Source organism: Podarcis tiliguerta (assembly GCF_965153285.1).
Source record: "Podarcis tiliguerta genome assembly, chromosome: 5".
Classification (NCBI taxonomy): domain Eukaryota; kingdom Metazoa; phylum Chordata; class Lepidosauria; order Squamata; family Lacertidae; genus Podarcis; species Podarcis tiliguerta.
The window spans coordinates 67005130-67134154 of NC_139538.1; the positions used below are offsets into that span (position 1 = coordinate 67005130).

Sequence of the window (129025 nt, forward strand, 5' to 3'; positions counted from 1 at the left end):
TAATAAGGCAAATAAGGAGAAAATAGGGAAGGATAAACAGCTAAAGGCATAACAATTCCACAAGCAAGGCGATGCATACATCACAATGTGTCACAGCACAGACATTCCCCTGGATTTCCTAATGGATGTTAAGACTTCAGGTTACTTCACAATAGATTTAGCTAAATCAGGGCCTTGTGTTTAGAGTATGAGCAATGCCAGCCGCCAGAGAAACTCATGAAGCAACAGGATCAGTTATTTTCCTATGAGTATCATTTCTGTGTTCAGTTCTCTTACTGTGTTGATGCAGAAACAGTAAAAAGAAACATTAGAGTGAGTGTGGAATTCTCTCTCTCCCCAACACCCCCGGTGGAAATTTTCTGCTTGGACCAGAGAGCGTTAATGATAGGTTATATTTAATGTCCAGGGCATGTCACTCCCTGGAAATTAACAACTGTGCTGAAGATTCAGAAAGCATTATGGGATTCAGTTATGAAGTTAAGCAAACATCCGATTTCCTTATTCCAGGGTGGTGCAATGGAAATCTCCACAGCCCAGTGAGTGGCATGTTCTGTGCTTACATAACACTCAAGGTTCAACCTCAGGCACCTCCAGATAGAGGCAGATCTTGAAGAGCCTTTGGCAATCAGAATATACCATACAATAGCAGACTAGGTGGACCAATGGCACGGCCTACTATAAGGACTAAGAGATGGATGTCAACAACAATGCATTCAAGAGAAGATGATCAGATAGCTTGGGAATGGACTTTGACATGATATATCCTCACAGACTGATCAGATAGCCTGCGAACAGACTTTGAAATGAGAGCTATGTCTTCACAGATGGATCAAAGCCAAGTTATTTCTCCTTATCTTCTCGGAGGATGTCAGATTGCAAGTTGCATTGTTGTCCTATACAGTGGTATATATACGCTTCAGGTTACAGACTCCGCTAATCCAGAAATAGTACCTTGGGTTAAGAACTTTGCTTCAGGATGAGAACAGAAATCGTGCAGCAGCGGCGCAGCGGCAGCGGGAGGCCCCATTAGCTAAAGTGGTGCTTCAGGTTAAGAACAGACCTCCAGAACAAATTAAGTTCTTAACCCAAGGTACCACTGTATTCATTGGGGACAGCCATTCCCAACGAGATGCTAGCCATATCCTCAGGCAGTTGCAGAGTCTGATGATGCTTAAGAGCAGATGAGAATAAACCATATGCAGAGTGCAACTCTCTGTTGACACTGGCATAGGAAATCGTTTCGCTCTCTGACTGATGTTTGCTGTCATTACAAAAATGTTCTAACAAGTGCTTTGTTCCATGCTGCCTCCTATAAATGCGTTTTCAAAATAAGAGAATTGTCTGAGTACTCCTTAAACAAACTCCAGGAATCGTTCCAGGACACAGAGTACTGAGAAATTAAAAAAACCGAAACAAAGACACCTAGGGCTGAAAGGGAATATGCGATCACCTGGTGTAATCTTGCTTAGGTCTGTTTACTAATTGATAACCTATATAGGCAACAATAACCAACTCCCCCCCCCCCACCAGTCCCATTGGTATGCATTTGTGAACATGTGTGACATGCAGAAATTAAGCGGCTGAAGGCTTTCCTCTCATCGCACCCTTCATGTTTCATCTCTCCAATTCCTGCACAATAGACAGTTGGTAAAGACATAGAACATCAAATTGGGGTCTTCTATTGCAGCTTCATGATCGAACCATTTCGTGATGTTGAGGGTGTCCCCACCCTGTCCCTTTAATGCAAGGACCTATTGTAGGAGCCAAGGCTGCCTATATAAGAAAAGCCTGCTGGATCAGGCCCATCCAGGCCAGCATCCTGTTCTCAAGAGTGGCCAGCCTATGGGGAAACCGGCAAACAAGAGCACTCTCCACTCCAGTGGCTTCCACCAACTGCTATTCAGAAATATTGGTGGAAGCATCTTGTCTATTATCCCCCTTCCATTAATGCTGCTGTTAACTACCACACAGCAAGCACGAATTCAGCAGGTGAAGCTATCCCCATCACTTCATCAGTTGATCTGCTCATGGGTTACCGGTGCCCTTCAAGGAGAAACAAAACAAAGCTGTTCAGAAGGGTGTGCTGCTCCTTTAGCACGGACAATGGAGCAAGTGGCCCCATTCCAGGATGCAGGAGTCCAGCACAACAAGACATAGATGCGTGACTGAAGCCACATGATGGGGAACATGTCAGAAAATGTGCTAGTTTCAGCTCTGCAAGCACACACAGCAGCGCAGCAAGCCAGGTCAGAAGTACTGGCTTGCTGTACGGCTTCCTTTTGGCTCGGATCGGTAATATTTGCTGTGCCGTTTGCTCCAAGTTATTTAAGAAGCCTCCCTTCTGCTGTCTGAATCTGGAGATGTTGGCTGGAGATTTGTTTGTACATAATTAGAGTTCATGTACAGATTGTAGCACTTTGGGAGGGAAGAGCTGCAGAAAAGGCTTGAGTCAGTACAAAATGTTCCTCTGGCATCTCCTGGAAACCCTGAGAACATCACTGCACAAGGCCTTTTGTTGTATTCTCTCTGCTTGTAAACTATTTTTACGGCATGTTTGGCGTTCCACAATCCTCCCACTTCTAAGAAAGGACGATGCACTCGACATGGTGACCTCCACCACGAGGATTGGGATGGGTCAAAGATCCAAACGTTAAATGGAAAGCATTGATCAAAATTACTACTTCGCAATAATCTTCCCCTTCCCTCCGCTTCTCAGAATGAAAACAAGTCAAGAACCACCACCACCTTTTTCTTTTTTTAAAAGGGTCAAAATGTTAATGAAGATGTTGCAGGTTTCTTTTTAGAAAACCAACATGGGTAAAAAAATTATTTTAGGGCCAAACTGTGCCCCTATTTGGATAAGGACAGCCTAACTACTGTTGTCTGTGCTCTGGTAACCTCCAGGTTAGATTGCTGCTGCAACACATTATACATAGGGCTGCCTCTGAAAACAGTTCAGAAACTTCAGCCGGTGCAGAATGTGGCAGCCAGATTGCTCACTGGAGCAAGATGCTTTGAGCATATTGCATTCTGGCCTGACTGCACTGGCAGACAATTAGTTTCCAGGCCCAATTGAAAGTGCTGTTTTTGACCTACAAAGCCTTAAACACCTCAGGACCGTAATACCTCAAGGAACACCCCCCTCCATATGAACTGACCTGGACCCCGAGATCAAAGAGTTTTAATGGGATAGATAATTTCACAAAACATTCCCCCTGCTTAATAACAAGTTTGCTATATAATCTGCACTGCGATATAAATTGTGGAATGCAGACTGCTAACGAATTTCAGTGGGTGCATGCTTAAAAGAATGATGTATTGTGCAGTTTGAAAAGTTCTAGTCGGACTATACCTTGGATTAAGAATGCTTTGCCTCAAATGATCACCCACTTTCTATGAAATAATTTGAGATGTGGCTTTGTGTAAAGGATATGAGACTTTTCTGTATAGCCATTGCATGTGACACATTTATGGACAGTTGGCAATGGAGAGAGAAAAGGGCAGCTTGATCAGTCATGAGAAGATGGAAATGATTCACTAGTTGTCAACTTGTTAGATATTTCAGCTGTTTGCAATTTAATATCCTTCTTTTACCTTTTTTTAATGAATGCAGATGTGGAGCAGCAGTATGCTAGCATGCTACACCAACTCCATAGTATTTGTAATGTAAAATTATGACCCTCAAACTATGACGAATTTGAATAATCTGTAACAAAAATTAAACACACAAACTGGAAGTCCAGTCCTAATGGTCAGCCTGCAGTTGTAGCTAAAGAGATGCTCTTCAGCATTTCAAGTTGGTTAAAGATCATGCCTGTGTGTCCCATTGTCTGTTTGTTGAGCTGAGGTCCTGCTTGCAGGCTTCTATGGACATCTGGTTGGCTATCATGAGAACAAGATGTTGGACTAGATTGGCCTTTGGCCTGTCCCAGCAGCAAGACTGCTTTTCTTTGTCACTGAAGATCTGGAATTTCTCCTCAACCGGAAAGCAACAGGGCATGCATAAACTTGCATAATGCTGGGATGTTACTATAAAAAAGGAGTGCAGGACTGTCTTCCAGAGACCTTAGGGACTTCTTCGCTCCTGCAGCTATCCCAGTATCTGAAGATGCTGCGAGGACCTGGATTCCTTGCATCTCCACGCAAGCCCTGGTACATAGCAACTGCCCATACAGAGCACAAAAGGCGAGAAAGTGCCGTTCGCTGAGCCTCAGCATAAATTACTTAAAAGGAAGCTCCACAGAAATCTAGGTAACTTAGCTTAGGCTTAGGTTGAGAGCTGACAAATTTGGTGGACTTGAACTTCTATATACCTTTCAAAACATTCCAACTCTTCATGAGAGCTAAAAACAAAGAAGATAAACTGAAATGTTTTAGTACCCTTTAAGGCTGCACAGAAGTTGTACAGGAGCTATGTTTTTCTTACCAATCTTATACTGATTGTATTTATCACAAGCAGACTTGTGATAAAATCTGGTGCAAAATTGCAGCAGCAACTTTTTGGTTTTGAGCACCCACTGCTTGCAAAGTTGTGGCTGCAGTATTACAGCAGTTCCTGCCTCCCACACTACACTGCCCGTGTAGGTGGAGCACTGCTAAAATACACAAAAACATTCCTGAATGTAATATATGACTCTGTCCTTAAAATTTGACAGAAAACAGGATACACAAAACCCAACCGTAAAACGTCTTCTACAAGCAAATAAGTGCTTAAGATGAGATGCCGCCATTGTGCTTTGGCAGATACAGCAGGAGAACTCATCCACTTGACTCATAATCATCCTTATGGAGTAGATTTTTAAAAAAGATTTAAATATGGACAGCTGCTTTATAGAAGCTTGTGTTGGCACCAGTTGATTCCCGTTTTCCCGACTCCAGAGCCCTTGAAAAGAATACAGGAGCAGACACCATAGCAGTAGAAATAATTTAATTGCCAAACAGACGGTTCAAGTGAATTGGAACAAAGGAGAGGACAGCCAACGCTGCTTTTCAGAGGCTTGCTCTGCATTAAACAGCAGTCATCTTCTGCCAATATTTCCACAGTCAGTTAAGAGAGAGAAACAGCTGACAAAATGCAGACTCAGCAAAAACCAAGGAATCTAAATACAGGAAACAGTTAATGTTCTTCTGCCCTTCAAGGGATCCTATCCTATTGTTTTATCACATCCATCTTCAAAGGGACAGCTTAAGGCCAAAGCCTGTTGCCTTTTGACTCTGCCCTCCAGGAGTTTAACTTGAACAGTAACAAGGGTCCAATTACCCAGCCAACTTTCAGCACACATGCTCCAAGGTCAGCATAAAGGGTTGTAAGTTTAAATAGCCACCCCTTCCCTTTTGAGCAAACAGGTTCTTCTTCAAAAACTGATTGTATCTCCTTAGTTACAGCAATCACACCCTCCTGAAACAAGCTCTTGAGTGAGGCTGCTGGAAAACCGAATAAATTTTTTTCTTTAATAAAACCTTGTGTGTCTGCAGTTTACTGGCTCTGGTAAGAGGCAGCCCAGTTATGGACCGTTCTTTACTACACTGCAGTACAAGCAATGGAAAACAGCCAAGTGTTTTAAAAGGGAACCGTGCAAGTGATTTATCTTTCCACATCAACAAATTTTCAACCCGATGAAGGAGTGAACCCCAGCAACTGTTCTATGGGTTTGTACCGCCATTCGTCTGCCTCCAGCTCTTCAACTAAACCAGCAAGTTTTTCCATCCGAGCAACTTGCTGATCTGCAACAGAAAATTTGACTGTGGTTAGCAATAAACTTTCAATTAAGCTTTTCAAATGAAACACATTAACAGCCATGAATGGTATCTTGCCGCAGACAATTCTTTCATTGGTTACAGAAAAGTTCTCTCCCCCCCCCCCCACTTCAGCAAGTTGGTTTCAATCTGCAACAAAATTTAAGTCTTGATTTTATTTATATATGTATTCTAGACGTACATTCACCTGTGCCTGGAAAAAGCAGGATGAAAGGTAAGTGTGAATAAGCCCCCCTTCCTTTAGCTGTGGGAGACTCAATTCCCCAGGGGGTGCAGGAAAACTCTTAATGTCTTCAAAGAGGAAAACCCTTTTACACTACTGAGCTACAGATTACAATTACAATAGCTTTCAATAAAGGTAAAGAAAGGTTGTTTATATAACCAGAATCTACTCCCAGGAAAAAGACACCAGTAGAACTGCTTTTGCACAGTAAACATGAAGATCTGAAAGGGAATCTGACTTCAGAACAGTCATCTAACTTTTAGTCCACTTGGATTGATTATGGCAACTGAAGGATTCTTGTCCAATCTGCTGGGCCACAGAATATGGCTGGAACAGTACATTATCTAGTTTCGTACACAAAAAGTTAATCTAACCAGATAACACTTTGAAGATTTTGCACAGAACTGCAGTACAAAAATATATATATGTATCTGATAGAGATCTCTTGCATCTTGATGGCACTTCAGAAATACCAACTGATCTCCAATATACCATGTGAGCCAGGAAGGAGGAGAGGAGGTCATATTGAAACCAACTGACCTGTGGGGCAGAGAGTGTTTTTTTTAACAGCAGAATTGCATCTCACAAGACTACCTAGTATGAATGCAGCATTCATACTACTCCTCTTATGCATACAACGCAGGACTAAGTAACAGAGGTTTCAATAACTAGACTGCATAAATAAATATTGCTTTTGCAATTCTATTATCTGAGATAACATTGTGTCAACAGGTTCACAAGAGATCAACTAGATTAAGATATTTTTTTTAAAAAAACACTTGCAGATAGGGCGCCTTCTAACTCTACAATTCTATGATTCTATGATTATGGAACTTTTACTACAGATATATCCATTGGCGATTCTTATATAAGTTGGAGAGTACTTACCATGTTTCACTTGCTTTAATGTGGATGCAACCTGGTAGCTGAAAACGGATTCACATAGGAATCTCTCTGAGCCATCTGTAAATAGAAGGTGAAGATAATTTAGTCTATGTGGGTGGCGCTGTGGTCTGAACCATTGAGTCTCTTGGGCTTGATGATCGGAAGGTCGGTGGTTTGAATCCCCGCAACCGGGTGAGCTCCTGTTGCTCGGTCCCTGCTCCTGCCAACCTAGCAGCTCGAAAGCACGTCAAAGTGCAAGTAGATGGATAGGTACTACTCCAGCAGAAAGGTAAACTCTGTTTCTGTGCGCTGCTCTGGTTCACCAGAAGCGGCTTAATCATGCTGGCCACATGACCTGGAAAAACTGTCTGCAGACAAAACACCAGTTCTCTCGGCCTGGAAAGCGAGATGAGATGAGCGCCGCAACCCCAGAGTCGTCTGCAACTGGATTTAACGGTCAGGGGTCCCTTTACGTTTTTTATGCCTCCCTATGTCCATCTAACGGTGCCACTGGAAACAACAACCATTTCTTTTTGGACCAAGGATTCAAGCCAACCTGGGTTTGGACTCATGGAGTACTGAGACAGAAAATGGTTTTTGGTTTTGTTATCATTAATAGAAAAAAGGGGGCGGGGAGTGACAATTAAACAACCACCTGCAAGACTTCACAGGAACCCTGCCTGATACCATCTCCAGGGAACGCTGGGGAAATCTCCTGCCTGAAACCGTGGAAAGCCACTGCCAGGCAATTCCACCAGAGATAAGGAATCTATGGCCCTTCAGATGTTCTTGGGCTCTGGATCCCATTAGCGCCAGCCACCACAGCTGGGTCAGGGATGTTGGGAGTCCAGCAGCAACTGGATGACCACTTTTCCCGGACAATACTGAGCGAAATTGACCACAGGCCTAATTTTATATGAAGGAATTATGACCTTGGCCAGTCTATTTTCAACCCCCTTCCCAATTATCCCTAGCACATAATTTGCTCCTTTCACTATCACAGAACCCTGCAGTGATGCTCCCAGTAGCAAGGCTACCCATGTGAAAAAAAAAGAATTAGCTCCTTAAGTGGTATCTGGACTGAAAAACAGATCAACGGAAGCAGACACCTCCTCCTAACATCTATGGAATTGAAGTGCAGAAAACCTGTTCTTGACTAGCCTGTGTTACTATTGTTCTTTCTTTCTTTCTTTCTTTCTTTCTTTCTTTCTTTCTTTCTTTCTTTCTTTCAAAAAGGCAAATGAACTCCAATTCAATTGCCTTAAAATACAAAGACGACGACTTTCACCCTTCAAAGAAAACAATTCTTCGATTTTCTAGAAGTGTCACAAAGATAGTGGGATTTCAGTTAAGATTCAATAGCTCTTCAAAGCAGCGACAAGACGGAGCACCATGTCAGTGCCCAAAAGCAACTGTAGGTGATTCTCAACACAAGGCTTTAGGGAGGTGTGTGGGGGGGGGGGGGGAGCCTATTCTCCCCAGGAATTGCTAATCTCAGGAGACTATAGGTGACTCATCCATAATGGCAACACACACCTTGCCTACCTGAGAGCAATGGAAAAGAATAGGACAATACATGTTTTAGCATCTCAAGGTGCAATGTTAGCAGTGAATGGAGCTGGCAACTCATGCTCACATTGCAGAATGTTAATCAATATGAGCACGGGTACTTGTCAAGTACAGGCAATCCAACATCGAAAATAGGCCACTGTGCAAATCCCTGGGACAAAACCCCTAAGATGTACCATGGCCACATCACTCATTGAAGAGAGTGCATTAGCACCTCCCACCTTATGGGAACAATCTTCAGAGAGTAGTTAGCACTGGATTTCTCTAACTTGGAATTGCACAAGACAGCCAGCTTCCCTGCTCAGAAAGAAAATCCACTCATCCCAGCAAACAGGGTTAGGAATGGGTTGTCAGTCATACAGAAGAGAGAAGAGGAGACACCATTTTGACTCCCCATGACCGTCATGTAGACTTCAGAGATTCTACTATAGAGTTTCAAGGGAGGAAAATGTATGAAACATGCCTTTGATTGTTTGGTGGGGGCAGGAGGGGAAATGACTGCACTCTATATATACTGAAGGCAGTATAGAGTTATGACAGAATGGAGCTAGCGGAGCAAATGGCTATAAAGCATATCACTAAAAATTATGGTTGGAGAGAAGAAGAAAGATTTCAGCTACCAGAAGTGTGAACTTTTGCACACAGTTTCCTCAGGAAGAGACTTCTTCCCTGTGGAAAGGGACAGGTGTTTGGGAAGGGGTGGAGCAAGTGAGATTAGGTTTGCCAGACATAGGAGGTTCCCTAAGCCCATCTTAAACAGTGGTAGCTACAAAGAATCATAGATTAGAGTTGGAAGGCACTGCGAGGGTCGACTAGTCCAATCCCTGCAATGCCCCACATGAGGCTTGAATTCACAACCCTGAGATTCAGAGACTCATGCTATTAGGCAAGGGTTCCAGATGAAGTTGGACGATTTTGGAAACTAAAACTGAAATCAGTTACTGCACACTGTGCACTTTTAGTGTACATTTTGAAATTAACATGCATCTGCAACCTGCACTTACAGGGACTTTGGACATAAATAAAACAGTATTGTGCTTCGCTTGTGCCCAACTACAGTTCGGAATATTTTGCCTCACCATAGACATTTGTGTTTTCTCCCCTCTTCCTTGGAGGCACCCACAACTAGAACAAAGCAGGGATGTGTGGTACTCTGCCCCAAATAATTTACTGATGGGGGTACAGCTACTGGAAGGGTTTTTGCTTCATACTGGTGACCGGCTCAAACAGAGCAGTCAAGGCTTGGAGGAAATTTACACTTAGACAACACTGGTCAGTGACTGTGTGTGTAGACTGCTTCCGTAGGAGCCACCTCTGCACTCTTGGTTCTGTGGGCACTCACTGGCCTTATACACCTGGCTCACCCCCGCCCTGCAATTGCGGGATCTGAGAAATAATTTAGTACAGGGATTAATTACCTTAGTCTAACTCATGCAAGGGCTGGTTGTTTTAACTGGAGGAACTTCAGGTCTGTTTTGAATCCTATACATCTCTTTATTCTGCTGACGATTACCCGAAGAGTTTGCCTTGTAGTTTCATGAATACTTGCAAAGCATGCAAAGGAGTTTCTGAGGCTTTATATTTAACATGCTACCAACATAGCCCCATCTGATGTGTCTGAATAGGATGAGAGAAGGTATTTGCTTTTCTCAAAGAAGACTGCAAGCAGAGGGCCTGAGGAAGCAACCAATTGCAGGAGGTACCTGCAGAGGTCCGGGAGGGCCTTGGAATAAAGGGCCTGGTCACAACATAGCATGCACAACAGTTGTCTGGTGGAGGAAAGGAAGGTTGTTCCGCGGGGCAGCCTTCTATTATGCTCTATACCTTGGAGAGGCAGAGCCAAGCTACACCTCCCACATTTGATTTTGCAGATGTATTTTGGTGGGTTACATCCTTCCCCATACACTGGTACCTTGGGTTTCAGACACTTCAGGTTACAGACTCCGCTAACCCAGAAATAATACCTCAGGTATAACTTTGCTTCAGGATGAGAACAGAAATTGCGCGGTGGCGGGAGCTCCCCTTAGCTAAAGTGGTACCTCAGGTTAAGAACCTCAGGTTTCAGGTTAAGAATGAACCTCCAGAACAAATTAAGTTCTTAACCTGAGGTACCACTGTAGTGTGAGAATTGTAAGTGAAAGTGAAATATCCAAAATATTGTTCTAAGAGATGACATGCTCTCACATACAGCTGACCTCCAGCACACAGCCCAAAGGAACTCAGCAACACCATATTATGGTCGGTGTCTGAGATGAGATAGATGATGCACTTAAGGCTGCAAAATGCACAGTCCGGCCATAAGGACAAAAAGCCCTTTGAAGGACAAACATCTTGCTTCTGCCAGACTGTACTTCTATAACTCATCTGAGTAAAGTTGCACAGGCATTAAAGTTTAGTGATGTATTATTAGCCAACTAGGTCATTGCTGACCACAGTCCAAGCACAGTTAGGCACCTTTAAGTCTAATTGTTTTTGTGGGACCAGAACGTGCTTAAGTTCTGCTGGATCACACCCACTATCTTTTATTTGTCCTGTCATTTCTAATACAGTGGTACCTCGGTTTACGAACTCAATCCATTCCGGAAGTCCATTCTTAAACCAAAGTGCTCTTAAACCAAGGTGTGCTTTTCCTATGCAAGTGTGGCACTCAAAATGGAAGTGCACCCCTGGAGTACGTTCGGATTCCAAAAAAAGTTCGCTAACCAGAACACCTTCTTCCGGTTTTGAAGTGTTTGTGTTCCAAATAGTTTGTGAACTAGGCTGTTTGTAGACCGAGGTACCACTGTATAGAAGTTGAAAGGTGTCAGTTAAGTGCAACTGGCAAAGGCAGTACATGTTACCAGGCCAAAAAAAAGCATTTTAACTCGTTAAGCCAAGAGAACCACTTGGCTGGAAAAAAATAAATCAGTTTTAGTCAATCTTCTAAGATTCCTTTTCTTCTTTGAACATATTGCTTCCTGAACACTACAAACCATTTTGCAATCTATGGCATTTATGTTCGTGCAGAATGATCTGTAATGAAACTCTCTTAAAAGCTAGATTTCTCCAGATAGGAAACAACGTGGAATTTTCCACATAATGTCCAGCAGCCGCAATCTGTAATCCTCCAGCCAGAACTGAACAGAAAATTATACTTTTCAAAGAAGTAAAATTTATTATTTTAAAACTGGACATATATACTAACTTGAAGGAGACATGAGACGTTTGATGCAATATGCAGCCGCCATGGCTCAGAGGTACGTCACTGACAAAGGCAGACAAATGATGTTTATGTGTTGGAGCCTATAAACTTCTGAAGAGGTTTAGAGTCAGGGTCCAAAGAACTGGGTAGCTAGTTCTGCTTTTCTAAAGGAGTGCTCTCAACTTGTGCATCCCAAACAGCAGTTTTCCCAGTGGTTTCCAGAAACGAAGGGGAGTAGGGTGGCCAGGTGAAAAAAGATGATCGGGGCCCTGCATCTTTAATATTTAATATTGCATAGAAGAGAGAATTGCAGCTGGTGTAGCCAAGCTGAAAATGTCCTCCTTTGTGCAATTACTAAAGGTGCAGGAGCCTCTTTTTCCCCTGACTACCCTGCTGCAGGTTCTGCCTCCCATAAGCTTACACCACACATAATAATAATAATAATAATAATAATCATCATCATCATCATCATCACAATACATTTATTGTCATTGTACAACCTGTGTACAATAAAATTAAATGAGCCCCCCCCCCCAACACACTGAGGAGCACAGACACGGTCACTGATAAACAGCAAGTACTTCGCTCTTTGGTACTGCTAGCCAATACAATGCCTTCTTCCTCACAGGATCAGTTCCAGGGCACATCAAGCAGAACACACAGTAACCAGAGAGATAATTCCGATGCAACTTCCTGCATGGGGTGAATATTATCTCCATAAGTGCATCTTCTCCCGAAACTGGTGAACCTCAAAACAGTGCTATCAGCAGCAAGCCTACAAATGGGAAAGATGGTGCCTGCAAAAAATCGAACAGTACCTCTGTGGCCAACACCCTCTTTAAACTACTCACTCAACAACTCCTAATGAGCACCTAGCTGCAGCTTCTACCCATTATTTAAAGCTATTTATGCCCCACCCTTCAAAGAAACTTTCCCAGGGCAGCTATAAAAGAGCAAAACAAAAGAGAGAGAGAGAAATTATATATAACAAAAGCAATGAAAATATATGCAATAAAAGCAACAGCAATAAAATCGAAATGAGCAGATGGCTCATTTGGAAGATCTGAAAGATGTTTTCCTGGTACCAAAATGATACTGCACTAGAGGCCAGGCAAGCTTCCTTAAATATTCCACTGGACCACTGATCAAGGAGGTGGAGCCCCCAAAACTCAGTGCTCTCCTGTCTCTCCCACCCCTAGATAACAACGGTGTGATAATAAACCAAGCAATGTTGTTGCTACGTGGTGGAGCCAAAATGATCAACCTTTTTTAAAAAAGGTGATAGAACAGACTGTGGAAACTATCAAGGCATCTCTTTATTAGCTGCGGCCAGCAAAATTCCTGCAAGGATCTTAGTAAACCGTCTCCTAACTATATCTGAGGCTACCCTTCCTCAGTCTCAAAATGGGTTTCGACCTTATAGTGGACACAATTTTCACTCCTCAACAGCTTCAAGAAAAATGCAGAGAGCAAAATCAACCGCTGTATATGGCGTTTATTGACCTGACTAAAGCCTTCAACACTAAATTCTAATGGCCTGTGGACTGTCCTTCTGAAAACTGGCTGCCCAGATAAATTTCTGAACATCCTTCAGCTCCTCCATGATAATACGACAGCAACAATCACAGGTAACAGTGGTTCTCAAAGTGAACCATTCACAGTGGGATCAGGTATTAAACAGGATTGTATTATCGCCCCAACTCTATTTATTATTTTCATTGCCATGATCCTATACATTGTCAAAGGGAAACTCCTCACTGGGGTAAAAATCATATATTGAACAGCAGTTCTCCCAGTGGTTTCCAGAAGCAAAGGGGAGTAGGGTGGCCAGGTGAAAAAAGATAACCGGGGCCCTGCATCTTTAATATTTAATACTGCATAGAAGAGAGAATTGCAGCTGGTGTAGCCAAGCTGAAAATGTCCTCCTTTGTGCAATTACTAAAGGTGCAGCAGCCCTGCCCTCTTTCCCCCCCAACTACCCTGCTGCTGATGGAAAGCTCTTTAACTTGAGTCGGCTGACAGCAAAGAGTACAGTTACTATAACTTCCATCACAGAGCTTCAATATGCTGATGACAACGTGCTGTGTGCACACTCAGAGGGTGACCTCCAAACCATCCTAAATAGCTTCACAGAAGTTTACAAAATGCTTGGCCTATTGCTCAACATCCAAAAAACCAAAGTGCTGCACCAACAAGCTCAAAACAACCCCTCTGCAGCGCCACAAATCCAACTCAATGGTGCAATGTCGGAAAATGTTGATCACTTCTCCTACCTGAGCAGTTGTCTTTCCACAAGGGCCGACACTGACGCTGAAATCCAGCATTGCCTGAGCTCTGCAAGTGCAACTTTCTCCTGACTGAAGTGCAGAGTGTTTGAGGACCGGGACATTCGCAGGGAATACTTGTTTACAAAGCTACTGTACTACCAACCTTACTGTATGCTTGTGAAACATGGACCACTTATAAACGTCATCTCCAACTCCTTGAAAGATTCCATCAATGGTGTCTCCGAAAATTTTTACACATCACCTGGGAAGACAGGCAAACTAATGCCAGTGTTTTGGAAGAAGCGAAGATCACCAGTGTCAAAGCAATGATTCCTCAACATCAACTTTGTTGGACTGGTGATGTTGTTCGGATGCCTGATTATCAACTTCCAAAGCAACTACTCTATTCCAAACTTAAAAATGGAAAGCGTAATGCTGATGGTCAACAAAAGAGGTTTAAAGACTCTCTCAAGGCAAATCTAAGAAAAATGTAGTATAAATACTGACAACTGGGAAACACTGGTCTATGAGCGCTCCAGTTGGAGGACAGCCTTCACCAAAGGTCTCACGGTGTCTAATTCAGGACGAAAGGGAGAAATGTGCTAAGAAGAAAGTACATTTGGCAAACCCTCACCATGATCAACTCCCACCCAGAAACCTACATCCCCACTGTGGAAGGATGTGTGAATCCAGAATTGGCCTCCACAGCCACTTACGGACTCACCGTTAAGACTGTGTTAATTGAAGACAATCTTACTTGGCCAAGAGTGATCACCAAAGGAGGAGCAGAGAAAATCAGTCAGGAGGCCTGCTGGAGAAATAACCAGCAGATGCCGGCAATGATCCAAGTAAACATGCGGATCATTGTCTTAGGACCCTACTGTCTGGGCCCGTCACTCTGATTAGTGGAACAGTGACTTCAATTCTCCTAAGAATCCATAAGCAGGGATTCCACATGCGATCCCTTGTATGGGCTTGCTGTTGCAATTCAAGCGAGGCGTCTTCCTTCTCTGTCCATTTCCCTCACAAAATTGGATCTTTTGTGGGCTGCAGGTGGCTATATCTGGATTCCCAGGGGATTATAACTTCTGTTTGGGTGCATGGAGGAGCCCTGGAACTTGTGACTGAAGGTGTCAATTGCTGTCTCCCTAACCTGTGAACCATGGAGTCCTCCGTGTACAAGGAAGGCACTGCAGGCTCTTTCAAGCAGCTTGTTTGAGCAGAGTGGGTGGGGGCGTCTACTATGTTCCATGGTATAAGCGTGCTAACGCTGCCAGGTTAGATGACTGCAATGCGTTATACATGGGGCTGCCTCTGAAGATGGTTCGGAAACTTCAGCTGGTGCAGAATTCAGTGCCCAGGTTGCTCGCCAGGGCAAGATGCTTTGAGCATATTACACCAATCCTGGTCCAACTGCACTGGCTGCCAATTAAGTTTCCGGGCCCAATTCAAAGTGCTGGTTTTGACCTATAAAGCCTTAAATGGCTCAGGACTGCAATACCTCAAGGACTGCCTCTCCCCATATGAACTGACCCAGACCCTGTGATTGTTTTATTTTATTTAATATCATCCATCTGATCATCATCTAAAGTCCTTCTTCGTTTGCCTCTTCCACGAGAGGTCCGGAAGGTGGCAACACAAGAATGGTCCTTTTCTGTGGTGGCTCCCTGTTTGTGAATGTTCTCCCCCTGGGAGGCTCACCTGGCTCCTTTGTTACATATCCTTAGGCACCAGGCAAAAGCATGCCTTTCGTCCCAGCCCTTTGGCTAATTAAACAATAAATGGCCTTTTAAACTGTGTGTTGGGTGTAGGTCTGCAAATAGTTGATTATTTCAACCAAATGCCTGATGGAAAGGTAGAAAACACTACTGAGAGACAAACATTGAATCTTTGATTGGGGGGGGGATGATAAGATACTCTGATCCATGTGAATGATCACAAGGCTAGAAATGCATATTAAAATTCATGAAAGATGATGCATAACACTATGGTTCTTTTGGCATTTCACCAACTTGCAGCCAATCTTACTGTATGCTCTTTGAAGAATCAAAGTTCAGTTTCTGGTCTAGTATCCCCTCAGAAAGGTATATTACAATCTGAGATCCTTGCTTTAGGGCATGATGAGGCCGTAGTAAGAAACCTGTGGCCCTTCGAATGCTGTTGGACTCCCATCAGCCTCAGCCAGCATGGTCAATGGTCAGGGATGAGGAGAGTTGTAGTCCATCAACATCTGGAGGGCCAGAAGCTCCACGTCTTTGCTCAACAGGCTGCCAGACTTGACAAATGGCAAGAACTGGCCCACTCAAAGAAGAAAGCCCTGTAAGCAATTATAGGCAAGGCTGATTTATCGTTATGCTATCAGAAAAATATTATTAAGTTATCAGAAATCTCTCCTCCAGCTATGATAATCTTTACTGTTTTTAGTCATGAGACAAGGCAGGGGGTGGTGGAGGCAATTGCTTTGGAGATATTAAGCGTTCCTAACTGTGGTGGAGCCATACATTCCCCCTCCTCATATGAGCAATCCATTTAGTATAAGTCTCACCAACTATCACCCCCTCCCCACACTTTTCCAGTACTATTTGCAACAAAGTGGGGGAAGGATAAGGGGTGATTTTCAGTGTAAGAAGTTTTTTTTTAAAAAAAAACTTCTCTTAAATATATGTGGCAGCTGAGGAGTCTTATTTCTTCTTTTGGGAACAAAAAGCCTCACCAGACATTCTCTCCTGGGCACATGCCCAGTAACACAAAAATACTTCAATATTTTAATTGGTTCTAGAGGCTCATTAAGTTTGAGGACAAGCATTTAATCTTAATTAATCCAACAGTTTGGCATACAGATGCTAATATGTATACATATTAATTAGGGTTGTGACACAGTATATAATTAGTGCAACACGGCAAGTATTCATGCAAAGTGATGGCATGATCTACAGAGTACAATGCTCTTCCCTCCCCACACCAAACTCTGCATATAAAACTCTAATGAAAAGCAACTACCTCTCAAGAAAGGAAACAGCAACTATACCCACCCATCCTGCCATGTTTTATAAAGGAAGAGTTCCATCCCAACTTTGTTGTTTTTTAAAAAAATAAATGCCTACCATTCTTGGATGGAGAAGCTACACTATGTGATGGCAAGTGCTTCCAACGCTATTTTTTTTGGCGACGAGCAAGTCCCCATACTTATGCCTTGTGTTGTTTCAATATGTTAGTTTTTAGCCTTGAAATGCCTATGGGGAAAAGATTCATTCTTTCAGCAAAAAGACCTAGGAAACTGCCACCAATTGCAAACCTTAAGGACACATCAGATTCAAGTCCCACAGCTGAACGGTGCATCCTATTCCTGATATTGGTAAGACTTGTGAGCCACCTGTTATAGGGAAGACAGCTTGTAAAAGCAGACCATGCCATACCCAGATATGGCAATTGGATAAATAAGCATATAATTTGTTCTTGCTATGCGTGAGAGTAATTGTACAATTCAGTTCCATTCCTACTCCTAAAACGTAAATGTAAGGAGGATCCATCCTTTCTTGCTGTCATACTGTTAACTGTCCTGAGCTGTTCGGGGGAAATGGCCAACTCTATCCTAATAAATATAATCTATACTGAAACTTTGCATATACTAGCAATCTATTGCTTTCAAGGATTAAGAGACATACAGGTAAGTATAAAGCTACCTAGAATTCAATATCTTGCTCCAGCAGCAGAACCCAGGGCAGCTTTATTCTGACTGATACGTATTTGCATTGCTAAGCAGTAGCTACTGCCTCAGATCTTAATGAACAGGCCACCATCCATCAAGCCTGAACAATTGTACTGACAGCATAGCATACTGGCCAAGAAATCTAAGCCACTGAAATAAAGCCTGAGTTTCAGTCAAAAGACAAAGTGCCCTTACAAGAGTCTAAAGACTACTTGGGACTCTGTAAAGGCGGGGGAATGAAATGCTTTTGCGTCTTCCTGCTTGAACTCAAGGTTTAAGCAGGGAGAAGATGGGTAAGTGTAAGCAAGAGGAGGAGAAAAATCCAAGAACTGCCAAGGCAAAATAGGAACATATGGGGAGAGTGCTGATGCTCTCCAGTCCAGCTTGTAGGCTTCCTCTAAGGTATCTGGTTGGCCACTGTAAGAATAGGAAGCTGGACTAAATGGGCCTTTGACCAGATTCAGCTGTGCTCTTATGATGTCCTTAAGTGTGTCTGGAGATCTATTACTGATAGGATTGCCAGATGCTAACCTAAAAACTTTGCTTGTCTGTTTAAGTGCTTGGAGATGCTGCAGCCTCTGACTTTACCTCTTTGGCTTATCTTGCCTGCTGCAGAGCACAACCAGTCCTGTTTGATGAAGAAGGCAGGACAGAAAGATGGGTCAAGCATTAACTGAGTAGAAGGTGCTGTGGTTGCATGCTCTCCTTTATGAGCCCAGAGGCTCTGAGACAGGCAGTCTCCTGGCTAATACCGGGCAGCTCCTAAGTATCCAAACGGGCTCTATAATTATCTGCAGCGAATCCTGAAACAAGGGTGCAAATCATACATCGCCGACATTCCAAAGCCCAATAGATCAGATCAGCAATGCAACATCAGCAGAGTGGTGCCTGGAATCAATGCAGCTTACTGGGCGAACAACTCCATCCAACTATGCATGCTGAACAGATGCAAAGGGATAACAAAAGTAGCACAAGCTCCACTAGAATGCACACGGCACAGGGCAATCCTGAGCAGCTTTACTCAGAAGTAAAGTCCCCCCAGGTTTATTGGGGCTCACTCCCTGGAAAGCAGCTTAAGTTGAGAGCCCGTATGCCACACACAAAACTGTTTTACCACTACTATCTCCTGGCTCTTAAGCACTCTCGCCTGCACCAAGAGAAAACCACTTTACTGTAAAGACCTACAGAAGCCCCTGCTGCACAGGCACAAGGGTGAAAGTTTATGTGATGTTTAGCAGTGCCCTTTTTTTTGCCTTGACACAAAAGGAGGAGATATGCAGAGCAGTTACCTTCTAACATTTCGCCAGCTCCTTTGGGGTACGTAAAGAGAGCTTTTCTTGGTGTAGCAAGGTCTGAGACGCTGAACCCAGACCCAGTTACGGAACTTCCGCTAACTCCACCAGCCGAAGACGATGACGAAGAGGCAGCCATTTTGCTCAAGCTGAACCTAAAGGCAAGAGAAAGGAAGACATGAAAACCAAGTGCTTGAAGTGTATGTACCATCTTGATTGCTTTCTTCTTGTGCTGTTGTTTACATTATGTGAGGCTATCAGTGGAGGGAGTGTAGCAGCACACTGCTGAGTTAACTGGGGGGGAAACAGCATTTTGTTCACACATAAGGTAATTAGGGAATATATTCAAATTAATGGGGGACTTGGCTTGAGGTAATGTTCTGTTTGTCTTAGCAAGGGAACAGTGTAGCTCAAGTGGCCACTCTAGTACCAGCTTCTGGTCAAAAGGTTTAGCCCTGCTTCCTAGGCTAGAAGGAAGGTCAACGTATTTATTCCAGACCCATGTCTCAAATTAAATTGCAAACCCACAAAATCTAGGTGCCTGTGATTATGAGAACAGTGACAGAAAAACCAATTTCAGAGACTGCCATCCCAACCTAAAACAAATCTTCTTAAACATATCTGAAGAAGTGTGCATGCGCATGAAAGCTTATACCCAGAACAAACTTAGTTGGTCTCTATGGTGCTACTGGACTATTTTTTTTTTAAATTTCAACTGCGTCAGACCAACACGGCTATCTACCTGAATCTAGAATCATGGAAGGCACCACACTGAGCTACAGGAAATGGAAATCCATTGGTATCTGAAGAAGTGTGTATGCACATGAAAGCTTTTACCCAGAACAAACTTAGTTGGTCTCTAAGGTGCTACTGGACTATTTAGTATTATTTTATTTCTTCTTAAACCATTATCGATGGGGCCTGCTTCTAAGTCTGTGTATTTAGGATTGCAAGCTGAGAAAACAGATCACACAATCACAAATATAGCTGTGTGCCTTTGAGCTAGAATTGGCAACTTTTTAATTCCCCCACCAGACCATACTATTGAAACACATCAAGATTCAAAGGGAGCGCAGTGTAAATCCGCCTCCCACAATTTAGCTAGTTTACATAACTCAATAGATCAAAGCTGGAGGCTGTGCTACACATCTTCTGTGACCCAGCACAAAGTCTGAGCTAAGACAGCAATATGATTTGAAAAGGATTAACTTGCTGAAAGCTTAATTTATACTAATTATACTCAACATACTTAATGCCGATTGTTAAATATAAATGATAACAGAGAGGCATGGCAGCTTACATATCAGCTGCATGAATTCACACTATTTCAGACACCACAGAGACCTTTGTACCAGGAAAGGTTTTAACCAAAGTTATGTCCCTGGTAGCCAGATTCCATGTAGCTTAGGTAGTGATGCAAATTCCTTCCAATCTGATGGGACACCATGCCGACAGAAATGATTATTCTCCGCAGTGCAGGCTGTGGCCTAACATCCCAAGGATGAGACACTGAGAACAGGTTAAAGCATCATTCATTCAAATAAATAGTAGTTTTATTGAAGTGCTGCAGGGCTTTAAAACCCAGACAGTTCTCATCAAGTCAGGTACTCAGAGCAAAACATGATTGCATGTTCCACACCATCCACCTCCACCCAGCAACTCTGAGTGACCCACATACTGTGGCTCCAGGGAGAAGTGCAACTGCTGGGCCTCTCGACAGAAGATGTGGGCAAGCCTGCCATCAAAGAAAATGCTGGACATGTTGCAGTGTGCTTGGCACTATGTACACTTAACCAAAGGCTGGCAAGGAAAAAATGGCTCAATTATATGTGTGTGTGTGTGTGTGTGAGAGAGAGAGAGAGAGAGAGAGAGAGAGAGAGAGAATGGGATTGCAGCAGAATTTTAAAAATCAAAATAGATTTGTCTTACAAACACTGTCAAGTAGGAAAATATGCAGCTGGGTATTCTGCTTTTCTTTTTCTAAAAAAAAAAAAAGAGAGAGTCTACAGAAATCAAACAGTTTAACCTTGGGACCCAGGTTTCTTTAAACCCATTAGGAATTAAGAGGTAGAAGATGAATATATAAAACTTGAATCTGCATCTGTAGGACAAACAAACAAAAGCTACAGGTGCTCTTGTTCTCAGGAATGCATAAGAATATTTGGACCACAAGCAGCCACAGCACCATCCCCAACTTTCAAGTCTTGACTCTTCTTCACCTTTTGCCACAATATGTATCTGTACCCTACTACTCCATTTGCTCGCAACATGTTTGCTCTTAGAAACAAAATGCAATACAAGCTTTCACCACTGGGTGGCAGCCAGAATGCAGAAACCCAAACTTTGGAGTTCTGTGGCACCTCAAAGGCCAAGGTCAATGTCATGCATTTCATTATATTATTTGCATTTATTTATTGAATAAAATGCATACACTGCTCGAATGTAGGGAAAAACCTCAAAGCAGTTTACAAAGCCCAGAGACGTTTCCATGAATCTCCCGGGGTCCAGGACGCATTAGGTTCACATGCTCTTAACTTCACTGTTAGAAGATTAGGTGCTCCTAGACAGGAACTTGGTATTGTGATCACGAACAGATTGAAATCATTATAAAAGGTCACAAATAATGAGCTTTAACGTGCAAAACACTCCTGAGCCAAGTGCTCACAGCTTCTCCAGCCACTTGGGTGTGTTTTGCAGGCAAAAAGCTGTGCATTATATAGGTGTGTGCCATTTTTTAGAGATGCCATGCACATTTATTTCACATTCCAGATACCAGTTCTCAAGTGCAGAAAGTAACAAAAGAATTGGCCCTAAGATGCCACAGGATTCTTTTCACTATCAGAGGCTAACAAAGATGGGTAATGTTCTGAATTGGTTACCAAACACCTTGTGGAATCAGATAGCAGGAAGAGGAACTGGATATGACAAGTTAAATGCCATGCAGTGGACTTCTCCCACTGCTTCTTTCCTTTTGGGTCATCCACCTATTCAAGGACAGAAGCAATGATAAGGACACCATTTCACCGCCAGAATGAATATTATTAGAATATGCAAAAGGAAAACCAGAAAAGAGCCATTTTTACTTATAATGGGGAAAGCCTAGTCAACACAAACTCTTCATACAGCTTAGAAATACAGCAAGTGTAAAACCCAATCTAAGCACTGCTTGTGAATAAATGAAACATTTTTTCAGCCCCCTCCCCCTAACAAAAACACCCTTAGATCTACAATGCCACCTCCTCACATTTCCTGCATTAACATGGGCTGGAGAGGCCTTAAAGCTGTTTCAATTACCTTCCCCAGTTGAAGTCCTTATTGTTATATAAAATATTTTAAAAGTAAGATACAAAACCTTTAGGTTGTTTTGTGGAGCCGGCTATCTTACAATATTAACTACTCCCACAACCTAAAGAAAATGCTCTTTTAAGCTGTTAATATAGATGATTAAAAAAAAAAACCCTTACAACACACAACACAGTTAAAGCAATTGCTGTCTGTTTAGTCACTGAATACCTACTGTTTTTATTATCCATTCCAGATCTACCACAATTATGTACAGCATCTTCCTTCCTCTTTTATGAGCCATGCAGCCCATTTCACATTTGTAAATCGCCATACTCCAATGACTACCTGATCAATGGCTCAGTATGGTACCCAAGCATTTGCTGGAGGAAATACATCTTCCAAAAGCTGGCCACAGTTGGAGCAGTAAATTAACACAATCAAGGATGGCTTTTTGTGAGCTTGTATTTCCTTGTGTTGTCCTAGCTAGTATAAGCCAACAAAGCTATCAATTCTGAGGTACACAAGAGTCACTGGATGGCCTATAAGCCAGACAGGGGTATTATAGCCTTCTTATTAAAAGACTTCAGTGTCTTCTCTGCAACAGGATAGAGAATACTGGGAAAACCGGTTCACTGATTTTGAAATAAACAAAGGAAAGAAATCTAGTAAAACTAGAATCTCTCTAAGTAGTTAAGCATGAAGATTCAAGTAGCTGTCCTTTGGTCTGTAAAAGTAGGCTCTCTCTCTCTGAAAGGTCCTGGGCATTTCAAGTATTCCTTTGCTGCTATGCGAACCCATCAACATACCCCAAACTTATTTCTATCCCATATGGTCACAGACATGGGTTAATAACCTGAAATGTGCTTGCATCAATTAAGTTCCAGTTAGAATCACAGCTACTGCAGATTCAAAAAAGGCACTTTTGGGGGGTCTTTATGAAAGCAAGTTCAAAAAGAGTAGCAATGTAGTGTTAGTCTGTTGTGACAAAAGAAAAACCACACACCTCAAGGTGTTTTGCAACACCTTAAAGACTAACGAATGTTTGTGACACAAACCATGCAAACCTATGCACATCTGCTAGAAAGCAATTCCAATTTAAATCAGCAGGACTTACTTCCAATTAATGATGCACAGAATTGTACTGTTAATCTCCTTACCTCTGTAAGGCAACAAGTGGCTTCATGCAATTTGTGGTCGGAGAAATCCCACAAAATACAAGAGGATATGTAATATAATAATGTAATGAAGGCATGCACAGCAAGTCCTGAACTTGGGGTGGAAACTCAGTTCATGGGCGCCACTGCCACACTCTGAGCAAACAAAGGAACTGCAGGGAAACCAACCAGGAAGCCACAAGTGCACCAAAGTGAATCATGCGGCACTTCACAACCTATAAAAATGCCCCAGTCAGACTTGCTGTCTCACCTAAGCCACTAGAAGACGCTTGCTGTTGCTCTCTGCCCTTCAAGCAAACATGGTCAGAAGGAAATCAAATAATCTAGAGCAGAGAGACATTAGAACTGGAACAAATGCAAAAGAATCAATAGGTTAAAAATACATGTGACATTGTACATGACTTTAGCCTTGTGTGGGGGTGAATGGGGTGTTAGGGGAGGGGTAATACCTCTGGTGGGGGACACAATGTGCTCCTGCTAGGGCAGTATGTCCTCCTTTGGTCCCCGCCCTGCACTCAGCTCTCATCTGTGGCTCCTAGAAGCTGTCAGCATGCGACAGCAGCCACACCCCCATCTAGCTCTTCCTCACATTGACTATATTTTAAAAAACCAACCAGCCATGTAAGGGCTAAAAACATGAACAATGTTGCATCTAGTTTGGCCCTTTGAGTGATATCTCATTGCTTATATGAGATATGAAATAAACGGCTGTAACAGGAGGCATTTCCCAGAAACAGAACCAACACTGGAATAGTTGGAGGGGTGTGTCCCCACAAATATCTTGCTAAAGTTCTCAGACTGCCAGCTACCTTCATACTGTACCTCTTCAGTCTTTGAGCAAACCTCCTCATAGCCTCAACGGGGGCTTCAGTGTCCACCAGAGATGTCTGAAGCTAGTAGGGCCGGCCATCAGTGTTTCCCCATATCACTGAGCCAGGCATAGATATACAGGCACCTTTGTGGGGTCACAATTGGGAGAGGACCACTCATCATGCTACGTAGTTGTAGGCCAGTGAGCAAGCCCTATTACTAGGTTGATTCATTCCATGTATAGTAACTACTTTCTGTTAGTGGATGTAGGTAGCAAATAGCCTCACAAATTTTGAGATAGGTGTCGGCAGGTTTAAAGAACAGATTTAAAGACACAAACCTAACCAATTTCTGCATCCTATTGTTAAAAAAAGAGATTGCTTCTCCCGCCCCAGCCCCACAGCACACTTTCCCCTTACTTTGCAGCCAAGGGCTCAAAACCCCTGGAAGAGATCAACTATGGCTTGGCTTACATTTTATCAAACTATGACCCAGAGGGGCCACACAGGTTTGTGGGCTCAGGGAGAGGACCCTACAGCCACTCTGCTCATCCCTGGTCTTCGGTTACAGCTTGTGGTTCATGACAAGAGACCTTAAACATGAGCCCCAGTCTGGATGTGAGCAAAATGGCTTTCCAAGAGCCCATACACCTGTTTCCTCTAAGCCATAGTTTGGCACAAAATGATGTGCAAATCAGGTCAGTGTAATGAAATAAGGAGGGAGGGTACCATCTAAAAGAGGCAAGAAGGGTGAAGGTTATGCAGAACCGAAATCAGTATGTTTAAATTGTGTCCTGACATGGAACGGCAGGACATTTTGCAGAGAACTTTTCATTCAACGTTAGTGGCTACCGTGGGGAAAGAAGTTTTCAGATAGTGAAATAAGAATCACTTTAGCTCTGTTTAGGTGTCCAGCTGTACAAACTATGTAGAGGTCACTAGGCCACCCCCAACACACCTGCATGCACCAGCCCCACACTCTCCACTCCCAACCATGCCACATTCAGCACAAAAGTCTGAAGGCAGATCCTAAGCATATTCAACTTAACATACTTAAAAACCTCTTCACAATCAGGAATTCTGATAACACAGGTTATGATCACAAGGAGGCTGCATTCAACTCAACCTGCATTCAGTGGCAGGGGTGGGTGCTAATGCAGACGGGTGGATGGGTTGAGTTTGCACCCCCATGCATTCAGCTGAATAGAACTTTTCTGAACACACTTTCCTTGTCACCTGATTACGTGCATGGATGTTGCTAAGGGGGAGAGCAGCTGCCCCCCTGAAATCAAGCAAATCAATAAAAATACTTAACTAACTGAGGCTCTGCCCTCTAATATAAAGCCTGCCCCCCAACATAAATCCTGGGCTGGCTATGCCCAGGATGACATGTGCTATACTGAGACCACAAGGTCAACAAGTGCTGTACTATTGGAGTGACCCAACCAACTGAATTCTTGTGCCTTCAAGAATGACTTCCATTGAAACTCATTGGGGAATTCAACATCTTATTAAAAGCCCTCTACATTTTTGAGTACCATCTTGAGGGTTTTCTTTTCAACCATGCACTGACACACTTGCACTGAAACAGTTTCCAGGTGCCCCCGTAGACATGATAAGCTACCAAAAGACAGTCATGCAGCTACCTTTAGGCTGCAGTGGTATCTCTGCTGGTTTGCAAGAAAAAAGCCACCCACTTGCACAAGCACTTATTACATATGGACAAACAGGGGTTCACTTCTTGACATGACAGATACAAGCACAGACATTCTGTTTAGCTATTTCGTTTAACTATCTGTTCTGTATAGAATGTGACCTTCACAGAACTATTGCAAGAATAAATCAATATCTATGTACATCCTTTGGTTTGCCTGGCTGATCCCAGTCCCAGTGAATTCTTTTTACTCTCAGTTGGGCTAGCTTCCCAGTTGCCTTGTCGCTGTTGTTTGCAATGATAATTACCTCCTATCATGAGGGCAATAAAGCAGGATACTATATTTACTATATTCTGGGTCACTGCAAGTGTCAACTGTAAGCCACTAATATATTTTATATTTGAATATAAAATGCTGGAAGGTGAGGAGAGGGAGGTGATGGAACCACGGCCAGCTGTGTAGCAAGTGTTTCTGCTATGCTTTAAGCAGCCTTTTCCCCTTTATTTTCCAAAGATCTACAAACTTGGTCCTGTGCATTGACTTCAAGAACGTAAAATTAGCCCAACTTTTTATACACGCCTTTTTAACGTCTGCCTGCTCCGAGGATTTGGCAACCTAACAATTCGAGCAGCAGGATCCTATGCGTGCCTGCTCAGAAGGAAACCCTCGCTGTGTTCTTAACTGCGACGCGACTAAGGCCCACTAAGCTCGGAGGACCGTTTCCCCAAGTAAACTTGAACGGAAAACAGGGGTGGCAGCATGTCCAGAAAGCAATATGGGAACGGCGGAACTCACCGCGACGTTACACCCCGCCGACTTGACTTTCAAATGCCCAGTGCGCTTGCGCCGTGGCGGGCAACCGAATCGAAACACGCATGCGCGCAGCCACCCCGCCAATGTGAGGTAGATACCAGGCCGAACAACCGCGGCCTTTTGTTACTCGCCCGTTGGCCTCCCGGTGACCAGCCACGGCCGCTTTAGTGCGCCCCACGGCACCCCTGGTAAGTAACGCGGCAGAGTCTCCCCTCCTTATCTCGTCCTTACCTCGCTTACCCTCAGCCGCTCTCAACTTCACTTACGAGAGCCGTACCGCGATGACGTCGGCGAGGAAGACGTGCGCGCGCCTGGGAGGCTGGCGGCCACGAGCACGCCCTGAATACGTACAACGTTGCTTGAGGAGGCGGGGGCTCTTCCTCCTCCTCCTCCTCCCTCCGGCCGTTGGGTGCCATGGCAACAAGAGAAGGGCCAGCGAGAGCGCTGAAGCCTCGAGGGCAGGCTGCAGCCCCCCAGAAGTTTATGAAATTAAAGGGGAGGGAAATACGGAGATATTATTTGATGCCAACTTAAAAAAAAAAGTTCGTTGTTTAGCATTGAGATGCAGGTTAAAAAACAAACTAGTATTCGAGACATTAACCCATTTCAGCACCTGCCACTTATGCCCAAGAGGCTGAAACTCAACCAGTAAAGCTTCCCACTTTGTCAGGATTCCTTGATGGGGGAAAAGCTCGACCAGTTGCATTTGGGTCTGTCACGTCACAGCAAGAGCTCTTCAAGGGGGAAAAAAAGGCAACACTGCCTAGCAAAAGTGATAACGTTTTCCGACCTACTAATATATATATATATATATAGAGAGAGAGAGAGAGAGAGAGAGAGAGAGAGTGTACTACAACGCCTCACTAAGTATGGGGGATGGATCATCTGGCCAGATTTTGATTCTTGGTACTGCTGCCCTTGTGAATTTATGTATATATGGGTTTATAATTGTATTTGATTTATATCAATGTTCCTTGCCCCTATATCACATGGTGGTGGGTGCCTTAAAAATATTTTAAACAAATCTCCCCAAGACATTTGCACATGGTATGACAGAATGGTGGCAAATTGCTCTGTCACTTGGCACAGAAGTGAAGAACGCAAGATCAGGAAACACTGTCAAGTTGATTTGTTCAGAACAGTGGTTCCCAACCTTTTTTTTGACCATGCCCCACATAAGCATCTCTAAAATCCTGATCCCTACCCCCTGTGACATATAATTATTATTATTCAAAAAGTAAGCTGTTCGCATGGAGGAAGCCTAAAAAGCCATTCACTGTTAATAACTCATTCTTGAATTGCCCTCCTGTGGGGCATATGCCCCACATTGGGAACTACAGGTTTAGAAGATCTTTATCCCACATTTTGATCAAGGCTGCTCAGAACAGATGCTAATAATATGCGCACAAACCTGCACATGCCTTAGCCCACTGAACCTCCGCAGACCCTAAGTTTAAACAAGCCCTGGGAAGTACAGGAACTATTAGGAGTGACAGTAAGTTACAGTATGGTGCTGCTTTTTGCATGGCAGGTCTGCTCCTTTCCCTCTGTGTAGACAGGGCGTCCTGAGCCCAGTGCAAGTTTTTGCATCTCAGCCATGAAAAGGACCACAAAAGATCTGTGCAGGGTTATGTATAAGTGCACAATCTTTGTATGAACATACCTGAAATCCACATACACAAGTAAATGGAGCACCCAGAATGGATGTACCCTAACGAAAAAGGAATGTGGAACCTGTGGTCCTCCAAAGGTTGTTGGAGTTCTAAATCCCATCAACCCCAGCCAGCATGGCCAGTGGTCAGGCATAATGGGATTTGTAGTCTAACAACATCTGGAGGTTTTTCCCCTGTCAAAATGGATGGGACAGAGAACATATTTGCATAAGCCTTTGTGTAACTTGCCTTTTTCCCTGTGTGAAGAACCAGCTCATATGTATATAGTGTAAGACTTCTTTCTCTCCATAAATTTACTATTTACTATTCCAACATTCTATTCCAACATTCTGTTTCCAGCACAGTTGCCAGTCAAATGTTTGTGGAATCTTAAAAGTAGAGTATGCCCCTTTCCAGCACATAATATTTGCAAGTTTGCCTTGCCTTGTTTAATGGGAGGTTCTGTTTAGATATCATAGTGAAGGCTGCAGTCCTAACCGTGTTAACACGGGAGTAAGTCCCATTGGACACAGTTGGATTTACTCTCAAGTAAACATGTATAGAATTGTGCTGTTGTACTAGTGTACATGCGGGAGGCAGTGGAGGACAGGAGTGCCGGGTGTGCTCTGGTCCATGGGGTCACGAAGAGTCGGACACGACTAAACAACAACAAAACAACAACTAGTGTACAGTTCTAACAACATCTACTCAGAAGTAAGTCCTGTTGAATTCCACTTAGTCTTTCAGCAAAGGGAAAACACAATGGAAGTTCTGCGGCCACCGCTGATAAGAATTGAAGGACGTGTTTACAGGAAAAAACATATTCGAGAACAGCCCCACCAGCATGAAGAGGAAGAGGATTTCTATGCAGGTATGATAAGAATCCACAGAGTTCCATTTCATGAGACTATGATATGAAACTGATCTTGGCATTAGGACTTGGACAGAAGTACTGAATATGGACCATGATTCTCAAGAAAATGCCAACACCCATGCTGTCTGTATGGACTCAGTATAATAAAGAAACAGACACTCAATATGATAGAGAGTGGGTCTCAAAATTCTTAACCTGTTTGTTTAATACCGGTGAGAGAATGTGTGAAATATATGGATTAGAGGACAATATTATACTTAGAGTAATGTAGAGATGTGAGGGTAAGCATCAGGGATACAATTATATGGGGGCTGTAGCTCAGGAATAATATATGGGCTTTTCATTTTTTTGGTTATATTTTCAGATCATGGTCTCTCCAGTTAACAGAGCTGGATAGCAGGGCTGCCCGTGACTTGCTGCACAAGTCAATGCAGACTAGGCATGGGGAATCTATGGGGCTCCAGATGTTGTTGGACTCCCATCAGCTCCAGCCACCGTGGAATGATTGGAGTTGTAATCCAACAGTTTTGAGGGCCACAGATTCCCCATTTGTGGAGCTGGCCATACTAGGCCTGGGGGACTATTGATATGTCTTGTTTTATGGTTATTGTTGCTTTTTTTTGTTCCCTTTGTGAATGATGCCATGGCCTTTGGCTAGTGCAACAAAGTTTATGGTGATGATATGTCTTCATACAAGGGGACTTCATCTCTTGCTACTCTGGTTTATTCATAGGAAACACAGAGCTCTCTATGCCTGTGATTATTTGTTCCTTTAACTTTGAAAGCAAGAGCTTGCCTCTGCTTTTCTGGAAGTGTATGCAATTAGTCAGACTTTTACCAAAAGGCAATTGTCACCATTGATATCACAGTCTTAACTCACAGTTTGGAGTGGAATTCAGCACACTGCTGAAAAATGCCAACATTAGTAAGTTGTGTTGAATTGCTAAATGTTTCACATTCTGTTATGGAGTGGGAGTTAAAGCTCTATTGTCAAGAGGCAACACTTGTTTTTGTGCCGAAGTTTGCTTGCATTCGAAACTACTGTTGTAGTCACTTTAAGGGAAGCACCAGATGGGCTTCTGAGGAGCCATCCTGCCCTGAAGGGTGGGTGGGCAGAATAAAAAGCTTAGGCATGAATTCATGAGCAGAAAGCACAAGGAGAAGAGAAACAGCAGAAAAGGAAAAAGAAAAGGGGAACAGGGTGGTAAATATCATGCCAGGTCAGAAGAATTGATGCAGTGCACACCTGATCTTTATAATGTGTACACTTGGATCCAGAATGGATATATTCCCATGCACCTAGGCAACTGAACTAGCTGCTATCATACTTTTTGCATCTTGCTTCCCAATCCCTTTTCCTTGTGTTTCATGTTGTGTTCTTTAGAGGATAACCCTTAGGACAAGGAGTGTCTGAGGCAGGTAGTGGTAACGAGATTAAATTCCAGACCTAATAGAAAAAATAAAAAGTGACAAATTGCTGGGTCTGGATGGCATTCACCTGAGAGTTCTCAAGGAACTCAAATGTGAAGTTGTAGATCTTCTAACACTGTGAAGCATAGATGTCAACTTTTCCCCTTTTTTAAGGGAAATTCCGAATAGGATTCCTCGCAAGAAAAGGGAAAAGTTGACAGCTATGCTGTGAAGTTGTAGATCTTCTATCCCTTAGACCAGAGTTCCTCAAACTTGGGTCTCCAGCTGATTTTGGACTACAATTCCCATCATCCCTGATTGCCAGTTCTGCAAGCTAGGGATGATGGGAGTTGTAGTCCAAAAACAGCTGGAGACCCAAGTTTGGGGAACACTGCCTTAGACCAGCCTCCACATCTGGAAAGCTGCCAATGTAACAACATTTTTTTAAAGGAATCTGGTGGGGGAGAGGGATTCTAAAAATTACAAGCCACTGGTGGCAAGTATTGTCAAAGAAAAAATAACTTGGCATATAGAATAACAAGCCTTGCTGAACAGAGACAGAAATCTCACCTTTTAGAGTTCTTTGAGAGTGTCAACAAGCATATAGATTGGTGTGATCCATTTGACATAGTGTCGTTGGGCTTTCAAAAAGCTTCCAACAAGGTACTTCACAGAAGATTCCTGACTAAGTTTATCAGTTATGGAGTAAGAGGAAAGGTCCTCTTATAGACAAGGAATTGGATAAGCAGCAGGAAGCAGAGTGCACATGTGCAGGCACAACTCTCTGAAATGTCTATATGTGTATATTGCACTATGAGTATGCAAATGTCACTGTGCAACACTGCACATGTACAGACACACATTTCAGGCTGTATATTTTGGTTTGCTATAAACAATCAGTTTATAATATATTTGCCTCATTTTTTCTAGTGGCCTGCATCTTGAACACCCTTTCAGCAGATTACTCGGAGTTAGTAGCCTTAGCTGTAGTTCTTTCTTTGACAAACCACAGAGTTTATCAAATCAGTGACATACTGTAAATTAAATTTAAGGCGCTTTAAAAAGCTGCTTCATACAATGAAATTTTATTCCACCTTAACAAATCCGATGATGGTGAGAGTGGGATAACACAGAGGTTTATGACATCTTTTGAAATTATATTTCTGGTTAGCTGAAAAATAGTTGCAGTGTTTTCTTACTGAGCTAAAAATATCCCATTTTTCAACATATTACAGTCACCGCTGTTGAGACTAGAAGTCAATATCACTTTGCCTCAATTTTCAGCTTTTGGGTCCTGCATCTGTATCCACTGCTGTTCAGTGTTTTCTTAAATAAGCATTTGTATGAGGCCAAAAATTCAACATCTAGGAGAAAATTTTCTCCTGCATCTCGGAGAAAAATAGATTTCCACAGGGCTATTCTGTAAATTATTTTCAATGAGAATATAAAAGAAGAAAGGAAGAAAGCCCTCCAGTTGACAGCAACAGCTGCTTCCTGACGATGTCAGGAAGACTTAAAAGTTAACATAATGGGTGGAAGCCATTGTAGTGTGAGTGGACTTCTGCTTGTGCAATTGGATTTAACTTCCTTTCCTCCTCCTGCCAGCCCCCCCCCCCATAGGCCTCCAGATCTAGAGGATCCCAAAACCTTAGGTTTGTGAGGCGCTACAGGGTGGTGGTCAAGTCACATTTTGCAAAGTCTGTTTGTTATTTACCCTTTAGATCAGGCACCCCCAAACTCGGCCCTCCATATGTTTTTTTGGGACTACAACTCCCACCATCCCTAGCTAACATGATCAGTGGTCAGGGATGATGGGTATTGTAGTCCCAAAACATCTGGAGGGCCAAGTTTGGGGATGCCTGCTTTAGATGAATAGTTTCTAATCACTCCATACCTTGCAGGTCCTGAGGATTGTGCAGATGAACCCTGTGATGCCTTTGTGGTGGAAGAGACAGAGAGAGGCTACCAATGTGCCGTGGACGTTCCCAGCCCACTATATAAGTAAGTCTCTGTGTGCATATTCAGAATTGCTAATCATGCAGGTAGAACAACAGAGGGGCAAGTCAGGTGTTCTCAGTCTTTATTATTGATTTTACAATTAGCTTTTGACAACTACTAATGGGAAATTTGGGATAAATTAGTTGCCATAGCCTCACATTGTGGGGACTGTCCTATGCCTCGATCACCAGGAAACTGGTGCTTGTATTAGCATTTAGGATTCCAAAATGGGTAGGATGTTTAAGCTGTTAAAGTTTGGAACTACTTAATCATTTCTTTTTTAAAAAATTATCGCTGATTCTCTTTTCTGTTTTCCCACTGTATGCTTATATAGATATATAATAGGCAAAAAAGGAGAAACAAAGAAGAAAATAGAAACAGAAACCCGAACCTCTATCATTATTCCTAAGCCTGGAGTTGAAGGAGAAATTGGTGAGCTCTGGGTTTTGTAAAAATTTAAAGGCCTTTAATTTTTATGCACAGGTCTGACATGGTATGAAACTTAGAGATGATAAAGGCATCCTGGTACTATTTGGAAAATAAATGTAAAAACTGTAATTAAGAATGAAATTAGCTGCCTCTATAATACTGAATTCAGTATAGGAAAGGTAATATGATGTCTTCAGTGCAGAATGTCAAAGTAATTTGTCTGACTATGACTGAAGGGTGGCAATTATTACAATCCCGAGATGCCCATGGGATCTTGGCTTGGATCCCGAGATCCCATGGGCAGCTCCATGCTCAGTGGATTCTGTCCTGATGGAAGAGGAATGGAGGCGATTTTGGCTGATTCTACCTGCAACCCTTGAAAATCTGTTCTGTGGTGTTGACAAATCCACTAGAAGAGTGTAGGAAGTAGCATGGGAGTTGAAGTGGATATAGACAAAAATTGCCTCCCTCTCTTCTGCTGTCAGAAACCCCTGCCTAATTAAAGACCCTCCTGCACATAGGAAAGGCTAGATCCAAGCCACTGAAAGTATCTAGTAGTGAGCATGTCCTTCCATGCTGTGAAATTCCCTAATAAATGCCTACTGTATTACACCAATTATTGCTTATCGGAGCTCATTTTTGCTCTCCCCCAGCTGCTTTTGTCCATTTAAGTCTTGGCTGAGGCCGCTCATGTATTCTTTTTTGTGTCCAAATAGCTGCTTGTCCCCTCTCTATCTCCTACACCTTTTCTGGGTATAGGAAAATGTAAGCCACCTTTTAGAACTATGGGCTCTTTTTACTCTTTTATTCTAGTCCTTGTTTCACTTACTGCCTTCCTGGCATTTGCTGCCTCCTCTGTTTATCTGCCTCCTGAGGCTTCTGGGAATAGTCTTTCTGTACTTGCCTTCTCCTTTGCTACACCTCCAGACAATTGCTTTCTTTCCGCATTCCAAGCTCTTTCATGCACTTCCCCGGAACAGGATGCACAAAAACGGGTTTTGAGCATGTTTGTATTAGGTTTGTTTGTATTACTGTTTTGGTGTTGATTTGAAGACTTTCAGTAACTGAATCTTCACTGCAGTTGGCCCACCTACTGTCATTTTGGCTGAAAATAAGGAATGTAGAAGCACAGTGTGAACACATTTTAAACAGACTGAAGAGGGTCAAATTCTCTAATTCCACTTATGGTATTGCCAAAAAGTAATCTTGTGGATCTAATGTTAAGGCTATCATTGTTGGTTGCATCCTGTTATTCAAAAAGAGGGAACTACATTTTTCTCTTCATATTTATGCTTTGCATAATTGTGCAGAGTCAGGTACCATGGTTAGCATGACTTTTTTTTTTTAAGAACCAGACATGATTGAATGCTTGCTATCCATTTATTTATTTCCCTCCCCTTAATTACCGGTATACTTTCTGCATGTAACATTAGATATTTCTTTTCCACACAATACACTTTATTCATAAAGTGTATGGACTGCTTTTACACAAATCATTGCACAGTAATAACAGTAACACACACGAAAATCTCTTTGGCTAAAACGAGTGACAAAACTCTGCAGTGCACCCATAATGTGAACTGAAAACCTCAAATGTTTCCAGAGGAAGTAGAATCAGTTATTATAACAAAGAGACTCAAAAATAGTCTACTTTGATAAGAGAGAAAGTCCTGGCAATATCAATAGGTATACATAAATAAATACAAACCTGTATCCGGAGAAATAAAAATTGTATGAACTAAAGGACAGAAACATTTTAATGGTTAGATTCTAGTAATACATAAATATTAATATATTAAAACCAGGGAGCTTCATCTCACACTTTAAAAACACTAGTTTGATAGTAACACTGACCTGTGTATTCATCTGAGATAGCTCTCACCTTGTTAGGAAGTGGCTTTCTGGTACAGTGGAAAATCTTGTTATTAATTCTAAACTTTTGTGAGCACATCTAGCAAGCTGTCATAAATCCTGTCTTCTGTTTTGCTTGTTTCCAGTGATCACAGGACAACACCGGAATGGTATTATTTCAGCTCGAACGCGAATTGATGTTCTTGTGGAGAGCTTCCGCAAGAAGCAACCCTTCACACACTTTCTGTCATTTGCACTCAACCAACTTGCAATCCAGGAAAAGTTTCTGCAGTTCAAAGAGGAGGTGTTGGAGAAGTGCTCAAACGTAAGTTGCCATGATAATACTCATAAATAATCTGAGTTTAAAAAATAAGTAGAGAATGTTGCAAAATGCTACATGAGCTTGTCTAGATTGGGAGACCCATTAAAAATATGTAACAACATTATTACCTGAGATGATATACTCAACGTTAGCAATATGGTGGGATAATAAGTATGATGAGAAGCCATGAGAGATCATAGAAATACAATTTGTATTTTGTCCCTGGAATTCACACATTAAAAAGATAAAATCCAGGATTTCCCCATTGAAGCTGCCCACATCCTTTAGTGATGAAGAAGTGAAAGATGTTTCCCTTACTAAAGCAAGGATTTCCCCAGCACTGGCACCTTGCTACTTCCAGGACCTCTAAGCTAAGTTCTGTGGCCTGTCTGTGCAGAAGGGGTCAGAAGTGCGTCCAGTTTACACGGAGTCACTTTCAGAAACTGTGTAGTGTTCCTCAAATGTTGGTATTCCTGGAAAAACAGACTTATACTCTATATATAACTAAATTTTAAGAAAATCCCTAAAAGTTACAGACAAACCAGTCCTTTTATTATCTATTATTTATCTATATATCTGGAGATCAGTAAGTCTCACAATATATTTATGGCACACTATTTTCATTTCATGTTGAATAGTATTGGCACCTTTCTGGTGAAATTCTTTGTGCAGCCAGATAAAAAACAACTTCAAACTACTGATACTCTATTCTGAGAAAATAATTTGATAGTGCATCAGAATGTGTGACTCCAGTATTTTATGAGGGTTTAATTGGATTCCTTGAAATCTGACGACATAATCCCCTTTGTCAAAATTCATAGTCTTCACATTTTTAAAACCTAGAATAAAGTCACTGCAAGAGAGACTGGAGTCTGTGAGGTACATTATTTTTTCCACTTTTCTTTAAACTCTGTTGTATAAAATACACAGCTGCTAGTTAGTAGGAAAAAAACATACTGCTTTCGCATATGTCTCTCATTCATTTCATGGTCAGTTATCCCACCCTTATGTCACTTTATCTCACAGTGGGATGTGCCAGAAAGCAATATTTGCAAACCTATGCTTTGTAGCACGATATGAAAGTATATACAGCTGTGCAAAGCAGCGGGTGAGCTTTTAGGATGCTTAGAACCTGAATATGGTGCTAGTTATGGAAGCTGTATGTGTTTGTTCTTGCTGCTTTTTTCAGCTTCAAAATAGAGCAGTCAGTTAATGATGTCTCTATTCAAATGAGGCTGATTAACAGCCATGTTATTTAAAAAATGGAATAATATCAGGTGTTGAGATTAACATTTCTGCTGGTTGTTGAGCAATGGTACGGAATCTTTCCCTCTCACGATAATAGTTACCATGGCAACCGAACATCCATCATTTATATTGCTGTAGTCTCATGCGTCTGTATATGCTGCAGATAACTCTTCCTCTTTTTTGCTTCATTAGAAAATCAAGGGTGTATTAAAATGTGAAAATTAATAAGCATTGTCCATCTAAGTTTTTACACTGAGCAGACAACTTGTACTGAGGGTCAAGGAACATTTATATTTATTATAAGTTATTTTTATACAAACCACAGATTTCTTTCTCAGAGGAAAGCTATGGTTGCCTTAACAACATCAGAATAACAGCAATTATAATCAAAATTCATAAAAATATCATGCCAGATAACATGGAAAATAAATCTAACACAAATAAGTTGAATTCAAGATGCCTGCTTGAACAGAAAATATATAGCTTGCCTTTTGAAAGAATAAAAGTTTGAATACAAGTGTACAAGTTTAATTTGCCCTGGCAGATGTCTCAGGGGACTAAGTTTTCTCATCAAAGCATCACAGTAAAAAAGGGACCCTGCCCTTACTGATTTTACTTCTCAGGTAGCTTCTGCTACTTGCAGCTTGTGGGTTTGTCCCTTTGTTAGTGTCAGTATTTTTATATAGCACAATCAGAGTGCCTAACACTTTACAGAACAGATGAGGCAGGTTCCTTCTCTGATGAGCTTACAATATAAAGTTCAGTGGAAGACAGGGCTGGAGAAATAGGGGTGAGCATGGAGGCAATGTGCGATTGTGTTGGTTTCACTTATTTAGGTTAAGTTGCAGGCGGATTTCCATTAGGGTCCTCAAACTGTTAAAGCAGGAAGGACGAAGCATGTTTAAGACAACTAAAAGCTAACGGAAGTTGCTGTGAACAAAGGAGCATATAATTCTAGTACCATATAAATCAAAAGCAGTGAATGTAATGATATATGCCGAAATAAAGTCAGAAAGATGGAAAGCACAATTTGATCAAGGCTTTAATTATTGAATAAATCAAGTACAGTACAGTGGTACCTCAGGTTACAGACGCTTCAGGTTACAGACTCTGCTAACACAGAAATAGTACCTTGGGTTAAGAACTTTGCTTCAGGATGAGAACAGAAATCGCACGACGGTGGCAGCAGGGGGCCCCATTAGCTAAACTGTTATCTCAAGTTAAGAACAGTTTCAGGTTAAGAATGGACCTGCAGAACAAATTAAGTTCTTAACCTGAGGTACCACTGTACTTGTATTATATCCTCAAATTAAATTTCCAAATTAGAACAAACAAAGCCATGACCAGCTTTAGTCCCTTGAAAAAGACTATTCCATTGATTGTATTGCAACAAATGATTATTGCCTTCTGAAATGTTTCTGAATAATGACCACCAGGTGGACATACCATAACAAATTGTCATATGTAAACTTCTATGAAAAGACTGCTTAATGGTTGGGGAATGAATATTGAAGTTCTTGTGCTCAAAGAAGGCAATAAATCTGATTAGAACAATTGCTGTCCAATTAGCCTGTTAGACAGACAACAGCTCAAGACTCCATCAGTTTCTTTACCAGTAAGTTGCAAGATTGGGCCAATTTAAACAACATAAGTAATTTCAAAAGAGCTGGTGGTGTTCAGGAAAGAGAATGATCAGTGTTTTGTACTAAATCACCCAATTAGCAGATATACTAAATATACAAAAAACCACAATCATTTGTAGCTTTTCATGATGTGCCTCCGCCGCTTGTCAGGATCAACTGAAATAAACTGTTGTTGAAATTATGGAGCAGAAACACAGAGGTTGTTGTTGGCCTTCATTACAAAAATCATACAGATACTGCAAATGCTATATAATCAGATTTGGGGATGCATATCACAAATGGTTATTTGATGGGTGTCATCAAATTAGGTCACAGTTTTAATTATTTGGAGGTTGAATTTTCAGAAAGAGGCACCTACAATTAAGTATGGGGTGGGTATTCAGTAGGGAGTGCCTTCTAAATAAGGCACTCTCAGTTCCTCAGTGAAATCTCCCTCGTCTCATATTAGAACTCACATTCTGCCTCCGTTATTTGCAGCCAAGATCTCCATCCTCCCCTTTCTGCTTTTAGGCAAGGGTAACAGGTAAAGAGGAGCAGACCTATGTAGTTGCACTGGGAACCACAATGCAAGGAGCTCCAAAACAATGCTGTAGAAGCCAGAGGCAGGGGGCACCAAATTTTAGTGTCACACAGGGCACTGCTGAAATCTGAGAACCCAAAGTCTGCTACTGAAGGGGAGTGGTGGAATTGCTTGCCTGTTTAAGTCTTCTATCAAGTACTCACCTTTAAGAGTGTTAAAAATGCCTTGATATCTTCACACGTTATCCTTTCTTTTGTTAAAAGTAAAAGAAAATCTCATCTGTTGAAGTATATATGAGGAAGCGAAGATCTGGGGTTTGATGGTGATAGAAGAACTGGAAATGATCTTGGCCACAATTTTCAAAAGTTCTGTACTTAGTAGTCTCCTGATACATTGACAGTATGCATTGGATAGAGACAGGATTTATGCCTGAAGTTTTTGTAATGCCATTTTTTTATGTATTGCCGTAAATTTCGAAATGGATAAAAACACATTACCAAGAAAATATTTCCTGGGGGGAAGAGAATAAATCTGGAAATAGCTGTAGATCCAAGTACAAACCTTAAAATGCAGATAATTTAATATTGGTTCCCAGAATCTAAGCAAATGGAGCCCAGACCAGGGCAAATAAAATAAAAAAATTAAATAGGCAGAAGGCTCATTTATCTAATCAAGCCATAGATTCTATGTAACACTGCCCCATGGTTTATTTAGCATTATGTGAATGGTCAGAAGTGAGTGTTGGGCTTGTGATCTACTCAACCCCTCTTTTGTTGGTGCAGTTGTGAGGAAGAGCTTAGTGGTATCCACTTACTGGTTTAAACTAATAAGAGTCTTTCATTTTATCTGAAATGGGAACTCTAGTTAGTTTAAACTGTGGTTCGATGAAATGAGACATCATCACAAACTGGTTTGAAAGTTTCTTGCTGCAATTAATAAACCATAGTTTAAACTCACAGCAGTTAGTAATTTGGGGCCATAACAACAAACTGTAGTTACTTTAAATTAGGAATCAGATGTTTCCAATCTTCTTGCTGCCTTTGGAGAAATCACCTTTAAAATGAGTTTACCGAGACAGGGTTTCCTTTATATACAATAGATGAGCTTACTGTGCGCATGGGGCTAGGTTTGAAATACAGTGGTACCTCTGGTTAAGAACTTAATTTGTTCTGGAGGTCCGTTCTTAACCTGAAACTGTTCTTAACCTGAGGTACCACTTTAGCTAATGGGGCCTCCCGCTGCCGCTGCACAATTTCTGTTCTCATCCTGAGGTAAAGTTCTTAACCCGAGGTACTACTTCCGGGTTAGCGGAGTCTGTAACCTGAAGCGTTTGTAACCCGAGGTACCACTGTACTAAGTACAGTTTCTGGTAGATGGCATCTGACAGTTACTAAATCGCATGAGACTGCCATAAGTGAAAGTAGGCCCTGTTATAGATTGTTAACAGATTGTAAAAATGGCACTTCCAACTGGCTGGCTGGGTGGAAGTTCTTGGTCGCTTGTTGGATGGAAAAGGTGGTCTTCCTGGCATCTCTCCCTAAACCTCTTTCAAGGGCTTATGGGCCTTGTTCAGTGGAGGAGGATGTGGAATGGAGGGCTGAGAGTGGAAGGGGGAATCCCAAAATCAGCAGAGGTACCTTCCGTGCCATAGATTATATAAGCTACTATGATGATAAAGTTACTATGGTCTCCCGAGTTCTTTTAAATCATGAGTGAGGAATTGATGGTTCTCCAGATTTGGTTGGACTACAACTATCACCATATCTGACCATGAGCTATTTTGGCTGTTTTAAATGTAACTTCCATGTTGAAATAAGAATGTTCATGAAACTATCATTTTTATTTGTAGTTATTTTTTTCCTGTAATGTAAGTATGAAGAAAACATTGTCAGGGAAAGCCTCAGCAGCCTTATTCTCAATTTTCTCTTTCCTTCAAATTTTAATTTCCTTCATCTGTTTCTAAGCCTTCAACCTTTAGTATTTCCCACTATATGGAACAATTATGGTTATTTATAGGGTTATAAAGGCTTGCCATTACTTTGTGTCCAGCAGAGGGCAGTGCTAGGAAGGCAGCAGTAGTGGATATTTGAAACTCAGTATTTTAAGAGTCTGATGCGCGACTCCTAAACATGAATGTGAAACAAATGATACTGGTTTAAATGGAATGTGCTTCCATTAAAAAAAAAAAAAAAAGGTTCTTAGATGTTGGATAGTATATTCAGTTTTGAATATACTGCCCTTACCGGCCTATCCAGGGAGTTCCTCAACAGCTTTGGGGAGGGAAAATGTGAAACCTAAGTGGCTCAACAAGAATTGGCTACCCAGACTTGCATGAGCAAAAATGCTTTCTGCCATTGTTGGATGCAACCCATCAGCACACGCTGTCTCTTCTCAGTGCATTTACTTAGCTCCATAGTTCTGATGAACTTTTAGGCTGACTTTGATTCTGGGACATTTCTCATGCTTCTGGGCAAATTATTCCTTGGCAAACATGAGTAGTTATCCCACATCAAAAATAAATAATTGAACTTAAAATTGAATTGGAAATGGCTTGTGGGCGGGAAGGAAATAAACAACTACAGTCATATCTTGGGATAAATACGCTTCAGGTTGAGCGCTTTCGGGTTGTGCTCCACGGCGACCCGGAAGTAACAGCGCGTTACTTCCGGGTTTCTCCGCTCGCATATGCACAGATGGTCAAAATGACATCACGCATGCGCGGAAGCGGCGAAATGTGACACACAGATGTGCTGTCGCGTCTTACGCTCTGTTCACATCCCGAGGTACCACTGTATCTGACTTTAAGAAGACATCTGAAGGCAGCCCTGTTAGGGAAGTTTTTAATGTTTGCTGTTTTATCACTTTATTATTATCAATAATATTCTGTTGGGAGCTGCCCAGAGTGGCTGGAGAAACCCAGCCAGATGAGCAGGGTATAAATATATTATTATTATTATTATTATTATTATTGATTGATTGATTGATTGTTAAGAGGTTTCTTTTTCAGAGGAGGCAAGTATCTAAGCCGAATTATAAGGGCTGTAAAAGCTAGAGCATCTTTTTAGCTTCTAGTGGAGTTCTAAATTCAATTTAGCATTTTAAGAGTGAGCCCCAGAGTACAACTCATCCTACAACAATATAAAAACTGTGACCCTAAGTACACACATTGAGAAGAGGCAGAATGCACTGGACTACTGGTTACTTCATACTTTAGTAATTTGATTGTACTTATGGATACATTGTGTTCTGTTCCTACCATATGTGCAGACCTATTACAGACAATTGCTTTTTAAATGAAATCTAACCACTATTTGCATAGATAATAATATCTAATTACATTGTCCTTCTGTTACATGAAGCAAGCTGAGTTTGCACCAATGTGTCCAGCTGAATTGAATGTTCGTCTTCTCTGAGGCATTAATAATAACAGTGATCGTATGGTACCAACATTATACATTGCATTTTATGGAATACAAGAGGACTGCTTTAACTGTTTGGTGGCCATCAAAGATTTCATTGGGTTTATGCACACACAAGGCACAATCCCATAGATAGTAATAGAAAGTCATTGTACACATGTGGCTCTGAACCATTCCAATCACTTTATATCCCTTTGTTGCTTTATCACAATATGATGCATTTACTGCTAGAAACTTACATCTAAGAAAGCTTAGAAAAAAATTGTGACAAGTATCTGAGAAGTAATCTAGTGTTAATGGTAGCTTTCCATTATTCTAATGTGGAGGCTCCAAATTAGTTTGTGTCAAGTTAAATGGTGAAAGAAAATAAGAATTTAGATACAGTGGTACCTCGGGTTACATACGCTTCAGGTTACATATGCTTCAGGTTACACACTCCGCTAACCCAGAAATAGTGCTTCAGGTTAAGAACTTTGCTTCAGGATATGAACAGAAATCGGGCTCCGGCAGCACGGTGGCAGCGGGAGGCCCCATTAGCTAAAGTGGTGCTTCAGGTTAAGAACAGTTTCAGGTTAAGAACGGACCTCCGGAACAAATTAAGTACTTAACCCGAGGTACCACTGTATACAGCTTGTAAGTCTGGTTTAGTCCAGATTTTTGTGAGCGAACTTTCTTCTCTAACTTTGCTTTACTTAAGAGTTGTTCTAGATATGCTTCTGACTTGCTTTTTTTATTATTATTGTTGTTTCTGCTGCTGTTAGGATGCTCACATACAACAGGGGTTGTTTGAAGATATTCCTGGGTGCAGATGTAAAGGAAAAATCAATGCAATTCAATGGCACTGCATTGATTACTAAATAGAAAATTATGAACTGGGAGTTTGAACAAGTAATTTAAAGGCTCTTTGTCTTAAAGCAGGCAAGCATCTAAGCAAAACAGCAAGGGCTCAGCAAGCTAGAGCAGCCTGTTGCAACTTTGCTGCAGGCTTTTCTTGGGAAAAGTCCACTCAGAAGCGTCATGGGGTTAAATTGTTAAGATTAAAACACATTTGCAGAACAATCCTAACCCCCAACCTCCACTGCTGGGATGCATTTAGGGTATGGGGAGGATTTCCCTTCTGTTTGTCTCTGACCATCAACAATGTGAGTTGTTGACATGCTATGGCTAGTGGTGTTCCCGTTGGTAATAGTCACTTTAAGGGCTCAATATGGGGTGGAATGGCAGTGGAGAGAAGTTGGACCAGCCATGAATTTGCTGGACCCTGAACTGGTCCTGCAGCTAGGGAGGGACTTGATCCAGGTCTCTCTGCTGTTGTCACATGAAGCTGGCACAGCATAAATTAGGTGAAATACTCCTTCCCTTTCCTCTATGGCCAGTGTGAGCAGCAGAGCTTCAGATGTGGTGGCAGCTCTCCTTCTCTGTTCAGCCTGCTGTTCCCTTGCCAGGAATTAAGATTGCGCCTTCAGGTAAGGAGTAAGATCCATTGAGCTCAGTAGGTCTTACTTCTGGGTAAACCTACTTAGGATTGTTCTGTTTAGACCAGGCATCCCCAAACTCGGCCCTCTAGATGTTTTGGGACTACAACTCCCATCATCCCTAGCTAACAGGACCAGTGGTCAGGGATGATGGGAGTTGTAGTCCTAAAACATCTGGAGGGCCGAGTTTGCCTATGCCCGATTTAGACCACAATCACTAGAGCTCTGAAAATGTAGTAAAAGATGAGAAGCAGTTGGTTTGATATTTGCAGATAATTTATAGGAAGGAGTTATGGATCTTCTCTGCTATTAATGGGCTTCCTCCTGCGAAGCTAGTTCAGGTGTTTCCTAGTGATGTGCAGCATCAGAATAGGAAGCTGTCAGAGCATGTAAGATACCACTGGTTCCTGGAAAGCTGTAGAGAAGAAATTCAGCTGATTAGGTTGCTGGTAATTATAACATGAAATCTCCTTTCCCCTCCCCCATGGGATTAGATTGAATATGCCTCTTTTCCTAAAAGCTGCTTATTTATTGTGTTAATATATTTTGTGTGCATCATATCTGTGAGCATTACAGAAATTAAAATGAACTGCTGTCAACAGTTGGAACATAACAAACCTGCCCCCTGCTGCCTCCCCAGCTTCTGAGGCTCCCTGTGTTCATTATGGACTAAATGGCTTCTGGGGCTTGTCCCATATTTGAAGAGAAAGCTCATAAGTACAACCACTTTGTCTTTGCAGTATATCCTAAATAAGCTTTCATGCAGAAGAGAATGAGGACCTTTTTCAGCTTTGTTTTTGTACCAGTTGGCAGAAAGGAAAGAATGGGGGAGAGAGAGCTTTTGTTCTCAGCTGCTTTGAGCATTCCCGTTGAAAGGTGGAATTGACATTAACTGAATTGAATTGAATATTATCAATTTGGCCTCCTTTGTCTGTGAGGGCCTGGAAGGTAGCAGTGACGGTAGTAACGCTTTCCCAATAACATGGGCAGCATTGATAACGGATTCCTAGCTCTGTCTGCAGATTATTGCCCATGTTCAGTGAGTCTTGGAGTCTGCAGGATCATAACTGGAGTCATAAGATATGGAACAATACAATGGTTTGTTTAAAGCAGTCTTTGCCAACCTGGTTCTGTTCAGATGTTTTGGACTGTAACTCCCATCAGGCCTGTCCATCATCGCCTTGCTGTCTGAGGTTGATGGGAATTATAGTCCAAAACATCTTGGGGACAGCAGGTTGGCATAGACTGCTGTGGAACTTTCTGTTTCTGGAAGATTTCAGCGAATGATTTAAAAGTTTCTGTGTATAAAGGTGGCTGACAAAACTCAAATTGGAGCAGTCTTTCTAAAAGCTTAGAAACAAGAAAAAGCCTTTGTCAAACTTCTACTATTCAGGGATCAAGACCTCTGCGTTCCTCATACTTGGATCTATTTTTACACTGAATAGATATGCTATAGTGATTCCTGACTCTTGGAGGATGTAGGGCCCTAAATCAATGTTCTTGGTCTTTCTTCCAGTTGGTATATTTCTTCCAGTTGGTACAGTTCATTCACTGTTGAAAATTAATTTCCCTGTGTATATAGTGTTTAAAGCCCTAAACAACTTAGGCCCCAAATAGCTGAAAGATTGCCTCCTTCTCTACAGACCCTCTCAGGTGTTAAGATCGGGGGGGGGGGGTCCTGGTAGTTCTGCCACCCTCAGAAATTCAGGGGGCAGTGGCCTGGGGAAAGGGCATTCTCTCCGTGGCAACCCCTAAGGTGTGGAATTCCCTCTTCACAGAGATACATCTGGTGACTTCATTATACAGCTTTCAGTGAATGCTGATGACATGCCAATTCACCCCGGCCTTTGGCACCTGAAATGTGTGTTTCCACCCCATTCTGTGACTATTATTTCTTTTTAACATTTTTAATACCAAATTTTAAATTGTTGTTACTGTTGTGGGACCTGCTGATGAAGGGTTGGTAATACATTTAGTCATCATAACTCCAGGGTCCTTGTGTGGCAGAGCCCCCTGCTACTCCAACGCTTCCTGCATCACCCGGCGTCTCCTGCCATGCACTGTCATCTGACACACATGCGCCCCAGCCTTGCTGGTGCCACGCCTAGCCACGGCATATAGCTATTCCAGTGTGATACATATTGCTAGCAGCTCCCATGTGTGCAGCGCATAGGCAGGCATCAAACAAGATGAGAGTAAGGGTGTGTTGATTCTACAGCCTGCATCACTGTATATGTGGCCGGGGAGTAGCAAATGATCTGCCACTTTGCTCCTTCAAATAAGACTTGCATATAAGAAAGGGAATCATTAGCGGGGCCCCTGCTGTGCAGCATCACTTGGGTTTCTGAAATGTAAAAATTAACAATGTGGTTGAATGGAGACAAGACAATTACCTGTAGGGAAATTACCTTTTCTAAAGCAGCTATGAAGATAAGACCTAACTGATTTTAAAATGCAGCAGCCAGCAAAATGTAGGAAATTATGTAATGTAATTTGAATACATTTATCTGGGCATTTTTTAGTTTGCTGGTTTTTTTAAAAAAATAATATTTCCTATTTGTTGCTATTGCCATGTTATTATATGACTTTAATTTTGCATGTCACCCATTTTGAATTCTGATCATCAGACGTTCTACTTCAAAAATCTGGAGTTGGTTAATACCTTTCTCAGAAGCAAGCAAAACATTACAAAAAGTTATTGAGTTCTCGAGAATTCTTCAATTAGGCAAGATGTTACACAAAATAGGGGATTGGGAGAGAAGGAAAAAGAAATAAAGTAAAATTGGGCTGGATGTTTAGCTATGAGGTCACCTTGAAGACTCAGTTACAAGATGGAGATAGCAGTTGAATAAGTCTCCCTAAGATGCTACAGGTACCTGGTTACAAATCTGTGAGATTGGAATAAAGAACCAATAGCTGCTCCACATTTTTTAGAACATAAAGCCTCGCTTGTAATAGAGATCTGCTCTATACCTTAAAAGCGACACAGATTCCTAGATATGCAAAAGTAAAGAGAAACATGAATTTCTGATGTCACTCAATGAATTTCTCAATGTTTCTACAGGACTATGGTGTCAGTAGTAGCCTGTTCCAGAACCCTGCCAAGCTCCATCTGACCATTGGGACACTGGTACTCCTGAATGAACAGGAAATCCAGAAGGCCCAAGAACTCCTACAGAGGTGTAAAGAAGACTTTGTTGAGTGAGTAAATTGAAAGCACTTGGGATGCCATAATCCAGCTGCAGCACTCAAAAAGAAGTACTGGTTCTAGGGCCAGGGTAACTTAGAGGGGTGTGGGGTATCCCTGCTTGCAGCAGTTCAGCAAACCATTATTAGGAGTAAATGAAAAGCCTACACAAAACAATACAAGGACCTAATTGCACTTTGTTCTTGATATAAAAAATTTAGAAGCATCTCTTTGCTTGCAATCTTATTATAACCTAGCATTTCTCTCACTCTTACAGTAGCTGGTTTTATTTGTACATGAACAAAGATTGATTCTCCCCTCCTGGAAGTGCATGAAAAATGTGATTGCCTTGGCACTTTTTCACTAGCAGAGCCTTTGGCAAATAGCTCCCCCCAGCCAATGGTCGTATATCCCTGAGATTAATTTCCGAAACAAGTCGAAGGTAGAGAGTATTGAACTGTATTAAAAAAATAAGCTCTAATACAGTAGATCAGTGATTCTACAGTGCAGGAATTGTCATAATCTAATACACAAAACAATAGTCTTTGAGCTGTAGAATTAGCAAGCTGTGAAACTATGAATCTCCCCCCCCCCCCCGATATTTTTTTCACTTCCAATCTTTTTGCAAGGACTTTTTAGCAGAATGATTCCTAGCTTGCAGGGTGAGACCCGCAGATGAGCTTGCAAATGATGAGCATATTTTTTTAGCAGGTAAGCACATTGGTGGCAAATGCAAAGTGAGTTATGGCCAGGGGCTTGTCTCTGACCTTGCTTTGGGCTTCAGAGGCATTTGAAATCAGGGAGGTGCTCAGAAGTGGCAAGAAGCCTTACTGTGCCCCTGAAGCCCAAAGCAAGGTCAGAGATGAGCCCCTGCCCATCTCTTACTTTACATTCCTTTTGTGACTGCAGGCTTGAGGCTCCCACCACTCTCTCCTAAGGCAAAGGGGGTGAATGGAGAGGGCTTGGCCCTGCTTTGCTCAGCTTCGGAGTCACTCTAATGCAGCCAAATTTCTCACTGCTCAATGCCTCCAAAGTGCAATGGCATAGATTTTATCCATAGCAGGAGGATTGGTAGCAGTCACAAAACTGAACTGGCCTATTGAGGCCACAAAAATTGAGGACTTCTGGACCCAGTTTTGCATCACAGGACACGTGTGTGTGTGTCACCAAGTTGACATTAGTGTGTGATGAGGACTTGGCAGCACATGTGTCAGAGCTGGCTCCTGGTCCCAGCTCACAGAGGACCAACGCTAGCCGGTAGTAATGTACAAAAGTCTTTATTGAAGTACAGTTTCCATTTTCAAGCCGCAGCGCCCCAGCTCTACGTCTAGGGTTTAGACCCGCGAAGCTCCATCTGAATCTCCGCCCCCTGTACACCAGTTTAAGATTCTAGCCTTACTCCACCTCTTCCGTCTCTCCTTTCTCCTCTGGGTCCTGCTACCCCCCGGGGTCCCTTCCTTCCTGGATTCTTCCGACGCAGACGTTGACCCCCCTGACTCCTCCCTCTCTCTTCGGCGGGCTTTGGGACCTGGCTCCCTATCCGGGCTGCCAACTGCGCCGCCCTCCTGTACATTTGAACTTGGCGCGCGCGCCCAGCCTTCAACCTTCCTCTCGACCGTTTCCTCGCTCCCCGATGTAGGCGTGGCCAGTCCTGTCTCCTGTCCTTCTGCTGGCAGCGCGCCGCCTGATCCCGATGCCTGGGACTCCTCCCCCCTACTGCACTCTGGTGTGGACGCTGGTCCTGATTTCCAGCTGCTGCTCTCTGAGTCCCCTCTGGCCCCTTCTTCCTGGGGTGTCCCCCTAGGCACCCCCCTTGCCCTGACCATGGGGGCCCCTTTCTGTGAATCATCCGATTCACTGGAAAGACTCAGAGACCTCGGACCGCTGTCATCGCTGACATTTCCTTCGGACTCCTCCCCCTCGCTCTCCATTTCCTCCCTTCCCTGTGCCTCTGCTCCTGAACCCCTGACAACATGCTTTTCTAGATTGTTTGTTTAAATTGTCAGAGAAAAGGCCTTTGTCTGCGTTATTCAGCTATCTGCATGGATTCTGATACTATCCACAGAAATAGATAAAATTCTCATCCTTTGCTTTAATATTTGACAGTATTTGGCAGTTTGTTATGTATGGAAAAGATGCTACAGTTGTTTGTACTCTTTAACAGTTAAATATTACTAGCACTGTGCTGTATAGTATCTAGAAGTTGCTGCATGTAAAGCTTGCAATCTACATTAATAATGACAGGATTTAATTTTCCTCTATCTCAATGAATCCCTGTGATGCCCTCATATGAACTGACCCTCATATGATCATACAACATTTCATTTGATGGGACCATTAATACAGCCTGTGACACTCTAAGTGGCAAAATAATCTGAATGTCTTCATTATAAGTTTCACAATGAGACATAAATCTGTTGGGGCTTAGGAGGCCTGGAGGCATTGCTCTGTATGATTCAATGTTCTATAGTGTAAGATTGTTGTGAGTTGAATCCATTGGGTTATAGTCGGCTAACGTGCTCAGAGCAGACACATTGAAATTAATGGAACTAAGTTAGGTTTATATGATTCTAGAAACAGCAGAAACAAGGGCAAAAGTCAATAGTGATGAACAATCCATTCTGTCTTCTAGGGAAGAAAGGGTAGGTATTCTGGGGAATTTGCTGGGGACAGGATATAGTTGTGAATTCTGCAGATGATCATTTTATTTTGTATTATTTTCTGTTCAAAAAAGTATTCTCAAGCAGCATACAAAGGCTTAAAACAAAATAATGAAAATTAAATATGCATCAAACTACTGAAATAACAGCCGCATTAAAATATATAAATTTAATTGAAGTAATCCATAAACCTCCATTAAAAAGTGGAGGAGAAACTGTGTTGGTGAATTGGTGTAGCCTAGTGCAGCTGACCAAGTGAATTATGCAATTGCCAAATCTTTCCCCTCTTTCAAACAGCTCAATTGCTGGAGGCAAACCACTAACTGTAGAAGTAGCAGGTGTAGAGTACATGAATGATGATCCAGCCATGATGGATGTTCTCTATGCAAAAGTTCATATGAAGGATGGCTCTAACAAGTAAGTTTCCCCCTGCTTTTTTAATTTAAAAAAATCATTTTCATTCCACAAAGTGATTGTATATGAATTTGCAAAAGTAATATAATGACTCTTGAGAAGGCTCTCAACCTCTGGGTTTGATTGTTTCTGCCAGGAAATATACCACAAGATATCCAGGAGATAAGGTTATTGCAACCTCTTTGTAGCTAAAGAAGGGTCTGTAATGAGTTTGCCCTTGGGCTGATAACAAGTAGTATTACTGAGAGAGATAATTATGGAGTATCCACCTGTGCAGTTTCTGCTTAATGTTGATACTTCTGAAAACTAGAAACTGTTTCCACTCTCGTTAGTTCTAATTTAAATATGTGGTTGAAATTCTTACCACTGCTAGCTGGTGGCTGCGTTCACACATATGTGGGTGACCCTGAAAGTGCATCAGGCTTGTGCACTCCCCCCCCCCCCCATCTTCTCTTTCCATGCAGCCAGGAGCAAGACGACTTCAGCAGAGTTTTATTTCACTTTTAAAGTGTTAGGTTTGAACCACAGATTCTGATTTAAAACAAACCTTGGTTCATTGTAAAACCCACTTTCATAACCCATGGTTTGGAGTTTGCTTGCTATGTGGCTAGCCATAGGTTTTTTTTAAACTAGGATCTCTGATGCACATACTGGGGCTGAGCCAGAATTCTTTAAAAGTGAAACTAAATGCTGTTGAAGTCCTGGCCCCATGGAAGGCAGAGGGGAAGGGGGAGCACGCAAGCTGAAAACTTTGCTTGAACCCATTCAGACTTGTCTAGATGGCTAAACTGCGAGAATGTGGCCCCTGTCTTTGCAACTGACTGCTAAGTCACATTGTTATCACAATTTTGTGATGCTCTTTGCCTATTTGCAAAGGATGAATGTTCATTTAGTTTGTATTCAGTGTTGTCACTGCCTTCTCTAAGAAACCAAAGTTTAAATATAGACCAGGCCATTCCTTTTTTTTTCTTTTCAAATGTATATTTGAATTTTCAAATGTATATTTCAAATGTTTATTTGAATGTATATTGAATGTTTCAATTTCTTTCTTTCTTCCCTTTGAAATGTATCTGTGGTTTCCTGAAAAGAAGCGTCAGAGTAAATAGTTGCAGCAAAATTAAATAAACAAGATTTTAGTGTATCATTTCAAATTAATCTTCAGCTTTTGTTAAAATAAGGACTACCATGTTTTTATTTGCTTTAGCTTTCTGCCTTACAAGGAATCTGATCAGTAGGATCAGTGGTAGAGACAGATTACTTTGGGATTTTACAGTTTCAAAGCCCAAGTGTCCATTGCTTCATAGCCCTCACTACCCATTAACTGGATTCTGTGCTACCAGGACATACATACTTGGGTTGATATGAAAGCTAAGGCGCTTGGATTTAATAGATATACCCAGTAGATTCCATGAGTTTAGTAACTAATAGTAACATATTAGTTACTATGATACCTTAAGAAAAGTAACCAACTCTTTCAACACCTAGGATTATAAAATAAGTTCTTGTTCCACCCTTTATATGGCAATGTGAGAAGCAAATATCCTTTCTGATTTTTGTTTGCTTCTGAATAGTTGATTTCCCAAAGCATAAGAGTTCCCATTTCCCTCTTTTGCCTTGGTGATGCTGGAGACTGTGTTTAGACTGTGGGGTGGGAGGAGACAGTGAAATAAGGTTATGCTCTGATGGTTCCCATGTAGCAAAGACTTTGTAATTCATTTTAATTTGTCTCATTTCTTTGATTAATTTTATAACATAATAAAGCACCATTTTCACTTGAGCTATTTTGTTAATTTGTTTTAGTATCATCTGTGATGATACTTCTTTCATTTGTCATCGCTAATTTTAAAAGTCACTGATGTATCACCAGAAATAAAATGATGAGGGGCAAAACATAAGATTCAATCAGTAAGACTAGAAATTGGCCAGTAACTGCTTCAAAGGGACAGCTCAAAGCTAGCAGGCTGTAGCGTTAGCTCATCAAGGATTGTCAAGCAAATGGTGACCAGAGAGGGAGAGGGAATAACCTTATTACTGTTCCATCTCTGAGTAAGACCTAGAGGGCCAAAGTGGCAACTTATAGCTGGAAAGGGATGAGCTATCTGGCAAATTATGTTGCTAATGGACTTAGTGACAAGATTGTATAAGACTTCCCATTTGTGTGATGATCTCCCATTTTAATGAGCAGGAATGTTTGGTTTTAATGAATGTTCTCTGTCCATGGTGCTATGAATCTTGCTCAGTCCTTTCAAGGAAGAAAACATACTGAAGAGCTACAGGGCTTTAGAAATGTGTTCATCCCCTAGTGCACACATTTAGCTTGCAGTTAGCACAAATATGAATCATCACACTTTTGTGTGGGGGATTACTTGTATGTTCTAGCAGGGACAAGTTCCTGTACACTTATCAAACTTCCTGACCTTTCAGAAATGTTCAGTTGTAATCAGAACTGGAATTAAGCTGATGCCTTTAAGATGATGTGCTTTTCTTTTTCGAAAATAAGTGGGGGAACTCGCCACGAAGTTTGTTTGTTGCGGGCCCAGTCATAGTGCCACCGCCCCCACAGGCAGTGGCTAAATGTAAGATGTAATTAATAAAGTCAAGCAGACAATGATCTGGATTAGAAATGGCCACAACTTTATTGCTTACAGATATAGGTGGATTTTTGGCTCAGGCATTGGGTATATATCTGTTCCAGTCCCCCTGCCCCCCCTCTCTCTCTATATATTTCCACTTATAGAAGCAACATAGTTCATTATGATTGATGTCATCAGAGACAGCTAAAATCTCACAGCAACTCTATACAGTTCTAGCTGCTTTGGTCAACTGCTCATTTTTGGGAAGGCGCTCTAAACTGGGAGCATTGCTTTGCCTCTTTTCTATCACTTTCTGTCCTTCCACTTTTCCTGTGGAGAACCATTAACTCAAGCTGGAGCTGAAATGGTGAGGAGAGCTGCTGTATATGGTGACCACATGTTTTCCTTCTGTCTGAATTCCATCACTCTGTGCTTTAAATGGCGTAAGGCAGAATAATTCATTCATAAGCACCAGCCTTGGAAAGCATCCCTGGATAAACCATGCAGCTGAGCTGTACCGCAGCAGATTTAACCAAATGGGTTCAATTATGCTTGGCAGTGAATAAACAAAAAACGATGCATCTGACTTGTCTCTAAATACATCTTAACACTTGACTGTAAATGTTTCGGGTTACTCTGGCAATGCTCAGAAAACAAACATGTCCAAATAAAGCTCCACCCTGTGGCTGTGTGCTGCAGGTTAATTCCAAAATGAATGTGATGTGCACACCCAAATAAAACGATCCTGTATGATGACCTGCCTGTGCACTACATTGTACTAGAAATGTCTGCATTGTAGGGTAGGGGAAGGTGTTGTATTGCTAGGGTTAAGCAAGGTTTCGACAGTTCCCAGCTACATTGTTTTATCACCTCTGTCACTGGAGATGATTAGTGACAGGTGCCAGCATGACTTGAAGAAGTGCTTGTGATTCAGAGGTGATTTCTTTATCTCAGACAAAGCATCCTTGACCAAGGTTCTGATTTCCACACTACAAAGTTGTACATGGAACAAGATAAAAATTGTTTTTAGCATGATATCAAGCCATCTTCAGGTGGGGTCAGTATATTTTTGGTCTTAAGAACATAGTTTTGTCACCTCATCCAATGATCGATCCCTTATCTAGGCTTGCCTTGTATTCTAAGCCCAGTGACAAATGTGACTGAAACATTTTGTTCTGTCCTCCAGACCCACCAATTCCAAATTTTCCCACTGATATCTCCCTACCTTGAAGAAATGGCAGGCTGCAAATGCAACATCTGTTTTAGTAACAACAATTTTATGTATTTTTCCTCGCAGGGTTATGAAGATACAATTATGTATCCCATTACGGTAATGAAAAAATTGTGGCTTTCCTTACTTCCTTTCCCTTTCCATAGGCTCCAGCTCATAGCAGATAGACTGACAGATCGGTTTGTGACCTCTGGACTAATGATGAAAGAGTGGGATCGGGTGAAACTCCATGCCACAGTCATGAACACAATCTTCCGGAAAGATCCTAGTGGTGAGCATTTGTTAAGGTCTCCTTGAGGAAATATAGCTACCACTTTGATCTCTGAAGTTGCTATATGGTTCTTGTGTTTGGTGTTGCTCATTTGTTATTGTTTTGTGACCTTTAGGCAGAAGATAATTGGTTCATGACCCTCAAAAGGAGTTGGGTTCCTTCATTAAGGTTACACAGTACAGAGCAGAGAAGAAATCTTTTGCTAAAACATTAAACACACTGTTTATGTCTGGCAGAAATTGGCTCTTTCTTCCCTTTATGTCTGATGAAAGTTAGGATATTGTATTGCTTTTTAGACAAGACAGTTACAGTCTTCATTCGTATTTCCTATATCTAAAAAATGGATTTGGTTAATGCTATGTACTTCCAGGTTCCTGTATTGTTTTGTTTTGTTTTAGTGAGAATGACTATATCAGTAAATAGAATAGTAACGGAGTAACTATTGAACTGAAACCTGAACATGCCTTGCGCTAATTCTAACATACTGCTTACAGCAAACTATGACAAGGACATTTCCTTAAGTCACTCTGTGCATTGCATATTTTAAGGCCATAAGAACTACCAATGCTAAGTTCATCCAACTAACTGTGTATCAAGATTTTGTCTCTAATTTTAGCTGATGGAACAAATAGGACACTTAATAGATGTGTTTGTGTGATGTCTGCATCAGAAAATCCAGACTTTCTATCAAAGAGTCCACACAATCTCAAATCCTGTGCCTGGGCTGCAAATTAAAAAAATAGAAAAATTCTTAGTCCACCAAGGTTTTTACTATCCTTCCTGGAAGCAGTTCTCACAGGTGAACAGGTAGCTTGCTGCTTACAAGCCTGAATTACGAACTACTGCTCATGTTTATTTTTAACAAATAGACGACTTCCAAAAGTCGTATTTTCTTTTTCTTTTTTAAATCATTTTTATTAAGTTTTACAATAAGAATAAAGCGACAAAAGTAAGAAAAACTAAACCACAGCACAACAAAAATGAAAAAAATACAATAACACACAAACACAAAACAGAGAAAAAAAATAATAAAAGCAATTTTTATCCTCATTATATTCTTGGCATTCACTTATTTCTGCGACCTCCCCAGACCTCCCTTCCCTGTATTCCAGATCATATATTCTATCAGCAAATTCCTTCCCTCTGTCTTAATATGATTTTGTCATAATTTTAATATCTTAATATAACTGTATTTCCTTATATCTTAAAATATTGGGTCTTTTTTAATCTTTAAACTTTTTACTAAAAACCTTTTACATTCAGTCTGGTGTCATCAAACATTCATTATCTCAAAAGTCGTATTTTCAGATAGCTGATTTGCACAACATAGTAAGCCAAACTATGGCTTAGTGAGATAGCACTGAAGTTTTTTCTTGGTTGTAGCTTGTGATTAGTGAGGAGAGAACCACTGTTTCCGGTTCTTATGATATGCTAAGCTAAACCTTGGCTTAGCTCAGTGCAATGCAACAGTTTGTTCCTTGCTATCATAAGGTCTAGAAATTGAGGGTTTTTTTAATGAAACATGAACATCTCAGAAATCATATTGGTGGTTATATGCTTGTGAGGAGAATATGTAGATTGCAGAGTAACAGAACCCTAGCCAAGGGGTAATTCATCTTCTTGAGTTTGTTCTCAGATACTGGCATTGAGGGATTAGAGACACCTTGTGAACAAGGATGCATTGCCCAAGTGCTTACTTTTCCTCATTGGTTTTAAATATATACTATGCAGAGTGATCAGATATTTGATGCTGGACTTGGTAATTCAAGAGATGAGAGAATGCTTTATTGCTGAAATGTGCTTTGACAGAGCACTGAGTATTACACTCTAGTTTCCCCTTGGATGATTCTATTACACTGAGCTGTCAGCCCTGCATAATCCTTGCAACAATATTGATGACTGTAGGAATTTTGACATGATACTTTGGGAAATAATTTGCAGGTTTTCTTTCTTGTATAAAAGGTGAGTGCAGAGTTGTATTCCATGTGTGAAAAAACCCTTTTAGGATGAGCTGTAATTTGATATATTTATTTTGCAGCTGAAGAGCAAAGTAATAGATCTGCAGGCAAATTTTTCAAGGAAAGGGAGTCATTTGATGGACGAAATATATTGAAGGTCAGTGTGAAGTAGGCTTGTTTAGCTTATGTTAAATGACATTCCAGGTGAAATTAAAAATAAATTGCAAACTTGTACCTGTATATTGTATCTATGATATCCTAATTGGCGGGAGAGAGGATGGACTATTGTATGTACTATGTATGTATGTACTTAAAAAGAATGTATGCACTAAAAAGAAAGGAATTCAATCTGAAATGCTGTTGGCATGTCTAACATGTGCAAAATGTATAAATGACACTGACATATGGAGGCACATTGACTGGACTAAGTGAGATCCTAATATAGCTATTAGACATATGATTGCTGATGCATGGGTCCTTTTGGACCCAGAAGAAGGTGGAATGGGGGCAGAATGGGGTGGGGCACACATATACAGATATTGAAGCTGTAGTCCAAAGCAGATAGCCATAGTTTACCAGCGGGAACAAAATGGGAAACTCTGTTTAGTTAGAAATGCCTGCATTTCATTCAAGCATGCAATAAGCTGCTGCCTATGCAGCCAAAAGAGTTGTTCATATCTTGGCATGTCAAACCCAGATAGTATTATCCAAGCATAGTTAATTTTTGTGTGTGTGTGTGTGTGTGTGTGTGTGTGTGAAAAACAGACAAAGACATACAATAATAAATACTTAATTGCAGCACAGCAGAAAAGAATATAAGCGGTCATTAGGTCTACCTAAAGGTACTTTTGAGTCTTTCATTCCTTGAACATTTCCCAAATACTTAGATTTTTAAAAGAAGCATACATTCAAGTAGTTCATTCATCTCCCACCTGTCCCATCTTCCTGCTTGGCAACAAGTTAAAGACTGTGTCATTTGCACTTCTGTGTCTTGACTTGGCATGCTGATGTATGGAGTTTCTAAGTGGAAAAATACATTAAATTTGATCACCCATGTCTATTATTCATACCACAGCTCTGTGAAATGTGAGACAGACCAGTTGTTTTTTAGAAGCATTAATTGTGGGGTTAAAAAAATTTTTTTTTACTGTTTCAGCCAATAGAACCATTGGCTGTTTGATGCATGAAAGAATGCTAATTTCCCCCAAGCACGCCTTCTTTTAAGAAACACCATCTTTCTCCATCACCCCCACATTCTTTTGCCACTCATTTGGCATTTCCCTCCTCGTTGCCAACTGCCCAGAGGAACACCCACTGGCACTAATTAAGTATGACTCATAACTGGCAGCAGAGCCCTGACAGCCCGACCATTGATCAGTGATGCATTCTTTTGAATTTTGCTCTGATAGGCACTCTTGCCCCTGCCATTTTATATTAGTTACATTCTTCTGCTAATTCTCTTTGCAAAGTAGTTTCCTTAGGTTTAGAGACAGAAGCCCAAATGTCAGATTGGTTACGAATGCAGCTGCAGCGACTGTCACAGCATACCAGCTGCATCCTGCTATCCAAATGCAATGTGCTTTACAAACTCACCCATTCTCTCTTACTCCTTAAATTGTAGTCTTCATTTTTTTTACTTCCAGTCCAGATTATGTATTGTTGACTTGTTATTTGCTTTGTGGATGCTTATGCAACCAGCTCAGTGATTGGGTTTAATTCTCCCAGTCGGATAACTTTCAGATTGGTTTGATCACTGAAAATGAGAGCATGCCAGGTAAGAGCAAGCCCCTTTTTATAGAGCATAACCAAAAGAGGTCGAACAGTAGTCTAAAGAAATCTCATTTGGAAGTAGTAATTAAAGTATAACTTCAAGTGGGAACAGCCAAAAGAAAGTGCACACCTCAGGCACAAGCTGGTGAACTTCCTGCAGCAAGTTAGACACAGGCCTATTTTTAAAAACTCTTTTTCATTTTTGTTCTGCTGTGGTACTGGACTAGCACTGTATCAGCCACCGATACACCTCCAGTGGCATTTTCTTCCAAAATACGCTACTGCAGATAGCCTTTCCAATAACCTTTTATGTTATAAATGTAGATTTTTTAAAATTTTGCAGTCATTACATACCAGTGTAGATCTTTGAGAGCTATTAACTCACCTTGAATTAATTTCATCCACATCAGCACATCTGCCAGTGTCTTCCAACAATTATTTAATGCTTCACAATAAGCAATATGCATATTAAAAACAAACCTTAGGCTTCTGTGCATCCAGACGTTTTCCAGCAACAGCCCTGTTAGACAAACAGAAGATCCGTTACAGCACAATCCTGTGCATATTTACTCAGAACTAAACCCACTGAATCACAGAGCAATCATGACACTGGCTGGGCAGCCCAGGGGCATGAATGAATGGGGTGGCCACTGCTGCATCCACAGCCTTGCTACTCAACATTGCCTGGGGCAGATAAAACCCTGTTCCATGCTGATGTGGAACTGATGTGGTGACTGTTCCTGGATCAGGCCCGATACCATCAAGTTAGTTTGGGATTCAGCGAATCTAGGGCCAGTGCAACCACCCCAGCATACCCCATTGGGGGGCTTTCTGTGAGTTCCTGCTAGCGAGACTTCAACCCCAACCTACACTTTCAGTGGGCAGAACAAGGAGCTCCAGGCCGGAGGAATGATGCTAGCAGAGCTCTGAGGAGAGGCTGTGACAAATTGGGGAGCTGGATTGCAGCTTTAAGTGTGTTGTGCCAAATATGTTTAGGATTACTCCTCACTTTGATTAGTCATTTTGCTCTTGTCAAGGTACTAGGGCAGGGTTTCTCAAACTGTTTTTGGACTAGAGTTCCTATCATCCCTGACCATTGGTCCTGCTAGCTAGGAATGATGTGAGTTGTAGTCCAACAACAGCTGGAGACCCAAGTTTGGGAAACCCTGTACTAGGGGCTTCCACTCCTGCTGACTTAACTCACCAACCTCATTTACCCCCACCCCACCAAAGCCACCCTCTCCCCTTCCTTGCCAAAGCCACCTCCCCCCTTACAGCTTGCCAAACTCAATCTTTATCTCCCCTACCCCTAGTGGGCCAAAGTGATTTTTTTGAAGCTGTGCTGGGACATCAAAATGAACTGAGGTTTGAAGGGAGAAGTTTATGGGGGGGTGGGTGCTGGAGGAGCTGATAGGCAGGTGGGTTCATGCCTTCCCATGTAACCGCCCCATGCCACCCCCTGTGGAGGTTTGAATGAGAAACGTGGGGTGGGGGCATTTGGAAACCTTGAGTAGCCAAACCTCCCACCCCCTTCTCTTAGATTTTGTCAAATCTCCCCCTCTATTTACAATATTCATTCCGGTTTGTTTGGGACTTGAGTACTGGCCATTACCTTGAAATTCCTAAACATCTTAGGATCAGTATATCACTGGCGCCTCCTACCTTATGAGCCTGTCTGTTCTGTGAGGTCATTTGGAGAAGCCTGTTTGTGTATCCCACTGATACCTGAGAGTGAGCTGGTGGGAATGCTCAATAGAGCCTTCTCCCCTATTGTGTCTAGGCTTTGGATTACTCTGCCTGGCAGATTTATTTATTATTTTGTTCCAGCAGTTTGTTTCTCCTTTTTTCGCCTTCTCTTTTGCATGTATTTGATCTGTATTTTCTGCTATCCCCCCCCCCCCCTTTTTAGGCGAGTTTTTAAAAAGTGATTTGTGGTGTATGTGTGTATTTACCACGCTATGAGTTACTTTGAGTGCCTCATATTAAGGCAGGAAGGCAGAAAATAAATGCATTGAGAATAATTACTCCTACTACTACTGAAGAAGCCAGAAGTTAGGCATTAGGTTGCAACAGTAGGGGCTCAAGAGGTAAGTCTGTAAGAAGCCAGAATACATGAGGCTGGGAGAATTTTGAGATTAAAGTCTGCTGGTACCTTCCTGTAGACAACACCATACTGACTGTAATAAATATATAGTAGAAAGTAATCTGATAGAAAGGGCTCAGCAGGTGTCGAATGTTTTCAAATGGATGAGAACATAAATAACTTTTTGCATGGTTTTAACTCTGCTACCAAATGCCAACGTAAACAGAAATGTTTTCTTGCTTCCAACAATGTTTAAACTTTGGAAAATTTGGGGCAGGCTTGTGGATTCTATGTTTGGACAGCTGCTGATAGTGCTTTTCTATGTGCCATTGTCACCAGAACAACCCAGGAGTGTGATCCTGAAGAGGGCACTCCTAGCTGATCTTAGAAATCATGAAGAAATATGTGAGAGGAAGGCTTTAAGGAAGGGTTTCCCAAACTTGGGTCTCCAGCTGTTTTTGAACTACAATTCCCGTCATCCCTCATGCTGCTAGCTAGGAATGATGGGAGTTGTAGTCCAAAAACAACTGGAGACCCCAGTTTGGGAAACTCTGCTCTAATGAGTCTAAGCCATTATTGACTATATGTTCTGAAAGAAGATGTCATCTCTTCCTCCATATGCAAAGTCCAGTATAATGGGATCCCAGTGACATAGAGTCCCCTTTTGTTTAAAGCAGGAGTAGTCAACATATTATGGATGTTGGACTCCCAATTTCCATATGGGGGCTATTGCAGTGTATATCCCCAGGTTTGCAGATTTCCAGAGGCTTTAACTGACAGTGCTCGGCAATAATCTATCCCTTCATAAGATTCCTGCATACACTTAACTCTTGTTTATTTTAAGGATGTATAAAGATCGTAACATAAAACCTCTAAGTGGTGAACAAGAGTGCATAAAAATGCATAAGATAAAATCCATCATAAAACAAAACTACAAAGCATAGTTGGAATGTAGGAAGGTACCTTATATCGAGTTAGATCATTGATCCATCTAACACAGTACAGTGGTACCTCGGTTTTCCAACGTAATCTGTTCCAGAAGACCGTTTGACTTCCGAAACGTTCAAAAACTGAAGCATTTACTTCCAGAAGCATTTACTTACGGAAAACTCAATACGGAAGCCGTGTGGAATGTTCGACTTCTGAAAAGTGTTCGAAAACCGAAGCAGGTACTTCTGGGTTTTTGGCATTCGAAAACCAAAACGTTCAACTTCCGAGATGTTCGAAAACGAGGTACCACTGTATTGTCTATACTGACAGGGTTTCAGACGTACCCAGCCCTACCTGCCAGAGAATGAGGTGGGACCTTCTGCATGCAAAGCAGATACTCTGCCACTGAGCTATAAGCCCCTTTTCCATAATAAAAAAGCCTTCATCAAAGATCATATCAACTGAAAAGCAATGCTGGAGAAGGCCTGAGTAAAAAGGAGAGAGTAGTAGGTTTTTCCAATCATCAAGGAAACAGAGTTCCTTAAAACTGGTACAATCATGCTGAAGGCTCTGTTGCCAGTTGAAAGCATGACACAGCAAGCAAGACCTCATCATACATTTCCTTAACAACTGGCCCACTAAGGTTTCCCTTTCATCCTATGGCCTAAACCCAGGGGTAGGCAACCTAAAGCCCGTGGACCGGATGCGGCCCAATCGCCTTCTCAATCCGGCCCACGGACGGTCCGGGAATCAGCATGTTTTTACATGAGTAGAATTTGTCCTTTTATTTAAAATGCATCTCTGGGTTATTTGTGGGGCATAGGAATTCGTTCATCCCCTCCCCCCCAATATAGTCCGGCCCACCACATGGTCTGAGGGACAGTGGACCAGCCCATGGCTGAAAAAGGTTGCTGACCCCTGGCCTAAACCTCACACTTACTTCACTTCCAGTCCACTAGAATGTCCAGGCCTTGAGGTACTCTGCGCCTGTAATGAAAGGAAAATCATTTGGTGTCTTGGCATCTCTGTGTATTTGGTAAAAGTAAGGGAGATTTAGCAAAAGATAATAAAGTGATAATGGGGTATGATCTGTGAGTACGCTTATCTACAGTTTGTAATCCTCATGTCGGTAAATAGATATAACCTAGATGCAGGACACAGATTTTTAGTATGACACAACTTTGTAATGTCATATATTTAAAGTGAAATAGAGGGGAAACTGCCTGGATTTTTTTTAAAAAATAGCCTAAAGTAACAGCTGCCTACATAATGCTGGGCAGAGTTAATTACATCCTGATAGAGAAGGGTTTTATGGCATTCCACAACAGCCATTATTGAGAAACTGACAGAGCTTAACTTTCTTAATAATGACCCTCCCAGGCTACAGCCCCATCTCCACTAGTGCTGAACACTGAAAATCAGTTTGGCTATTTTATTTAATTACAATACGAGAAAGAAGTGCTAAGGCATTGTTGAGTTTGTACAGGCCATATTGAGGGGGTCCGGTTGCAATCTGCGTGACTTGGATGAACCCACAATCATATTCTTATAAAAGCCAGCTCCTGGATTCTCTTGTTTTGTCACACAAAATGAGAGACTAGTCTATAAAGCCGAGGTTGGGGATATGGACTTAGTTCTTAAAGGCTTCCATAGAGTCCTATTGGGTAAAGTAAGCTAAGATGCAAACTGGGACTGGATTGCAGGGGACTAGGAAAATCTACCTGTGCTCTGGACATGGGGCTCATGAGTGTATCCTGGTGCAGCTCATTGGCTATGAGTCAGTCGCTTCCTGTGACACAGAAATGAATTGAAAGATGGTGTGTCAGGAGGGATGGGAGTGGAACATGTCTTGTATTGCAGCTACTTGGGTCACTTGGTGCAGGAGTGGTTTCAGCTCTCATCCCAGCAGTGTTCCCACATGCATCTTTTTATTTTAAAACGAGTAGCTGCTGTCTGGTCTTATAGGTAAAAGTACAGTACGCGGGTGGCGCTGTGGGTAAAAGCCTCAGCGCCTAGGGCTTGCCGATCGAAAGGTCGGCGGTTCGAATCCCCGCGGCGGGGTGCGCTCCTTTTGCTCGGTCCCAGCGCCTGCCAACCTAGCAGTTCGAAAGCACCCCCGGGGGCAAGTAGATAAATAGGGACCGCTTACTAGCGGGAAGGTAAACGGCGTTCCGTGTGCGGCTCTGGCAAGCCAGAGCAGCGATGTCACGCTGGCCACGTGACCCGGAAGTGTCTCCGGACAGCGCTGGCCCCCGGCCTCTTGAGTGAGATGGGCGCACAACCCTAGAGTCTGTCAAGACTGGCCCGTATGGGCAGGGGTACCTTTACCTTTACCTTTACTGTACTTGGGTACACTGTTCTGAAGCCTGCTTCTTTCTTCTGAAATTAGGAGATCCAGTCTCCACTGACAATGTTGCATGCTAAATGTACACCAGTTGGAGATACTTTTTTAGTCAAGCTGTTTATAAAGTTTCTAGATAAATAATATTATACTCCCACTTGTGAGTCCCTGTAATATATGTGCTCTCCTTCCACCCTTCATAATGACAGGCATTTCACAAGTAAATTAATAAAAGCAAGATGACTATAACACACTACTGGCATGCTTCGTAAACACCAGAAGATAAAACTAAGAAGTTGATGAAAGAAAACAAATATATGTTTTGTAGCATTTTTGGATAGAATATTCGGTTAAGAGTGGTTTTTTAATATTGGAGTGGCTAGGTAGAAAAATGGAAAGGAGAATTGGAAACACATAATGCCACTTTGCACACTGCAGAACATTGCATCTATTTCTGATCCCTGCATTATTAAAGGATTCTGATATACTAGAGAAAATTCAAGAACACACAATTAGAATGATGCTGTGGTAGGGAGACCGCAGGGCTAAAGAGAGATTCAAAATCAACTTTTGCATGGTCTGGAGAAAGGAAGATTAAAGGGGCTGGATGACTGTATAAATACATTAATAGAAATCTAATATTTGAGGGGGGAAAGCTTTTTTACATCCTCTGAATATGGGCAATCCTTAAGCTCGTGATCTAAGAGAGAATATGAGAACATTCAGAAGAGAGACTGGGAAGAAAATTTATTTTGTTGGAGTAACTTGAATACAGCAAGAAAGAAAAAGAAAAAAGGCAATCCACTGGAGAAACAATTCTAGGAAGAAGTGAATAAGAAATGTAACACAGTATAGGGAATTTGTGATATTTTTGTATCTTTCCCTTTCCCTCCCACTCCTTTCCAGGGGCATTCCTTTCAATCTTAGGTTCTCTTCGATCAGTATAGCAGCAATTAGCTCTGCCTCTTTTCTAGGAGGTGAGTTGAAAGTCCTACACTTGATTTAGACCAGTAGACCACACTGACCCAATGCATTATGTATCTTACGAGACAGAAACTTTATGGGAGAAAGTATGTGATTGATTTTGGACATTCTGTATCCCCTTTGTGTTAGACTTTCCAGAGTATGTGTGCAATTCCAAACACAGCTACAAGGCAATAAGTATCACTGAGCACACTCTCACTCCTATACTTAAAAGTACATCCTTCCATTGGGAGAGCTATCTATTTATTACAGCTCCTGCTTCCTGTTCTTTAACCAGTACCTGATCCATAAGAGGACCTGTCCTCTTATACCATGACTGCCCGCTAAATCTATTCTCTCCCTTAAAACAAAGCAGTCCCGTTTGCACTCCACAATATACTGGGAGTCGGGTATTGTTGCCATCTGTAAGTGCTAACTTACTTGATTATTCTCTGCTACTGGCCTTGAGTAACCTTTCCAAAAAGCATAGGAAAAATGCCCAGAGGCAAGCATATGTATAGAAAGAGATGTTCCAGTCTCAATCTTTAGGTTTACTATAAGAGTAATTCAGATGTTTTTGCCTGAGAACAGACTCTTGGGGGACCTACTTGTGGCATATTAACATATATGAATCTTTGGTATCGCCCTAAGGAGGAAATAGATCTTGATCTGAAGACGAATGTCTAGATTCCTTACACTCTTGTGAACATCTCAGTGTTCAATCCTTCCCTCAGCAAAACACAAACGGAGAGATGGGGCACACAAATTGGTTGCCAAAGAATGTGATCGTTCCGCTTAAGGTAGTAGAAAGAGGTCACATAACAGCAAGATACTGCTTCACGGAAGTAGCACTGGTACCAAGACAACAGGGTCTGCTGAAGGTGTGAATGGAATATTGTAACGTGCCCAAGTTTTGCAATATGGAGAGACAGCGGAATGCTTGCTTCTGTTTCAAGTAGTCTTTGTTTAGCTGCGAGGCTACTTGGGAAGCAACCAATAAGGCCCATTTTGCAGCCTAACTACTTCTAAAGCCATCAATACCTCATTAACACATTAGACTCTCAGAGGCCTACATGGCTTCATTCAAAGTGCATTAAAGTTAATGGAGCATCACTAAAATGTGCAGGAGAGCTCTGTGCAGATGTATCTTTAATTCATTATTTTTCAGCAGGTGCCATTACTGCTTGCTTAACTCTCTTGTAACACCGATTAAAGGAGAGGGAACTCTGTATGTGCTTGTCTCTGTGTGCAGCTAGTTACTCAAGAGTATGATCTGTTACTAATTTGAGTGCGGTCCTGTGGGTGGGCTAGTAGTTTGTTAGCAGTGGGTATTGAAAATAATGGAGCATAAAATGCAGCAAATGTGGGTATTTCCAGGTCTTGTAATTAGATCTTGTACCAAGAGTGACTCTGTTGCATGATCATTTAAGTATAACAGGCCTTTGGCTAATTAAACAATCTATGGCCTTTTAAACTGTTTTAGGGGAGGTATTGTTTTTATTTGTTACTGAGGTATGTATTTTTGTGTTTTTATATTGTAAACCGCTCTGTGATGCTCGGATGAAGGGAAGAACAACGGTCTCCCTTGGGAGGTGAGGGACTCTCTTTCCTTGGAGATTTTCAAGCAGAGGTTGGATGGCCATCTGTCATGGATGCTTTAGTTGAAACTCCTGCATTGCAGAGGGTTGGACTAGATGACCCTTGGGGTCCCTTCCAACTCTACAATTCTATGATTCTATGAATTGCCTTCATAATTCAAACACTATCTAATTTTGTTCTCAAATCTTGGGGTTTTTTTAACCCTAGCAGGAGTCTTTTTAATAAGCTTCATTATATTAAAGTTCTTGTGGAAACAGTTAATCAAAATGAGAACTGAACAAAAAGAATATTGCGCTTGCTGATAAAACAGAGGCTTCTATAAATTGCTTGACATGTTAGTTTTGCAGAATAAGACACAACATTTGGGGAGCTTTGAAGGTGTTTTTATGGAATACTAAGGAGACCCCATTAATCCTTTATAATCCTACATCTCCAGATCATAGCTCTTTAAAAGATTAATACAATACAGAAGACATTTTTTAAAAAAAGAATGGGAAGGGAAGTGGACTGGATAGACCACTTCATTCTTGAAGGCAAAGTCCTTCATGAAACCTTATCCAGATCAATAGTCTCCTCCAATGTTCATGGAACACTTTTCAGGCACACTCACTAATGGAAGAACCACTGTCTTATTATTTAGTGGAACAATCTGTCTGAGCCAAGCCAAATGCTGCAGTAGGAGGGAAAAAATGTCGCTGGATAGCTAGCCTGTTGGATCAGGAGGAAAAAAATTGGTAGCCTCTTGAGGATGAAGCACAAGCTATTCAAATAAAAGGCATTTTTATCACAGCATCATCCCAGTCAGCATTCTCAGTGTGACAATCTGTCTTTCTCCAGAAGTGCAGGAAAAAGCTAGGATTTCCCAGCCTGGTCCTGAGAAGGCTTCTGTACCTTTTGTTTCATATAAGGGAGAATTTTGGCATGTGCTGTCTTCCAAAGTTTTGTAGTGACTGGAGATGCAATTGGACCCAGAAAAAAACATACAAGATTGAGGGGTGGGCGGAGAGAAAAGCTGAACGCAACAGATTCTGAGTAGTACACCAGATTTTAAAGAAAAAGAATAAAATACTCTTACAAATTATTCCTTTGGGACTTGATGACATTATTTGCTCCCTTTGCTATTCTAGGGAGACTGTTCCAGAAATCTGTCAAGCTGTATTTTCAAGGTGGAAGGCCTTGATAACCTGTAGGTTGTTTTGGAAGCCCTGCTGTGGGAAGTAAGGAAAGAATGCCAGGCCTTCATTTTCTTCTTTTCATTTTGTCCCCCGTGCTTTTTGTGAAACTCTGCAGCACATCTTAATCACAAAGCACCTGTGCCATAACAGAAGTTTTTGTTCTTCATCTGGCTAGCATGCCTTTAAAAAGCCATTAGAAAGGAGCAGCAGGCTCATTTTGACAGAAGGTAGCGTTCATTTCACTCTGGAGCAGAAGGGAGGGTCTTTCGCTCTGGAACAGCACCAGCCTACCTGCTCTTTTAATGGGTGTAGTGCTGGAAGGCTTCTAGGTGCCATTAAATGGTGTAAGGTAATTACTAGGCTTGCAGAGTCTGGAGTCGCACACAGTCGGATATATGCTTTTGTGCGTGACCAAAATGTTATTGAAAACATATTCCGAATGTGGAATGAAATGATCTGAATCAACTAATTAACCCTCCATATTTGTTCCTTCGTTGTGATGGTTGTTGTTGTTTAGTTGTTTAGTCGTGTCCGACTCTTCGTGAGCCCATGAACCAGAGCACGCCAGGCACTCCTGTCTTTGTCCATGGAGTTTTCTTGGCAGACTTCTGTCTCCTGAGCCAAGAAACATATCTATGAATTCCACTGAATGCCTGTTCACTGCTACTCATCTGAACAACAACTTGCCTCCTGAAGCATGGGCGTAGCCAAGATTGATTTGGGGGGGGGGGTCAGGCTTTATGTTGGGGGAGGGCAGAACCTCAATTAGTTAAGTATTTTTATTGATTTTATTGACGCCCGTGACCTGAAATAGGCTTTGCTTTGGAAATGTAGCAAAGAGGCCCTTTTGTTAGAAATAGTTGAACGATCTTGGAACATAAATCAATGAAGTGCTGTAAGTTTGTGGTTCTTGTTACGTAATAGGGACTGAAATACATTTTCCATGTTATTTTTCATCTATGTAATGTGGGAGTGGTCAGGCACTTTTCTGAAGTGTGTATGGAATGCTATTGATTAGATTCATATCTGATCATTTCAGAACTATAGCAACATGCACTTTTAGACATTTTCTGGTCAGAAACCTTTTTTATCATTAGTATTTTTATAATACAGTGGTACATCGAGGTTACGAACTTAATGCATTCCGGAGGTCCGTTCTTAACCCGAAACGGTTCTTAACTAGAGGTGTGCTTTCGCTAATGGGGCCTTCCACCATCGCCACGCTGCTGGCATGCGATTTCCATTCTCATTCTGGGGCAAAGTTCGCAACCCGAGGTACTACTTCTGGGTTAGCAGAGTTTGTAACCCAAAGTGTTTGTAACCCAATGTACCACTGTACTAATGTGCTGGGGGGGCGGGGGACAGACAGGCTCTTAACTCAACTGTTTTACTGCATGTTCATTGACTGCATGTTCTTACTCCTTCCTGTTTCCTGTTTGGTGAGGCAGTGCAATCTGGATCACCCGTGTAAATCAGTGTGTGAGAGAGAAAGAGAAAGCATGATGATGTGTAGAGGCTGGATTTAGGTGATTTTTAGATTCCTTCCAGCTTCATGCCTTCTAGGAACTAAAATGTCAGATTCCTTCCATGTCGCAATGGAGGTTCATTAACGAGAGTTGTGTGGGACAGATGGCCAAAGCATACTGCGTCCATAGTTCCCATCTGCCTGCTAGCCAACTGAGATCCATTCCACATATTCATGAACTGTGAAATTCACCCCATTTGTATCAATCAGTCTCCTTTGTCCTATCAATCACTTTGATTTATTTCTTATCCCTACAAGCATTCCTCCTCCCCCTTTCTCTCTCCCACAGTATCAATATCTGCCATCTCAGGATAGCATGTGTTTCTAAATCCATGTGGTTCCCAGAGGACTGCAGTAGAGGTTCTTTATTTATACTTGCAGACCCCTCTTTGGTTTTAAACCAATCTTCTCCTTGTCAGAGACCTTGTAGTAGATACTCATTTCTGCCAAAAAAGACTGAACAAGAGCTGCAGGCCAATACAACAAACATTGTCTTCTTTGATAAATTATCGTGTGCTTGATGGGTGAGCTACTTACAGCTTATTTCCCTCTAGCTTGTGCTGGTATGAAGGTTCTGATTTAGTCAAAGTCTGAAAGATTATAATAATTTGCACTTTAAGTAATATTTTCCACAAAGACAGGCTATAAAGAGCATGGGTTTAACTAGCTAGTTCTTCTAAGCCACGGGACCAATATATTTTCAATTTAGGTCATTTTATACTTGTTTAGGGTAGGATTATTAAATTTTTTCGTGGATAATTTCAAGAGAAGCTGTCTGAGGGCTTGGTACTCTCCTGTATTTTGCAATATAGACTAGGCACTTGAGTAGATGAAAGTTTGTGAAGCCAAGGGCTCTGGAATGCCTGTTTTAAAGTGTATATTTAGTTGTAGTCACTGAAAATTTCAAAGTCTCCAGGTAGAAAACTAGGGAGAGTTATGATATGTAAGTCAAGAACTGAGCAAAGTTACTTTCTAATATTATCTGCATGATAGATGCAGAGCATGTATTGCTCTTTAAGACTGTAGTCAAATAATGTAATCTTGAGTGTAACCCCAAACTCTCTACCAGTCTGTACCTATTTGAATGTAGCTGAAGTCAAGTCCTCCCACTTCTTCATCAGTGTGGCTGAGAGCTAATTAATATGTGTATGGTGAATTTGCCCCCTTATTTTAAGTGTACACTTTGGTGCTTTTCATTTGTGGGAGAGTGAGATGGTAGGCGACCACTTTCCCTGCTAAAAATGATGTAGTGAACCTCGCTGCTTCGAAATGAGTGTGAATTTTGCCTTCAGAAAAGAGTGGACATGAAAACAATCCCAATGGAATCTTTTGGTGGGGATTTTTTTATCTCCTCTTGGGAAAACTGGGTGCTGCAGATGCGATAAAGGAAAAGGCAGTCACCACAAACATTTTCTGTTGATGGAGTGCCCTTAGAAACATCCATCCTTGGAGTTAAGCTGAGGTAATCATATTTTCAGGTCCTTTTCTGTGGGCGGGGACCAGTTTAGGCAGCTTAGCTTGCCTGAGGAGGAAACTGAGGGGTGGGTATGGGTGTGTTGTCTCTCTCTGCTCCACCGGCACAAGAAGTCTGACTATGTCCCTGGTTGCTCTTACTGTATATCCTATCTGATCTTGTATCCAAGTCTTATACCCTTAGGGGTATATTTAGATTTGGGGGTGATACCACACAGCGTAGCTGCTTTGTATCACCAACAAGGCATCTGATTCCTTAACACAGTGTTTCCTAACCTTGGGTCCCCAGATGTTGTTGGACTACAACTCCCATCATCCCTGATCTCTGGCTTTGCTAGCGAGGGATGATGGGAGTTGTAGTTCAACAATATCTGGGGACCCAAGGTTGAGAAAGGCCCCCCTCCACCTTCTGATGCTTAAAACATTCTTACCTTCAGGCTGAGTCCTTAGCCTCCCACACCCATGGCTGGGAGTATCTGGTTTTGTGAATAAACTGTACGGGCGGCTAAGGACATGTTATTTCTCTTGCCAGGCTTCTTGTGCGGCTTCACAAAGGACAGTTTTGCACCATTTATCTCCTTATCCTTAGCCGGTGCTTTATATGGTTGATACTTTTCAGTGAATGGATTCCCTACAGACTGACTGCATGTGTGTATTCATTTCCGGGTGAATGTGTGCATCTTATCCTCTGATACTGCTTCTCTTTGTTGGTAGATTTCTAACTGCAGAGCATTGCAGTGAGTTGTTCCCATGGTATTGAAGTATTGAAATTCTCTGCAGAACTGCTAGGTTTTCTTTTTCTTTTTTTTTTTTTTTAATTAATTCCAAATGGTCCTTTTGGCCTTGCCACTTTAGGCAAGAGCAAAGCTTTTGGAACTGATCAATACCTGTGACAGTAACAGTGAAATCCAGGCCAGGCTGCCCAAAGCGCAGAGCAGAGAGATTACGTGAAGGAAGTTTTAAATACCTCTGCTTCCCCTTCCTCTCTTTTGGTTATATTTGTCGTCCTGCTGCCCAGCACCTTTTCAGCCAAATCTATTAATGTTTCTCATGCTTGCTGTGTTCATGACAGGTGATTTAAAAGCAGTAGTTTGTGCTGGCATGTCCAGGTTTTCATAAATGGAGCTGCAGTGCTGCTCTGCTGGTAGCCTGGTGTATATTAGCGCTGTGATTGATTGTAGCTATTCCCAGGTTTGAAAACAGAAGTGGTGCATCACATTTTGGGAGAAGGTAGCCGAAAGGAAACTGCAGGAACCGAGCAGACAAGAAAGGGGGTGTTCCACTCATTCTGCCCAAAGCAAAATATATTGTGCACATTTATGGAAACCTCACTTTAAAGTATTCTTAATACTATAGTTAAACTATTTTTGAAAATTTTAATTTTATTAATCCTATTTATAACCCACTCAAGACCATGGGTTCAGGGTGGCCTACAACAGTTTCATCTCTGTCTTCAAAAGACCTACAATCATAAGTAAAGTTTGGGTGGCTAGAGAAAACAAAGGAGGGCAAACAAAATATCATCCAACTTGCTAACGTTTTTTTTACTTGCTGTTAACTCCCCTTAATCTGAAATAATGTAAGCAAAATCAGGACAGGACAGGTGTGGCACCTTTTGAAAACTAATTGATTATGTCATAGGTTTCCATGGCCCAGAGTCAACTTCATCAGATGTGAAGTAGAAGGCAGCTCTATTAAACCTAAGCTCAGGAGGCAGGGTCAGGGGCCCCTTTTTCAAAGCAAGAAATTAACATTGCAATATCAGAGACCTTTTGCTACCATCTGTGCTCCCAAGAGCCTCTTTCCTAGCTGTGCTTTGAGAGGGAGCTTATGCCCTTTGGACTACGCTATTGCCCTCATCTGCCTACTCTTGGTATCCAGCAGCTTCAGTCACCTGAGGCCTGAGGGAATGAAGTGAGGTAATAAAAGTAGGAGGCTTGATGTGAAAGCGGGAAGAGAAAAGGCTGGGGCTGTTCTTTAAATCTTGCGCTATGCTCATGATTAATGTACGTCAGGTACCTTTCCAGAAAAATCAATTGTTCTAGTAAAGTTCACTGTGGGAAAGTGCTATTTTCTGTCTTCTTTTTTTTACATGTTGAGGTCACACCCCACTCTGGGAACAGGTGGCTATTTTAAATAAGTGTATCCTTTTTAAATAAGTGTAAAAGGTATTTTATATAAGTGTAAAGGTACCCCTGACCGTTAGGTCCATTTGTGAACGACTCTGAGGTTGTGGCGCTCATCTTGCTCTATAAGCTGAGGGAGCCAGCATTTGTCTGCAGACAGCTTCCGGGTCATGTTACCAGCATGACTAAGCTGCTTGATGTTTCCCCTTACCCTTTCTTGAGCGATAGGGCTGCTGTGGGGCTTTTTAGTTTAGACAAAAGGTGACTTTATAGAAATTTGTAAAATCATTGCATGGCATGGAGAAAGTGGATCATAACATTAAAACTTGCAGACACCCAGTGAAACTTAGTGAAACTATGGAATTCAGTCCCACATGAGGCAGTAATGGCTACCAACTTTGAAAGAGGGTTCGACAAATTCATGGACCTTGGATGACTTTGAAAGAGGGTTCGACAAATTCATGGACGATGGGACTTTCAGTGGTTACTATTGGCTATTTCCTGTCTCCATTGTCAAAGGCAATATGCTTCTGAATACCAGGTGCTGTAAACCGCAGGAGGGGAGAATGCTCTTGCACTTAGTTACTATATCTGTGTTTGTGTCTGTGTACACAAAGTGTGTTTGTGTGTGTGTGTATACATATACCGGTATATAGTGCTTTTTTTCTAGAAAAATAGGTGCTGGTACACACCATGAATTGTTATAGTAAGTGCTACACTTTTTAACAACAACAAAAAGAGGTGCCGGTACTGCGTATTCTTGAGTACCCCCTGAAAAGTATTTGTGTGTGTGTGTGCATGAGCTTATTTTCAAATAAGAACTGCCTATATGGTAAGAGAGAGCTTGCTTTTGTTATCTCAAACAGATATTTGCAATATCCTGTATATGCATTTTGCTTCCTGTGCTAGCTTGTCTTGAGGCAAATAATCCCCTTAGAAGTTAAAACTTCAACATTCCGCCCCCGCCACTGCAAATAAATACTTCAATATTCCTCACTTTAAAAACATCTTCAGGCTCACAAACAATCTGACAGTAACAATTTCCGTTGTGTAGGCAGTGCAGGGAGCATCCTGTTTGCTGAGTAAGCAAAAAGGTAGGATTATGAGGACCTGTGAGAGCTACTTATTTAAAATATATGGAAAATAAAAAACAGGTGTAGTCTTAAAATCCCACTTCTGGCCACTAAGCTCAAAGCCTATGCCCTGTCAAAATTGCTGCAGTCTTCAAAAAATATTCTCTAAATACTGTGCTCAGTCAAACTGGATTTTAATTTAAAAACAACCCCCTACACACACCATTATTAGTTCTAATATATGAGAAATGCATATCTTGATTGCAGGAACATAAGATTTTGGAGCCTCATTATGGATTCATGTTTATAATTGCATAGGGCTTTTCAATTCTCCTTTTTTTACCCTGTGCTTTAAATATGAAATCAAAACTTATTTTTAAAAGTTTTCGATAAACTGTATTCTCGCTAGGCTTAACAAGAAGCAATAAAAGGATAGGTCTTATTATCCAAATATTGATTTTCCTAGAATCTTGATTATTTCAAAGTAATTTTTGGCCTCCTCCTGTGTAGTTTCATGTCCTTTTCAAAATGTAACTGCACTTCCAGCAGTTGTTGGGGCAATCTTTTAGTAAGTCAGGTTTTCAGGACCAGCTTCCAGACCAAGGACGGAGGACAGTGAGGGCCACATTCCCTTCTTGGCATGCTTCAAGGGGCCACATGCCAATGGTGGGCGGGGCCAGAACCAAAAAGGGGTGGAGCAACAAATGTAAATTCTACTCTTTACACAGTAGGTGACTTTCTACACTGACACTCCACTCTGTCCTCCATCCAGGCAACCAGAAAAATAGTCAAGGAGGGGCCAAAGTAGGGACAGTGAGGTTTATTGCAATTCTCCTCTGCTACTTTGTTCTCTGAAGCTCTTGGGTGGAAGAAGGATCTGAAAATAAAAGCTAGATTTATAGTTTAAGAACCTTTTGTTTGTTTCCAAGGCTCCATACTTAGAGACTCAAGATTTTGAAATTCCTTTTGCCTACCACCCTATTAGATTCCGTAATGTATTCTGCCCAGCCAACCAGATCATTTTAAGTCCCTGTCTTTGCTTCTGCTCTTCCCCATCCATAGATTTGCAGCGAGATTGACAGTACAGCCCAGTCAGCTGCAGCTTGCCTTGAAGTGTCTTCATCTTTGAGCAGTACAGTATATGTCTCTCCATCAGGCTCCCCTAGCAAACTCTTACGGTGTCAGATGCCCCACCCACTTGGGCAAATCCTGATTTACATAAGAGGGTCATGGAACATAAAATAAATGGCCAACATCAGTGAAGAAGTGGTTTAAGATAAACCGTACCAGGGAGAGTTCAGTACATTTCTGGAAAGAAGTGAAATATATTACATTATGCCTGCCAAGTAAATTTTTGAATTTTAGTGGTTTCACACAGAAGAATCAATGCATTGTCAGCTCTGGATGAGCAGGGCTTAATGAAGCTGTAGATTTTTTCAAAGCCGCTGGGAGTCTTTAATGGCCAGAAGAGTTGTATGTGCCCATGTTGAGCTGGGGTCTGTAGGGACAGATATAAAATGCAGAAGAAGTCAGATGGAGTGTGGGTTTTTAAGGTCTCCATGATGGGGAAGCTAAGCTACTCAGCCCTTGTTGACCCTTGGCACAGCAGCATTAAACCGAGTTTGAAATTAGTGTATTTGTTGAAAGGTTTTCCAAAGGCATTTTAAAGGCAGAGCAATTTCCTGCTTCTTAATGGAATGGAGAAAAGCACTTGAATGTGATGTTTCTTCAAAGCAATATTACTGGCTTCCCTTTGTAATATATTCTGATGTAATCGTTTCATCTGTCTCCTGTACAGTGTTAATCACTGGAGCAGCTTTCTCCTGAACTAGGTTTCAGGAGTGGTGTGTGTGTGGTTTAAGTGCCCTTGAAAGACTTCATTGAAGGAATTGGGTCAAAGAGCCTTTTGTTCCGGTTCACTCTTCTTATCTTGAACAAAAGCACCCGAGGGTGTCTCCTTTCAGTATGCAGTTTGATAACCTGCATTAATTAAATGAACTCAGTTTATTTATCATAGACGTTACAAACTAGCTCTCACCAAAGAAAGCCTCGTTTAACCTAGTTCATGAACTACTGGCGATGACCATTTTGTGTGGGGCTGTTGTTCCTGGTCCCACTACCCCACATCTCCTGCTCCATTACACCCCAGCCCACCCCTGTTCTGCCATTCTTCCAGGTCCAAAAGGACCTGTGGCACCGGCGATCACATGTCAGTCAGATACATCTAAAATGGTCGTCACCTATATTATATTCAGGCCTAACAGAAGAATGAAGACTCAGGGTTAAACTATAATATTACCTCTTCCTTGAGCCACAATCCATATCTTCTGTGATACCACTACATACCAACAAAGAGAGGCAGTAACATCTTTTATGAAATCTACTGGGAACTTGGTCACTGAGCTCATTTTGGCTGATGAAGGAGCAGCACTCACATTCCAATCTGTGGGGAGCCCAGGGAAGTTTGTCTGAAGGGCTGATTCCACTTTTATGTTTCCCTTTGTGTTTTACTGAGGCAAGTGTAAACAAGGATTGTGAAATGTCAGGAACAGAGATGGCCAACGGTTGGGCCAGAGGCCAGATATAATCTGTGATGCTATTATATCTGGCTTCTTACTGTCCTACAAAATCAAAGTGTTTCAAAAATATTGTTTGTAGTCTCACTCATAAGAAATATGAGCACACGCTTTTAGGGATATTTCATTATTTCCATCTCGTTTCTTTCAGCTCTTTGAGAACTTCTGCTTCGGAGAAGTGCAGCTGAATTCAGTCTACCTCTCTCAGAGATTCTCCTCAGATAGCTCTGGTTACTATGCGACATCTGGGCAGTTAAATTTCTCCTGAAGTAGAGACCAATTCCCCAACAGAATGACATCAGAACTGCACAATGAAGTAGAAGAAGAAGAAGAAGAAGAAGAAGAAGAAGAAGAAGAAGAAGAAGAAGAAGATTTAAATGGATCCTGTTGATGGGCCAGCGTCATTCTGTCCTTCTAAATTTGCAAATTCACCTTGGTCTGAACACAGTGAAAACAATTACTTGTTCAAATATGATATTTTAGTTTGTTGGTTCTTTTATTGAAGAATAGGTGCTGGTTACAGATGAAATAATACATTCTGCGTGTAACAGGCTTTCAGTTAGTTGTAAATAAATTAATCAAGGTTACCAATCCATTTTTTTTTACTAGCTTACCTTTGAACACGTATCTAATGCTAGTTATTACTCATGGATTGCTCTAAGAATTGATGCTTTCAGTTTACAAAAGCTCCCATCTTCAGTTGCCTAGAAGGGGTTCTCACTGCATGTCCAGGTGAGCTGCATGTAACTCTTTTCATCTCTGAAATGGTCACTGTCCATGGAGCACAATCCATGCAAAGCAACATTTTTCCATACGAGGGGCCAGGTTTTGCCACGTGGACAACACCCTGGATGATTCTGCTTACATGGTAGTGAAAAATCACACCCAGCAGTGTGATAATGCTTGCCTATTTCCTTGTGTAGCCCCAAAGGCAGTAGGCATGATGTGTTCGCTTGTGTGCAGCTCTGAGCATTTACTATGGCTCACAGTGATGTGACCCGTATCTTAAAAAACATCTACAAGCTATTGTATATGAGTTCTAGAATTATTTCATCTCATAACAAAAAGAAGGGAACAAGAGTATATAAGGAGAAACAGTGAGAAGTGAAACGGTAGGTGGAAGGTAAGGCAAAAGCAAATACAAGAATTCTGGTAATATCTGAAATATTATTCCCCATATTACTGAATGCTTGGAGTAAATTCTGGAAGATCTAACCCAGTCTTTCTTAATGCCTGATAGCCATACACTGGGCAAAGGATGCCTGCATTGAAGCGGGTTGGACTAGATGCCCCTCGTGGCCCCTTCCAACTCTACAATTCTATTGTTTATTTGGTTGACAGTATTTGATATGGGACTGAATCATCCTGCTTATTTTAGTACTGGCAAGAAATGTCCAATTCGCATCCATATCCCTGTCCCTTGAATGTTACAAAACAGTTTTCTAGAAATTCTGCTAAAGAGAATAAATGTACACCTGCCAATTTTTAGAATGCAGGAGCTATGGCATACATTTTCCTGTTTGTCACTTGGGGGATCATCCTCACTGGCCACATCCAGTTATACTAGCAGCACAATTGTTTTCTGAGGGTGGGCTGGGCTTTGTTGTTTACCAACTCAACCAACACCTGTTTCCTTGCATTAGCATCTCAGGATGTCCTGTCATGGCTTTTAAAAAAAACCAAACCAGTGGCATATGGGAACACAGTAGCCTGCCTTATACTATGTCAGTCTATCTAAGTATTATCTTCTCTCACTGCCAGTGGATCTGCAGTATATAGCAACATAGGAAGCTGCCCTAGAGTCCTACCATTGGTCCATCGACACCGGCTGGCGGTGGCGTTCCATGATTTCAGACAGGACTCTCTTCCAGCCCTGCCTGGAGCTGGGACCTTTCACAGGTAAAGCAGACTTACAGGACTATTCTCAATGATTCCTTACCATCCCTACCCAGTGGCGTAGCATGGGCTGTCAGCACCCGGGGCAAGGCAAGTAATTTGCGCTCCCTAACCCATGGATTTGCGCCCCCTAACCCTAACCCCCAGATGTTGCGCCTGGTGGGGCCGGTCCCCCCTGCACCCCCCACGCTACGCCACTGTCCCTACCTGGAGATGGGGATTGAAGCTAGGATCTTTTGCATGCATTATGGCCTTTCTCCCAAAGGCAGGCAGAGTGAAACTCTTTTTGTGGCATATGAATAACTACGAACCATTTTAATGATTACTCTTAAAATATGCAACCCCTGCGTTCCCTATTCACTCCTTAGCTGGCTGATGTCATCACTTTCGTTCTTCGGCTATCAAGAGTCTCTTCTGAGGCTCTTAAGGCTTGACTTTGCCAGTCACCTCGAAGGGCACAGATAGTTCATTGGAGGTCTGATCCTGAGTGCTCTTCTCCTCCACACAGCAATTGTCAGCACCTTTTGAGAGGTGCTCTGCTTGCCCAAATACAGGCCCCTTTGGTTCTTCCTTTACCCAGAGCAAAGGCAGAGGGAGGTGGGGTTTTTTTGTTGTTCCACTTGCTCACAAAAGCCAGGCATCTCTTCTGCAGCAGAAAGAAAAGAAGTACATCAGAAAGCTTCTTGACATATTTTTATTTTTAACAACAGTAACCAAGAAGCTGTTTATGCACTTAGCAATGCACTTCATGCTGCATATTAGAGCCCGAAAAGGAGACGAGGACTATTTTTATTCTTCTTTGTCTGCAGTTCCCTCGTAGAAGCTTTTCCAATAATTTTTCTTTCCTGACCAGTTTTGTCCTTTATCGTCTAGCATTGATTTTTCCCCTAGCTGCTTGTTGGTTATTGAGGTTGACATTAATATGGCTGGGTTTGATTATGCAGGGCCAGATTCTGCCATTCTCATTGTTCATGAGAGTAGTTCTTTCTGGGTACTACCAACTATACCAAATGGGTCAACCTGAAGCTTGACAAATCTTTTTCAGTGCTACAGATTAAGTAGTATAGCACTGAATTTCGGTGCAAACCCACTATAATATAGTTAATTACTTAGTAGGTCAAGGTCTAAACTCGGAGAACACAATTTATTTTAAATGAGATTGGAAAGGGTTTCTTTTAATTGTATGTACTTTCTTTTTCTTTTTTGAATATATATATATTTAATAAGTTTGTTCCTTTATAATGTATGAAGTATAATTAATTCAGCAACGCTGGATTAAGTTGGTACATAAAATTCACAGCAGAGAGAAGCAGATCTGGAATTAATTTCTATGAAGCTGAGTAGTAGTCCAATACCTCATATGGACATGTTTAAGGGCAAGCTGATTAATAAATATATTTTTGTTTTATAGCGAGTTATTTTAGATACATCTGTTTTGAAAGCTGTCCTCAGCAGAACCTTGGCAGTTAGCTAATACAATACACACAGCTTATAAATGCTTAGCACTGGGGATACCTCAGGTGCCTCATCACAAGTCCTATCAAAATTCTTACATTGCAGGTAGGTGTTCTAATACAAACGTTTGGACTCAGCACATCACAAAGATAATGACTACGTACCAGCATCGCTGGATACCTCTTTCTGAAGACGACTGGGAAGTCTATCCAAATAGCCATCTAACTCTAACCCACCTCAAATAAATGGACATTCAATCTATTCCAGCCTTCCTTCCAGCTGTGTTAGCTGGGGATAATTGGTGCAGCACTGTGGCAGTCCAACACATCTGGGGCACCAAGTTGAGCATGGTCTATGCTGTTGGTGAAGGCAAATTATGATCACAAGAGCTGGTGGCAGAGCATTGTCAGTGTTCAGTGACTACAGAAGCTTGTGTTTCTTGATGCTGGCTTAAGTCTTAAGATTTGGGAAATGTCCCGTCCCCCCGCCCCCCAAAAATCTGCTGGTTAGTACAGTATGCAAACATACACGTTGTTTAGTCGTTTAGTCATGTCCGATTCTTCGTGACCCCATGGACCAGAGCACGCCAGGCACTCCTGTCTTCCACTGCCTCCCGCAGTTTGGTCAGACTCATGCTGGTAGCTTCAAGAGCACTATCCAACCATCTCGTCCTCTGCCGTCCCCTTCTCCTTGTGCCCTCCATCTTTCCCAGCATCAGGGTCTTTCCCAGAGAGTCTTCTCTTCTAATGAGGTGGCCAAGGTATTGGAGCCTCAGCTTCAGGATCTGTCCTTCCAGTGAGCACTCAGGGCTGATTTCCTTAAGAATGGATAGGTTTTTTTTTCTTGCAGTCCATGGGACTCTCAGGAGTCTCCTCCAGCACCATAATTCAAAAGCGTCAATTCTTCGGTGATCAGCCTTCTTTATGGTCCAGCTCTCACTTCCATATATCACTACTGGGAAAACCATAGCTTTAACTATATAGACCTTTGTCGGCAAGGTGATGTCTCTGCTTTTTAAGATGCATATTATTGCAGTGAGAGAAAAGTGGCTTACATTTTGCAATGAAAACAAATCCTTGCATTTCTACTGGATTGACTATGCTTTTGTTAAATGTTTGAAGGACATTCACATATTTCAAAGCAAGGAATGAATATACCCCTGGGAACTTTGGCCAATTGTGGTAGCTGGGAAATCGCCGGTCATATGTTTACAGACGTAAGCATCCTTTAAAAATTGTGAGGTGCAAAAATGAGGATCTGTCTTGACTGTTGTAACATGTAACAGCACTGAAAGAACCACAAGCACAAAGTCCAGTCTTATTTGAGCTTAATGGAGCTGGTGAAAATGGACACTTTAAGGGCCTTTTAAAATTAAAATTATCTAAAAATGTGAGGTTCTGGACATTAGCACACCTCAAATAGGTGCTGACAAGGGGTGCAAGACATCCCAAAGGGAGGGGGGTGGAGAGAGAAGAGAACCCTGTGTCAAAGATGTCTAAGCAAGGTGACCTCACAAGGTATACCATCAAAAGCCCTGAATAACAGGATCAAGACAGACAGCGACATGGAACCTCCATTTGCCTCTGTTTCCTCTGTCATCTCTCCTGTCTCCAGCTGGGCAGGGGCATGTCCTCTTATGCAAAGTGCAGTATACATTGAAGATGCTACATTAATATATATTTTAGTCGGAGCACGCCGTACAGATGTATCAGGGTACAGAAGTATACAAGCCTTAATTAAGAAACCTTTCTGGCAGCCACAGGGTTTTGTGAGACACTGCACGAAAATCTACAAGGAGCAAGCAAATCACAACATTGCTCTGTAACCACTGGATCTGCTGCCCAAGGCAGTTTCAAAATCACTGCATTGTGTTCTAAGCAGTCCTTATTTCTGAGTCATTGTGTTGAGCACTGTAGCATTAGCTGACTGTAGCAATTGATTTGTGCCCTGCACAAAAGACAAGCCCAGCTGACAGGGTCAACACTTTAGAAACATTAAGAACTGGGCTCATCAGGCTGTAGTCGCACAGCCACTTGACATCTGACAAGTGTGTTAGATCCAGGCAATCTAAGCACACCTCTGTCTCTCTGCTTGCAACTGGCTCCGGTTGAAATTTCTGAGCACAGCATTTTGACTTGGGAAATTTCTTCCCCCCCTGACAGACAGCTTGGCACTGCGCTTTGACAAAGCACCATCTTCTGCAGAGCAATACAGCTGAATTGATTCTGCTGCTCATGTTGCCCTGCTTTATCCATCCCTTGTGATTCTAGCTGGAAATTACAGGGTTATTCTTACCGTAAAGCCTTTCATCTTGATAGCCACTTTGAAATTGCATCCCTGACTTGAAAATGATACTGTGTGCGCCCAAGATTGCATATTTTTTGCATCTCAGACCCCAAACATTCAGGACCAGCTCGTGAATAATGCCTGCTGCGTACTTTTTCTATCCCTTTCTCCCTATCTGGAATAGAAGGAAGCCTTGCCAACAATGGTGTCTGAGCCGGAGATAAAGACTGCTTGAATTTTCTGGTTTTATTTTATCTTTGCTTTTGCTAAATCTCAAAACACACACAAAAGCTATGTGCATGAACTGTGTCTAGATGGCTCTTCCTATGATTTGTTACTGGAGACAGGGTTGGGAGGCGGGTAGAAACCCTTGCTGCATAGACTTGGACCCTTCTGAATCCTGTTGCCATCTGAGTTCCTGTCTGTAATACACGTTGCTTAAAAGAAGGTTACATGATGTGCCATCTGCACGCAGACAATAAATAAGATAGATGGAGCAGTTTAGGATGGGCTGCGTTTGATCAGATTATGTGTGGCTTTTAGTAGATCAAGCCTCTGTGTGCCTCACAGAACAAATATGACTGGCAAGTGGAAAAAACATGTGACCAGCGATGGCTGAGTTTCCTAATACAAAGGCAGTTCTCAGGATTTTAGGAGCGCCTTTTTGCATTCATCAACAAAATGCTTTCTGACTGTAATTGTGGCACAAATACCTAGGATTCCAAGAAACCAGGATTTCTTTATTACGTTTATATTTCCTCCAAGGAGCTCAAGGCAGCATACACACATCTCCCATGCCATTCTACCTTTACAACAACCTTGTGAAGTAGGCTAGGTTGAGAGAGAGTAATTGGCCCAAGGTCACCCAGTGAGCTGCTTGGCTAAATGGCGATTTGAACTTAGTTCTTCAGTCTAACACTCATGGTCACTATACGGTGCTGAATCTTTTGTATGTTTAAAGGCACCCTGGCCCTTTCTATGCGTAGCCCGATCTTATGTATGATTCCTTATTTTTGGTGAGTTACCGGTATATGGGTCTTCCTTCCAAGTTAGTCTGCATAGGGTTTTAGCTCTATTTCCCCCAGAAAGCACCCTCCTCTCTGTCTGTCTGTCTCTGTCTGTCTGTCTGTCTGTCTCTCTCTCTCTCTCTCTCTCTCTCTCTCTCACACACACACACACACACACACACACAGAGAGACATTTTTTGCCTCCTCCCCTGCATAATTGAAGTTTTGTATGCAAACAACTGCAAGCTATGGCTGTAATGAACGGACAGTGTGAAATAGTTCCGATCACATCACTGCATTTCCGATCACATAACTGCATTTGTTGGCTTCGACAGAAAACCGTTCTTTTCTAGTTCATAATCCTGCATATTTGCAAAACCACGTCAGAGAGTGGTGCCCGGTTTATAGATTATGACTTTGGAGCCAACAAGCTTTGGCTCCATTTAAGACCCTCAGCAGTCCACTCTCTGTGTAAATAGCAGCATCTTAAACCAAGTTAAGTTGCACGGCTAGCAATGTGTCACATGATACTTAATCATGCCTCTCTTGCCAGCGGAACAGATGGCTGATGCATTTCTGTAATGAACGTAGTGCCGCAAAGGCATTGTCTGCAAACTTATAGCCACATGTGGCTTATTCATAAATCAGGCAACCAAGGTTGAATCCGCCAAGGTACTAATTCTGCACTTCATTTACTAATTGCATGGGTCTAGTACTCAGTGAGGTGCTAAACCTCTTTCTGGGCGGCACTACTCCAGATAGGGACTCTTAGGATAGAGTGCTTTCCATTTAAATCTCTCTCTCTCTATATATATATATATATTAAATAGGGATGGAGACTGTGGGGTGGGGAATAAGACTGGTCCACTTAAAAGCTACTTTACATTTGGCATATGATACTGAAAAGGGTTCAAGAAACTGGGTTCAAGAAATAAGGATCTTTTACTCATGTGTGATAGATTAGCTATAATGTAGATATCTTTGGGGAATGAGCATTTAGCACTATCTCTGACTTAGCACAATTGGTGCAACTAGAACCATCATTTTCTCTGTTATCTTGAAGGCTCCCCTCTAACCTGCAATGACAGTTTCTTCTTAAATATGTTATACTAGTGACAGGCAGGAAGGTAATAGCTGAGACCTCCAGGTATAGGGCGGTATATAAATTCAATCAAAATAATAATAATAATAATAATAATAATAATAATAGACATTTGGAAACTTTGTCCTGCTATATATTTACAGTATTGGGCTGGGATTTTTTCTTTATTTTTTAAATTATCTGAGTAACAGGGACAACATGGACACAACAACATCCCATGCTATTTGTCACGTTGCCTGGGCCTCATAGGAATACTCCCCCCACCCCCACCCTGGCTAGGAGACAGCCAAACAATAACTTTTTAATGGTCTCTGATTATTTCCATATATCAATAACGGGATTTCTAAATTTCAGCTTCCCCCATCGCATTTTGGAATGACTCTTCATCTGATCCATGGAAATAATCACATATCGTATTAGTATGTCCTGGCTTCTTCTTCTTTGGTTAACTCACGTGATGTTAAAAACTCACTCTCTAGTTTTTGTTTAATGTCTTTTCAATATACCCATCTGTACTCTTCATGTGCAATGTTCACTGATAATACATAGATAGATAGATAGATAGATAGATGGATGGATGGATAGGGTGGCCCACTGTGGCTTATAGTTTCTAGCACTTGGTTATCAGCAGGTCAAGACAGTGAAAAGCATGTGTGTCAACTCTTGAAACGGGTTTCAACATCCCTGCATAGTCCAATGATTAAATGCTCTACTGGGATTCCTCGAAGCTTTCTATCAAAAATGATTGGTCAGGAAAAGGTACGGGGGAGCTCATTTGTATCCTGTTCTTGGAGGATTTTCTGTGAAGAGAAACCATAGCTCTTTGTCTGCTTTCCCAGTTTAGAGTGGATGAATCCTTGACTATGGGCTTGGAGGTTCTTGAGGGGGGTGGGTTTGGGTTGAAGAGCTGGAAAGATACTGTCTTAAGCATGCACAACATTAGAAGATCGAAGTGTTGGCTTCCCCCCCTTACTTCTATGCATGTTCAATGGTGTTTATTTCCAGATAGGTGTGCACAGGGTTGCAGCATGAGTCTGGCAAGACTGTAAAATCCCCGCACAGGAAGAACCAGGACTGATTGGCTTCATTGCTGCAAAAGTAAGGAAGTCTCACTGGAGACTTGCAGCATCAAATTATGCTAGGTGGTTGAACCCGTAGGTGATATGCTAGACAGTGCACTTAATTGCCCAGTATAGTAGCAGCATAGAACAGGGAGGGTGGACATCTGGTGAGGTAGAGGTTAGTTTTTATCGCTGTTGTTTCAATTGACAGGTTCTACAACTACAGTATTCAGGTCAGCAAGAGTAGCTGCATTTAATAATCTGAGTACAGTATGCATTTTGGGAGTGAGGGGAGTCAGCGTTGTGGACATGATCCTGCCACAGTTAAGCACTTTCAGTTCCCACTTATTATTTCAGAAGGAAAGTCCAGGACATGCATAACTCTCTCCTGTGGAGAACAATGGCCTCACAATTATTAATAATTGCACCTACCAAATGGGTGCCCCTTCCCCACTTTTAAAATGTATCCAGATATTCTGATAAGGTGTTTGTGTTTGGTACAGGCCTGGTCCTTTGTATGATCTCGCTGTTGCCGCATTGGTGCTTGGGTGAGAATAGGTTAGCATCCCTCGAGACACCAGATTGTACGGAATCCAGCAGTTTTCAGTTGGGGAGCGGGGGTTTGAGTAGAAGCAGTTGGGCTTGAAATGTTTAGTTATCACATTTGGCAAAGTCGTTACAAACAGCTGTAACCCCCCAGAGAGTTCCTGCGGTATCATATAGCTAGGAAGTGGGGGGAAACATGGGTGTGGGAGAAACATTATCTGATGTGGCCTGAGGGGTTAAAAGCCTTTCCTGTAAAGCCACTCTAGCTGCAGGGGGCCTTTTTGGGGGAGTAAAATTAAGATGTAAAGTGTGAATAGAACAAACAGCTATATCGAGCGCCCCCAAACACAGTGGGGTTGGCTTAGTACGTATTGCAGGAAGTGGAAATAATACACATATTATTACACAATGGTCCCATATGACCATGAAGTCCAGAAGCTAATATTACCTAAGGACATCACTGTGTGTATCCTTTGGGTACACTTGGGCTCACTACAGCTCCCTGTTGAGTGTCAAGCCTACGGCAGGCCCATACATCTTGTGTGACACAACCCCTTAAGGGATGGAGAGACGCCCCTATGAAGAAAGGCTGCAGCACTGGGAACTTTTTAGGCAAGTAAGAGGCAACAGGACGCAAGTTTATAAAACTATTCATGGCAGGAGGAAAGTGGACACGGGGGGGGAGCACCCCCCCTCTCTCAATGCCAGCACTGGTGGTGGACATTCAGTGAAGCTGAATGATGGAAGATCATAGAATCATAGAATCATAGAATCATAGAGTTGGAAGAGACCACAAGGGTCATCGAGTCCAACCCCCTGCCAAGCAGGAAACACCATCAGAGCACTCCTGACATATGGTTGTCAAGCCTCTGCTTAAAGACCTCCAAAGAAGGAGACTCCACCACACTCCTTGGCAGCAAATTCCACTGTCGAACAGCTCTTACTGTCAGGAAGTTCTTCCTAATGTTTAGGTGGAATCTTCTTTCTTGTAGTTTGTATCCATTGCTCCGTGTCCGCTTCTCTGGAGCAGCAGAAAACAACCTTTCTCCCTCCTCTATGTGACATCCTTTTATATATTTGAACATGGCTATCATATCACCCCTTAACCTCCTCTTCTCCAGGCTAAACATGCCCAGCTCCCTTAGCCGATCCTCATAAGGCATTGTTTCCAGGCCTTTGACCATTTTGGTTGCCCTCCTCTGTACACGTTCTAGTTTGTCAGTGTCCTTCTTGAACTGTGGTGCCCAGAACTGGACACAGTACTCCAGGTGAGGTCTGACCAGAGCAGAATACAGTGGCACTATAACTTCCCTTGATCTAGATGCTATACTCCTATTGATGCAGCCCAGAATTGCATTGGCTTTTTTAGCTGCCGCGTCACACTGTTGGCTCATGTTAAGTTTGTGGTCAACCAAGACTCCTAGATCCTTTTCACATGTACTGCTCTCAAGCCAGGTGTCACCCATCTTGTATTTGTGCCTCTCATTTTTTTTGCCCAAGTGCAATACTTTACATTTCTCCCTGTTAAAATTCATCTTGTTTGTTTTGGCCCAGTTCTCTAATCTGTCAAGGTCGTTTTGAAGTGTGATCCTGTCTTCTGGGGTGTTAGCCACCCCTCCCAGTTTGGTGTCATCTGCAAATTTGATCAGGATGCCCTTGAGTCCATCATCCAAGTCGTTGATAAAGATGTTGAATAAGACCGGGCCCAAGACAGAACCCTGTGGCACCCCACTAGTCACTCTTCTCCAGGATGAAGAGGAACCATTGATGAGCACCCTTTGGGTCCGGTCAGTCAGCCAGTTACAAATCCACTGAGTGGTAGCATAGTCAAGACCGCATTTTACCAGCTTCTTTACAAGAATATCATGGGGCACCTTGTCAAATGCCTTGCTGAAATCAAGGTAGACTACATCCACTGCGTTCCCTTCATCTACCAGGCTTGTAATTCTGTCAAAAAATGAGATCAGGTTAGTCTGACATGACTTATTTTTCAGAAATCCATGCTGACTATTGGTGATCACAGCATTCCTTTCTAGGTGCTCACAGATTGTTTGCTTAATGATCTGCTCCAGAATCTTCCCTGGTATTGATGTTAGACTGACTGGGCGGTAATTATTTGGGTCCTCTCTTTTCCCCTTTTTGAAAATAGGGACAACATTTGCCCTCCTCCAGTCTGCCGGGACTTCGCCTGTTCTCCAGGAATTCTCAAAGATGACTGCCAGTGGTTCTGAGATCACATCTGCCAGTTCTTTTAATACTCTTGGATGCAGTTCATCTGGCCCTGGAGACTTGAATGCATCTAAACTAGCCAAGTATTCTTGTACTATCTCCTTAGTTATTCTGGGCTGTGTTTCCTCTGCTGAATCATTTCCTCCAAATTCTTCAGGTCGGGCATTGTTTTCTTTATCGGAGAAGACTGAGGCAAAGAAGGCATTGAGGAGTTCAGCCCTTTCTGTGTCCCCTGTTTGCATTTCACCATCTTCTCCTCTGAGTGACCCCACTGTTTCTTTGTTCTTCCTTTTGCTACGAACATACCCATAGAAGCCTTTTTTGTTGCTTTTAACCTCTCTAGCAAGCCTGAGTTCATTCTGTGCTTTAGCTTTTCTGACTTTGTGTCTACACGTGCTGGCTATTTGTTTGAATTCCTCTTTGGTGGTTTCCCCCCTTTTCCATTTTTTGTACACATCCTTTTTTAATCTTAACTCAGTTAAAAGTTCTTTAGATAGCCACCCTGGCTTCTTTAGGCACCTTCCATGTTTCCGTCTCATTGGTATTGCCTGAAGTTGTGCTTTTACTATCTCCCTCTTAACAAACTCCCAGCCATCATGAACTCCCTTTCCTTTTAGTATTACTGTCCATGGGATCTCACCCAGCACTTCCCTAAGTTTTATGAAGTCGGCTTTCTTAAAGTCAAGAAATTGAGTCCTAGTGTGCTTGGCTGCTCCTTTCCGTTGTATAGTAAACTTCAGAAGAGCATGATCACTTGCGCCTAATGATCCTTCCACTTCTACCCCATTAACCAGGTCATCGACATTGGTTAGGACCAGATCTAAAATGGCTGTTCCTCTTGTTGCTTCTCCCACTTTCTGGACAATGAAGTTGTCTGCAAGGCCAGTGAGGAATCTGTTTGACCTTATGCTCTTGGCTGAGTTTGACCTCCAACAAATATCCGGGTAATTGAAGTCCCCCATTACTACTATCTCCCTTCCTTTTGCATGCTTGGCCATCTGTTCCAGGAAGGCATCATCTATGTCCTCCGTTTGGCTTGGGGATCTATAGTAAACTCCCACAATGAGGTCACTATTATTCTTCTCTCCCTTAATTTTGACCCAAATGCTCTCACTTTGGCTTTGAGGTTCTAAATCTTGGATCTCTTCACAGGTATACACATCCCTGACATATAACGCCACTCCTCCTCCTTTCTTGTCTGGTCTGTTTCTCTGAAATAGATTGTATCCCTCCATTTTTACATTCCAATCGTGGGACTTATCCCACCAGGTTTCAGTGATGCCTATTATGTCATATTTAGATGCAGGGCAGATAAAGGAAAGTGATTCCTAATGCAGCACATAGTTAATCTATGGAACTCAGTTCTGCAGGAAGTAGTGGTAACCAACAACCTAGACGGCTTTCAAAGAAGATTGGACAAATTCACGAAGCAGAGAGCAATCGATGGCTTCTAGCTGTGATGCAAAGCTCTGTCTCCACAGCTGGAAGCAGTATGGTGTTTTGGAATACCAGTTGCTGGAAGCCACAGGAGGGAAGAGTGTTCTTGTGCTTGGGTTCTGGTGGGCCGCTGTGAGAACAGGATGCTGGCCTAGAGGGGCCATTGGCCTCATCCACCAGCATCTTCTGATATTCTTACCTGTCCTGTAGCTTTTAAAGAAACTGCTGTCTGCCCAGCCTGCTCTGAGTTCTGTATAACCCTGAATGCTTGGATGCCTTTGATCACAATAAGCTCCTCTTTCATGTATATTTCTTATCTTCTGGGACATGGGCGTAGCTTGGGGGGGGGGAGGCCAGTGCCCCCCCATCAAGTAAATAAATAAATATGCTTAACTAAAAGTAGAAATTGTGGAAATATTTTTCTGAGCACTTGGTGTCAAAAGAAAGCAATTTAAAACAACGGTTGTGGAGACATTTCATTCCCCATGACAGAGCCAGACAGAGGATGATGACGGGTGCCCACCCTGGTCAATATAAGTCCTGGCTACGCCCAAATTGTCCACAGCTACTGAACTAAAAATATGTAGGGTTCCTGCTCATAAAAAATAATCTAGGACCCCATTCCCAAGGTCTTTCTTGGGCTATGCACTGTCATTATTAGTCAATAGCAACACTGAGTTGCCCTTTGCAAATTAGGCAGAAGTCGAAGAGACCGGTGCATTTCGAGTCCTTACCCCCCCCCTCCCGGTCCCCTCCAACCCCCTTCCGTCGGGGGTGGGCTTCTTTTAACAGGTATGATGATGTCAAATGTGATGCTGATGCTCCAGTGACTTAAGCCTGCCTCTTTTGGCGCAGACTCCGTAATCCTCCCGGTGGCTCCCAGGCAGCGCCGTGCTTCGCAGAAGTAGTGCATCTCCTAATCAGGTCACATTTCAGCGGGGATCCAGCCGCCCTTCTCTCCCTCCGAGCCGGGAGAGAGATCAGAGGAGGAGGAAGAGAAAGAAGAAGACTCTATAATCGCTTTGCGGCCAGCGAGGGAGCCACCGCCTCGCAGGCAAGATGAGAGCCCCAGGCTGTTGTCTGGTGCCGCTGCTGCCGCTGCTGCTGGCCCTCGCCTTGGCGGAAGGGGACGGCAAGGCGGCCAAAGAAGGCGACAATCCCGGCAATTTCATGGAGGACGAGCAATGGCTGTCTTCCATCTCCCAGTACAGCGGCAAGATCAAGCACTGGAACCGCTTCCGAGACGTGAGTCCGGATGGAGCAGCCCATGCATGATTTTTTATTTTATTTTTTTACCTCGTAGCATGCAAATTCCTCCGCCCCGCTAGCATCCAGGGCAACCCGGGAGTGGGGAAGGGAGGGAACGGTGGATAGAGGCTGTTGCAACGCGTTGCACCCGCGGGGGTGCATGGGCAACGGAGCGATTGGCAGCCTGCAACAATTGCTGCTGCTGCTGTCGAGGATGTAGGTGCAGGCGTGGCGTGGAGGAGGCGGTGGCGGGTTGAGGCGGCTCCTCTTGCAGCGCCATCCCGCGTGCAGGTGGCGCGCCGGGAGCCGCCAAGAGCAAGCGCCGGTTGCAGCAGCAGTAGCAGTGCGCGGAGCAACCGTTGCAAAGGCTCGGGGGGGGGGGGCTCGCAGTGGCTGGTGCATTTGGAGCGGGAAAGCTGGGCGGGTAGGTGGGAACCTACACCCGATTCTTTGCACGGCGGCTGTCGAGCAAAAAGCGGGGTTGGGAGAGCTGAGGTTGCACTGTTGGTCCCGATTCTTTATTTTTAAACGAGAGCAAGTGGGATTTGGATACCCGGCTATAGCTTTTGCAGCCTCGCGGTTTAATTCCTCTTACGCGCACAAACAGACACACTCGAGTTTGCCAAGATCTCTCCTGGCCGCCGCGCAAGCTTGGCTTTGCTTGGCTGCGCAGAGCCCCGTCGGAACTCCCGTTTCCTTCCGACGCGGCCAGGCGGAGACCCGCCCTTGCGAACTCCGACGAGCCCTTTGGCGGCGGAGCCGTTTGCTGCAAGGCAAGCCACGCAGCGCCTGGGGGGGGGGGGGGAGGCTGTGCGTGTGTTTCTTCCAGTCTGGCATCTCGCCTTCTCGCTTCCTGCTCAGTTTGCCGCCTTGTGCAAAAATTCTTTGCTATATATTTAAGGTCCCGGAACAAGTAAACGCCGGGTGGAGTTGGGACGGGGCGGGTGGATCGGTTTCCACGTTAGTGTGCTTTGGTTGGTCTTGCTGGTTACTGCAGTGTTGGAGCGGGCACACTTCACTCGCCGCTCCCCCCCTCTTTTTTTTTACGGCTGACGCCGGCGAAATCGGACATCAACGAAAGGACAGAGACAATTGAGGGAGGGGGAATAGTAGATGCAAGGGGAAACGGAGCCACATTATACAGGTGTGCAAACTAAGCAGAAGAGGGAAATCTGCCTGGCTGTGCAATCCTGACCAGTCTACTCGGAAGCAAGCCGCCTTGAGCTCAATAGGACTTACTCCTAGGTCATTTGGGTGTGTAGGATTGCAACCCCAGCCTCCCTTGTTCTATGACAACTACCCACACATACAAGATTTCTGAGAAATAAATGTGCCTAGTGACTGTTTAGGATGGTCACTAGGGAACAGAGAAGCTTCATCTTACACCCAGATAACAGATGCAGGTCCTCCTTTTTCGGGGGGGGGGGGTCTGGGGGTGCTGCTGTTGCTGAGGTTGCTCATCTGGCATCAGCTATCAGCAAGAGAGTACAAGGAATGAGTTGGCTTACCTTTCAAGGCCAAAACTGAGAGTGATTCATTTTCTACAGATTCTTGGGACCCAACCCAACAGAGGTCAAGGCTCATGTGCTTTTTAAAAAAATAGGCACGTAGAAAGAGAGAATTTTGGCAGGTGCAGCTTTTCCTATCTCCAAGCAGCACCGTAGCGGCGAGCCACACCTGCCGAAACCTCTGCATCCTGCCTGGAAAGAAGGGGGAGATTTTGGAGCCTGGACTTCCATTGGCAAAGGAAAGTGTATTTCTGCCCATGTCTTCTTACTAGCTCACTTACTTCCATGGCAGGTTGTTGTGAACCCAGACTGAGTTCAGATCAAGCTGCCTGCCATAGGAGATAATTAAATTAAATTCCCCTGGGTGCATCTGGATAAATGGACTCAGGCTCACGAATGCTGAGTTTGGTGAGCTTTGCTCCCAACTAAGCCTGTGTAGGATTTGGACTGGCGGCTGCTTTTGCTGAGCAGACTCATGCAGCAAGCTCTCTGGAGTATGTGGCTGCAGATTTCCTTTTGAAAGCCCCTTCGTCTGTTCTCTGCTGTTGGGACAATGGGTGGATAAAGCTTTCTAGTTTGCTCATCCTGCAACCAGATGGGCAATTCTCCCCCCTCCCTGCCCTGCTCTTTTAAGATTTATTCTGTGAGGTCCACACTAAATAAAAGTCGGAAGAGAGGCGATCCCCAGGGATACCAATATTTGTGGGGTAGGAGGTGAGGGGGTTCATTTGTATCGTTCTCCATTTAAAAATGAATTGACCAGAAGATCACACCACAGCCACCCCTCCCTGTTTGAACAGATCTGCTTTTCGGTCCTCCCTGTGCCTCCTCATCAGTAAAACGGTGCCAGTTTTCATGGGGACTAGGCAACCGTACAAACGAAACAAAGGATAAATGAAATAGGCTGATGCCTAGGCTTGCCATTGTTGTTAACTGCTGTGCCTTTTAAGGGCAGCCCCCACCTGCAGAATTTTACCAGGTGACACTTTACCTGCCATTCGCTCGCTTTGTGCGTGCCCAGGCAGGTGATAAAGAGGAAGAAGCAGGTCCAGTCAAAAAAAGAAATAATGTTAGTCTCGCTACTGACTCCCCTATTGATGCAGCGTAAAGTGTAAATCCTGCATTTGGAAAGGGGGAGAAAAAAACATTTCCGTGGGCAAGAGCACTTAATTCAGACGAGTTTGCCCTCGAAACATCTGTTAAAAACCTTAGTTTTATTCACCATCGGGTGGTCAAATGATTGGTTCCCCCTCCTCCAAGAGCCCCACATACGACCTCTGGTAGCAGAGGTTGCGAGCACTTGTGGATTACAAGGGGGTGGGAAAAGAGCTCTTTGCACCCTGCTTGTGGTCTTGGTTGAACATGGTGGAAACAAGAACTAACTAACTTAACACCACACTGGGGTATGCAGGCCTTTCACCTGGTTTGCTGGGGTTTTTAGGTACTCACACATGCACAGTTCGTGCTTGTGGGTGGGGGTCTCTGAGGGGAACCTGCAAAACGATTTCTTACACTTCCACAAACCTCTGCTCCCCCTCTCCTCCCACAGACATTCTGATTCCCCCCACTTCTTTCTCAGCAGCCCCCATTATGGCTAAAATTATTTCGGCACTCGCTGGCTGAGTTTGGCATCGGAGGGATGCTAGTGATTTTAGGGAGTGCTAGTTAATTCCGGGTTAATTGCTCCCAGGGAAAAGTCTTACGAGCTTGCCAGCATGGGCACATGTTTTTCCGACATAGCCCCTCCGACATCTGGTTTGGTCTATTTCATAAACCCACCAAGGAGGCTGGGAAAATGTCTGGTCAGCTGATGGGAAGGGAGGTTTGGAAGCAGCTACGGTTTCATCTAATGGCTGTTCCATCAGAAGGAAAAGCAATTTGATTAAGCAATAAAACTCAGAAAGCCTGGCTTTTGCCCTCTTGACATCGTCTGAAGAGCCACTTAGTTCTTCCCACTACCCCTCTGGAAGATTTACTAGCAAAGGCATTAAATAAAGGGTAGGATGGACGGACACACACACTCACCATCCCCACAAAGACATGCTGCAATCTGAGCAGATTGGCTTTGGCCAGGAACAATGCATTTGCAAAGGATTATGAATGCACCTCCCCTCCGCCCCCTGCCAGATTGTCTTTTGAGTCAGTAATGCACAGCCAGCTTTCCATTCTGTGGGTCTGTGCCCATATAAAACATAGAACACTAGAAAGTTGGGGGTCACTCAATGACATTGATTGGCAGCTGATTCCGGACGGGCAAAAGAAAGCGCTTCTTCTTCGTATGAACTGTGCTTAATTGATGGGCTATGCGCCGACACAGGTTGTGACGACGGAGGCTGGCTCGGGTGCTTTTAAAAGAAATAAGACAAATTTATGGAGCAGGGTGGGGTCTATCAAGGGCTATTAGCCACTGTGCGCAGATTGACTCCCTTGTGTTCAGAGGCCGTATGGCTCTTGAACACTGCTAGGAGTGGGGGAAACAGCATGAAAAATATATTGTCTTCCAGCCTTCCTGGTGGGCTTCTTAAACATCTGCCTAGCAATTATTGGTAACGAGATGCTGGGCTAGTTGGACCTTTGCTTGGTCTGATCCAACGATGCTTTTCTTACGGTCTTTTATGTTGCACAGCAAACATACTTTGGCATAGTAAGGAATTGCGCAAGGGCACTTTTGTCCTGGCTATTTTTGTATCCTTTCTTTGAAGGGCAGAGAGAGAAAGAGAGAAAAACCATAACTATATGTGGAGACCTACTGTAATGTAGCAGCTAACAGTGGGATCCTTTACATGTCTACTACTCAGAAGCGAGTGTCACTGAGTTCATTGGAGCTTACTCCCAGGTAAGTGGGTCTAGGTTTGCAGATGTGAACCGGGTCCAATCAAAGCTCGCTGCTGCCAATAACTCAGTTGGTCGATTCAGGCAGGTTTCTGCCAGCCCAGTCTCCCTGTTGCATCTGCAGTAGAAAGATAATCATTCTGACCCACCTTACAGGACTGTTGTTTGCAACGATTTCTGAAAACAGTACATGCAAAATGCCTTGACAACCTGTAATGCTACATACTGTGATTTTATTGCAAAGCACAGCAATGTGTAAGGTGCATAAATGAAAATACAGGGAGCTCGTTTGAAGGCTTGGTCGGCTTAACTTTGCAGTATATCAACTTGTTACATATCGCTCTTGGTTTGAATATCTTGTTCATGACTCCCTTTTGCATACAATTTTTTTTACTGTTCATTAATTTGGACATGTCCCCCCCCCCCCCCGCCTGACACCTTCACTTTAATGTGGGCCCACTCTGAGTCCAGTGTCATTTTAGCAAAACCTCCTGATAATCATATTAAAAACTTTTGGAAGCTAGAGAAGGAAAACATGTTGTGCCTCTCCTAAAGAAAAACGAGCATAAGAAAATTAAGCTGATTCAGTTATTACTGAAGCCCGTGGTTTGATGCATATCAGTTCGGGGGTGATTTTCAGTGATGCCAGGGAACGTCAACACATACATATATATGTACAAGCATTCCTGATAACAGGGGATGTTACAGATGCTTTGCAAGTCAATTGGCTCTCAGCTTAGAAAATACTGTAATATTTGGTGCCTTGGCAACCCCACCCGACGTTTCCTCTAAGGAATGCAAAAGGAAATTACTCCCTCTTCCCCATCCTTTTAAAAAAACCAAACCTGTCTAATGTGGCTGCATGTAGGATTGCAACAACAGTGTATGCTGGAATGCAAAATAAAATCACTCTTCTCTTCCCACCTGACTCACGCAGACACTTTTAATAGAGCACCTGCCTTTCAGCCAGTCCTGTGTGCAGGATTGCAGCCACGGTGCATGCTGGTCTTTTTGAAGCAGCGTCTCGTTCCTCCATCCCTCCGGGTTTCCATTTCTCACAGAGTTGTGAAATAGACACACGCAGCTGCTCCTCCGCATAGGACAGTCTATACTCTTGACTGATGCCATTCGTGGCAGCTCCAGAGGTATGCTAGGTTCCCAGGGATCCTTTTAAAATAGAAACAGGGTGGGAAATGTTTCCATGTTTGCGTGCCAACAAGGTGGGCCGAAGAAATAGTTTGGGGGTACTCTGCCTTGTTGTGGAATTTGGCGGGTTTGACAGGAACGAATGCGAAACGGGAGAACCGCGGGTGAGGTTTTGTTGGCTCGTGGCAGTGAGACGAGTAATGCCTGTGCTACGTTCCACAAGAGAGCTCTCTCTCTCTCTCTCTCTCTCTCTCTCTCTCTCTCTCTCTGTGATGAATTAATTCATTAAAAGCACAGTTCCCAGCAGCCTTTGAAGGACCTGCCCATCGAGGGCTTTGAGTCTTGGAACATGATTTATTGCTCTGCCTGAGCACGATAGGGCGGGTATTAATTAGGCCATATCCAACAATTCAGTCACTCTTTTTCGATGCGGAGACTCTGCAGCCTTCTCCACTCTCGGAAGGGGTTGCATCTCTGTGTGAGTTCCTCTGGAGCGGAAGAAGCCACCTTCCACTGAGTCAGACCGGTGGTCTCCCTTGCTCAATGTTGTCTTCTGGGAGCAGCTTATCTGTGTTTCTGGCAAGTGTCTCTCCCAGCCTTAGTTGTAGATGCCAAGGTTGAATCTGGGGCTTTGTAGTTGCAATGTCATGTGCTCTCCCTGTCAGGAGACATGCTCAGAACAGTGACTCCAGCAGAGGTGAACAGGTTGCTTTTGACTGTTCTGCACTGTACATGTGTACATCTTTCTGGAGTGAACGGTGCCTCCAGTTTTAATTCAAGGGGGAAAAATGTGCCTCAGCTCTCAGACATTGGGGAAACAATGGCCTAGAATTAATCGGATGGTTCTATCTATCTCTAGATACAGAAGAAAGCCACAATGGGCCTAACAAGCTTGTCCTTACCCTTTTAATTCCCCAATGACTGCCCATTAGGGTTGGGCCAATATGTATCGTCCAAAACTATTTCAAAGTCCACATTGTGATATCAGTTTCATAATCTTTGACCTGGCAATATATCATGAATCATGATGCGTGTTAGGGCTGGGCGATAGGTCGTCCAAAACCAGAAAGAAGTCCTTGATGTGATAGTGTTTTCATAATTTTTGATCTGGCAATATATCACAAATGCATGTGTGTGCTATGCAAAAATCATGATGTTGGAAAAACTGTGAAGCAAGCCAATCCCTCTACATAGCTCCATTCTTATTTCAGACATTGTGATATATCGGTATATCGCAATGTTTAGCCGGTGATAGATATATCATGATGTTGGAAACCAGTTATCGCCCAGCCCCATTGCCCATCACGTTCAAGCATTGTTGAAGGAACTGTCACTTGCATGCTGGTCTTCACAGCCCTAGTTGCATTCATGCGATGTGATTCACTCTCAGCATCTTCTTCAGTCAAACTGAAAATAGGCAGTTGACCTTTGGTTAAAAGGAGTAGCCTTGCCAAACTTGCTTGCACTCCCATCTGACAACATCCATGATCCTGATGCTGACAAGGAATGCGGATTGATCTGATTTCTAACCCTCCCCTAATCCTATGCATAGCTGGGTTGGAGCACAGAGCGGCTGGTGCTACAAGAAGCTTCTTAGGCAACGTCAGTGGCTCAACTAGCAAGCATAGGGATAATAGAGCTGTGTTTCCTAGGCTCAGGTCACGCCTCCTCTTCCTTCTGCCCCCAAGAGGGAGGAAGTGAAGATTTCTCCTCCCCCCCCCCCACACCATGGAACTGACCAAGGAAGATGTGCCTAAGCAAGTGCCAAGCTTAGAGCACGTGTTTGGAACTATCTATCTGTATTATCTACCCAAGAGTATTCTACCTTGCTGCTGCTTGGATAAATGCATGAATCTGACCTTTGGAACATTTTGTAAGTAAATTGTTTTAAATTTACTTAACTGTGTGGCCTGTTCATTGCAAGATGGGGAGAAAGAGAGGAGTGCTGTTTGCAAGCGGACTAAATGGGATAAAAGGATCTAACAACCTATATTCCTAACGCTATGCAGGCGGCTACCATTTTCCGTGTAGCCAATTGACGTCCAACCTCTGACGCGAGGTTCCTTTTTGGATCCAGGAGAGGGCAGGGCAGGGGTGTATGATGGATCTATTGGTAAGACCCTTTGTCCTTCATCCTGTATAACCGAGTTTCACCATACACTAATGGCCATTGTCTAAACCAGTTAATAAAATATGACAGACTGTACAGTGTATTGTAAGGACGAGGAACCTTTGGTCTTCCCAGTGTTGGACTACAGCTCCAATCATCCCTGACCATTGGCTATGCTTGCTGGAGCTGATGGGAGTTAGAGTCCACCAACATCAGAGGGCTGGATCTTCCCCACCCCTGGTATATTTGAGGCAGATAAGGAAATAAGGGCACAACCAGCTTAGTGCTCTTGCTGTATGCAAGCTTTGCCCCTTGCAATCCTATCCCAGCTCTTTGCACACTTCTTCTCATGAACATTTGTAGGTGGGGTGGAGGAATTCGAGATGGGGGTCATGATATATCTGGGCTTCCAGGATCATGAAGTAGCTGGCTTGAATTATGCTTTACTTGGTTAATTTTTGGGGAGAAATAGATGGTGTTTCTAGACCCTTGGCTGTACTGAGGATGTCCCCTCCTCCCCTGATAGTTAATCACTTGTTCTTGGGGATCCAGATTGTTTTCCTTCAAACCCTTCTGTTGCAAGGATATCACATTTTCCCAGCACTCAAAACTGCAATATTTTGTTAGGTGGGAGAAGATACTCTTTATTGAGCCAATGCATAATTTGTAAAAATGGAATATGATTGCATGAGTATCCCAGGCACCTATAGATACTGAGTGTGTCTTATGAACAAGGAGTAAAGCTGGCATTCCATGGTGAGATAAAGGCTATGACCCTATGCATGCGATATCAAGCAAGTAAGCCCCACCCAAGGTGGTGAGGTTTCTTCTGAAAAAGGATGCTTCAAATTGAGCTGCCCCTTGCATTGCAGCCCATCTGTTGACCTAGGTTTTAGCCCTACCCCCCTAAATATTGTCATTTGATTGGTTGATTCATAAATATAAAAACCTTTCTGCTGAAAAGGTTGCCAAAGCTGTAGAGCAAGGGTAGCTTCTCTGTCTAGACCTCAGGCTTCTCCCCAGGCCATATCCCTTCATCAGCTCTACTGTGGATCCTCCTTGAATATTCCTTTGAACTCTGATAGTGCCTCTAGTTCGTCCAGATGGAGGATAAAGAGTAAAACCCGCCTACTATACAAAAGGAAGATTTGCATTTGTTGCTCTGGCAGTTTTGCCTCTGGCAAATGTACTACTGGCATGCGGTCCTTGAAAGGTTGCCCAGAAGGAAGTGTGGCCCTCAGTCTGGAAAAGGTTCCCCACCCCCTGCTTTAGATGATTAATCATAGCTTAAAAAGTAAAAGTGAAAAACACAATAAAATGACCACTCTTATAAGAAATACAGACAGTAGGAGAATTAATTACCAGTTAGATCTCTCAGTTAGATCTCTAGGGACGCGGAGGGTGCTGTGCGTTAAACCACAGAGCCTAGGACTTGCTGATCAAAAGGTCGGCGGTTCGAATCCCCGTGACGGAGTGAGCTCCCGTTGCTCGGTCCCTGCTCCTGCCAACCTAGCAGTTCGAAAGCACGCCAGTGCAAGTAGATAAATAGGTACTGCTGCGGCGGGAAGGTAAACGACATTTCCGTGCGCTGCTCTGTTTTGCCAGAAGCGGCTTAGTCATGCTGGCCACATGACCCGGAAGCTGTACGCCGGCTCCCTTGGCCAATAAAGCGAGATGAGCGCCGCAACCCCAGAGTTGGCCACAATTGGACCTAATGGTCAGGGGTCTATCTCTTTAGCTTTAATTTGCCTAGAAAAACCAATGGGGTTTCCCCTCTGCACCTGTATTCTTATGGATGAAAGTTCTTTGTTTAACATCACACCAGACATTTAAAGCAGGTTGAGTGCACATGGCTTCCCCCAAAGCCTTTTGGGAGCTGTAGTTCGTTAAGGGAGCTGGGTGCTGAAGCTCTATGAGTGGTAGATTACAGTTCTCAGGTTTCTTTAGGGGACGTTGCATGCTTTAAATGTGCAGACAACAACTACAGCTCCCAGAATTGACATTCCTGGGGTATACAGAAATTTCCGACAGAAGAAGCTGCTGGTGCGTTTCTGATATTTGCAGCAGGACAGCAATCGCTGACGGTTACTGAATTTTATCTGCAGGTCATTTTTTTGGACTCAGAATTAACTTAAATTAGATCTGTTCAGTGTGCTCCTCCAACTTAATTTATTCCCCTGCAGCTTTAATTTTGAAAGCTTTAAAAGAAAGTACTAGCCTCCCGCCTCATATTAGCTTGGCTCAAAATTTAAGTCCAAGGGCGCAAACACTTGGATGCACAAAGAAAGCATATCTGCGATTAACATTCTGCTCTCATATCTGCTTCACTCCAGACATCATAATGATCGGTCCAAGCTCAGCTGCTCCTAACCCTTATAATGGCAGATCTAGAATTTGAACACTGCTCTTCTAAGTTCCATATTTAGCACTGTGTCATCCGCAGCACACCAGTTCACATTACGAACCGTGCTATTTACATGACCCCCCCCCCCAGAAAATGGGCTAAAATATATAAATCAAAATCAAATGTATGCTGGAGGTGTAATCAAGGGGAAGGAACAATGTACCACATGTGGTGGGGTTGTGGTAAAATTAAAAAATTCTGGAACACTATGATGAATTAAGAAAAATGTTTAGACAAACATTTGATAAGTAACCTGAAGCCTTTCTACTGAGTATTATGACAATTGATATACCCAGTGACAAAAAAAAGAGGTGTTTCTATATGCTACAATCGCAGCAAGAATGTTAATTGCTAGGAATTGGAAGGGGGACAAAGGAAGAATGGCAATTCAAATTGTGTGAATATTTGGGATTAGCAAAAATGACAGAGGCAATTAGGAACCAACCAAACCAAAAATTTAAGAAAGAGTGGGAATGTGTGAAAACATTTAGGAAAACATTGTTCTCAAATAAAACCCTTGATATGTTTTGAATAAATTTCGCAAAGTTAAGAACAAATAGATAAGTTATATTATGTAATAGAAAGGTAATAAAGACAACACAGTTGAAAAGAGAAGATAGAAGAAGCTGCAGTGAGGTGTTGAGAAGCCACTTGTGAAGAAATACTGATATTGCCTGGTGTATACACACACACACACACACACACAGAGAGAGAGAGAGAGAGAGAGAGAGAGAGTATATGTGGGGGAAAAGGATTGGAATATGTATATGAATAACCAGTTAAAAATAATAATAAAAAGCATTAAAAAACCCCCACAAACCATGCTGTTCTACCTGTTAATCTGCATAAATGCTACAAGCGGATTAAGTGTCATGCAGCAGCATATCTTCAGAATACGTGATCTAGCTTGTGTGTGTTAGTGCCTTTCCTCATTGTCCTATGGGGCTGTAACGAACCATGCAGAGAGACACCCATAGGACGTTGCATTAAGAACCGCCCCGTGGCTGGCTTGTTTTTTTGCTGGATTTCTTGCTTAAAAAAAATTCACACCACCCTATGGAGCGACCCTTGGCTTACCAATTAAAACTCTACTGTTGCATTTGTCCTCTGTGACCTGCATGCACAGGAAAGGATCAGGTCTGTAGCAGGAGCCCTTCTTTGAAGTTCCCACTGTAGCTACTTTGCAGGGCCGGCCCACCCATGAGGCAAGATGAGGCAACTGCCTTGGGCGGCAGGATCCACAGGGGCAGCAGATTTGGCCTCCAAGGAATGCATTGCCTGCTGCTGCTTCCACAGTGGTGCCATTGGAGGCTGGATCTGCTACCTCTTAGGCAGCACTCCCCCCCCCCCCCCATGGCACCTCTACAGGGGCTTTTTGGTGATGCTGCTGGTCTCCTCCCACTCCTAGGGGGCTTCCCTCTCGAGTCTCCTGGGCTCTGTAACCACCCAGCATTTTTCAGAGCAGGTCCCTTCACTTGTCATGACGGTCTTTGATCCCCACTTCACCCCTTCTTCCTTGGCAGAGGGGAGGGTGCCATTTTGTGGTTCGCCTCAGGTGCCAAAATGCCTTGGGCCTGCCCTGCTGTTTTGCATTACTTGAAGAGGCAAGCTGCTCAAAACGTGGAACTGAGAAATGTATTGCCTCTTCAGCATGTGATGAAAACTTCAGAAATACACTTGGCTTTCCTCTTTCCCTCCCTTTGTTGTTCTTTTGTTTGGTATCGAGGACCACCTGAAAGTGGACTATTGGGCTACAGTTTAAGACTGTGGCCCTCCAGATGTTGTTGGGACTACAACTCCCATCATCCTTGACTATTGGCTATGCTGGCTGGGGCCTTTTGGGACTCCCAACAACATCCAGAGAACTATAGGTTCCTCAAGCCTACCTTAAGAGATGCTCAGAGCCCGGAGCTGTTGGAACACTCTCACAGGGCAAGTGTCCATGGATGCGTATCTTCTTTTCAAGAATACATTTAGCATTTAGAACTGTTTGCGGCCTTACTATTCCGCTTGAGGCACCCACACTAGTCCAGATTTTTCCCAGAAGAGGGAAAGGCCACAAAGCCGTAACAAAGCCCCTCAATGCCACCCCTTCTTGAAATATCTGTCCTGACAGCCAGCAGGGCTAGAGCTGAACTGTGCATTCATGAATATAGATCAGAGCTCTCACTGTGCTGGTGAGGGTGGGCTGTAATTCTCTGTGTTAAATAAACCAATTAGTTTAATAGATAAAGGGCAAGGATAAAAGAGGGATGGGAGGTTCCCCTGTTAAATGCTTCCCACTGGGGGCCCGTTATGACAACCGCATAATGTGGAATTAGCAAATCCTGTTTGCGATAGAACTCGATCCTCTGTAGGGTTTCCTCTGTAGGGGCTGGACATGGCCCGGTTCCTGCAATAACTCTGCAGAAGGAGGAGTTTTGGAAGCTGCAGCTTAAGAAGAGGCCTCAAAGCTGCAGTTGCCCAAACTCCTTTTTACACACCTTTTTGAGGGCATAAGGACCATCCTGCACATCCCATCACCCTGCTGTGTCCCCAGGAAGAACATGGCCTTGGACAACGTCTTCCTCCCCTATCACTCATCTGGGCTTTCCATACTCCTGGCTTCTCCTCTACCCAGGAAGATTGTGTACAGGTCCATTCAGAGTTCTCTCCTACTCTGAAGAGGAAGTTGTCACTCTCTCTGTGGTAGAACATCAAAAACGGGATCAGGGGAGAGCCAGTGTGGTGTAGTGGTTAAGAGTGGTAGTCTCGTAATCTGGCGAACCGGGTTCGTGTCTCCGCTCCTCCACATGCAGCTGCTGGGTGACCTTGGGCCAGTCACACTTCTCTGAAGTCTCTCAGCCCCACTCACCTCACAGAGTGTTTGTTGTGGGGGAGGAAGGGAAAGGAGAATGTTAGCCGCTTTGAGACTCCTTAAAGGGAGTGAAAGGCGGGATATCAAATCCAAACTCCTCCTCCTCCTCCTCCTCTTCTTCTTCTTCTTCTTCTTCTTCTTCTGTCCTTACTCTGGTTACACATTTCAGGAGTAAAAGTAGGATCTAGGTTTGCTGTCCTTTTTACGAAGGATAGAAGGAGTTATGCGGAAGTTTGTCCCCCAACACCTTATCTCCATGCAATTAAAATCTTTTTGTGGCCAACTGCTATTAAAGTCCTAAGAGGACTATTTTAAAAACCAACCACCCCAATTTCTTGTACTTCTACCCCTCTCACAGCAATGGCTTGCCTTTCAAGATTCCCCCGTCCCCCACCTAAAGTTTCCTTGTTGAATGAAATTGACTAGTCCAGCAAGGGCTGGGCTGTTTGGTCCAATCAATTTCACCACTAGCTTGAATCGCGTGAGCAGCAGCTGTAATCGAGAAAAATGGAGCAAGCAGGCTTTGTTTTTCTGAAGCAAGGTGGCTTTTGCATCAGTTCTGCTGATGGTGCTGGGCAAGGGCTGGTGTCACAGTGGTGGGAAGCAGGAAGTTGCTTCCATCAAAATAAGCATTTGCACGCACCCAGAAGCTGCTGCAGAGGTGGAGAACCTGTGGCCCTTTAGCTGGTGATACACTACTCCCATCAGCCCCAGCCATCATCGCCAACCACCGGGGATGATGGGAGTTGTAGTCCGAGAGCCACAGGTTCCCCATCCCTGGCACGCATCCTGTGACCCTGGTTGCAATTGGCCCTTCTGCTTTTTGTTCTTCCTCCGGCAACATTTACAGGGCTCTGTGGCTTTTCCAATGTACTTGTACTTGACAAGCCGACAGGGGGAAGTTAAATGCTGCACAAGTATGTATGTGTGTACGTTGTAGGTGTGATGTTGATTTCTTTTCTTCCCTTTTTTTTCTGTAAACGGCCATCTGCGCTGTTTGCTGTTCTGACACTCCAAACAGCCTCTAAGGGGGGGGGGGAACGTGCCTGATTTTGCATCTCTCTTACGGGCACACATGCGTGAAAGCCCATGTCTATGCACCCAAGGGGAACATGAGCAGTTCATGTATCCCTTCTGCGTTCAACGCAGCAGCGGCAGCCCCCCGGAGCCCTGCTGCAACGCAAGGCCCTAAACGCAGTCCCAGAAGCTCTCCCAGTAATGCGGGATTAATAAAGCAAGTCTCTCGGAACAGGCTCCCTCCGCTGAGATGTATGCTGTGCTCGGTGAGTCACGATTAGCTTGTGTCACTGTGTGTCACCGAGAGCCACTTATGTGCCATAAAATAAAATCTCAGCTTAAGCTGGCTGGTGCACTGTAGGGCAGGATGCATGCGAAAGAGGCAAGGAGCCGGGGATGGAGCCGAAGGAAGAGATTCAGCAGTGCCAAATCTTTCTCCCTCCTCTCTTCCCTCCCCCTTCGGCATGCTGCTGCTTCAACACACACTCTATTGTTCCTGCAATTGCTTGGGAGAAACATTTGTGCCGGTTTTCTCAGGCTCTCTTTGATAGCCTGCCTTTGTTTTCCTCTCCGAAAGCTCCCCCCTCCCTTGATTTCCAGTGCAAACCTGTTAGGATTGTGTTCAGTGGGATTGACTCCCGGGTCAATTCCACATGAGTTTGTTTGATTCAGGTTTTTGCATCTTATCTGCGATTATTATTATTTTATTTTATTATTTTTTAAAAGGCTGTATGAAAACGCATAAGCACATACTTTAAAACATATTGAAATAACACTTCATCTGAATCTGGATTTAAATGCCTGCCTTATCTCAACAAACACATTCCTAAACCCATTTTATCCCCCAAATCCGTAATTTTGATGTGTTTTGGTGCATCTTAGGGGGCCAAGGATCATAACTGTAAAATTCAGAAGTGTGTGAAATCTGAAGGACGATTATGTTTCAGCCCATGTATCAGTCTGGGAGATGCAGATTATATCAGTTTGCTTAAAAATGCAGACAGGACAAAATCCTCCTTCATCCTTAGGTAAGGATAAGATTGCAGCCCCCCCCCCCAATTGCCTGTGCATCTGCAGAAAGGCACACACCACCATGATGTTGCCAAATGCAGCGCTATTAATAATTGGGCATCTGAGGATGGGCAGTATTATTTGCAGCGGAAATGGTGTTCTGTCTTGTTAAGCACAACCAGGCAGATCTGGCTCAACTGACTTAGGCCATGATACAGAAAGGCTTGACAGCTGGCCTCCTGGTGCTGTAGTTACCCTGTGGGCCTCCTGGACTTCAGTTGGGCTGAATCTGCAGAAGCATGTGGGTTTCACATACTGCAGATGTATACTGTGGATGGCAAGGGTCTTGCACATGTAACAAGGGATTTCAGTAGGTCTAACTCTACTTCCTACTCTTCTTCCCACTGCACCTGCCAGAATGCTACCTTTTGAACAGCCGTGACATGTGGAAGTCCTCTGACCTCCTTTGCAAAGGGCCACCATTGTCGTGAGCTGACCTTGTGTTTCCCAGCATGGCACCTGAGAACTCCACGGTGCCCTCAGACATCCTCTTTGGTGCCCTTTGCTCTCCCAGTTTAAAAAAAAATATGTTCCCCCTTCTCTTTTGCTTGTTTGATTGGGGCCGGGGTCCCCCCTCCCCTGGTTTTGGAGAAGGGGGTTGTTGCTTGCCTTTCCCCTTTTTGGAGTTTGTGCTCTATTTGTTTTGGGGTGGGTGCAGACATTGGGAAGACGGATTTCTGAACATCACCAATTTTTCTTATGTTGAAATGGGCCCAAATAGGTCAGGGGACCCCTGAATCAAGCCATGGCTGTCCCAGGTCTAGGTGTGTTGTTAGGGGTCCACTGGCCCAAGATCACCCAGTGAGTTTCATGACTGAGCAGGGATTCAAACCCTGATCTCCCAGGTCCTAGCCCAACACCTTAACCACTACACCACAGTGGCTTTCAAAATCTTGAACCAAATGGTGTGATGGCAAGCCCTCACTTAGCTGAGAAGTCCTCCTTCTAGCTGCATTCTTCATAGAAGACCTGTACACACAAAGAGACACATAACAGACATCATTACAGCTGTGAGAACAAACAACACTCCGCCTGTAGCTTTTATTGCCCTCCCTGCAGCCTCCCTTCTGTTTTTCAAGCCTCAACCTCAGACGCACAAATGTGCTGAGCTCAGGTCAGTCAGGACACTGCTGTCACTTCTGGTGACACATGCCTCAAAATAGTAATGCCGATGGACACTTCAAGGATAGGGTCTGAACCAAACCATTTGGATTTCTGAAATACCAGCAAATCCTCATTGATGGGGCTTGTAGCAGAAGCTGTGTAGCTCCTGATGCAATTTCCAGAGATCTGGAGTCTAAATCCAGTAATCTAGAGCTTCTTCGTCAACTTGTCGCTCTCCAAGTGTTGCTGGACTACAAATCCCATCAGTCTGGGGGCTGGTGGGCTTCGTCTAACAACTGAAGTGATAGCTAGAGCATGAGACTCTTAATCACAGGGTCATGGGTTCGAGCCCAACGGTGGGCAAAAGATTCTTGTATTGAGGGGGGTTGGTGATTATGACCCTCAGGGTCCATTCCAACTCCACAATTCTATGATTCTATGCCATTTGTTCAAATATTGTAGGAACAGAGATTCTTTGGGGGGGTGGGGGCATGTTTCTCTGGTAACAACCGGTGCACGAATTAGCCAAGCTTGACTGTGGTTTTTAAAAAGACTAATTCCATTGTATTAACAACAAGAACATCATTCGAAAACCCAGAAGGCTGAACTCCACTTAGCACAGCATGACCTCATTTGGAGAACTGTGTTTAGCACTGGGCACTACAGTTTCAGAAGGATGCTGGCGAGCTGAAAGGTTTTAGAGTGGAGCTTTGAGTATGATCGATGCTCTAGCAGGGGAGTGTGTGTGCGTTGTGGGTAGAATAATATTGCTGGATTTGCAGTACCCTGCCTGTCTCCATCTTGCCTGTTAGATTTGCAGTGCCTGCCCCGTTTTGCTTAAGAACGAGAGATTGTGAAATGCCAATCTGGGCCTTTGTGCTGTCTTGCCTTCTATCTATATTATCAAGGGATCTGGGGGTGGTGGATTGGTTGAGTTGCCCTGATGTCAGAGAGGGTAGTAGGATTTTTGAGTGCTGTTGGCTGAGCTTCCTGAGCCAGGAAGGAGAGCAGAGCAGGGGCCCAGGGAAAGAGGAGATCAGGGTGGAGGTTCCTGAGAAAGCAGAAGCCCGAGGAAAGTGATGGAGGGGAGATGAGAAAGAGTTGGAAAGGACAACTCCCATCATTCGTAACAAATGGCCATGCTGCCTTGGGTTGGTGGGAGTTAGGGTCCAACACTTGGAGGGCACAAGTTCTTCATCTCCAAGAAAGAAGGTCCTATGATCTCCTTGCCCAATTTGTTCCCACTGCTCTTCTAAAATTGGAGGTGCTTTCTGAACTCCTCAATGAATATAATCAAAGTAGCCACAGCCACTGAGCCAATCATAGCATTTGGGGTTTCTTTCTGAAAGGGGCTTAAGAACCAAATCATTTTGAATAGGAAGAAGTGTTGTACATTTTGCACTTTGTGGTCTTTCTGGTCTAAAGACACAAGATCCTGGGTGTGGAATTTACACAAATGCAGAAGAAGCTTTTCAAGCTACTTCAAAATATGCATGTCAATGTCTGCCTCTCCTCCACAATCCTGATCACGTGTATCTTTGATCTCTCCCTATTCACTCTCCCAGCTTTCCTTCCCATCCCACTTCTTTTCCTTCCGTTCCTATGGGGTGCTCCCTTTCAATACCTGGAGGGCCACAAGTTCCCCACCCTTGATTTATTTCTAAAGGAGTCAGTTGGAAAGCCCACTCTCGAGAACGCTGTAGGTACTAGAAATCCAGTCTTGGAGCAGGCTGCTACCCTTCGAAAACACATCGTTGAAAACATCTGTCTTCTGTTTGTATAGATGTGTGGCTGTTGCTTGGTTTTAGCACTCCTATTTGTGTCTAAGCCTCTTGGAGCCATTTCCATGAGCAAAGTGATAGTAGTAATAAGGACAACAACATCTAGAAACATCTGAAAAAATTAGACGTCCACATTCTGCACTAATGAGCACCAGTGAGTTGGATGCACTTTATGGGCAGTAGACAATGTGGGGAAATCACCCAGGTAGAAGAAGAAGGGGTCTTCTTATGTAGAAGGGATAAGGGGAGGTGGACGTGATTGTTTTTGTTTAGATGAAGTGGAGACATGATAGAGGTCTTCAAGTCTCTGTGCCGTGTTGAGACTGGATGGACACCCTAACTCTCCATTATACTAAAACAGGCATAGGCAAACTTGGCCCTCCAGATGTTTTGGGACTACAACTCCCATCATCCCTAGCTAACAGGACCAGTGGTCAAGGATGATGGGAATTGTAGTCCCAAAACATCTGGAGGGCCGAGTTTGCCTATGCCTGTACTAGAACTTTGACAACATAGCCCTGGTGTTCCACTTCTGCTCATTGGGAGCTTTGCCAGCAGCTTAGGAGGACGAGCCATTATTAAAGGCCCTCATCCATGCAGATGCTGATGCTGAAGTTAGGGGACTGCCAGGATGGTATGGGGACCATCAGAGTGCTCTCTGCTTGTTGGGCAGGGTCGTTGATTTGATTTGGATGTATGTTCAGCACAGCTAAAACGGAAGTGCTTCAAACCATTCAGAATTAACTTAGCACAACATTCGCAACCACAATATGGGGCAATGGCCACTGGCTGGGAGTGGAGCGGCTTTGAAAGGTAAATTGGGTGGATTCATAGAAGAGAGGGAAGCACCATGCTGTGGTTTAAACCACTGATTCTACCTGTTCCCTGTCATCCCTTTCCCCCCACCCCCGAACAAAAGAGCCAAAATGGAACTGAACTGTAGCAGAAGATGCCTTTCCCTTTGATGCAGTTCTGGCGACCTGAAGTTAGGTTTCAGCTGGTGGCTGAAAGGAGAAATGTCAGCAGGAATGAGCGTCTGTTTCTCTTTGCCGAGGAATACAGGCTCTTAATATGTTTTCCCTTTCCAATGTAATTTAACCAGCCAGACATGAAAGAGCTGGGTCCCTCTGCCAGTCTCTTATCAGCACATTCCTGCCGTAAATTGAAATTCTTCAAAGGAAAGGGGGGAAATGCCCCTTGCATCTTTTCGGGTCTTTTCTAATTATCCCCATCCTCCTCGTGCATGTCAGTAACTTTAAGGGGGTGTCCAAAGCTTTGGGAGAAAGCTCAGTGGGCTCAAATCAGGCCAGCAATGAGTTGTCTAAAGCCTCCCAATGGAGCAACATGGGAAGTTTGGTCTACCCATTGTTGCTCCAGGCTGAAGTATTATTTATTAAATTTAGATCACGGGGCAGTGGACTCTATAGACTGATGAATGAATCTGATGAAGTGCACTGTAATCCACAAAATCTCATGCCCTAATAGGTTTGATCATTTTTAAGGAACCACAAGACTCGGTTGTTGTTGTTTTTTGCAATTTACACTCACTTCAGAGTGTCGAAAAGTTACTTATATAAAAAAAGGACTTACATGCAGATTGCTTTCAATTTAGCCACTTGCTAAAAAAAACCACAGGTGATGGAGCAGCTAAAAATAGATAGCCGCAGTATCTGGGTTTTTAAAAACCGATTTCGTCATTTTAGGTTGGATTTTTCTAAGCCAACTGAAGATATAGAGGAAGCAGATTATCAATAAATAATATTGCAGTTTTTATCAATTTTCCTAGTCATAGACATAGATCACTTCTGGAATATGCCATGAAATAAGCATTTTAAGGTGCTGAAATACCTGTTGGGTGCCTCTTTGCTAATTCCCCACCAGTGGCCTGTGTTTTTTTAAGAGACACTTGTCATTCTCTCAAACAAACTACAAGGCAACAGCCCCCACTTGTCCTTACTCTTGTTCCTAGCCCCTCCCAGCCTACAAATCTAATTAGTACATACTGGCTCACTCCCCCTCGCTCAGCCATTAACTATGATGCAAAGAACAGGCACACACCTAACCTCCCTGCCCATCTTTTCCACGCTTCCGTAATTCAGAACATCCTCCTGTTTGTTGTTGCCATTAACCTTTGTTCATAACCTCTTTGGCCTGCGCAAGTTTCCAAGCTTGTATTTTATTTTATTTTATTTTGAGATGAACTTTACAGTCAGGTTCTTCAGGGACTGGAGGGCAAGAGGAAATTGTCTTATGGGGTAGTTTTGGGACATAGAAGAATGTTTGGAGCAAGATGGTGATTTCAACTTGGGCTGAAGATGGACACACACAAACACACACAAGTTCAAGGTGGCCTGAAAGAGGGATTGGGTGTGAGTGTTCATCTTGCTTTCCCCTGTGGCCCAGCAAGTTTGGAAGGTTTTTTTGTATGGTTTCAAAAACCTTATAAACCGTTTTGACCGGAAGTGACAGTGGGACGAAAGAATTGTGCGTTTTAAAAACATTAACTCTGCCTCCAATGTAAGGAAACAACAAGAGCACTTTGCAGGAGTATGCTCAGAATAGCAGCCACACACACACACACACACACTGCCATTTGAAAAAATAGGCTAGAAATCACTCAATCTTTGGGTGTTTGTGGCTTCCCAGATGTCATGTCCTGGTTGCGACCTTTGTTGAAAGATTCTGCTTGGTTTTGCAGGAGCCAACATGTGGCAGGTGGCTGCAACAAATCTTCGATTCAGAGAAGCTCATAAATGCTCGGAAGACGTGCTGATGTGCCGAGATTTATAATCAGAATCTTTCTGTGTGTCTGTTGCTTGCCCCTTGGCACTGCCCTCAATATGAGGGAATCTCTTCATGTTTGCTTTTGCTTCCCAACTACACCATCCTGCAAATAAACACTCAAGGAATGGTGCTCTCCCATCAGATATCAAGGAAATAAACAACTACCTGATTGTTAGAAGACATCTGAAGGCAGTCCTGTTTAGGGAAGTTTTTAATGTTTGACGTTTTATTCCGTTTTAGTGTTCTATTGGGAACAGTCCAGAGTGGCTGGGGAAACCCCACCAGATATGCGGGGTATAAATACAGTGGTACCTCAGGTTACATATGCTTCAGTTTACATACGTTTCAGGTTACAGACTCCGCTAACCCAGAAATAGTACCTCGGGTTAAGAACTTTGCTTCAGGATGAGAACAGAAATCGTGCTCCGGCAGCTCAGTGGCAGCAGGAGGCCCCATTAGCTAAAGTGGTGCTTCAGGTTAAAAACAGTTTCAGGTTAAGTACGGACCTCCGGAATGAATTAAGTACTTAACCTGAGGTACCACTGTAAAACAACAACAACACTGCTGTTGCTCCTCCTGATATTTTTTTCTGATACTTGTCTAGACCTGGCAGTGAGGCTAAACAGCCACCATAGTTCTGCTGTGTCTTTGCTACCGCAGAGTAATTGGTTATTCCCCCCATTGCTCACTTTCGTCCTTGGTGCTCCTGGGTCACAAGAGCACTATTTGTGCAGTTTCCATAGCACTGCCCAGTATTAAAACACGGGGCAGTGCTATGGCAGCTGCGCATGGGACATACGAGCCAAAGGGTCTGAACAAGGTGATGCACTGGAGAGACTCTCTTTGTCCCCCTTCTAGATTTCCAGCCGCAAGCTGGGAGAGAGAACAAGAGAGAGCCAAAGGGTAGAGCTGTCCTAGCAGAGCCCTTCCTCAACGTTCTGGTGGCTGCACATGCCGCCGAGTCTCTTTTAACAGGAGGGAATGCGCCTCTTTGCCCATTGTTTCTCACCGTAGACATGAAAGATGAATGCAACAGCGCAGGCTTGCTTTATTTACTCTGAATTGGAGCCACAGGCAATGCCATGCCTTACCTTGCTTGATGCTCGACTCTAATGGCAGCATCTGCTCTGACAGTCTTTCCAGGCAAGCTAACGAGAGAGTGAGCAATGGAAAGAATGGGCTGTGCTTCTTTTCAGAGACGAGCCGGAGTTCGGTGCATAGATGTGTCACCTTCTCCAGCTGGAGGCTCTGCCCAAACTTGAGCCAGTCTTTTTTCCATCAAGCCTGTTAACATCAAAAGGCTCCTAAAGAAAAGATGGCATGTTTAAATGACTGCTCAGAAAGAATTACAGTGGTACCTCGGGTTACAGACGCTTCAGGTTACAGATGCTTCAGGTTACAGACTCCACAAACCCAGAAATAGTACCTTGGGTTAAGAACTTTGCTTCAGGATGAGAACAGAAATCACGCGGCGGCGGCGGCAGTGGGAAGCCCCATTAGCTAAAGTGGTGCTTCAGGTTAAGAACAGTTTCAGGTTAAGAACGGACCTCCGGAACGAATTAAGTTCTGTGTCCAAAATAGATATTATTACAAAGTCCATCTTTGATAGCACTGGAAAGTTTGGGTCAGAAAAATGTCATATTTCAGGTATCAGTTTGAGAATAGAAATTTTGTGGAATAGACACACCGTGTCCACATATTTTTCACCACCTAGTTATATGGCTTTATTTTAGCAGCATGTAATTTAATCACAAATTTTCTTGTAGTCCTTCTGCCAGTACCCATCTGCCCCTTCAACTCAACCCAACTCACGATGGTTCCTGAGACTTCTGGGCCTTGTTACCAAGATCTGGATTAGAACCGGGTGGGAATGGAAAGATTTTAATGAGGCAGAAAATGAACAGCAAATTCATCATCTGAAAGCAGAGAATGTTGCCGTGTGCACATGCAGTTATAGGAACAAAAGTGAAATTAGAAGAAAAAAGATGAGAAGAAATGGCTCTATAAATAAATGCCCATTGTGGTTTGTGCCAGAGTCCTTATCTTGGTATTGTTTGCTAGGATTCAGACAATAACAACACATTACACCGTTTCAATTATGCATATGTCTGTGGATCTCCACACCTGTCATCTGATAAAAGCATTCTTTGGAATAGGTCACATTTGAAAGGTTTGCCAGATTTTAACGGCTTGATGTCTATAAACCCATTCATTGTCTGTTAGCTAAGAGGTGAGTATTGCCAATTAAAGTAAGCAAGAATCATCACGGTGATAATGGCAGCGAAAGAATGCAGGCGGAGTTTGACTTTTATCGGGCTCCATGTATGCACAGGTCACCTCGCTGCACCTGCCTGATCTGACCCTGCGAAGGATGTGAGCTGACACGGATCCTGTTATCTTGTCCGTTTCAATCTCTTTCTCGCTCAGAGGAACAGACCAAATACGCGGAGCGGCTGAGGGTTGGTTCCGTCATACCCTAGCAAGCAGCTCCTTCCACAATCTGCAGCCTAAAATGGTGGAGCCCAGAGAGTGCCGTACTGAAATATACTTAGAGTCGAGTGTAGATTTCATGCTCTTTATTCAGCTCATAGTAGTGAGGAATGAAAGTTCCCCCCAAAATACCTGCTTTATATACATTATTTACACAATGGGTCGCATGTGATTGGCTAATTCCGGGATTCTCCTGTAGGCCAATCAGGTTGTGGATTCACTTCCACCTGGAGCTGGATTGGGTGGCTCCTGCGGACCAATCATACTGCATTGTTCTAGGACCAATAATACTGCTGCATTCTGAATACTATTGTTCTAGGACCAATCGGACTGTTGCATTTTGGATCCTAATGTTCTAGGACCAATCAGACTGCTGCCTTTTGTATCCTATTCAACTCAGTACATAACACGTACCGTAAGCAATTTCCTATATGTGAGTGCCCACTACTGTAGCTGGAGTGACCTATTGGGATAATATTTGCTCTCTCTTTCTGAAAGGCAAGTCCACAGCCAGCAGTTTTAAGGCTTCCTGCAAGGGAACTTGGGTGCTGCGACTCGCCTTCATGCCCCATTGCTCAAGGCACACAGAGAGAGAAAGAGATCCTCATTTTTAAAAGCCATCACTGTCATCCCTCCTTCATTTGGGAGCTGGCTCCTGTGCTCAGGAAGCGCACTGTGATATTTAATGTAGGTTGCTGGCCTTATCAGCATCCCCACCCTGCTCCGGTTGCCATTTCAGCTTCTCTTCCCTTCATTAACAGGAGCGCTGGGGAGGGGGAAGTTCCCCTGGAGATGTGTGTCTGGGGACCAGTGAGTAATGAGGCTGTGCTGTGCACCTTGCCTGTCTCTCCCCCTCTCTCTCCCTCTCTCTCAAAGTCAATGTATTCATGTTTCCTCTAATGTGCCTGGCAGAGCGTGGCTGTAATGGATATGCAGAGTGGAATGACCTCACTCCAAGCAGAGCACACAGGCTGGGATAGATGCAGCTCCTGCAACGGGGTTAATTGCTTTCCCTGAACTGCGAATGTCTGCTGCAAGCTAATGCAAGGAGCTTTGGGTGCCCTTGCTTTTGGTCTCTCCGCCTTTCTCTCCTTCCACTCTGAATCCCCAAGATTTTGAGTATTACCCACCTGTCGTTGGGAGTTTGGGTGTGTGGGATCAGGCACTGTGCTGTCAGGCTCCAAAGAGTCCATTCGCCCCACCTTTGTTTAACAACAATATGTGTTGTCAGTATATGGGGGCAATGCGGTCCAGTCCCCTGTTTCATCAGAAAAAGGCTATTGGGTGTTAGTTTCCCCGTGCCATACATTCTCATCCCAGGTTTCCTCTCTCACATCTGTTGCAGTCCATGATTTGACGAGCCAGCCGTGAGAGTCCTGTGTCGCTCAGTTAATGGCGCGATCCCTTCCCCTGGTGTAAATAGCAACCCATTTTACAACATTTGTAATTACAGGCTTATACAGAACTTGCCGCTTTGCTCTGCGCGTTTCGCTCTTATTTTGTTCCCAGAGCACCCTGTTGCCTAAGAGAAACGAGTTTAAGCCCTTGCTCCGTTGCGATTTCTACAGCCCCTTCAAGCAACTAGGCGTTGTGTAGTAAACAAACCAAACACAGGTCTCTGCCCTCGGAATGAATAGCAAATCAGTAGGCTTGGCGCCTGCTTTGCAGATTTGGTGGCCCAGTGGTTTTCTGCTTTTGTGGAACCAGGGAGCACTGGAGAGGAGGAGTGTGATCACAGTGGCGAGAGGTGTGATCTAAAAGTTCCGGAGGGCACCAGGTCGGGGAAGGCTGGTCCAGGACACACAGTTTGCTCAGTGCTCTGGCCGGGCCACTTGCTCCTCGCTGCTCCCCTTGTGAACTGAGCCTGGACACTAGAACACACCAGATGTTATATCCTGTGCTAATACATTCTCGGGGGCAATTGTGCTTAACCTTCTTCAATCACTCTCCAAACTGATGGCTCCTCCCCAGTATAAACTTTAGATTGCTTTAAAATGCTTGTCCTTTCACGTGTCGCTTTTTCAACATTCCTGTAATTCTTTCCTTTTTTATTTTCATTTTTACCGCTCGGACGTTCCCATTATTCATTTTTTTACATTCTTTTTTAGATCGTTGTCATTCCATGTTACACACACACACACACACTCTCGTTCCCCAGTCATTTCTCTGCTCTCCCCCCTACCCCTTGCTCTCCGTATAATACCCCTTGTCACTCTGCTGGAATCTGCTCCTTTAAGAAAGAGCGCCCTGTCAGAATTAATAAGCCATCAGCTCCCTCCTGCACTGGAGTTGACGCTATTTGTGGAAGGCATTTTCCTCCCTGAAAATGCCAGCGGGATGTTGTCCCACCAAGCTTTTCTGATGCCGTGCTTGGCCACGCGATCTAGTGGTGGTCCTGTGTCTGCGAGATGTTTTATTCCCGAAGGAACAGTAGAAGTGTGCATCTCCTAAGCAGGTGCAAGCATAGAGACAGAAGAAGTGGCTTGCTGGGTTATACCGGCTTCCATCTAGCCCAGTGTTCCGACTCCAGTGGTGACCCAGAAGGTGTTTCTCATGCCAGAACAGTGCTTGTGGGTCTGAGATGAGCCAGAAGCCAGAGCTAAGCCAGACGTTAGACCTGAAGGCCAAACTAGGAAGGCAGGGTTCTGAAGGAAGACAGAAGACAGGACCAAGGATGCAAGAACACATTTGAGAGTAGGAAGACTGTGTCATTCAAGTAAGGCTCCTCCAGGACCTGAAGTCCTACCTGCCCAGGAGAATGCAGTGGCAAACCTGGTTGGCCATAGCCAATCCAAAGCCTGAATAGACTTCACTAAGAGTGGCCAACACTTGCACTTGTCCTGTGCCTAGAAAGCAATAGGTATAAGTTGTTTGCTGCTTGTCCCACAGTTTCTAGGCATGGATCCAAGCAGTTTTGCCTTTGCCCTGCTTCTTCCCCCCAGTTTAGCATTCAATTGGAACCAACAGCAATCCATGGAAAGCCTAATTGCCGTTGGCTCAGACCAGCTTTTGGAATTCACCAGGCGCATTTTGCACCTGGCTATTGGCCACTTGCGACCAAGTGAAGATGCCTGGGTGTCAGGATGGCGCCTGATGTCTCCGACATCGGGAGGTGGGTGCCTGGGGGTCCTTGGATCTGGACCGTTTTTACGAGCCAGCAACACATCTTGAAGAATTCTATCCGGTTATATGTTATCTGCACAATCCGAATGAATTTCGTTATCCCAAAAGTTGTATTGAAAAATACGGCTTTTGAGCCATCTGGCCCCCAAAATGGCAACTAGGCGTTCTGTTTTGGCAACTGTAACCTTGGTTTAAGGAGCCATTTCTAACACTGGTTCTGATTCAGTGCTAAACTGCAGGTTTTCCTGGGAGAAAGCAGCAAGATAAGCAGTAGCATGGATGAACCCTAAGAAGGTATCACCTGCAGTTCAGTTTTCACTCTAGTTCAGGCTTCCTCAACCTCGGCCCTCCAGATGTTTTTGGCCTACAACTCCCATGATCCCTAGCTAGCAGGACCAGTGGTCAGGGATGATGAGAATTGTAGTCTCAAAAAACATCTGGAGGGCTGAGGTCGAGGAAGCCTGCTCTAGATGTTCGGAAGCATAGAGCTGTCCTCTAGTTCATGTTAATCAGAGGAATATGGGCTCGGAAGATGGTTTCATTCACCTATTGTGGCTCATATCAGTTGATGAGCCCATTCCCCATGAATTTGTCTATTCCTTTGCTTTAGTGCAACATAAGCATCCTGTGGCCATAATCACATGCTGTGGTAGCAAATGCTTCAGTTACTGACAATACGCCGAGAGCGGTAGCAGCCAGGCTGTGACACCAGCGAAGTACAAACTTAATTTAGATTTACTAGCAGTAAAAGGGTAACTGCTGCAAGCTAAAAGTGATCTGACCAGAAAAGCCTCCCTCTGTTGTTTTTTTAAGATAGCTGGCCACAAATGAGAGAGCATGTTAGAAGACTGTGGCTGCTTTCAGATTATGGTATTTTGGCTTAATAAACTGAAATATGGACCAGGCTTTTGCCTGCACAGGCAGCTGCTTTTCAAGAGCCATGATTAATTCAGGAAGGCTCTAATTAACCATAGTTTCATCCAAACCAGTAAACTATACCAGCTTCAGGGGGGAAACCAGGATTGTAGGCTACAGGTGGAAGTTGATGTAAGATCCTAACTTGTTCCAAAGCTGGTAACCCTAGTTTCTTGGTCTGGGCAAAACAGGAGCAGTGAAAGAGGGGAGATTTCCCCCACCCACTGGCGAGCCAGATCTTTCTGATGGAGACAAGTTGCTCATTTCCTTGTACCTTTTAACATTATATGGCATCTTCGGAAAGAAAGATAATAAGCCTGACTTTTCAAAGAGCAGAACTCATCACTGCTTTGCCGAGACTGCACAAAACGTCAACATTATGGCTAAATGCATCGAAGAGCCGGTTTTCTTTTTTTCTTCTGGCTTCTTTCAAAATCAATCGCACTAATGGGAGGTAAAAGTCTCTCTCTCTTTGCTGTCATTAGAATGTATGGGCGGAAGAACACCTATTCCCACTGGCACTTTTTAGGGCCATCCTTTTAGTAGCACATATAATGGAATTGACTTCTCATTCCAAGGGCCCCCAACGTTTTGGCAAGTGTTCTGTGTGTCTGGTCCAAGGTGTGGCTCTGCAGCAGGACACCACAGTTAAGGAGTTTGCTGTGCCTTCAAAGAGTGTTTCCTCCATGCTACTGAGTCGGAGAGCACGGCAGCTGGAAGAATAAGGACTGGCAATGTGGGAAATCTCGGTTAAATGAAGCGCTTCTTTGCACATGCTATTTGGAGATGGCCACCAGATTGGATGGCTTTCAGAGAGGATTAGACAAATTCATGGAAGACATCAATGGCTGCTAGCTGCAGTGGCTGTGTTCTACTTCTGCTGAATACAAGTGGAATCACTTGTAGGCACTTCTGCATTCAGGTCCTTCTTGCGGTCTTCCTATGGGCATCCGGCTGGCCACTGTGAGACTAGGAGGCTGAACTAGATGGGCCACTGGCCTGATCTAGCCGGGCTCGTCTTATGCAGGGGCGCAGCACTGGGGAAGTAGAGAAAAAAAAAAAATGGCCCACAAACCTTGTGGTGCTGGCAGAGGGAGGGAGGGGCCCAAATTTAAGATGCCGGCGCCACGTCTTGCACCGATTGGCCACCCATGTGCTGCTCCCTGGTTGAGCCTGTTGATTTAATGGGCAATTGGTGCCCACCAATGGTGTTATGGAGTCCTTCCTTGCTGTGCCAGACTTGGAGAGGCAGCCATGCCACTGCAGGCAGGTGTGAATTGAGTCTTTCCCCAGAGCTTGCATGCTTGAGATTGTCAGTTGCCACTGGTAGGTAGGCACATTATTAATTTGAGGAAGAATGGAGCTTTCTGCCCCAGTGGCCCTCCCTTTAAAAGCACACCGATAACATGTCGGTTTGGGGATGATTAAGTCTATATGGTTAATGTTGGGATCAGTTTCCTGCATGGAAGCCCCCCCCCCCCTTTTTGTGAATGTGCTGTATGCATGAACACAGCAGCGGCAGGATGTAGCAGCTGGTCCCTCTGCAGTCTTATTCAGCATTGCAAGAAATGAACCTTTCGATTTCGACTCAGAATGCAAATGTTGCCTCCCAGATCTAGACTGTTTATCCTGGCGGGGATTGGGACTAGCTCCTTGCTGTTCTGCACAATATCAGGATGAAAAATAAAAGCAATGTGAGGGTATATATATATATATATATATATATGCATGGGTATATGAAGGGCAGTGTCGCTAAGGAAGTAACTGAAAACACTCCCGCATTCTCTTTTCACTTATCCATTCATAAGATGCCCAACTGTGCGGTTTCTGCTAGGAGCTGCAACATAGCATTGCAGCATGGAGTGCTTCTCTTCTGGATTCCAGACACTCCATTCCACCCACAACCCTGTTTTCTGGCTCCCCTGCTCCTCCAAACAATCTTTCAGCATTCTGTGTCTTCTCAGTATGCCTAGTCAACATTAGGCTGTTTTTGAGATTGCCCAACCCCCTGCTTAGGGCATTTGATTTTTTAAATTGCACTTCTGCAAACCCTGGGGTTTCCCCCAGCTTGCTGATATCCTCTTATGTCTGCATGGAGGGTGCCGTAAGGGAGCTGGGACTAAGTGACCAGCCAAGGCTTCTCCCTGCACTATAGTCAGTGGGTCTTGGAAAAACACACGGCTAAATCGTGGGGGGGGGGGGGGACACTTCCAGATTCAGGAACTGTAGTCTTGATGGGAGGCCATTTTCATATTTTGCTTAATGTGCCAGTATGACCCGAGACTGTCTTTAAGACCCCCCACACTTTCATCTTTATCTATAACTCCTATCACATCTTGTTTTTGCTGCAGCAGACATACGTTTCAGCCAGGTGCAAATAGACGTTCCGTGAAATATTTTATGGCCCTTTTGTTCTTCAAGAGCAATGGAAGTTCCAGGTTGTTTTGTGTGGAAATATGGGCAGTGGCGTTTTTGCCATGATTTATGCCTGTGTGGTTTTGGCTTCTGGTGCAGCAAAGCGAGGGAACGGACAGGGCAGGAGTCCTTGAAAAACAACAACAACAAACCTTTAGCTTGGGAGTGTGCAAGAACAACTCAGGGATGAGGCTGGGTTGAGGAGAGAATCATGGCTGCAGTGAGCTGACCTGGAAGTAAAGTGTGACCACTGGGGATAAAAGTGGTAACAGAATTGTAGAGTTGGAAGGGACCCCAAGGATCATTTAGTCCAACCCCCTGCAATGCAGGCGGCACTCTGTGCATCCTCAGAGGTCAGCACCAACACTTAGAACTGTGCTCAGAAATATACTGGGAGCCCATGTAGCTCTTTTGGGCCCGGTGTTATGTGCTTCCAGCAGAGTTCCTTTGTATGGAGTTTGCCCATCTAGGGCAATATTGCCTTCTCTGACCAGGAGTGGCACCCCAGGTCTCAGGCAGAGGTCTATTCCGTTTGCAAAACATGCACCTTGCCAATGAGCTATGATCCCACTTGATGCTGGACCCAGGGTCTTTACCTTAGCTCCCCCTGCCCCACATAGTTCATAAAGAACCCATGTTCTATCTGAAAAGTAGCTAATGGCCTGTGATAGATGTATAATATTTTATTCTCTGCTGCTTTCCCCCACCTCCTGCTGCATATATCTGAAATACGCAGCAGCTGCCTGCTTGAAGAGTGGTAGGAACCATCATTTTGCCTTCTTCTTGTCATTAAAATTTTATATACTTTTTTTGTTGTTGTTGCGCGTAAAATGGAAGCTATGGCTGGACCGCCCCAGGGAGCTGCTGTGCCGTGCGCGTGAGTCTTTTTGCACAATGTAAATGTGTTCTGGAAAAGGCCTTTTTTGGCCACCACTGATCTGCTGTGGGTTTGAATTGGCGGCAGAGAGATGAAAGGTTCCTTGGCAGCATGATACTGTCTCTTCTCTCTTCCTCTCCTCCCTCCCCCCCCCCTCGCTTGCCTAACATCGCCTCATTAAAAGGGTTGTTAATAGGTTTTTAAGCTAATAGAACATTGAGCTATTTGAGAGGCAGGTGGCTTAGGAAAGGACAATCAGGCAGCTTGGACACTGTTCCTGGAGACAGTGGCAGATTGCCTCAATGGGGCACGCTGGGAACACTTCTCTGGTTTGGCTGAGGTGTTGAGATTTGAAACCGATGGAAGCAGGGAGGCAGGTATTGGGATCAGTAGCCACCGCAACGAAAAAGTGTGCAAGCAAATAGCCTACTCTTCCTGCTGAGTTACATCACCTGAAACACAAGGTTCCCTTAGCACATGGCATTTATTTTGTTACACCCTACTCCCAAAGCAACATCTAAATCTGCAGATCGTCTACATGAGGCAGATGGGGTTGTCAACGTGTGCGTTGCACAGAGACGTCCTTTGGCGAGCCACCCGGGATGGGCGATAGCTCCCTACTGAGGAAGCTCACGGGGTCCTCTACATTTTCTCTCAGCCTCGTGGGAGTCGCTTAACCGAGTTGGTCCCCTGCAGCTGGGAGAACATTTCAGTGACTCAATCCCTGTGGGGGGTGGAGAGAGAGAGAGAGAGAAAGAGATTGTGTAAAAGGCAAATATGGTTTGTAGTCACCAGAAGCAGGTCGTCTAGTTGCTCAGGATATTGAGAAGGCCTGATTTTGAGACTTCCATGGAGGCCCCAGGAGCATCACCTGACCAGCTCTAGCTTATTGTTGAGGCTTCCTTTAGTTTTGTGGCTGACCTCCTTGTAGTTTCCTCCTTTGGCCAGAACAGAGTGGTGGTACACAAGCAGATTCCTTTCTGGTGTGTATTTTTTATTTTCAGCTTAGCTGCTTCTCATTTAGAAGGCTCCAAGTTCAATCTTCGGCCCCTTCCAGTGACAGAGGACCAGTTAACAAAATGGGGAAACATCTGTGCCCAAGAATCTGCAGAGCTGGTGCCACAGAGTAGACAAGATGGGACAAATAGTCCAAACAGATATAGGGCAGCTTCATATTTTCTTACACAGTGTTCCTCAGATCACCAATCCGGAATCCTGAGGAGAATGAGAGGCCTTGCCGGTTCATGACTGAGGCGGTATTTGAACTGTTGACTCACAGCTCACTATATAATGTTTAGCTTTCTGGGCACGACTGGATTTGGATTGATTCCTCACCTTGCCCCCCCCCCCATCCTCTGTGCTCATGATAAAGTGGTGGTTGTTTGACTGACAGCAGCAGTCTATCTCTCCATTGCTAAACCGGCTTTCCAAACACATTGAACTGGGGTATATAAAAGAGTGGGCCAAAATGCCCACTTTGACGCTCCATTAACTGGGTGACTGCTGACTCTTTAACCTGGAAGTGATTTTTAAGCGAAGAGAGTTTTCTGTGGAACCAGAGTGGATGGGGAATTTTGCCTTCATCCCTCCCCACCCTACCCCCAATATCGTAATATTGCTGACTTGAGAAAAGGTTAAGGAGCAACTCCCCCTTGCCAACATTGAGGGTTTTGTGTAAGTGAGACTTTTAACCTCAGGGTTGTGGGTTCGAGCCCCACGTCGGGCAAAAGATTCTTGCATTGCAGGGCTTAGACTGGATGACCCTTGTGGTCTCTTCCAACTCTACAATTCTATGAATTGTGTGATAATACTAGCGGATGAGGCGAGCCTTAGTCGTGCCATTCAGGAGCTATTCTGCTGGACAGCTCCATGACGACGCTGGGCTGAACTATAGGATTTAGAGGTCTGCTTCACACAAAAGGAGAAATAACTGTGTATGATGGAATAGGAAGAATCTGCATCCTCTCTCTCTCTCTCACACACACACACCACATGTTATATAATGTGTGGCATATGTGTGCGCATGTGAGCTGTGGAGAGAACGAAGGGGCAGATGGGGCTTGTCCACCTGGGAAGGTAGCCCATCTAGGAAGAGGAGAACTCTCTACTCATTGGTGAGAAAAGCTTTGGGAAAAGTAAACCCCATGGAAAAATCCGTAGCCGCTTTCTTGTAGGACACCTTCGGGAGAAGAAAAGGCTAAGGTGTAAAACCTTAGACCAATGCAGAGTAGAGTGCCTATGACCCTTGAATGGCGCCTTGTATGCCTCCTTCCAGCAACTCAGCAGTTAAGCTGGTGGGAAACACATTGTTCTGCTTTCCTTTGGACCACATCAGTGAGGTCAAGAGGCGGGTCTTGTCATCTGGGTATCCCAGGACCTCCATACACACTACCCAGGCTTGTGCCCCGGGGGAGTTCACTTCAGAGCTGCATGGTTTGAGGCGTACTCTGTTGTCTCTTGAGACAGACGGATGCCAACAAAGGTGAGAGAAACTCTCCGTGAATTGTACGGAGATGCCTCAGACATCACAGATGAGCGAGGAAGGACCAGACGCACAGGTGCCGTTTTTATTTTATGCTGTGGCATAAAATGCTCTGGGCACTGCTGGACTGCCCCACCTTTCCGATAAGCCTTGCGTGGGGCTTTGAAGATGAGACCTCAGATGTAGACCTGCTCTCAAAGCGGATTATTTTGATGTTATTACACCACAGAAGCCGGCACAGAATATAAAGGCCGAAGAGCGTTTTGAGCTCCCAGCATGCCCTTGGTAACTCCCTCCTCTCGCTCAGCAAACACGCTTCCCTTCAGTAGCGCCAAGGTCAGGCGCAGTCTCCTTCAGTAGTTTGACCTCCTGAGGGAGCCGCTGTCTCGAGTGACCTACCCTGTCAACAGTCCTCACTCCCCCTCCGGAAAGTGCATGACAGAAACAGAAAGCGCTGACTAGAAAGGATTGTTTAAATATATTGGGGGCGGAGGGGGGGGGAGAACCAGAAGGGCTTGCCTTTGATAGAACTGCTTTGCAGCTGTGGCTGGGGGTCTGTTCCGCACACATGCAGGCGGATCGCTTAATTGCTTATCACCAAGCGTTTGGAGCCAAATGACCTTTCTTCATGAAGCATGAGTGTTCGGTTTGTGCGCTCGCCCCAGTACATTTTTATCCTGCCTTTCCTCCGTGGAGCTGAAGGCAGGTTCTCCTGCACCTGTCCCTGCCACCATTTCACCCTCACAACGACCCTGTGAAGTAGATTAGACCAAGAGATAGTGACTTAACTCAAGGCCAGCCAGTGAATTTTGTGGCCTGGTGGGTATTTGAAATTAGGTCTCCTTGGCTTTCACACAGCCCTCTGTAGCCACTACACAGCATAGTATGACTCCTGACTTTAAAAGAGAGGGGGAAAGGGGCTTTAAAATGGCCACCTTGCAAGAGACATACATAGCTTTGCTAACAGTACTCTTAGGGTTTCTGCAGCTTCCTGGTGTTTTGTGTCTGCCCTGGGAAATCTGAGGTTATCTAATTTTGTTATTTCCTAAAGCACTTGAGGAGCATGCATGGGGTTTACTTATTTATTACATTTATTACATTTTCCTCCCCCAAAGGAGCTGAAGCTGGCTTGCATCGTTCACCTCAAGTGCTTTTTTTCTAGAAAAAGAGGTGCCAGAACTCACCATGAACGCCTCCCTTGTTCTCTTAGAATGGCAATGGCGCCCACCTGAGGTGTGCTGGAACTGAGTTCTGGCAACTTCTGGCTGGGGAGGAGGGGCGAGCCCTGGTTCTCTTTATTTAATCCCCTCGATGACCCTGTGAGGTAGGTTAGACGGAGAGGCAGTGTCTGGCCCAAGGTCACCCAGTGAGCTTCATGACTGAGTGGGGATTTTGAACCCTGGCCTCCCAGGTTCTAGTCCACAAAGGCTCCTTTTTTATCCTGCTTGGCTACCGACAACCCCAGTTGCTTCCACACGACCTGTCCATTCAGCAGTTATCCTGATTGGAGCTCAGGCAATGCTATTCTGATTTGGTTTTGGACAGTGTTCTGCATTTTCCAGCTGCTTTCCTTGTGGCAAAAGCTCTGGTTTTGGGTGGGGGTGGAGCAGCTTGGTTGCCTCCCAATCGGCTGTAATCGCGCAGTGACTGAATTCCACCCGAAAATGGCAATGGCCTGGAAGCCTTCCCCCCCCCCCGCCCCAAGGAGGTGGGTTAAACTGACCCAGAGGGATGGTGACTCAAGGTCACCCACTGAACGCCGCAGCCCGGTGTGGATTCCAATCTATCGCGAGGACCTTGGACCGGTCCTTTTCCTCTGCCCACACCCCAGAGAGCTCCCTCCACCTCCCTGTGCTTACAAGCGGTCCCCAGAGCGGCAGGTGGCTCCACAGCACATCAGCGCCACCATCTCCGATGTGAAGCCTCATTTGCTTACTTGGCAGAGCCTGCTGCAGAGTGGCAGGGTGCCAGCTTTGACAATGTGCCGTTTCCTGTCGGGTTGGGCTGGAGAGAAAGAGAGCGAGAACGAGGGGAAGGGAGAGACATTGTTATGCTGCTTTTTCTTCTTCTTCTTCTTCCCTGTGCTCCCTTTCGGTTGGTGCTATTGAAAGCGTTCCCAGTGGGGGTGGAACGCCCTGGAAGTCTTGAGCGTGCAGTGGAGAATAAATTGGTTTTGTTCTCCCTGGCTCGCAATTGCCAGCCTCGCTAGAAGAGCTGGGAAGGCAGATTTCGGCAGGCGGGGGGAGGAAGCGCACAATTGCCTTTGATGGTGCAGCTCCTTCAACCTGCAGGGACCCCTTGTCTCATCACTTGGTGTTCCAGCTGTGTGTGTGTGTGTTTGGGGGGGGAGAGACACATGGACGAGGGCAAAGAGGCTGGGGACAGAGCCAGGGCATTGAAAGAGAGCGGCAGTAGGGTGAAGGAAGAGCTGCTGCAGAGGTGTTCACAGGGAAGATGAATGGGCTCGCTGGAGACCTGAGGCGGAAAGGGGGAGAGGGGGAAATGGGGGCTGAATGCTTAAAGGGTTGTTGACGGAAAAGGCAGTCCTGTTCAGAGGATGAGCCTTTCTGGAGTGTGGCAGATGCAGTAGCTGGAGAATGGCTTCTGCTGATTTCCACGGAACAGGCCCTGGTGATGTTTCCTTGAGACAACCTGTCACCCTCCAGATGTGGCTGGACTGCAAATTCCATAATCCTTGACCACTGGCCATGCTTGCTGAGGCTGATGGGAGCCAGAGTTCAGCAATATCTGGAGGGGAACAGGCTTGACATAAATCAAGAACAGCATCTTGCCACTGCCACCAGGGTAACGTTTGTTTGTTTGTTTTGCTCATGGCTGCCCTACCAAACTTCAGCCAAGGCATGGTGAAAGGTTAGATGCCTACAGTTCGAAGGCAGCTTCCTATGGGGGGGGGGGGGCGAGCCATCCTTTGGCCGAGCCATACTTTGTCCAGTACAAATCCTGGCATTGCTTGTAATTGGATCCCTGGCCGAAGGGCTGAGAAACAGCTGAGATCTTGGATCTGAAGGAGAGCCCACTTAAAACTGCCCATTGACAGACAGCACGAGACTGACAGATGTTTATATCAAGTGATGCATATGTCCATGTGAACCAGGCCTTGATGATCCATAGCATGGCAACGGACTATACTTGTTCCTCGCTGCTGAAGAGGCAAGCCGCCTTCTTAACAGATCAGTGGCTTGTCACTTCCAGCTGCATACCCAGTTCTCAGCTATATGCACATCTCCCTTCAATAAGCCCCACCTATACCCATTCTGCGTCTTTTAAGCACGTCCCCAGTAGGCTCATCAAAGACAGGCACTCACTTTGGGGTCCAAATTAATTGTTTTCGGGGCAAATAAGGATAGAAGTACACTGGAAGGGATTTGCGTTTTTCTTTAATCAGGGATACATGGCAATTGACTTCACAGTGGTAGTAAAGCCTCGTCATTCATATCCATGGAGTGTTTTGAAAACCTTGAACCACATTCGTACCAAAAGACCTCAGTTACCACTAGCTGCTAGTTGTGCTGACCCCTCAGATTTCAGAATAGATACCCCTTTCTGTGGAAGGATGGGGGGGGGGGAATAACACAGTCTTAAGAATTTCTCTTACCACTTACATTATTGGGCCGTGTGAACTGATCGCACCCTTAATTGTTGCAGTATCCAAACGTGGAGCAGCTGAGTCCGTTTACTGTGGGAGGACAGTAACCACATGGTTGCCCCCCTCCCCCCCTTTTTTTCTGCTTTACCAGCTCCAGGTTGGCAGAGCAGAGAGGGCTGGATCAGGCCCATCACTGGCAGCTGGACCAGCATAGAATTCTGCAGAACTTTGGAAAGCTCAGCTCTGCCTTCTCCTCTGTGCCCTGTTTCAAGGGCTTATGCGTCTTGCCTGTGCTTTTAGCAGATGCAGAATGGACCCAGGTGGAGAAACACGTCCACCACATCTAAATACATAGCAGAGTGGATGGGGGGGGGGTTGGATTGCCCTGTTGAAACCCCTTTGGACAAGAGTGTGGGTGGATTGTTGACCGCAACTGTAGTCTCTCTATGGGCAGCGTATATAGCTACAGAGCATTGAACCCAGCCATATATATCCCTTCCCTGTTTCTTAATTTAGTTCTTTGCGGGTGCATTTGGAGGGAGGTGGCCTAGCAGGCTTGCCCTATAATGGCTGCCGGCAGCATATAGTTTGAATTGTGGCCTTTATTGGCGGAGGCAAAAAGGGAAAAATAATCAAGCCCATGTATCGGTGTGGTTGTCAAAAAGGGTATGAAATACGGTGCGCGACCCCAGCGCATCCTTCTGAGACTTTGCCGTTCATGCCCTGTAGGCAACAGGAAACCTCCTGAGAAAGACGCCGCCTGCTTAATAAATGCCCCAAATTATCAGGCCCTCGTCTTGATTTATATCCCTTACAGCCCGAATCCACGGCTGTCACTGTTACAGGCAAATGGCTTAATGGATGCAAATTGGAAAAAACAAAACGAAAAATTGCATTAGTAGAACGGTTAATAAAACATCATTTCTGGGAAATGAATCCTGACATTACTCTGAATTTAAGCAGAGGAATAGCAGCGGCTGCATTGCCTTGTTGGTATAGCTGCTATGTAATGGTGTCTTCATGTGTGGGATTTTTTACTTCTCTTTTTCTCTCCTTTTCATGTTATTTCTGCTGCCCTTCTGCTGTGGTCTGAATTATCCAGGAGGTGGAGGTTAGTACTGATTTTTTATATTTTTTATAATTTTGTTTCGTTTTATCATCACATCTGCATCGTCTCCTTCTGTCCTCTACTGCAGCTCCTTCATTTTGGTTCCGGTTTATTTTGGAGGACCTTCTAAGTGGTTGAATGTGGTCTGTGAAAAATTGGCCAGTCATCCTGGCTCTGCATGTTTCGATACCTGCCTCCATCTGCCTTCAGTGAAATCACTGGTGCCTGAACTGGCACAGCACAAAGGCTGCATTAAACTAAATCCAATTTTGCTATAAACCCACGTCAAGGATAGTGTGCTTTAGAGCTGAATTAACAGCCAGGCTACAAGAATGAAAGAATCAACATGGCAGCCATCTCTTGATGGGCGGACCATTTCAGACTTCCAAGGACATGAAAAAGTTCCTTGGGTAGAAAGCCTGAAAGAAAAAAAGTGTTGTCTCCGACATGCTTGTTTTCTGTGGCAGGGAAATTTGAGCTGCTTTTTGTTTTTATGCGGTAGAAGAACGCAAAATGTAATTTCTCACCTACAGACGGAAGTGGCCGAGCTCAGCAAGGGCTGTTGCCATGTGATTCTTCTGACCGTGTGGTTTGGCTAGGATGGCGCTTTCAAGGGCTTGGTGGGTGGAGCGCAACTGATATACTATCTTCCTGTTTGTTGCCAGGAGGGAGAAGGGTGAGGTGAGGAGATTGGCAGGGTGCAAATGCACCAGGATCAGCACCATGTTGGCTCTGCTGGTGCTCTTGCACCGTGCTGACCTCCCAGCTGCCTCCTCACTCCTTCCCAGTGAACAGGAGCAATCAGCCTGCTGGGAAGCTAGCCCAGCAACCGCCTGGTGAACTACCATATTTTTCGCTCTATAAGACGCACCAGACCACAAGACTGTTTTTGGAGGAGGAAAACATGAAAAAAAATATTCTGAATCTCAGAAGCCAGAACAGCAAGAGGGATCGCCACGCAGTGAAAGCAGCAATCCCTCTTGCTATTCTGGCTTCTGGGATAGCTGCGCAGCCTGCATTCGCTCCATAAGACGCGCACACATTTCCCCTTACTTTTTAGGAGGGAAAAAGTGAGTCTTATAGAGCAAAAAATACGGTACTTCTGCTTTCTTGAATCAGAGGTCTGGAATATATCCAAAGAGGTTAAGCCCAACCCTCTGCTTTACACAGGGTCTTCCACGCAGGTAAGTCTCTCACCTGTAACGCAGGTGTAGTCTGCATTTACATTTGAGGCACGTACATAAATCCTGAGCATACAAGGAGAGAGGAGGACAAAATAAGGATCACCCACCCACAGCTCCTCGAGAAGGCTGTGCAGGAGGCACACCCAGCCACACACTCTCATTTCTTCTGGAACTGAGTCTTTTCAAAAGCACCTTTTGCTGGAGCAAGGTGACTGGAGTGGGGATGCAGAACACGCCCCATGCTCCTTTAAGGAGATTGTTGCCGCGAGTCAGAATATAAATCTCTTTTTGCCCATATACTGCCTTTCCCCTTTCGCCCCCTCACACTTTAAAAACAATGCAGATTGCCTACCTTAGGCACCACCGGCTCCCTTGTGCTCCCTCACAGTCTTTAAAGTCGCACAAATGAGTTGACACAGTCCTGCAGCTTCCCGATAAGCTCCAATATCTCTTGAGTGGTATAACATGTGAAGCAGGGAATCATGCAATGCTGTATTTAGAAACAATTGCATGTTGCTCTGACCTTCCGTGGGCTCCAGGCCTGACGTGGCGCT

General features: G+C 43.7%; 3 protein-coding genes and 1 long non-coding RNA gene across 11 annotated transcripts; 2 read left to right on the forward strand and 2 right to left on the reverse strand.

Moving 5' to 3' along the window:
* Window positions 1–4910: 4910 nt before the first annotated feature.
* Window positions 4911–26989, reverse strand: ANAPC16 (anaphase promoting complex subunit 16). Of its 4 annotated transcripts, none has more exons than XM_083441486.1 (4): window positions 26898–26989; window positions 18881–19038; window positions 6869–6943; window positions 4911–5724 (listed from the first exon to the last, which is right to left on the reverse strand). In XM_083441486.1, exons 2-4 carry the CDS (start codon window positions 19020–19022, stop codon window positions 5609–5611), a joined length of 333 nt encoding a protein of 110 aa, XP_083297612.1. In that variant the 5' UTR covers window positions 19023–19038; window positions 26898–26989; the 3' UTR covers window positions 4911–5608. The 4 variants fall into 4 exon arrangements, with proteins under 4 accessions (XP_083297612.1, XP_083297611.1, XP_083297613.1 ...); XM_083441485.1 differs by having other exon boundaries at window positions 26852–26970; XM_083441487.1 differs by lacking the exon at window positions 26898–26989 and adding an exon at window positions 26603–26650.
* On the forward strand, window positions 26657–75984 carry ASCC1 (activating signal cointegrator 1 complex subunit 1). 5 transcript variants are annotated; one of them, XM_083441436.1, is made up of 10 exons: window positions 26657–26808; window positions 29012–29143; window positions 32458–32569; window positions 32900–32986; window positions 34981–35159; window positions 46526–46662; window positions 49606–49725; window positions 53673–53797; window positions 55836–55912; window positions 75541–75984. In XM_083441436.1, the coding sequence occupies exons 2-10, from the start codon at window positions 29117–29119 to the stop codon at window positions 75655–75657; spliced, it is 981 nt and encodes a 326-aa protein (XP_083297562.1). In that variant the 5' UTR covers window positions 26657–26808; window positions 29012–29116; the 3' UTR covers window positions 75658–75984. The 5 variants fall into 5 exon arrangements, with proteins under 5 accessions (XP_083297562.1, XP_083297560.1, XP_083297563.1 ...); XM_083441434.1 differs by having other exon boundaries at window positions 32458–32557; window positions 32889–32986; XM_083441437.1 differs by lacking the exon at window positions 26657–26808 and adding an exon at window positions 27030–27526.
* Window positions 75985–77070: 1086 nt separating this feature from the next.
* Window positions 77071–78682, reverse strand: LOC310678121. The gene is made up of 2 exons (XR_014511630.1): window positions 77479–78682; window positions 77071–77323 (listed from the first exon to the last, which is right to left on the reverse strand). It is a non-coding gene; the product is annotated as an uncharacterized lncRNA (long non-coding RNA).
* A 10503-nt stretch (window positions 78683–89185) lies between these two features.
* On the forward strand, window positions 89186–89841 carry LOC310678115 (testican-2-like). Its single transcript, XM_083441490.1, has one exon. The coding sequence runs from the start codon at window positions 89468–89470 to the stop codon at window positions 89681–89683; it is 216 nt and encodes a 71-aa protein (XP_083297616.1). The 5' UTR covers window positions 89186–89467; the 3' UTR covers window positions 89684–89841.
* Window positions 89842–129025: the final 39184 nt, after the last annotated feature.

What these genes read in the sequence shown, in the direction of transcription:
- ANAPC16 (XM_083441484.1), bottom strand. Translation starts at nt 24,194, where the DNA reads ATGAGGAGGTTTGCTCAAAGACTGAAGAG. An exon ending in TTTGCTCAAAGACTGAAGAG is followed by an intron (nt 19,039 to 24,165) that starts GTACAGTATGAA and finishes TCTTGCCTTTAG; the next exon opens with GTTCAGCTTGAGCAAAATGG. An exon ending in AGCTGGCGAAATGTTAGAAG is followed by an intron (nt 6,944 to 18,880) that starts GTAACTGCTCTG and finishes TTCTATTTACAG; the next exon opens with ATGGCTCAGAGAGATTCCTA.
- ASCC1 (XM_083441433.1), top strand. Translation starts at nt 27,490, where the DNA reads ATGGGGGATGGATCATCTGGCCAGATTTTGATTCTTG. An exon ending in TGGCCAGATTTTGATTCTTG is followed by an intron (nt 27,527 to 29,011) that starts GTACTGCTGCCC and finishes AATTCCACTTAG; the next exon opens with TCTTTCAGCAAAGGGAAAAC. An exon ending in CTTCCGGAAAGATCCTAGTG is followed by an intron (nt 53,798 to 55,835) that starts GTGAGCATTTGT and finishes TTTATTTTGCAG; the next exon opens with CTGAAGAGCAAAGTAATAGA.
- LOC310678115 (XM_083441490.1), top strand. Translation starts at nt 89,468, where the DNA reads ATGAGAGCCCCAGGCTGTTGTCTGGTGCCGCTGCTGCCGCTGCTGCTG.